General features: G+C 44.4%; 11 protein-coding genes and 1 long non-coding RNA gene across 16 annotated transcripts; 6 read left to right on the top strand and 6 right to left on the bottom strand.

Moving 5' to 3' along the window:
- The first annotated feature begins 721 nt into the window (after positions 1–721).
- On the top strand, positions 722–31,329 carry igsf9b (immunoglobulin superfamily, member 9b). Of its 5 annotated transcripts, XM_076038971.1 has the most exons (23): positions 2,399–2,976; positions 5,400–5,456; positions 9,630–9,725; positions 11,749–11,955; positions 19,978–20,124; positions 21,156–21,307; positions 21,482–21,599; positions 21,899–22,040; positions 22,439–22,584; positions 22,688–22,830; positions 22,922–23,062; positions 23,149–23,265; positions 23,366–23,516; positions 23,605–23,716; positions 23,799–23,974; positions 24,070–24,308; positions 24,422–24,506; positions 24,624–24,794; positions 24,885–24,912; positions 25,067–28,354; positions 29,149–29,306; positions 29,531–29,735; positions 29,901–31,329. In XM_076038971.1, exons 3-22 carry the CDS (start codon positions 9,665–9,667, stop codon positions 29,713–29,715), a joined length of 5,967 nt encoding a protein of 1,988 aa, XP_075895086.1. In that variant the 5' UTR covers positions 2,399–2,976; positions 5,400–5,456; positions 9,630–9,664; the 3' UTR covers positions 29,716–29,735; positions 29,901–31,329. The 5 variants fall into 5 exon arrangements, with proteins under 5 accessions (XP_075895087.1, XP_075895086.1, XP_075895085.1 ...); XM_076038972.1 differs by lacking the exons at positions 2,399–2,976; positions 5,400–5,456 and adding an exon at positions 722–864; XM_076038970.1 differs by lacking the exon at positions 5,400–5,456.
- Positions 31,330–31,786: 457 nt separating this feature from the next.
- Positions 31,787–35,523, bottom strand: gatd3l (glutamine amidotransferase class 1 domain containing 3, like). The gene is made up of 7 exons (XM_076039044.1): positions 35,407–35,523; positions 35,275–35,327; positions 35,089–35,202; positions 34,856–34,987; positions 34,655–34,747; positions 32,874–33,039; positions 31,787–32,406 (listed from the first exon to the last, which is right to left on the bottom strand). The coding sequence occupies exons 1-7, from the start codon at positions 35,521–35,523 to the stop codon at positions 32,272–32,274; spliced, it is 810 nt and encodes a 269-aa protein (XP_075895159.1). The 3' UTR covers positions 31,787–32,271.
- A 736-nt stretch (positions 35,524–36,259) lies between these two features.
- Positions 36,260–38,868, bottom strand: tmem127 (transmembrane protein 127). The gene is made up of 3 exons (XM_076039042.1): positions 38,099–38,868; positions 37,848–38,012; positions 36,260–37,759 (listed from the first exon to the last, which is right to left on the bottom strand). The coding sequence occupies exons 1-3, from the start codon at positions 38,334–38,336 to the stop codon at positions 37,449–37,451; spliced, it is 714 nt and encodes a 237-aa protein (XP_075895157.1). The 5' UTR covers positions 38,337–38,868; the 3' UTR covers positions 36,260–37,448.
- Positions 38,869–39,256: 388 nt separating this feature from the next.
- On the top strand, positions 39,257–42,520 carry ciao1 (cytosolic iron-sulfur assembly component 1). Its single transcript, XM_076039041.1, has 7 exons — positions 39,257–39,659; positions 39,971–40,119; positions 40,200–40,311; positions 40,389–40,477; positions 41,092–41,293; positions 41,647–41,716; positions 42,070–42,520. The coding sequence occupies exons 1-7, from the start codon at positions 39,521–39,523 to the stop codon at positions 42,302–42,304; spliced, it is 996 nt and encodes a 331-aa protein (XP_075895156.1). The 5' UTR covers positions 39,257–39,520; the 3' UTR covers positions 42,305–42,520.
- Positions 42,519–56,286, bottom strand: snrnp200 (small nuclear ribonucleoprotein 200 (U5)). Its single transcript, XM_076039040.1, has 44 exons — positions 56,012–56,286; positions 55,604–55,767; positions 55,200–55,371; positions 54,917–55,109; positions 54,749–54,804; positions 54,269–54,367; positions 54,042–54,194; positions 53,853–53,952; positions 53,628–53,764; positions 53,474–53,551; positions 53,178–53,351; positions 52,964–53,101; positions 52,726–52,881; positions 51,988–52,158; positions 51,699–51,892; positions 51,463–51,586; positions 50,931–51,080; positions 50,594–50,836; positions 50,098–50,286; positions 49,790–49,987; positions 49,544–49,696; positions 49,372–49,452; positions 49,187–49,270; positions 48,947–49,053; positions 48,726–48,844; positions 48,496–48,650; positions 48,214–48,403; positions 47,955–48,122; positions 47,439–47,599; positions 47,087–47,314; positions 46,793–46,984; positions 46,525–46,703; positions 46,287–46,438; positions 45,989–46,097; positions 45,792–45,900; positions 45,513–45,702; positions 45,245–45,409; positions 44,844–44,965; positions 44,598–44,741; positions 44,333–44,509; positions 44,090–44,250; positions 43,916–43,997; positions 43,209–43,301; positions 42,519–43,131 (listed from the first exon to the last, which is right to left on the bottom strand). Exons 1-44 carry the CDS (start codon positions 56,054–56,056, stop codon positions 42,982–42,984), a joined length of 6,405 nt encoding a protein of 2,134 aa, XP_075895155.1. The 5' UTR covers positions 56,057–56,286; the 3' UTR covers positions 42,519–42,981.
- A 2,586-nt stretch (positions 56,287–58,872) lies between these two features.
- Positions 58,873–66,597, bottom strand: zfand5a (zinc finger, AN1-type domain 5a). The gene is made up of 6 exons (XM_076038849.1): positions 66,382–66,597; positions 62,917–63,078; positions 62,149–62,251; positions 61,966–62,051; positions 61,406–61,534; positions 58,873–61,094 (listed from the first exon to the last, which is right to left on the bottom strand). The coding sequence occupies exons 2-6, from the start codon at positions 63,074–63,076 to the stop codon at positions 60,946–60,948; spliced, it is 627 nt and encodes a 208-aa protein (XP_075894964.1). The 5' UTR covers positions 63,077–63,078; positions 66,382–66,597; the 3' UTR covers positions 58,873–60,945.
- Positions 66,598–75,243: 8,646 nt separating this feature from the next.
- tmc1 (transmembrane channel-like 1) lies at positions 75,244–81,951 on the top strand. Its single transcript, XM_076038962.1, has 18 exons — positions 75,244–75,645; positions 75,746–75,934; positions 76,035–76,125; positions 76,206–76,287; positions 76,414–76,520; positions 76,919–77,017; positions 77,100–77,242; positions 77,314–77,458; positions 77,540–77,734; positions 78,464–78,643; positions 78,729–78,881; positions 79,392–79,520; positions 79,698–79,765; positions 80,075–80,314; positions 80,401–80,526; positions 80,794–80,872; positions 81,338–81,458; positions 81,534–81,951. The coding sequence occupies exons 1-18, from the start codon at positions 75,356–75,358 to the stop codon at positions 81,752–81,754; spliced, it is 2,658 nt and encodes an 885-aa protein (XP_075895077.1). The 5' UTR covers positions 75,244–75,355; the 3' UTR covers positions 81,755–81,951.
- Positions 81,952–83,272: 1,321 nt separating this feature from the next.
- On the top strand, positions 83,273–92,454 carry tmc2b (transmembrane channel-like 2b). The gene is made up of 20 exons (XM_076039009.1): positions 83,273–84,038; positions 84,198–84,239; positions 84,454–84,853; positions 85,538–85,684; positions 86,432–86,522; positions 86,637–86,718; positions 86,798–86,904; positions 86,995–87,093; positions 87,658–87,800; positions 87,886–88,033; positions 88,195–88,389; positions 88,534–88,713; positions 88,919–89,077; positions 89,216–89,344; positions 89,659–89,726; positions 89,940–90,179; positions 90,336–90,461; positions 90,924–91,002; positions 91,103–91,235; positions 91,873–92,454. Exons 1-20 carry the CDS (start codon positions 83,993–83,995, stop codon positions 92,082–92,084), a joined length of 2,826 nt encoding a protein of 941 aa, XP_075895124.1. The 5' UTR covers positions 83,273–83,992; the 3' UTR covers positions 92,085–92,454.
- Positions 92,455–92,602: 148 nt separating this feature from the next.
- Positions 92,603–98,534, bottom strand: LOC142897008 (aldehyde dehydrogenase 1A1-like). Its single transcript, XM_076039008.1, has 14 exons — positions 98,312–98,534; positions 97,312–97,472; positions 96,835–96,939; positions 96,535–96,675; positions 96,294–96,423; positions 96,063–96,124; positions 95,390–95,518; positions 95,097–95,210; positions 94,873–94,975; positions 94,318–94,502; positions 94,067–94,231; positions 93,819–93,976; positions 93,638–93,712; positions 92,603–93,365 (listed from the first exon to the last, which is right to left on the bottom strand). Exons 1-14 carry the CDS (start codon positions 98,370–98,372, stop codon positions 93,293–93,295), a joined length of 1,662 nt encoding a protein of 553 aa, XP_075895123.1. The 5' UTR covers positions 98,373–98,534; the 3' UTR covers positions 92,603–93,292.
- Positions 98,535–101,077: 2,543 nt separating this feature from the next.
- On the top strand, positions 101,078–107,849 carry cyp1d1 (cytochrome P450, family 1, subfamily D, polypeptide 1). Its single transcript, XM_076038965.1, has 8 exons — positions 101,078–101,281; positions 101,425–101,707; positions 101,810–102,418; positions 103,210–103,333; positions 103,423–103,512; positions 105,416–105,539; positions 105,618–105,704; positions 105,795–107,849. The coding sequence occupies exons 1-8, from the start codon at positions 101,184–101,186 to the stop codon at positions 106,075–106,077; spliced, it is 1,698 nt and encodes a 565-aa protein (XP_075895080.1). The 5' UTR covers positions 101,078–101,183; the 3' UTR covers positions 106,078–107,849.
- Positions 107,850–111,987: 4,138 nt separating this feature from the next.
- LOC142896998 (uncharacterized) lies at positions 111,988–114,809 on the bottom strand. Its single transcript, XR_012928404.1, has 3 exons — positions 114,686–114,809; positions 113,749–113,911; positions 111,988–113,173 (listed from the first exon to the last, which is right to left on the bottom strand). It is a non-coding gene; the product is annotated as an uncharacterized LOC142896998 (long non-coding RNA).
- A 902-nt stretch (positions 114,810–115,711) lies between these two features.
- Positions 115,712–120,566, top strand: anxa1a (annexin A1a). Its single transcript, XM_076038997.1, has 12 exons — positions 115,712–115,859; positions 116,520–116,599; positions 117,362–117,452; positions 118,011–118,105; positions 118,189–118,302; positions 118,544–118,634; positions 118,732–118,811; positions 119,330–119,474; positions 119,550–119,645; positions 119,747–119,805; positions 119,896–120,018; positions 120,104–120,566. The coding sequence occupies exons 2-12, from the start codon at positions 116,540–116,542 to the stop codon at positions 120,161–120,163; spliced, it is 1,014 nt and encodes a 337-aa protein (XP_075895112.1). The 5' UTR covers positions 115,712–115,859; positions 116,520–116,539; the 3' UTR covers positions 120,164–120,566.
- Positions 120,567–121,104: the final 538 nt, after the last annotated feature.

The following is a 121,104-nucleotide window of genomic DNA, read 5'->3' as shown; positions in this document are numbered from 1 at the left end:
CAGATAATGGCTATTAGTGAGCAGAAGCAATTCCCATGATCTCTTTTTACGCTCAGTTGATCTGCAATGAACACAGTGTTTAAACTAGTCTTGCGCAATAAAAAGACGTAAACAAACATGGCTTCTTCTTAAAAATGTGACATTCTTAAGTAGAAATGACTTTCAAAATGAATTAATTTTGATGCTCAATAAAGACACAGCTGACATAGCAGTCCAATTCACGCAGCATTCCAAAAACGATTTAACTAAAGGCAATGTTTTCTTGTTCTATTCTGCTTTTGACCACTCAACACTTCAGTGTGTCTTTCTCTGAGGATTTAATGTGACTAATTCCAATCCTTTGATGTCCATATGGTGCACCTGGCCTGCAAGGATAAACGTGATCAAACAGGGAGGTACACGCACAACATTTAGACTTGAAACTGTTAAACTACCCTGTAAAAATGCTTTTTTTTTCTTTAGGTATTGTGGCTTATTAATGTTTCTTATTGTGCAAAATGCCAACAAGATTTTTTTCTTTTTTTTTTTTATGATTCTAAACATGCAGTTACTGAAATGTATACATTGCTAAATATGTGAATCTTGACTGAACAAGAAGAAATTCATTCACTCATTCATGTTCTATACCCGCTTATTCCTATTCAGGGTCACGGGGGTCTGGGATAATGATTAGCAAGTTATACGGATATAATTCTTTTCGATTGACAGTGTTGCCCCCTTGTAGCGGTGTAATTTAACCAAACCAATCAAATCAACGTTAAATGAACTGAAGACGTCACAACTGACTAACATTCAACATACATCTAAAATAAGAAACACCTGTCTTTTCTTTTCATCTACTATTTGAAAGAGGAGCGTTTTGAGGTAAGACAATGGTTATATTTTTGCTAGCTTTGCATTGCATTACGCCGTTAGCTAATGCAACGCCGCTAACTTTAACGAAAAATTATTATTTGGGGTCCATATTTTGATTACCGAAAACGAGGATACTTCGCCCGTCAATTGGAGATTGAAATGATGCTCGAGGTTTATTCATTTCGGAATATTCGGTATATTTAAAGTTTTCATTCTCAGAAAAACTATGAAAACCAGGATATTTTCATCATTGTATTAGCAAAACAAAATCGCCGATGACAGGACCTGAAAACAGAGCATTTCATGGGGAAACAAGTCGTTACCCTAAATTATAGTGCATAACTTTCTGGCATGTACAATATTTTAATTTAACCGGCCAACCATCTTTTCTTAAGTCCTGACATAGTAAGTCGACTTGCTTGGGGAAATAGTATAAGAAAAGTATGCATAACCCCTCCCTTTCTATTATTGGCATAACGGACTAACTGCTTCCACTACCACTACTACGTACGGTGTCTTCCACAGTACACCGCTTTTGTTTGAGGCAGTGAGAAGTAGCGCCACAAGGCAAGCAGCAACAACCGGAAGTGTCATGTTTTACTGTCAAAATAATTTATGTCTACGCCGTAAATATTATAGATTGACAAGCAAAAATAAATAAATGGACAAATAAGTTATATTCGACGTTTAACGTTCCATTTTTTTTCTGTTTAACGTGTGTCTAACTCTGTAATGTTTGTGAACACTGCATGCTAATTTGTATCGTCTGTTTGTTTGTTGTATGTGTTTGTCCTGTCGTATGTGTATTTATGTGATACATTCATGTATGTAATAAATGCATACATATGGAGCTAACATGAATGCAAGCAAAATTCTATGCTGCATTAGAGTTAAAGTGAATATGTATATGTTTATATTTTTGTTTATGTAAATATATGTATATATATATAATTTCTTTCTTAAATGTTAAATATGGATAGGAGTTCTAGTAATTTTAACCAAGATTTTCTGTGGGTAACAGTCTCTGTAGATCAATGATTAGATTAATTCACTCAGCTCTGTCTGTTTCAGTTGCTTATTAATCACAAATTCTGGTGTGGATTGTGTGAGCAAAATGCAATTGATTTACACTGTCTTGTGATTTTGGTACACAAATCTTACCATATACTGACATTAAATGTCTCTGCAGCAAAATGTATCCTTCCCATTGTAGTCACTGTGGTTAATAGAAAGATGCAGCATTACCATCAACTCACAGGTGCATGGAGACAAGTTTTTTCTTAATATTTCCTCTCAAAACATCATGCATGTACAGTTCCTACATAGTTCTGTTATGAATATGGCCACATATTCTAATATCGCTGTCCACTGATTTGGTGCTTGCCTTTGACTGGTTACTTACTGGCAAGTAGATTAGCAAAGTAGTAAGGACCTTATTCTGAAAGGGGAAACCGGAACTAGACTCGCGATTCTTACATTTATTCCGCTTTGGCAGCTGTTCCCACTGAGCGTCTGTAGTAGGAGGAGGGAACGGTAATAATGGGAGGAGGGAGCCAAGCGTGTATCAACAGCGGAGCCACGACAAAACGTGCAGCGAGTCGCCAGTCTGGAGAAACTTGCGCCTGTTAGACTATGAAAGCGCCCCGCATCGACAAGGAACTAGTTTAACATCTTAATGAAGACATTTCAACACTCTCGCACGTGAGGAAATACAGTTTAGACAAGTTTGCGCACGCAGTGATGAGCCAAAGCGAGGGAAGTTTAAATGGACTTTAAACGGGCTGGTGTTGGACTTCTATAACAGCATGGATTTTCATAAAGCCGTGAAGTAACGGGGTTTCCTTTCTCTTTTTTTTTTTGGTCTAGAGGGATACCATGGATAACAAAGATTGTTTTGTTTTGGTTTTTTGATCCGGCTAACAACGAAAATGTGACCACCTGCGTATCCCGCCGCCTCTTCTTTTCTATTTTCTTTTAAATCCGGTTTTGCGTCAAGCTTCCATCTGAAGGGAAAGGAATGATCGGTTCCATGTGGCCCGCACGGAGACTCTTAAAGCAGCTCATCAATGGATTGAAAGATTAGACTGCTGAGCTTCAAGTGAAAAAGTGCCTCAAGCAAAGGTAAGAAGCGGTCCGCGACTGCAGCATCCCCAACCCCCTCAGTCGAACCCACGCAGCCACCGCACACAGCGCTCCCGCAAAAAGAGCCGCACGGCTGCGATTCACCGCAGTCTCGCGCCTTTGTTTTTGTTTACTGCCTCGCGTGCACCACCTGCCCCCAGACTGGCACCGCTATTTACGAAATCTCACAGGTTCCGCGCGCGCTCCACTGTAGCACGAGTAGCCCAGGGGCCACCTGATTAGAATACTGGGAATAATAATCAGTCAAAGCAGTGGCTGACTCGTTAATAATTCAGGAAGAATTTCCTGTGTCCCCTCCTCTCAGCCAGTTAAGGCAGACAAAAGATGCACCTGTCCTGTTTTGCAGGAGCTCCGTGAGAAGGAGCATCACACTTCACTGTACGGCTGAAAGGGGGGCAAAAGAGCTTCGAGCCGACTGGCTGCTCAAATGGACCGGACAGGGTTTTGAGGGGAATCTACTGAAAACATGAGCATGCTGCCCTGCTTTGTTTTGAAAATTGAGGTGCACAGAGGCTCACAGCACTGTAAAGTCCATAATCCCTTGTTATGGGCCATATGACTGTCGCGACAGTGTTTATTTTTCATAATTCCAAGCTTCCCAACCCCCCTTATTCATGTGCTTGTTCAGAAATACTTTTGCTTCAACTAGAACTTTGTATAAAAAGTGGGCTCCTGGTCCTGTCTTTTTTTTTTTTTTTTTTTTTCAATGATTGCCTTTCATTATTCTCAGACGGACAGCGTTGCTTGACAAGCACTTTAGCATTTTGTCTTTTTTTTTTTTTTTTTAGTTTTTTCTTTAGTACAGTGAAACCGTTCTGCCAGTGAGACAAATAAAAATGTTATTTCTTGATGGACACTTGAGTGCTGCTGCCCATTCTATATTTTTGACAGTTTTTTCCTGGGCCTTGCACCTCCAGTTTTTTGTGAATTTTGGAGAGTGCTCGTTTTTCCTACCTTCTTTACATTTATCTTGACATGATATTTCACATGTGGATAGCGCAGCTCGGAACTGTGAGACCAGCTTTGTCCCTTAGGTGAATTGTCATGGCGTAGGAAAGTGATTCCTACACCAGAAACAAATTATTCATGAGCTGAAAGTGCTTTCTTCAAATTTCTCTTATTAGTGGTTAAGGTAGTCTGTTGAGACTATGTGCTGCTTGCTGTTGGTAGGTTGGTCGGTAAAATAATGTTGGAAAACATTAATAAAGTGAGATGAGAGACAAATGCTGTTTAGCAAGTTTAGCATCCATGCATCGTAAACCATTGTTTGCCTGACATCTTGTTAATGGAAAAGGGACTTTACATCGGGCCACTAAACAGTCAGGACTGAAAAGACTTTTTAGGGTTTGTTTAGTTTCTTGGGTTACAGCCCTCATTGATCTCCACCCTTAAAAATAGACCAGATGCCGTGTTGCAGCTTGGGAATCAACTCGAGAGATGGTCTCCGCTGGCCTTTGACCGCAGTTCGCCTCACGGTCAGATCTTGGAAAGTAGCTTTATGTTTCAGGAAAGATTCAAGAGGGCAGCAAGGGACAAAGACTTACAGGTCTGCTTTGTGCTGACTTCAATAATGACACCATCCAGTCCTGTGAGACCAGCATGTCATGTCCTGGGGCAAAAAAAACCCCAAAACATATATACATGATATCAATCTCCTAATGCATGGAAGTTTCACCACCTCGACTGCTGTAACATGACATGTGCAGAAATGGTAGTAATATATGAGCAATATTGTGGTCAATAGTGGTGTAGCCTGTAGCACTGTGTGTTAGGTTATCATCACCATGTTAATCCATATACACTAGGCTTTCCCCATCACGAGAACATTGGCTCACTCCCGTGCCCAGGGTGCCCATCTCATTTCCCTTACTCACGGCAAATGTCAATACAGATACTGAACTGGGTTGCCATGTCAGGCGCAACATCTATGAATCGATTGCAGCTTGTGGAGCTGGTTCAACCAGTCAAGGTTAGATTGAGGGTTCACAACATAGTCCTTTACGTGGCTTGTGCACGTAAGAATGGAAAAGGGAAACCAAAAGTCGGTTAGATTAGGGACAAATGCAATTTAACAACTAGTCAAGCTGCAGTTTTGTTTTGTTAGTTGTTGTTACCAATTTGTCTGATTAGTATTAAAGTGGCCCTGCCTGCAAATCTTCAATCTTTCCCTTTTTTAAGTTAATTCTTAAGTACAGACTCTAAATGGACACAATTGTGTTTATAATCAAATTTCTCACTGCCAATAAATAATGAAATTCTCATATCTTGCAATTACCATAGCTGTCAAAGCACCTAACATCAATTTATTTTAGAGTTCCATTGCATTGCTTTTGTCTGTGAGTTTCAATATGGCACGGTCCTGTTCACGTGTGAAAGTTTCTACTCCGCTAACACTCCCGCAGGCTGCTTTATCACCGTTGCTCCAGCCTGTGTCAAGATTAACAAGGATTACCAAGAAAGTAAGGCAGCTTCTTATCAGGCTTGTATCTGTCACTAACATCACTGATGCCTCTGTTTAGGTACTTAGGTGTAACACACAAACACACACACAAACACACACGGATGTGCTGAAAGGTTGTTGTTGTTGTTGTTGTTTTTTAATAAGTGTTTTTTTTATATATATATATATATATATATATATATATATATATATATATATATATATATATATATATATATATATATATATATATATATGAAAAGTCCATGTTTTAACTGATGTCTGGAATTGAATATTTTCAGATATTTCCCTAAGAGTGTTACATACGTAAATACAAGTCCTAATTGGTCAAACACATTTAGGTGTAAATGTCATAATTTGACAGGCTCACTGTGAGATCCATAAAACATGGATATAGGAATAATTTCATTTTAGAATAAGCAGGTGCTGATAATTGTGGCAGCTGGGTTAGCATGTCTGTATTTATTATTAATGGTTAATCTTGCCTCTCTACTGAAGACATGCATATATGTAATGTTTAAAAGAGAAAAAATGTTCAAAAGAGAGACCTCTCTGAGCTGAGCCGCTATTTAAAGAAGCACGAGATGCAGAAAGCAATAAAACAATTTTGTCTGGCAACGTGAGAAGTGGATTAGAGGGTGTCATCACATCTGGAAGGAACTATTGCAGTCAATAGAGTTGTGTGTGGACAACTGATCTGCAAATGATGTTTAAATATTTAATTGTACATTTGCAGTACACGTCTTCCATAACTTTACAATAAAAGGTATATATATCAGGTCATGCACATGATACTGTCTGCCATAAAATAACTATAATTACTCATTCTGCAGGTTTAAAAATGAAAAAAAGTCAGCATGGGCTGAAAAAAGGTCACCTGGACCTCAAATATTCCCTGACTGAGGAATGAGAAACTGCAGTGATTATTTCTGCATTAGTACAGTTATCAGTCCAACCAGCTTGCCAACACTTTTTCACCTTCTCTCCAGACTCACCATAGTTATGGATTGTTGAGCCTAAGAACTTTGAAATTTAGCATTCTGTAACCTAATTTAGCAGCGATTGATAACGGCCAGGCGAGCAGTTTGTCCCTTTTATTCCTCGCCAATTTTATGTCTACTGTAATTAAACTATTAACACTTGGAGCAGAAGGGCGGGATTAGTTAGGGTGTTACAAATGTACCGTCCAGAAGGCTAAGTCAAGACTAGATCGAAATCGATTTGTGTCAGCGAAATCCATTCAGCGTTGTCCAAACGAGTTGCGGGGCTAAATGTCCGCTGCTGAAGCTGCCATTGAGCTTGATTTGTTGGTTTTTTTTCGTCGTGATAATTTACCCAATTTTTACATTTGAAAATTGTACCCCATTAACCTCATTTCTAAAGTGACCATTGGTAATGCTGTCCACTCCCCTCAGATGACCCCCTTGAGACCATTAATCCTAGAGTAAAACCTCCTTTCTTTCAACACGCATGGAAGGGGCTCCTCTTCACTGATGTGCAAGAAATTTCTTGCAAGCATGCGAGTTGTGCGGTTCTCTTGCTGGAGTGTTTTCCATGTGACCAGGGTTTACCTTAAACAACTGGCCTCTTTCCAAAGCCGACACCCCCTTGCTCTGCTCTGCTCTGCTGCCTGAGGAAATAACCTGGTTGTCTCCTCCATCAACTCCTGCACCTGCGGATAAAGCCCCCCTCTGTAATATACGGGCTAGATGTCTATCCCCCTTAAGCCAGACATACAGCACATTCTAGTGTGGAAGCACAGCGTAGCTGGCAGGAGCACAGACAACATTTGTTATTGTCTTGAGGTTGTCAAAGGCGACTCAACGTCTTGAAGTCGCCTAGAATTTACCCTATGATTGGCTCTCCCCATTACTTTTGCAGCCGTGTTGTTAAAATGATTGTTGAGGTGACTGCCAGGATGACGCAGTCGGCTGCAATCATGTTGTTTTGTTTGACTGATGGAGGCGACACACAAATGACTCTGCTAAAAAAAAAAAAAAAAGAAAAAGACTTGTTTCTTTCATTTTCCAAAGCCATTACGGGAGTCTTGTTCAGCCCCAACACCCTACTGAGCGAATAATGCTTGCTCACCAGGAGTAATCCTTTTCTCATTACCAACATTGCTTTTACTGTAAAGCCAAAAGCAAGTGTATTCGTCCTGCTCGTCCGCTGTGCTTGTGTGACATTGGTTTTGACTATAAACTTGTCCTGAAAGAGGTGCTAATCAAAAGTTATTACAGTGCTTCAAGGACGCCTACTCATCTCTACTGCGGTCAGATTCAAGGAGATACAATTTATCTCTCTGCTGCTCTATTCTGGGCTGTTTATTTACTCAAGTTCAAACTCGAGTGTTGTGATAGCAAATGTTCCCCATTTCTTTCAGCAGAAGATGTGCGAGAGCGTCCGAACCTCGTATCCGACACCTACCTCCTTTCTAAAAATAACCTCCTTGTATTGCTCTAATGATCTTCTACATAATAAGCTGGTATTAGCAGTATGAATGGAGTGTCTTAAAGGGAGGGGGCGAGCTCTGCCATTATATTTGGAGGGCACCAACTTAAACTTGTGCCTACAATCCAATTTGAGCAGGAGGGCCTCCCGAGTTGTCGCAGCTGTTCACTCAGACAGCGAAGTAGGCCTCGCAATTTGTGGAAGTGGAGTCTTGTTTGCAGGACTCGTTATTAGCCGGTGAATGGTGCCTGTCTGCTAGCGTCGGTTGTTGGTATATTTAATTATCATGTGAACTGCACTTGTTTTTGTCAGCTCCTTGACTGTCTGAGGATGGTTTCATTCTGCAAAGTGTTTCCAAGTGGTGTTATTTTTGCCGTTTGTGCTCTCTAAACAGCATTGGCAACATGGCAGCCATCCACAGCAGGCAAGTCGTCAGAATCCAGGTTGGACCCAGAAGCTCCGGTCCCAACACCGTGATTATCTAACCACTGGTTATGTTGTTAGTAGGAGGTTCTTTACTTACTGTGCTAGTGGAAATTATGTCGTCTGTCCACTGAGTGATTGCTGTTTAGCATCTTTCCAACTACAACTATTCCCCTTGTACCTTGTTCCCTCTGTGTTCCCTCTGTGAGTGACCGAGAAGTACAAGGGTTCCTCCTGTTTTACTTCGACAGCAGGGAACAAGCTTCCTTTGTGGTACCTTTAATTTTTTTCTGTGCAAATGAAGCCTGATTGCAGCATCAGTGGCAAAGGAATGAAAGTGAGCTTTAGTAGGAACCAAACACCCAACACAAAAACGGTGTTTAGTCTGTCTGCCATTCTCAGTTGTAGGTGTTGAAATTCACAGCGAAGGTTGACTGATGGCAACAACTATCGTTACTAACGTTATCGCTGCTGTTTTATGAAATACAGCCGTTTTGGAAGCAAAGGGAGTGAGTGTTTGTTAAATTAGTGATGGCAAAACAGCAGTAGTGCAGTTAATGTCTGATTGATATTTTCATTTATTTTAATCGGCGTGAGTATCTGTTAACCACCATTATATCAGTTATTGGTGCATCTGTTTATCACACACAGTGGCGTTTACTTCTCTTGTCACTACTACGTGTATTGGCAGGTTGTGTAATTAAAGTGCGAAGACCAACATCAGTCCATTCGTTGCTGTTAATTCCCTTTTTTTAAGCACTGCCAAGAGGATAACTTCTGGCACTGGTGTCCCACAACTTTTAACATTGCTCATGCCACCTGTCAACAGCTGTTGGCCTCTTGAGCGTTAGACAAGACCTTCTAATGGCACCGTACCAATCACAGGCATGGGGTTAATCTGCACATATACTCAGAGCCCTGCACAGGTCTTTCTGATGACGGCGAGAAAACGTGCACGCACATATTGGCCTGCGCTCAGGACACATCCTCTAAGCGATCCCGTGCCATGCTGTTTGCTTGCAGCACTTGTTGGACGAGCTGATTGCTTATTTGCCTTTACTCCAAGCACAGTGTAGACATGCTGTTTTCCAGAGGATTTAAGTGTTTTCAAAGAATACAGTTATACATTAACCACAGAGCATCTGGAATGTTGTGTCTTTGCTGGATTAAAGAGTGATGTTAACTTGAGGGATTACATTTTGTCTGAGAGGGGATGTGAGGGATGCCCCTTCTCCCTGCAAACACAGTGGCTTTCTGTGGACGAGTGAACGGAATGTGCGGTGGTCTTCTCTTGCAGGTTGGGAGATGTGTGAGGAAGTGTGACGGACGGCCATGGGACTGGAGAGACGGTGGCTTCAGGCTGTCACCACTGCTCTGGCCATCTGTCTGCTAAGTAAGTATGCTAATGCAAATATGGATCCTTTGCATATATTATACAATGCATCTGCATAATTTCTCTCACCTAAAAAGGTATCACACAGTTATTCCACATTTCTGGATTGTGCTATACAGAACTGTTCATTTGTAACTGTTTTAACTAATGGTGTGACAACATATTCTAACTTGACACTAATGACCCAAGAATGTATATTATTCTCGGTTAAATTGTCAAATATAGTGGCAAAAAAAGGAAAAAGTTATGTAACGCTGAAATTCACTTCATATGTGCATATGTGCATTTGTGCATATGTGCTTTCCTCATGATAGCCAGAGATTAACAGCTCAAAATCTGCTTTGTTTGGTCAATGACGCTGTCATGATGATACCGCTGGTGACACTATGTCACTGTGTTTCTAGGCACTTTGATCACAGTATGTAGCAACAGTACGGAGCAATTGAATTTCCTTAGTTATGAGCGGATTAATATCACTAATATTAACATCATTATATAGTACCTGCCAAATAAAGAGATCAAATAAGAGTTTGAGAGTAGTTTTATCAGATTAGATGAACATATTAAAGTGGAATAAATACTCCTATTAAAGGTTTTAAAGGTCTTAATTATAGTATTTGAATCAATACGATTGTATTGCCTGTTTCAGCATTGGTTATTCTTGGAATTTTTTTGTTTGTATGTAGTATGATTGTTTCTACAGTTGAATATTGTTTCTACTGTATTTTCACATTCCTGTTGAATTATTTGAAATAAATTATAATAATTAGTAAGAAAACAATATTATATTTTACACAATATTTACTTTGGTTGTCAGGTCATACATAAGGCTGTGAAACTGTGTTGCCGTTGCAGTCTGCTTTATAGTTTAATTTTCCAGCACCAAAGTTATTTATGAGTTCCAGCACATATAATTGGCCTGCCATTTGTTGACATTAACCAAAAGTTCATTGTTTACAAAAGTCATCTGGACTTGCAATGTGCCACTGCGTCTGCTGTAGCATTTCAAAGCACTCGGCATATGTTGCCAGCAGTGCTTGCATACAAATGCAGTGACACCATGATAAATCTGGCACAGCTCACATTAGGGAAAGTAAAGGGGAGGGGGTTACAGCGTAGACACAAGTGGACCAAAGGGAATGAGGCCAAAATCCAACTTAAATAATATCTGTGGGTGAGGATTTGGATCAATCTGGGATTTACACTACCCCCAACATAGGCACGCTTCCCTGTGCCAGCCTGTGTTTTTGCAAAAAGGGGGGGGGGGGGGGGACGGTGGGATTGATTGTGCTGGTCCGCACACCATGTGTGTACCCCAGGGGGTGGCGGGAGGTCGCGCAGAGGGTCCTGCTGGCCTGCATCAGAGTATCACCACCCCACCCGTCCCCCCTCCTCTCTGAGATTAAAGTAATCGGCGGGCCAGATGAGTTAGCAGAGCAAATACTGGCACCCAGTCGTGCGCGCACCCATGTGAGCACATGTCACTGCCGTGCAGGCTAGAGTTAGAGAGAGGGAAGAGCCCTCCAGGTGTCACTAATGGGATTGCTGTGTGTTTGCAGGCTTTGCGGCAATACGATCTTGTCACCAAATGGCACACGATTGTTTTACGTGCCCACCGATTACACAGCTTTCAGCAGGGAACACTCAGGGAATGCCGCAGTCACTGGCCAACCCAGTTGGTCACACGCCTTCATGGATCAGTTGTGGGCTTTCAGGCTGTTTCCCAACAACTTTGTATAGATTTTCACCCTTTCAGCACTTTGTACAGTCCTAAATAATCTGCCATAATTCTACAAGAATTATGGCTTAGCAAAACAAACAATTTTCAAGAATAAATAAGCAATGGAACAGTAATTCTAGAGAAGTTCATTTTGACCTTCTGGTTGCCATATTTCTGAAAGTTAAAGGGGCAGATCGCAAGATTTACTTGTTCTTCTTCTGATTATTATTATTTATTTTTTTTTACCAGTTTCTACCTTTCGTGGCTGTGTCTGTGTGTCAACATATCCTCATGTCCTCACAGGTGTGTGTCAAGGTGAGGCGTCATTGGCCCGCGCCAGAGTGGGGGGCTCTACAGAGCTCAGCTGCAATCTCAACCCCCCATCCACTGAAGGAACGAGCCCAAATCTCTTCCCCCTTCATGTGGTGGAGTGGGTGCGCCTTGGCTACAATGTCCCCGTCCTCATCAAATTTGGAGTGTACGCTCCGCGGGTTCACCCAAACTACAAGGGTAAGTTCCGATGTGTTTAACCACGCACTTCTTTTGCAACTTAACTTAAGGCGCAAATCCATTTCCTGGAATTGATTGATTTTATTTATTTATTTTATTTATGCATTGACTCTGGGGCCAACAACAGGGATATTTCTCTGGTAAAAAGCAGAATCTGAGTAAAGTGGTCTCCTTTTTATCTTGAGTCACATGCAGTTGTCCTCTGTGAGCGACTGCTGTCACCAGGCGGCTAAATTGCCATGTACAAAGCCTTTCGAGGGAACAATACGCCAGATACAGTAGGTGATCCATCCCCAACGATCAACCCCGCAATTACTGCTGTTGTTCAGCCTGTGCGTTTCAAGGCTGCCTTTGCAGAGCACAGGGAAGGGGAAGGGCGAGACTGGCTGTGTTTTAATGGAGGCGCAGTTTGAGGGGGGTGGGGCGGCTGTGCAAGAAGACGGGGGGAGGAGGCGGCGGGTGCACCAGCAACGCCGTGCATGGGGGGATTAGGAGTGTAGGTGGGGGCCTGGTGGTTGGATGACAGTGTTTTATTAGTATGCTGAGGGGTGACCCAGTAAGAGGAGATTGTTGTCCTGGAAGGAGGATGGATAGAGCACCGGGAATAATAGGAGTTTTCTTGCTGAAACCCTATAATCCCGTCATTGTCTCCCGGGAGGACAAAAGACAAAGAGGGGTATCACGACCTCCCCTTGCTCTGCTGAAGCCAAAGGGACCACCAGAACCCCAAAAATCCCATACTGTCCCAACTAGGTCAGTTATACAGCGGAGCTCACCAACAACCCTTGATCATCCATCATCTTTTAACCCAGGCAGAGAAATGAGAACCTGTGATTCAGAATAACATTTGTGGTGTCGTGACAACACTGAAAAACCACATTTGAGGCTCGTAGGAGCCAGACTCCGAAAACCACGCTGGAGCCGCCAGGCAATTGGGCTACATGTGTTTTTGCGTGTTGACCCCTTTGCGGTCAGCGAACTGTCTTTGTTTTGGGGCAGTCGTCTGATGCACGAGCATCCATAATGAAGTAAACAACATAGCGGATTGTGCGAGGGCCGCTCGGGGTGTCCCAATATTTTGTGTTTGCTCTCCTCTTGTGCGGGCGTTTGCCCCCTGTCTGCCTCAGATCCTCATATCTCTCCGCCCACTGGAAGCAGATGGCGGCATGTGAAGCGTGTCACTGCTGTGGGTCTAATGTATTCTTACCCTCAAATTAAAAATGTTGGGGATTTCAGATTTAACCACTAGGCAGCCAGAGAGGCCACCATTTCCTCATCTTTGTCCTGGCTTGTCTGAGATCAGCAACCGGAGGGCAGGGATGAGACCTTAGCTGTTGCTCGGAACTGGGCGTGGCCGCGCTGCATAATGGCTTGTCGTGAAATAGAATCGTTTCCCACCTTTGTTGTCGTTAATTCAGCGAGGTGCCAACACACACAGCTCGTCTGATTAGGCTAAAATGAAACATAAAACGCTGTCTGTCCTGGCCGGCTGTGTTGTCTCACGCTCGCAGCGGCGGTTATCCATTTATAGAAACAGGGCCGAGCGTATCAAAGCGGGAGATATCTTGGGTGACTATTTCAGTCTTCCATTAAACATTCATTTTTGATAGACTATCAGGTGTATTTGAGATTGCACTTTGTGTTTGGAGAGTGTCGCGGCCGCACGGCAGAATTCTCCCATCAGCTCCCCCAGACACCAGTGTGTCTGGGTCTCAGAGTGCCTCTCTTGTCCGCTCTGAGTAAATCAAAGCCGTATTAGTACCCTGCATCCCATCTAGCGCTCACACCGAGCCTGCCCCGGAGAGACGGACATTAGTCAGCCGGCAACCCAAGAGGAAGCAGCCAGATAAACCCCCCCCAGCCCCCGACTGACATGCTGCTGTAGTCAGTTCGGGTTTGATTTGTTAACACAATATGCTCTCGTCCTGCCGTGTCAGGGTGGTTTACCGTCACAGAGCGAGATCAAATGTCTCCTGCACGCTGAAGTAAATCAGCGGCGACTGCGAGCAGGAGAATCCGACCTGAGGTTAAAACGACAATGGGCAACCCCCCGATCTCAGCAGGCCTCCATCATGCTCCCACTGTGACCCCCTGAACACCAGAGCAGTCGAGGTCTGCATTTGTCACACACACATAGATGTTGTACACTCTCACGGCTAATACCCTCACCAAGTGTGATCCCCGCAACCTTTGTTATCGTGGAGTTAAAGTGAATATTTAACAATTCGCCTTTTGCAAACACGGCTCTGTTTGACAATGGCCAAAGCAGTGAAACGGCCGGCTTAGCAGTGAAACTGATCACCTTTTTTGTGTAACCGACCAGTTTTTCTGCCCTTACCGGTGCGGGCTGGTGTGTGGCAAACAATGACACAACGAAAGAATGGCTCCACTCAGGAATTTCATGTTTGCACGATTACCTCACGTTTCTGATGTGTGACCGAACACTGGACAGTTTTTTTTTGACTTGAGGAGCATGAGGTCACAGACAGTGCTGCTCTGAGCTTTAACTCACCTCCATTCTACGGAATACATGCACACACTGCCTCAGAAATAATATTGTGCAGGCAGGAATCATTGGTAAAGCCAAACAACTGTGCATGGGTACATGCAATAATTGGGAAGAAACAAGAATCTTGGAAACAATTTGCATTAACAGAGATTTCCAACATGCTGATTGCTTCCGTTTTCAGACAGAATATGCTACTGTGCTTGCCACAAAATATATGCCACAAAATTGATCCTCTTACTTTTGAGATGAAGGTTGCTCTCACAGAATGTATTGCACTGCACTGAAATGCCAGTCTCAGTGGTTGTGCAGACCGGATGTCACATACGTCTCCCACAACGTGAACAACAATAGCTGACAGCTGACATTATCTGTGTCCCCCCAGCACTGAGCGTTGTTGGACCAATGAGCTGTAAATCAAACTGAGCTTCCGAAAATGTGTCTAGAACTGACCCTGGTACAGTTGACACTCATCAGTGAGGAGGTGAGCCTCCCCGCTTTGCAGAAAAAGACCTTCTCGTCTTTGTCTTGCAAAGGATTAGTCTACTTTGTTCATGACCTGTCAAAACAAGCCATTGTTTTCTGATTATTCTTGATGCAAACCTTCTGCATCAAAAACCTGTGGTTTTGATGCTATTAGGCATCTGCACTACACATGACCTTATATGTGAAAATATTGGTCAAGTGTGCTTTTTTTCAACTTCTGAGTATTTTCAGAATTCCACCAAGTTTAAAAATGATGGGCAATATTTTCAGTGCTTGCTCGCTAAACAAGGTAGATTTTACTATTTCAGAAATGATTAACATCTCTGTTATCTCTTCTCTGTGCAAAAAAACAAACCTGAACTTCCAAGCTGAACTTGTTTGAATTTGGTCCAAACTTTAAAAAATGCTAAACGGTCATGTGTTAAGGTCCAATGGCCCCTCTGGCAGAGTGACTGCCGTAGTGATTTTTGGCACGCGAGTTTTGTGTGCTGGCCGGGTTAAAAGAGCCGGACAGCGTTAGAAGGCCACAGTTAACTGTAATCTATCTCACGACAAAGAGCTATTCATAAGAGGGTTAAACTGATTAGGGAGACGGGAGGATTGAAGAGAGAAATTTGGGGGAGTGGGAGGGGTGAGCTGTCAGAGTCAGGGGGCCGGCACCAGACTTATGATTGTATTCAAATCAAAACACATCCCACAATGCACCTCTCCTCGACTCTCTTATGCACATACGGATGGACAAAGAAAAGCAGCGCTGATGCTTCTGCAAACAGAATAATCTGTCTTCCTCCGTAGCCGCCCCCTGCTATTGTAGCACATGTAATTCACTATACCCCATGTATTGCTAAGTAGCACTGGGAACCCACAGGACTAAAAATCACATGTCGGTTCTGTCCCCGTGGAACAATAAAGCCTTTTTCCTGGAGCTTTAGTCAGCACAAGACTAAGTACAATATGAATATGAAAAAAGAGGAGGTGCTGTAAATCTCGAGCGTGACCCTCCCACCCCCCAAATGAAAAAAATGGACGACGAGCATCAGAATCAGAATCAGAATCAGAATCAGCTTTATTGACCAAGTTTGTGCATGCCAAATAAGGAATTTGACTCCGGTTTTTCTCTATCCTACTACTTAGGTTAAAAAAACAAACAAACTACAGAATAAGTAAAAGTAAGGGTAAACAAGTAAACGATGTGCAACTGGAAGTATAGATAAACTATAAACTATGAACAGTGTGCAACTCGGTGGAGGAGTAAATAAGGATCTATATACAAGTCTACATAGTATATATAAATAAAATATATGTATATATATATATATATGTATATGCAAGCATTTGTTAAATGTGCACAAATACCTAAAAAAAACAAAAAACCTAAATATAAAATATATACAAGTCTGTCTAAATATACCTAAATAAAAAATATATATATTTACAAGTCTACTTCAGCAGTCAAACAGGATCAGACCACTGAACCTGCCACCCGCTGGGCGAGAAACTAAAAGCGGGTGCACCACTGAAGTTCACACCACACCCCGCTGGATTAGCATTTCCATTTTCTACCCTTGGCTGCACTGCAGCTTGACCTGTTAGAAACAAGGCCTCATTTCAGGGCGGATGGGGGGGCTGTCATGTGATAGCGACGGGAGGGAAATTGTTGAGGAGGAGAAGACAGAGGCGGAGGTGGTGGAGGAGGAGGAGGAGGAGGAGGGCAGATGCAAGGAAGAAGCCGCGGCGGCTATTGTTTCAGCCTTTCTCCTCGCCTGCCTCATAGAGTCTAATGATGTTTGTCCCACGAGGAGGACTTGTGGACACTTCGCTAATATAGAACTAGGGAAGAGAGGGGGGAGTGATAAATGTGTCTGCCGGGGAGTTACGGGCCACGGAGGGCGGAGAGGTCAACCGCTCATTGGTTGTCAGTGGATTATCAAGGCACACAACTGGAGTAACCTCGCCATAACCTCTCGTTCAGTCCCGACATGAAAAACTGCGTCCGCTCGGCTCAAGTGGTTGATCATCTCTCGCCCCTCGTCCACCTCCCCACCACCACCACCACCACCGCCGCCACCCATAGCGCATTTGCATTTTCCTCATTGGAAGCCTTCATTGAGAACATTTTTGGAGTGGAGCACCTGCCGAGTGCCATTTCAGATTTCACTTGAAGGCCCAAAGATGCAACATTCACATTTGAATAAAGCGACATTTGTCACACAGCGTCAGCCCCCTTTGTCCTCCGGCCTGAAAGCAAAACAGTCCATTCTTCTCCGCCTCTCATTCATTTTCTCCTTGCTCTTCCTTCTCTGCCCCTCCACTGCTTTTTTTCAAACCTAAACCTGTCCCCCCCCCCCCCTTCCATTGGTAATTCTTCAAATATCTGACAGTGGAAGCCCACCCCTCTCCCCACGGTGGACCCTCCCCAGCCAATGTTCGGCCCCCTCAGTGTTTCTACAGCAACTGAATTCAAATCTAAACCTACAGCCCGGGCATTTCTCACCCTCTCATCTCTATGGTAACCTGAGGGAATGAGGAGTGGGGGGCTGCCGTCTCTTTGTAGTGACGGACAAGCCGGAGGCAACAGGAAAGGGTTAAGTGTTGGACAGGGAAACCAGAGTTTCCCCTGTGAAGACCCAAAGGGGGCAGGGCTCTCGCCACATTTTGAAAATCAACATGTATACACGCCCACGTGCTCGTGTTCCCACATGGTACCGCTGAAGGGTTTACGTTCACTATATTGCAAGAGGTGCTGGGAAAAAAAATTTAGAACCCTCGTTTGCGGACGTTAAATTAAAATGATGTCTGGCAAGGCTAAGAGAGCGGCAACAATAGAAAAACCAGAATAAATAAGCAGCTCCCCCTCCGTCTGCATAGGAAGTTGGACCGGCCAGGTAAACAGTGACAGTGCAAACAGTGCAGTGGAACCAGCGTTGCACAATGGATCGGATCTGACAATGATTAAAAGAAAGAGAAGATGCCGTGTCGGGCAAGGAAGCTCAAATTATTCTTTTACAGTTTATATCAATTACCCCCACTAATAAAGTCGTGTTTGACAAGGATGGGGCCGATGCAGGGTGTCCGGGTTTGGCAGCTTGGTTCCTGTTAACCTGGACTAGCCTGCAGTCCCAACGACACAGAGGAACAGCTTACGTCGTTATTCTCCTCGGTGTTTCTGCACAAGCTTGCAGCGGCCCTAAGAGAGAAGTTTGGCTGAGCTGCTGTGATCTTTAAATATCCCCGTAATATTTAGCCACATGGGGATTAGGTGTATGTCAAAGAGGTTTTGTGTGATTCTGCACGTGAAAGAGTTTTCCCCCCCGCCTCCCGAGCCCACAGCCCTGTGTCCCACTGGGAACCGTTCCATCGGAAACGGGCCGCTCCGGGAGGATCCCTCGTAGAGACATAAAAGCAGAAACTGCCTGGAGTCATCCCCATACCTGTTATCATCCAGACTGCGCCGCTCGTCTGGGCCGTCCCTGCCCAGTTGTTTGAGAGATGCTGACGGCAATGAGAGGCAATCATTTTACGGTGCCGCTGGCCTGTCTTTTAGAGGTCAGTCAAACATTAAACCCCACTATTAAGCGTGGCAACAGCCCCCGTCAGGAATGCCGGGTTAATTGTTAGCCATTGTTGTCTGTCTTTGCTCCCGGTGCGCGTTTCGCCCCGTCTTCAGGCCGCGTATAGACTTTAAGTGAGTTTTTATAGCTTCCAGACACGGCTGCCTTCAGGGAGGCCCGGGTGAATAGCAAGCGCCTTGCGTTTCCCGCGATGCTAACGCTCAAAGTTTGCAGGTGATTCAGGGATTCCGTTTATAATTTTCAGTCAAGGATCAAATCAAGTTTCACCTCCGCGCTGTGTGTTCGCTGTTTGAATTTCTGCAGACAGCGCGTGTCTCTGCTGAGCACAAAAACCATGACGTGATCCCGGAAGCGCTCCCCACATTCTCTTGTTTATTTTCAAAAGTACCATGGCCAGGGCCCGGTATGAGCAACGGGAGAGTGTGTGTGTGTGTGTGCACGTTCTCTCCCCCGCCCACCACCCTCCCCCGCATGCATCCTCCTGTCGTTTAAAAGCCCTGAGATTGAAGGGAGTAAAAAGGAGTTCATTGAGGGGCAGAATAAAAGGAAGGGGGGGCAGAGGCGTGGGGAAGAGTAACTTCGCTCCTCTGGAAAAAAAAAAAAAAAACGGGCCGCAGTCACCAGGCAACCACCAGATCAAGTTTCAAAGCCTGACAAGGAGTTGTAAGAAGTACAGAGCGGGGAAAAGACTGTGTTTGTGTGTGTGTGTGTGTGTGTGTGTGTGTGTGTGTGTGTGTGTGTGTGTGTGTGTGTGTGTGTGTGTGTGTGTGTGTGTGTGTGCGTGTTTGTGTGTGTGTGCGTGCGTGCGTGCGTGCGTGCGTGCGTGCCCGTATGAATCCATCTGTGTGTTTGAGGACGAAGAGGTCCAGAGCCCGGCATTGTTGTAGCCGCGCTCGCAGTGTCCCTCGCTGATAAACAAAAACAGGTGACTCATTCCTTGGCATCTGCTGCAGAATTCCCTCTCCGAGGGCAAAGACTGGCAGAATTGAAAGAAAAGAAGAAAACACATATTTTCTACCTCGGTGATTAAATGAAGTATTTCTGGCACGCTGATCCCAGAACCTCCACCAGTTCCCATAACCTTAATTACAGGACACAGTTTGTATCTTTGATGGTTCCCATCCTCCCTCCAGTGATTTATGGGTTTTGCACTGGCGCTAAGGGCCCGCTGACTCCTCCGGGCTCAAGTGTTTGGTGCACCACCGCTTTCCCCAGCGCCGCCGGTCATGTCCCTGCCATTGGTGTGTTCGGTTACAAGTGTTTTGTCCGTTAGCGCCGTCGAGTCTTTGACTTTGACTGTGGCCTTTGTGACACTGGATGCCTGTCCTCCCGCTTTGTGAGCCCTCGCCCTGCATTTGCTGACAACGCCTGTCTGGTTGTGCGCATTAACTTTCCCTCCCTCTGCCCTCCGCCCTTTCCTCTGTGACCCCTCCGCAACCCCTCCCTTCCTGCCCACAGGCCGCGTGTCGCTGACCCGGGGCGCCTCTCTGCTGGTGGAGCGGCTGACCCTGGAGGACGAGGGCTGGTTCGAATGCCGCATCCTGCTCCTGGACAGGGAACAAGACGACTTTCGCAACGGCACATGGACCTTCCTCTCCATCACAGGTGCAGCACGGCGGGCTTCTGGGAACGCCTCTGGAGCTGCTTTCGTTGCTCATCGCTGGCACCGTCCCTCTTTAGAACAGACACAGCATGGAGCCTGGCTCTGTCTCTGAAGGCCTTGGCAAGCTGAATGGAATTAACATTGCAGCAGTGTATCGGCCCAGTCTGTACAATGTTTGACGCACACAGTATTTTTCCTGGCTATTTTTGCTATGAGCTGATTTGCTATGAGCTATTTGTCTGGGTCAATTTTTTAGAACTCTTGCTGAATCTATTTATTTCTTCGTTAATAATTCCACTTTAACTTCTAAAACTATTTAATTGGCTAAAAACCTCTTCAGTTTTACAAAAAGAAAATCCAAAACCCTAAAGCTTTTTGGTCATGAAAGATTAATAGCAAAGCAACAAATCAGGTTGTAGAAAATGGGAACTGAAAATGTTAAACGCGTCTGACAAAATGCTTTTGATTATCAATTACTCATTGAAACTCATTTTAATGCTCCCATTTATCATTTTGGCCTACGTGCTTTCCGTTCACGTGCACGCACAGACATGAAACACACACACGTAGGTGAGTTGTAGTTTCCCATCCTTCACTGCCCTTTCTTGCAGATGAATACAATCCTGCATAATAATGGCAGCTGATGTTTAACGTCACTTTACATCAGGTGGCTGTGTGTTTAGGAAGTTAGATACAGAGCCGCTGTAATGACATATACTGTACATTCTCCTTCAAGGGTATGTCTCAGCATATTGGTGGATCAAGTTCGTTAAAAAAAGCTGTATTGAATTAATATTCTGCCCTTAAACCTCAAAAAAAAAAACATCCAGCAAAACATTCTTGTGTTTGTTTTTATATTTGCTGAGCTCACTAATATTGGTCCATTGCAGTTTTGTGAAATTCAAACACAGCAAACATGGCAGCATTTCCTCATTTAACAGCTCCACCGCAGTTCAGTTGTAAGTCTGTGTCCTCATTTCCTGTGACATGTAAATGCCAGTGAGTCAATGTTGCGTGCTCTCTTTGCTTTTAGCTCCCCCCGTGTTCATAAAGACGCCACCGACCTTCGTGGAGGTTCTGCTCGGGGACTCCCTGACTCTCAGCTGTGGGGCCCACGGCAACCCTCGACCAACTGTTGTCTGGCATAAAGATGACAGTCGGATAGAGAAGCATGAAAAAATTAAAGTGAGTTGGACAGATGGCGCTTGCAGTGTTTCATTTAAATACTTTGAAATTTGCATTTCTTTCATATTCATGACAAGCAAGCCTTTCTGCCTCCTCCTCGACGGTCTCATGATCTTCCTTCCTGCTGTTTTTCTCCGTTAATCCTTTTACTTTCGCCCCCCCCACCCTTCCCAGGTTCTCAATGGTTCCTTGTCTTTGACCTCCGTCACAAGGAATATCTCTGGAGTGTACAAATGTCACGTGTCCAACTCCGAGGGGAACCTTACCCACTCCTTGCAGCTGCAGGTCAAAGGTCAGTGCTGAACCGTCAGTCACCAGGCAGCGCAACGCTGTTTCTTCAATGTTAAAACATAAAATCTGACAAGTATGGAAGCACAATACAGGATGTCTGTTCAAAAACCGCACATCTTTCTCCATCAACAGCTCTAGGTTAATTGCATAAGGCCAAGAGTAAATTCCCTCATCTCTCACTGAGGGCTTTTCCCATTTTGACCTGCTGCCGTGCGCTAAAGAAGCCCATACTGCCCCCTACAGCCCAATGCGCTTCACTCAGCGTCAGCCAACACTAATCATTTCTCCTCCCGTCAAAAGGGCCTCCAATCATCCTCATCTCCCCTGAGGACACCACTCTCAACATGTCCCAGGATGCACTTCTGCAGTGTCAGGCTGATGCCTACCCCTCCAACCTTACCTATGAGTGGATGAGACAAGGACAGAACGTTTACCACATTGAGTGAGTCTTCGTGATTGTAATGAGTTTACAAGTGTGTCAATATCTGCATTCAGGACCTTTTTTCTGTTAGATCTGAGGCAAGTGGGATGGCTGCCCTGTTATTGATTAGTCAACTTCCGTGTAATACTTGGAAGTGTAGCCTTTAAATAAACACAATAGGTGAATTAGGCAATCTTCCAAGAATGCTGCTAATGCAATCAATTCTAATTAGATTAGATAGTAAACTGTTGTAGCTTCATTCTACTTAGACAAAGGAGAACATTGGTCAGATTATTGAGACAGTTTCCACTCTGTGATATAAATAATTGAATAAAAAAATAGCATTTTCTAAATGAATGTCTTTAAAATATATTGTCAAACCATACTGAAGGGGTCTGATTTCTCTTCTTTGACTGTAGGTCCCTCAAATCTCGAGTGAAGGTTTTGGTGGATGGGACGCTCCTCATCCCTGATCTCATCCCAGAGGACGCCGGCAACTACACCTGCGTTCCAACAAATGGCCTCATGACGCCGCCTGCAGCGTCTGCACAACTCACAGTGAAACGTAAGGGTTTCATTTTAAATGTGTGCAACTTTTCACCTCATCGAAGCTGACTGCAGGTTTTTTTTTTGTGCTCATTCCTTCTCCTCCTCCATTTTTAACGCAGACCCTGCACGTGTGGCTCGAATGCCCCGCCAGACGTACCTGCCGGCTGGAATGGGGGGAGTAATCATCTGTCCTGTTCAGGCGGACCCGCCCGTGTTGTATGTCAACTGGACTAAAGATGGGAATGATTTGAATCTTGACAATGTAAGCATGGAGTGAAGAAATAAAGTCGAACAAAAAACAAATATCTTCTTCTTCCAAAAACATGTTTTTTTCCCTCCTGTGACCTCTCTAGTACCCAGGTTGGTTGGTCAACTCAGAGGGCTCAGTTTTCATTACAACAACCAATGACAATGCAGTTGGAATGTACACATGTACACCGTACAACAGTTATGGGACCTTGGGCCGCTCTGAACCTACCCAGGTCATTTTGCAGGTGAGGTCCACAAGTTGAAAAGCTTTCTGTGTGTGTGTGTGAGAATACATTTTGCCGTAAGTAAAAAGCATCTGCGTGTCTTCCAGGACCCACCGACATTCAGAGTGCGCCCCCGTCCTGAGTACCTCCAGGAGGTGGGCAGAGAGTTGATCATTCCCTGTGAGGCCATTGGAGACCCCACTCCAAACGTTACGTGGAGCAAGGTAAGAAATGACTTCTTCAGTGTTGGAGACGCTGCGGCTCAAATTTATGGCACGATTCAGTCTTCATTCTGAACAAATATTTTGCTATCGCCGTTCACAGATTGGCCCGTCCCCTCGCTCCCAGTACACCGAGCTGGCTAATGGTTCCCTGCTGCTGAAGCCACTCAGTAAAGACCACCACGGAGGCTGGGAGTGCTTGGCAACGAACCGCGTGGCCACCGTCGGCGCAGGCACAGTGGTCATGGTGCTGGGTGAGTGGCGTGCCCCCCCCCCCCAAAAAAAGGTTTGTGATAAGGGAGAAAAAAACAACAAAGCAAAACAATCTTATCTGTCTCTCAGGCACCAGCCCTCATGCTGTGTCCTCAGTAAACGTCACCACTGAGATGAACCAGGCCAATGTGTCCTGGGTGCCAGGCTTTGACGGTGGATACACGCAAAAGTTCACCGTGTGGTCAGTAGCGCACCGTACACTAATAAGGGATGCAGCTCTCCTGTGTTAACGCAACGCCAACTAAAATGGTTCTGTTCACCAGGTTCAAGCAGTCAGCCAGAGGGAAACACGAATGGGCATCGCTACCTGTGCCCACCTCCAAAAACTACCTGCTGGTAACTGGGTTGCTCGCCGGCACTGGCTACCAGTTCAGCGTGCTGCCTCAGAACAAACTCGGCTCTGGACCTTTCAGTGAAATCATGTCTGTGAGAACACAAGGTTTGCACAAATGATCTTTCATTTAGTCTCATCTTGCCACGTCGCCGGCTGCTGCAGTATATCTGACGTCGGAACTTTCCGTGACTTTTTCTCAGCTGTGCCAACAGAGAAACCTACATCAGTCACCGCTCTGGCGGTCCTGGACCCTCCCCTCTTCCTGTCGGCCAATCGAACTGATGAGGGCGTGCTCCTGCAGTGGCTGCCACCCGAGGCTCCATCCTCTCCGCTGACGGGTTTCATGCTGCAGGCCCGCAGGGATCAGGGCCAGTGGCTCACCCTCACCAAAGACATTAGTGCCAACCAGAGTGAACTTCTTGTACAAGGACTTTTCAGGGTAATGAATTTGTATTGTGCTTCACAAACGGCTCTTTTTCCTGAGTCTATATATTGTATCGCGGATGCAAAAACGCGCGCCGACTGATTTGTTCTGATCTTTGCGTCCCTCAGGGCTGCGTTTATGATCTGAGGGTGCTGTCACAGAGCAATGGAATCTTGAGTAAGCCAAGTGAATCCATCACTGTCTCCACATTTGGTAGGTGGCTTTGTGTAAATAGCCAAAAGCACTTGTGATATCATGGAGCTAACATGTTTTGTTTTTTTTCCATGGTTGCGTGTTTTGATCAACATGACTGCGTTTTCTGTTCTCCAGGAATAGAAGTCTACCCCCTTCGCCCAAGTTTCCTGGAGTCCATTCCAAAATCTCTGTTTGCTGGTGTGGTGGGAGGACTGTGCTTCCTGTGCGTGGCCATCATTCTATCTTTCGGAACAGCGTGCTATATGAGAAAGAGGAGACGGCGTAAGCAGAGGAAGAGAAGACAAGGTACAGAAACAGTTTATTTATTGCTTTCTTTTATTCATGATTGAACACCTGTGTTTGTCTGTAACATTTTATTTCTTCGCCATTCTTTAGATCTCTCATCAGTCCTCCACAAGACTGAGTAAGTCTTTTTCTTGCTGCATCATGTCTGACTTGACAGGAACAGCTCTTGCTGTATCTACAACGTTCTCATTTGTCTTTCTCTACTGCCTATATTTCACATTGTTCATAGTTTTTCTCTCATAACCGGGCGTTCCTGTCCATTTCTCCCCCAGCACTCGCTCACCACCTCGCAGCCCAGACAGCGTCCTGAAGCTGAAGCTGTGTGCACCCCTCCCTTTCTTCCCCAACTCCTCCTCCTCGCAGTCCGACCGCTCGTCCTTCGACAAAGGCAGCCGCGGCGAATACCAGGACCAGCGGAAGCAGCTCCTGTCCAACGCGTCTCCCCCGCCGCACTACACTCTGTTCGAGAGCCACCTGGGCTCTCAGGCTCCCTCGCCGTCTGCCCTGGAGTCCATCTCCAGAGGCCCGGACGGACGCTTCATAGTCCAGCCGCTGCAAGAGGGTCCCAGCCCCTCCAAACAGAGGCGGCTGAAGGACGATGTCCTGCAGATGAACGGCGGGCCGAGCGGCTCCGGCAGCAACAGGACGTCCTTCAGAGACTCCCCAAAGTCCAGCGTTTTGAGCTCCGACAGGGACGAGAGGAAGAACTCTCCTCTCACAGTGGACGTGCAGGAGCTGAGCAGACCCCCATCCTCTCCCGGCAGAGTGCGGGCCATGGCCCGAAACTTCTCCCGCCACGGCTGCTTCTACTCAGACGACGAACAGGGATCGGAGGCGCTGCTGGAGAGGGCCAGCTTCTACTCGGACAACAGCGAGAAGAAGCCCAGCGACGGCCTGAGGAGACACCGCATCCCGTGCCACGCCGAAGACCTGTTCCCCAGTCTGGGCAAGAGGTCGAAGCTCCTGGACAGGAACAGGCTGAACCTGGCAGAGTACCAGCCCATGGAGAGCAGCCTGACCAATGAGAGCACGCTGGTCTCGCGGCTCGACTGCAAGCTGGAGAGAGACAGCGTGAGCAAGTGCGTCCAGCTGGCGAAGGAGCGGGAAGAGATGGAGCGAGAGCTGGAGAGCTACACAGCCACTCGGCAGCTGAAGCCAGAGGATGAGGAGGAGGAGGAAGAGGAAGAGGAGGAGGAGGAGCCCGTGTGGAAGCCGCAGGACGTCACCATGAGACAGAAGCACGGGCCCGCGGGTCAGACCAGTCGGGTGTCCGACTACCGCAGGGCGTGCTACTTCGGCAGCACCAGCAGCCCGATGGACCGGCGGCAGGCCGCTCACATCCAGTGGGACATCAGCCCCGTCACCTCCGTCACCAACCTCGTCCCCGTGCGCAGCCCTCACCAGCGCATCTCCCCCAGAGGGGGAGCCGCCGAGTCGGACTCTTACGTCGTCGATTCCTCGCGTTCTCCGGTCACCCAGAACACCTCCCTCCCTCTGCTCTCCCCGGACGCCACCCTAGAAGGTCCTGCCCCGGTCCAGACTGGACAACCAGGGCACAGAGTTTCCCAGTTCAGCCCTCAGAGGAAGGCCGACGTGTACAGGAGGTCCATGACTGAACAGGGTTTGGTGGAAAGGACTCAGGGCGCGGCGGTTCCGTCAAGGTCCAGGCACTCGTACGCCTACACGGGGGCTCAGGGTTGGGACTCGGCACCCGGCGCTGGTCCTACAAGTGACGACGAGAGGCCCACATGTTCCAGCGCCGGCCCACATCAGCAGCATCAGCAGCAGCAGCAGCAGCAGAGAGCCACAGCCACGAGGGAGCCGAGTCCATCGGGTTTCACCGCCTCACCACACCCTGCACGCCAAGACACGGGGGCGAAGGCCAAAGAGAAAGAGGCTCGACCTCGAGGTGACCACCGGCCTTCCGGGTTGACCTCTGACCTGGAGAGAGAAGGCGTGCGGACTCGCTCCCGCAGGAGCGACAAGTGTCTCTACTCGGACAGCCCGAGCCCCGTTTCAACTCTGACACTGGTGGAGGAGGCGGAGAGCGACCAGTCCCACTTCTCCGTCCCGGGAGTGTCGGGCTCCTTCAGAGCCAAACCTGCCGCTCCGTCTCCCAGGCTGTCCCCGCTGCAGACAAGTGCCATCCTGGAGTACCTGAGCCTCCCGGGCTTCATCGAAATGAGCGTGGACGAGCCCGTTGAAGAAAGCGAAGCCGGGCAGAGTTCGGAACCGCAGTCGGAGAAATCCTCAGAGACTAAGCCCGACGTGGTTCCGAAAAACTGGGAAGTGCACATTCAGGAACAGCAGGACAGTCGGAAGGTTTGCTTCGAACCGGCTGTCTCGGCGGGCGCCGCCGGCTCAAAACAAAGCCACAAACACTTGGCGCAAGGGGAGGGCAGAGCCTCTTCTCCCAGGGTGAGATTCCCAGATGACCTGAGGCCGCCGTCGCCCGATCGCGAGAAAACCTGCAAGCAAATTTACACTGAAAAGACACAGACTCGCGCTGGGGGCAGAATCCCGGACAGACCCGAGTCCAGGCTGGGATCCAGGTCGGCGCACACTCTGCTGAGCGCGGCCAAGGGAGTGGCGAGCATCGTGTCGAAGCACTCTGCGAGCTTTGTGCACGGGGCCGAGTCCTTCCCGGAGCGAGCCCAAAGACCCGCGTCCCAGGGAGGAAGCAGGACCAACAACATCGCCTCGCGGATCAGTCAAGCCCCCGTGCCGTTCTTAAAGAAGTCCGTGAGCATGGGGCCCTGCAGGAGCCTGGCGGGGTTCGGCCCGCCTCGCCCGCACCTGAGGAAGTCCTTCAGCCTGGGCTCGCACAGGTGGGAGCACTTCGAAACCCCCCGGACGTACATCTCGGAGACCTGCTACTGGGACGAGCTCCCGAGCACGGACGTCAGGTCCTACAGCCTGGGCCGCGGCCCGTCTCCCTGCCCCAGCAGGCCGGGTCCCTCCTGGAGGGAGTACATGCCGGTGAGGGGGCCCAGCGTGGGTAGCCTCGAGCGGCCGCAGAGATCCCTGGCCAGCCCCTCCTACCTCACGCCCGCCATGTACCCCCCCAGGCAGACCTCGCTGTCCCCCATGCTGGAGCCCGTCGACCCCCGACGGCAGGCGGCCGTCTTCCCCGAGTCGTCCCGGTGGTCGCCCTCCTACCAGGACATGCTCCGCTCCGCGCAGCATAAGTACGTGCCACCGCCACCGCCGCCCTCCTCCATCCCCGTCCCCCAGTACCAGCACTGGCCGGGGTCCAGAGGGGAGTTCCTGCGACCCGTGGAGCCCGTCAGGGGCCCGCCCAGGTCCTACCTGCCCAGGGGCATCAGCTGGCCGTCGCCGTACTACCCGCCGGTCCCGCCCAGGGAGGGCGAGAGGATGGCGATGGAGGCGAGGGAGGGCGGCAGGGCCAGCTACGCCAGCCAGAGCAGCGGCAGGGGCAGCGCCGGCCTCTTCCGCCAGTCCCTCTCCGTCACGCCGACGCTGCTCAGCTCCCCCGAGACCACCGAAGAGAGCGAGCGGCACCGAGCCGACGTGGATCTGCCCGAGAGGAGGGCCAAAAGGTGACGCACGGCCGGAGCGACACCACCGGAGGGTCCGCTTGGCCTGAAGAGTTTGTTTTGAGCTGCCAAAAAAAAAAAAAAATCTATTTAAAAGAGATATTCCGACCAGAATGATGGTTCACCCTGTGATGCTCGCAGCTTTGTGTGTTCCGGCTTCGGAACCGTTCTGAGGTTCATGGTAGTAAATATCGCCCCCGAGTGGAGGCTAAAGGTAGTACAATAAAAGCTTAACAGGATGGCTTCATAGTCCACGTTCCTTAAAGTGTCCAGATGATGCTGCAGTGTTAACTGAAAAAAATCTGACATTAAAATCTAGTTTTTAGCCGAATTGGAGGAGATAGTTAGATATTTTTTCTTATGTCGCCTCACCATGCAAACAATATGGTATCACACTGATACTGCATGCATTTATTTTGGCTAAAAACATGGTGTTAACATCACCATTGTGACTATTTGGTTGGTTGTTTTTATATACTGTATATATATATATCTCTCTATATATATAGATATATATGTATGTTTAAACAACCAACCAAATACATACATAATTATATATATGTATGTATCTATATGTATATGTATATATATGTATATATACATATACATATGAATACATGAATTTAAAGAGCCTGAATGCACAGAGCTGTGAGCAGAAAGCGTGTGGGTTTATTGTCACTGTCATTACGGGTGTGAACCTGTGAACCTTCCCCTTGTGATGCTGTTTGTGTGTCTTTCTCTCTTCTCTGCCTGTGACTGTTGGCCGTCTGACCGCTTGTCTCCGTTGTCTCGCTTAGAAGGAACACCTCGGTAGATGAGAGTTATGAGTGGGACTCTGCTGACGCCGGCGCGGACTCGGAGGTCCCAGAGGCCGCCGGGTTTGATCCGTCGCAAGGAGCCCGGTCCCGACCGGGATGCGATCAACCCGAAGGCCTCCGGGACCGGCAGTGGAAAGGTGAGCAACATCCTCCGACCCGACGCCACGCCCTGCCGCTGCATGTGTCACGGATGTGACTTGCGATGCTGCACGTGTTCGTCCTGCATCCCCTCCCCCCACTCACCCACCACCGCTATGCTGTTACTGTGAGCTCGACCCCCCCCAGCCCCCGCCACCTCCCCCCAGTGACGTGTCCCATCCATCCATGCCTTCTCCTCTCCATTGGTGCGCCTCCTCCCCAGGCCAGTCCCCCCCAGTCTGCCAGTACGGCCGCTCCCTCAGCGAGGCCCGCTTCAACGCCCTGCGCCAGGAGTACCAAGAGTACCGGCGGGCGCAGGAGTCCGTCGGCGCCCACCAGGCCCGTCTCGCCACCGCCACAGCCGCCGGCCGCGGCTCAGACTCCGACTCCGGCTCAGCGCTGCTCTGAGCAGCAGCCCCTCAGCGTCGGTCTGTTCCCTCATCCCGCCTCTCTTCCTCTCCCATCTCTCACTGCTTGCCTGCCTGCTACTGTGTTTGTATCCTCTCGCTGTGACTCTGTGCACGTGTTGCCGCCCTCGGCTCGCTGTCAGAAGAACTCTCGGCTGATGCCGCGCTCCTCTTTCTCTCACGCAGGTGCACCCGAGCCCGACGCCGGCCAGCAGTGACCCCACCTGCACCTCCACCCTGTGGTCTGTGGGAGTCTCATCGCCTCGTCACTGGAGCTCCTCCACGTGTTCACTGGTTCAAACGTCTGTTTTTAAAAAGACAAGCACTGCATGCTACATGCCATCAAATGTGAGAAACTGCAAATTCATACTGCAAAGGGATTTATTTATTTGTCTGAGAACCTTGCGCAGCTGTGTTGAAGATGGATTTTTTTCTCGCCCTTGACAATCAGGCTCATGGGGGCCACGTTGGGAAAATAAAAGGCTTCCCCAGAGTGAGACAGGTCAGCAGTTCATAGGAGAGAAAAGCCTGCTTTGAAAAAGCAGATGCATGCGACAAAGTAAAGATGACAGTTTGAATTATTGTCCATCCCAACAGATGATTCTGATTAAATGGTTAATGATTAAAACAATATAACGATAATGTAGTGAGGTCAGTGTCCAGGAGAACAGCCACTGTGTTGTTGCCCGTGATACCCAAAGCGTTCACACCAGCATCGCCGCAATTTCAAAAAAAAGAAAAAAAGAAAAAAATATATATTTGGCAAATCAGATGTTTTTTTTGAAAGAAAATAACTGGTACAAAGTTTCGCTGTGTCTTTGTTGAATTTGTTCGCCCGTCATTTTCATACTGGTCCCGTGAGCAGATTACACGTCGTCTTTGTTACGTATATCACCATGCCATGTTGGGTTCAGAGTACATTTTCATAGCCTCCCAGTATTTGTTCGACATGTACAGTGCTTCATTGTCCTTCAATGTGAACGTACCCCGCGGTTACGCTTGTATGCTCCACTTCTCTTGCGACGCCATACGGGAGAAATGCAACTTAAACTCCCCTTGCAACGGTCAAAACCTCCCTGCGTGGTTCAACGGCAGACGGGGAAAATTGTTTTGCCTTATTGGTTTTATTATCGGTGAAAAGTGATAATCAAACGACAGATCAGAGGATTTAAAACGGTTGAGATGTTGTACCTTCTAAACGTGAGTTCAGGTCAGAATGTGTATTTCTGTGTATTTATTGATGTGAGTCATGATATGCAACATGTTTACAATTCACGTCATTGATGTGAAGGCAACACTGTGAATATTTCATTGACTTCTGGTTCAGTTTCTGAAGTCTGTCATGAATTTTGTGCCCAATTTTTTCCTTTCTTTTTTTTTTTTTTTTACTAAAAAGATATGAAGCTGTTTTTTTTATTGTCACGCGTGACAACGATTTGCAGAACACCTTTGTAGCTGAAATTTGTACTATATTGACTTAAAGACAGATGGAAATAATATGAAGTGAGTTTGCATTCCTTATGATTGTTTTGTACAAACTGGAAATTTTTATATCCAAACACATGGTTGTTTTGTCATTTTTATATGTTTGTAATTAATAAATTGTTTTATTCTGGACGTATAACATCTTCTTTTTATTTGAAGTATGTAAACTAGCATTGCTTCACCTTAAGAACGTGTGTGTGTGTGTGCACGGGCAACACGGTGGTGCAATGGTCAGCACTGTTGCCTCACGTGAAGAAGGTTGCGTGCAGGAGGAAGGCAGCATAGAAAATGGATGGATGGATATTTCTGCTTTGTATGGCAGAGTAGTTCCACCCGCAAGTCAGTGTATTCATGGGCTGTTACAGAGTTACAGTGCTCTGCAAATGAAATTTAAAAAAAAACAATTAACTACAGTAATTCATTGATAATCATTATTGGTTTTACTTTTTAATTCAAAAAGGAGAGGGAGCTTTCAGAGTCAAAAGTGTTGCGTTTGTCATCACACTTTTTTCACGACACAGTTTTGTGCTGACTGGACCATAAAGGCCAGAGTTAGAACAATTGACACAATGTGACAGCCTGTGATTTACCATCTTGCTGTCAGCAAGTTAAAAGCTCTTTTAACTGGGCGTGAATGGACTGCGTGTTTGATTCCCGAGTGCCAAATACGCGTTTGTAGTTGACAGGCTGTCCACAAGGGGTCACTGTGGAGTTTAGTTCGCCATGCCCCCAGGAAATAAGCGCCGATGAAACCTCTCGCCCAGGTCTCGTCTCCTGTTTTACCACTCGTGTTTTCCTGCGTGGAATATAATATTCTCCCTACATTTCATATTTAAGATCCCAACAGGTCGACTCACATTCAATACATTATGACTAGGAAGCCCCTTTGAGGTGGTCTTCTGGAGCCTCTGTCACCAACTATGCACGGACAACTGCCTACACAAACAAACACCAACACATGAAAACCCATCTGTGCTTCAACTAAAACCTTTTTAATGCTTCCAGGTAGACATGTAAGAGTGTATGTTACACATAAGCACCGGAGAGACCTCCTTTCCCTTCTCTTTTAAAGTTACTTGGTTGACATGCGCATGACATGCTTGACCATGTTTCCAATGCCGTCAAATATGTAGTGATAGTGATAGTCAGTCTCCCACAGGAAGGCCGGTGTGCTGACCACCTTGTTCTTCTCGTCCACGTTTGCCTCGTAAAGAAAGAGTCAAGGCTAATTCCACAGCAGAAAACACAATAATGGGCTTAAACATATGCTATATACATACTATATATAGTATATTTGTGTATATAAAATGCTTTTAGTTACATTTATCTGGATACGTGCAGAATTGCATAGTTTGGGCTAAATTAGGGCAAAATCTGGAATAATGTATGAAGGCACATTAGTGTGCATTTAGCAACACAGCCTGAGCTACTAATCCAGCTTTGCCCTTATTCTTTAAAAGAAAAAAGACAGCATTATAATAATGAGGCACCAACCAGTCTGCATGGACCAATTAAACATCTTTTCTCTTGCAACCCTGTACATGGTGAGAATTTGCTTATTCAGTGAGTCATAATTCAGGAAAATCAAACTAGCATAACGCGTCAGGAATGCAGTGGCAGTCGACATAGCTGTGGAATATCAGCACCGATTGAAGAGAGTTCAGGCAAGGATATATATGGTTCACGGCCGTTGTGGCGAGCTCCCATGTTCTTCACGGCCTGAACCATGCTGGTGTGCGGCCAGTTCCCCCAGCGAGTGTTGTCGTCCCGCTCGTAGCCCATGGTCACCTCGATGCCTGGCAGGACACGGCAGGCCAGCACAGGAGCCATGCTGGACAGTCTGAAACAGCAACGATTGGGTCGCCCAGCGAGTGAGATCAACAGTCAAACACTGCCTCTGTCACAGATGCAAACGCGGATTCACAGATTTCTACTGGATTTTAGTTCTTTTTATATTCCAAGGTAAACAATTTCCGCTAAATAGACCTGTTTGAGTCATAAATAGAAACAGGAATTCCAGAAATAAACATGCTTCACCCACAAAGGAGTTTTTACTGAGTTAGAAAGTGATCTGCCCATTTCTTGACTTTTGTTCTGCCCTCCGGGCATTTGATTTCTGGCCGGCGCCCTCTTGGTATGTTGAGGATATTGCACATCCTTCTGAAGCAGGAAGTGGGGGGAGTAGGAGGGGATAAAACACCTGTAGGCCCTCAGGCCTCAGTTTGTTCCAGGCAGCCACACATGGTTACACAAGGTTTGTCTGCCGCTGCTCTGTTGTTTGTGCCTTGGAAAGCATTGTCTTTTCAATCCACACTCACATCATCATGCAACTACAGCCTGCGTTAGAGGAGCGCCAACGCTATATCTCGACTCCCATGTCTTTGTGAATGGAGTTTGGTCAGCTGTCAAATTGTGGTTGCTACACCTCAACGAGGACAGTGTACCTTTTATCAGTAAAACAGAAGAGTTAACATTTCTTTTTCGTTCCTCTAGTGAGTTCTGAGTAGAAAAATGTAATGTTTTGGCAGTAGTCTAGGGCTAAACATGCAGCCTTGCAGGGGTTTATGGAGGTTTTAATTGTGCAGCACTGAATGATCTAAATAAATAAAAAAAAGAGGCCATCATACGGCAGCATTTGCTTGTCCAGGATTGCAAATTAAGCAGAAGTACTTAATGGCAATTCAGATTAACGCATCAGACATCTGCTTCGTCCTCTGCCTCCTCTTCCTCATCCTCCAACTGTCTTCTCTAATTCCTGTAATCCTGCACCTGTGACCTGTCATGCTGCTCGTGTCTGTAGCGCAGTTTCTTCACCGCTGCTCTCTGTGCCAAACCAGCAGGCCAAAGGATCAGTCTCACTCCGCCAAATCATATCCTGTGTTGTTTTCTCCTGCACTGTTCAACTGTTTGGGATCCACCCGCCCTGACGTGTGTCTTGGAGATCCTCCATTTTTAGCATCTTTGGAGTTTTGAGTTGCTGTCCCTTTTCTGCTTTTGCAAAAAAAAATCAAAACAAATCATTGTAGAAATTAAATCCAATGTCACGTTTGTATTAAAACAATGTCACTTTTTCTTGAACGCTATCCTAAATCTGTAAAAGTCCACAGAGGATTTGATGCCATACTTGGCATAGAACTACATTCTATTATCTGGATTGGACTGCCACATTCGCCCACGAGCAATGGATAACACATTGTCTTCCTACAGCTGATCCACTGTCCCAATTTCATTATAGGGATTGTTTAAATCTCGTGTTTATCTAGCTAAATGTAATCTGATTTAAAGTGTGGGACAAATAAGTGTAAGTCTGCAATTTGGCTCCACGCTTGGATAAAAATAAAGTTTACAGTTTCAGTGGGTGTACACTAGACACGCCGCGTCCTCAACCTGTTGAACCCTGACAATCTCCCGCTCACTCGGCAGAGATAGATTGAAATGTCTCCATGGATCCATACCCAATAGGCTTGCGGGAACGGTGGAATTCTTTCAGCACCCTCTCCACATCACCATGCAGCTTGCAGTCTTTGCCATCCTTTGCAAAAGAGGATCTAAAGAGATCAGTTGTGCAATGTTAGACTTTCATCTTCAACATACCGGCGGAACTTTCTCTTTGACAAAGTTCAAAGAAGTCTAACAATGATCTCAGTGTCCCTCACAGGTTCTTGATGATGCCGTGGCCTCCAGGGAAGATGATCCCATCGAAGTTGTTGACGTCCAGCTTTGACAGGTCCTGCATTTGGGTCACTCCTTGTCCGTGACTGAAGCGAGCCGCCTCGGCCATCATGTTCCTGTGCAACATTCCAAAAAGAATCATAAATACCACCTGAGTGAGTAAAGACCAAATGCGTCTGTCAAGTGTGTGAAAAATGCAGCGGAATTTTGCAAACACCGGTTCTCCCCACTGGCCGGCTGCTTCTTCGCATGGTCCATCACCACGGCCTGCTGCTGGTTCGGGGCAAACATCTGGAAGTTTGCCCCGTTACGGCTCAGGTGGTACATTGTGCTGAAGACAGAGGCGTCAGTTACTGCACGCGCTTTACGTATGACAGAGCGCTGGGAAAACTTCCATACTCACTACACTCCCTCGTGGACGTCAGTCCCATCCCACCAGCCACATCCTGAGAACACCTGGGCCACAGCGTGATTCACGCGTCACAATCACATCCCCATAGTGTCGTGAGTGCGTTCTTTTTTTCTCTCCGCTTACCACTGCAATGTTGGTGTTCCCCCAGTTGCCGTAATCTCCGTGGTGAACAAAGCACGCCGGCTGGCGAGTCAGAAGAGTCAGCGTCTGCCTGGACAGCAGAGTCCTGGTGGCCTGCATGATTCAGCCGAGACGTCGGAGAGGAGAGAGTGATGGAATAGTTTCCTGCTGAGCGCGTTTGCTTGGGACAGTGATCTGCCGTGGCAGTCTGTATATATACACCCCAACGTGGCTACATGACGTTGCCATGTAAGCTCTATTTTCTAGGAAGAGGCATCTCTTCCTTGTCCTCGATGACCTCTTCACCTCTCAACACCCCTCCCTATCAGCGCCTTGTTTATTTATCTAATTAAATTAAATCATTTGGCCACCTGGTGACACTCTGGCTCAGGAGTTTGATCTAAACAAATGTAGCGCAATCTTGGCCCGAGTCCACTTAAACTCTCAGGACGGCGGAGCTCAGATGGAGAGAGCTGCAGACAGAATGCAACAAGTCTTTACAAAGTCAAGCGGTTTGGTAGACGAGCGGGAGGACGATTGCGGCGTCTCGAGCTCGATGGCATTGCGCACTCGGGTGCTGCTTCTAAATGTGACTCACATCCCTCTGGGATGAAAAAGCACTGGTTATGATGCCTTTATGTTGTTCAAGGAATACTGCTCACCCTTTAAAGTCCATTAAGTTGTAAGGCTCTTACTCGTTGTAATGCCATGTTGCGTCTAGACACTTCACCCAGAAATACCCTACTGAGACGGAAATGTCCAACTCAGTATGCAGTGAAATCAAACTCTGCCGCTGATTCATAAGTCGCATTTACACAAAAGCAAACAGATTCAGTGCTTTGTTGCAGAGGAAAAATGTGAGGCAAAATATAGCATTTATTTTATTACGACCTCTTTTTTTTTTTGTATAAACCATCGATATTTACATACTGGTGGTGAAGGTATAATGACACTGTGAAGAACAGAATGGAGAAACTGGGTAAACAGAACAATATACAATCATCAAAAGTCACCACATCAATCAGTTATAAACTTTGGGCCAGAACCTCGTGAGACATGGAGTTCTCGTGAGATTCTTCCAAAAGATTTAAAACTTTCACACCAGCTCATGCAGAAAAAACACATATTCAAACTGCCACGTTTGATCATCACAACTACAAATGGTTTTTTTTTCATTAAACACAAGAAAAATGACACAATCAGACTACGCAGCGATGATCCTGTTATGACGTGTCAATTATCGTGACACACAGATGTGATTTCACAATTTCTCCACAGCTGTAAGTGCCCAACACACAACACACGCCAGTATCCTTTTTCAAAACATCAAATCTCACATTTTTTTGTTAAATTTTCTTGCGTCATTTCAAGTACAAATATGATTAAATAAGACTAAACCAGTGACAAGATGTCTACAAAGTGGGAAAAAAAAACAACATAAAGGTAAGACAAAGCACAGACAGCTAAACAATAAATAAGTGGGGATTGATATCATACAAAAAATGTCTATAACAAAATCCTCAGTGTCGGCCTGCAATTTTTGTATCAGTCGGAGAAAATCAAACTGGTGGTGAGCTCATCAAGAATTACATCCAACTGATGGCTCACAAAGTTTTCACATCCACACGCATGTAATCCAATCTCTCATAATCTGCTGACAGATGCTTCAATTATTGGTACGGCTCGGGCCGTGGCTACCTAATGGATGAGCGGCGACCAGCCACACTCAACACTCCTCACGCTTCCGTTCGCTTCGCAAGTAAGAACCAAATCCTAAAAGCCATGTACATGCAAATCACTACCAGTTTTGGCGGTGAAAGTAAGAATCATCTCCTAAATTTCAGCCCCCACCAAAAGAAAGCCTCCATGCACCCAAGCACCGTCGGCAAAAGGAGTTTTGCGCACGTGCGTCGTGCAAGGCCGCGTTCGTTATGAGGAGTATTGTGGGAAATATCCTTTTGATAGAGGGTGGGATTTGCTCATCAAGCCGTGCTGAGAGAGAGAGAGAGAGAAGCGGGTGTTTAACAAGGCCGGTCTGGCGGCGTCTACGGTGTGTAGGCGGGCGGCGGTTGGAACTGATTGGCAATGTCATAGTCAGCGGGGAAAGTCTCGCTGCTGTCCTCCATCTCGGACAGCAGCTCCAGCGCCTGCTCCTCCTCCTCGGTGGGGTAGTGGCGCAGCAGGTTGGCGGCCGTGGCCAGGATAGAGGCTCCGCCGGCGCCCGCCACCAAGTAGAAGCTGATGGCGAACGTGACGTATATGAGGGAGCCGTGGTACTTTTTGTGCTGCTGCTGCAGTGACAGGATGAGCTCGGAGGCCCAGTAGCAGAAGCCGATGACTGTGGCACACTGTAATACTGGGAGACAGACGAGAACTGGTTTAAGTACCACGAAAAGGCAAACGATGGGATGACCTTAAGCAACCTGAAGAAGCCATATTAATACCTGTCAGTATGTGTGCAAATGCGTATCTGCGTGTGATTTTCAAAGCGGGGTGCTTGGGGCCAAACACGTCCAGGAGGAAGGCGGTCAGACTGCACAGGATGCCCAGGAAGCAGAAGGCAGCGATCACCCTCAGCAGGAGGATGGTCTGAGGGTTGACACAGTACTCTGAGGGAACACAAAGACACTGTCACAACAAAGCCACCACATTCATCACTGCTGTAGGTTTCAATAGGATCGTGCTGGAGACTCACCATCAAGAAGCTTGGGGTCAATGTAGCCCAGGACATCCACCACTCCCAGCTCTTGTCTCGGACAGGTGCCCCCGTGGACCCGAAGCCAGGCGGGTTCTGCCAGAGCAGTGCACAGCGCAGTGATGGACAGGGCTCCGGGCAGGGCCGACACCAGGCTCCGCTCAGGCTGCTTGGGCAAAGAGGTTCCTCCTCTTCTCCTCCGTGCCGCAGGGACAGCAGAACCCGGCGGGGCGTACATAATTATCCGATCTTTTTATCGTCCGTTGGTGGTTTCGTATGAGGTTGTGGCACTACTAAACGGTTGGTTTGTAAGGTCAGTTAACTTAGTCCTACCCCAAGTCACAGTCACGGTACAGTTAAATAGACGAGATGGCGGTGACAGCGATCTCACCCTATCTGATATATTGCTTCGGAAAAAACTGAGACTTAAAAACGATATTATTTACATAAATAAGATACGATTTTGTCCGAGACAATGAACAGATGGCCTTCGGGCCTGTTAGCTTTGTTATTAGCCTTTATGCTAACTCCCAGTTGACGCAAAGTAATAGTCCCGTCGTAAAAAATAAAATAAAAATAAAACAAACCTTGTAAGAATGCGGGGCATACGCTAGTGTCCAAATACTGGCGTAGATACAAAGCTTAGAATGAAATTACAATTGATTTAGATACGATAAAACAAAGACAAAACAAAACAAAAACAGATTACGCCTGCTTCCTGTAAAAAATAGACTTCCTCTATGAGACGATCCTTCTTCGTCTCTGGAAAAATTTGCAGGTTAACTTCTGCTACTGAAATTCATGCTGCCACCTATTGGTCACTACTGTGAATTCCATCTAGTCCATGGCGCAAACAGTATATCATTATATTAATTTTAAACACAAATCCTACACATAAACGCAGTTTGCATATGAAATGTACATATTCACACGGTACTGGCAGCGCAAGAATATAACAATTTAACCTAAATAGTTTGAACACAACGAACAAATATTATAAATTTAATGTTGTAATACAAGATAAATTGTTTCCATACGCGCTTTGTGGAAACTTTTACTCGATCTTAACGTTAGAAATCATCCATGTACATTATGATGAATAATACTAACATAATGCGGTGAAAAATAGGAATAGGATTTCCCACAATGCATTGCGAGCAGCTCCTTAAAATCAAAGATGGCGGTATTTCCGATATGGTCTCTCTTTTGAACTTTTGCACTTTGTTCCTCCGTTGGGATAGCTAATTCCCCGTTATTTCCTCGCCATTCATCAAACCAAATCAGGCTGTTGTGATATAGTTCAGGACCTTCGCTTGTTACAGCCCCCTTTCGTTTTAGACGGATACTATCGCTGTCAATCCACCGCTGGTCTCAAGTGCAGCGCAGTTTGACAGCAGCGCAGGCGTTCACCCTGATCCAGCCATGAAGGAGGCTCTGTCGCTGGTCCAGAGGCTGAGCGCTCACCCGGACTCTCGGTGCTGGTTCGTCATCTGGAACCCGTCAGGGACCCTTTTGGCCTCATGCGGGGGCGACAAGGCCGTCCGCATATGGGGACAAGAAGGTAGGCTGTCAAACAAATTAACCCGAGGGCATGAAAAATAGTAAAGAGTTACCGTTTCTCTCAGATATTTACGTATATAATCAAGTTAGCATTAATTGTTCAACAGCTATCTTATTGCTATTGCGATATGTAACTTGACTGCTATCACCCATGTCTCTTGTACATTGGTTATAAATAAACTAAACAAAACGTCTAATTTGCCAGATTCTTAAAAACAGAGTGTTAAATAGTGAAACCAAAATCTTTACTGTAACCCTCATTTTAATCTCAAAGTGTGAGCACTCAATGGTCCATCGAACTGTTTTCTTCAGGTGACTCCTGGACATGTAAGACTGTCCTCCAGGATGGACACCAGCGCACTGTGAGGAAAGTGGCGTGGTCTCCTTGTGGGAACTATCTTGCCTCTGCCAGCTTTGATGCCACCACCTGCATCTGGAAAAAGAAGAACGACGATTTTGAGGTCAGACACTATCCATGAACTTCCCCTTGGTTGCACTTGTGGGTTTAAAATTCACCAGATTACATGTTCTATCTTCCCAGAGCTTGACCGTGTTGGAGGGACATGAAAATGAGGTGAAATGTGTGACGTGGGCGCCCTCAGGCAACCTGTTGGCAACATGCAGCAGAGACAAGAGTGTCTGGATCTGGGAAGGTCAGTGCGCAGGGCTGGGCTGTTTTCACTGGCTCCAAGCAGGAAAGTCTAAATCTGTTCTAATATGTGCTCCGCAGTGGATGAGGAAGATGAGTACGAGTGTGTTACCGTCTTAAACTCTCACACGCAAGATGTCAAGCACGCCGTGTGGCACCCCACCAGAGAGGTATGTCGCTCTCCACCAACTGGACAAGGATTATAGATGAGCTGGTTTCATCTCTTTTGTCTTTTGTTTTGTTTTTTTTATAAATATATTTTTTTATTGATTTTCAAGAGCAATTATATCACAGCAACAACAAAACAACAACAAAAAACACCAGACAACAAATACGCACAAAAAACAAAAACAAAAACACAGACAAAAACAAACAAAAACAGTGGCGGTATTATTACAAGATGATGCTGCGTGGACAAACATTGAACAATTATTTACTACTGTTCAGTAGATTAACAGCTCCTCTCTGTTAGCCATAGTGAATCTGATCTTCTCCAGATGTAATACGTTGCCCAGTTCCAGAATTGTAAAATCTACTTTCTAGCTAGGATTGTTGATAGAGAGATGGCCTGTACTTCATAACTGTCCTTCATTCTACCTGGCTCCACAATCTCTAAAAGTGCAGTTAAAGGTGCAGGGTAAACCCCCTGTTAGAAGCTTTGGGAAAGAAATCAAACCATCGGCCCCCAAAAGTTTGCAACATATGACACTGTAAACATGGATGCGACAGAGTTCCAGTTCCTCTCATTTGTCTTTCCTGACCGATGTGCCACGTGCCCCTGCAGCTCCTGGCCTCCTGCAGCTACGACAACAACATCTGCGTTTACAAGGAGGACGACGATGACTGGGAGTGCAAGGCCACCTTAAAAGGACACACGTCCACCGTCTGGAGTCTGGCTTTTGATGCGGCCGGCGAGAGGATGGCCTCCTGCAGCGACGACCGCACCGTCAAGATTTGGAAGGAGTCCACAAGTGAGAGTGCACAGGGTGAGTTTTTGGTCACCTGACTTGGATCACTTGTGGGTCTTTTGATGTGAGGCGTGTTGTGGAGTTGATGGCACTCCAGATATTGCGTAGTTTTCCTAACACGGTTGAACAATTGTTCTTAGCTCAAGTCTGAACTTGTGTTTACAAGTGGCAACGTTCCGTACAAGCAGCAAAACAGCCGCTTGCATATTGATTATTTTCTTAAGAGTTTACTCTTTAGCTGTTTGGTTTAGTAATTAAGACCAGTTTAACGCATCCCCTCATTTATCAAACACCAGTGTCAAAATACTAAGTGCACAACAAGTCGATTCTGATCACCTATGCCTAATTTTCTCTTTTTCCTAATTTAACAGGGGACTTGTCATGGAAGTGCATTTGCACTCTGTCTGGGTACCATGGACGAACGGTGTACGATGTTGACTGGTAAGATCCAAAGCAGGTTCATGTATTGTGTTGGTGGTTCAAATCCCGCTCCATCCGAGTCTGTCGCTGTGTCCTTCGACAAGACCCTTAAAACACAATGCCTCGTTTGAATATGAGTGAATGTTGGGTGGTGGTCAGAGGGGCCATTTGCCGCAGATTGGCTCCCACGCTTCCGTCAGTTTGCCGCAGGGCAGCTGTGGCAACACATGTAGCTTACCACCACCAGTGTGAATGTGCTGTGAATAAATAATGGATTTAATGTAAAGCGCTTTGAGTGCCTTGAAAAGCACTATATAAATCCAATCCATTATTATTAATGAACGTCTTTCTCCCCCCCCCCCCCCCACCCCAAGGTGTCGACTGACAGGCGCCATGGCCACTGCCTGTGGTGACGACGCAGTGCGAGTGTTCAAGGAGGAGGAGACGGGTGATCCTGACCAGCCCGTGTTCTCCATGGTGGCTCAGAAGGCCAAAGCTCACAACCAGGACGTCAACTGTGTGGCCTGGAACCCGAAGGAGGAAGGACTCCTGGCCTCCTGCAGCGATGACGGAGACATCGCCATCTGGAGGTTCAAAGAGGAAAACTGAGCACTGAACGCCGCTGACCATGCTGTTACACTGGAACTGTTGACACAAGGGCAGCCGCTCATTTGGCTTGCACTTATCATTTCAATTCAGCTCCATACTAGTTGCTCAGATCTGATCTCTGCTTCGGTGCATCCTGTGCCTCGTCATTTTTCCCCGACAGCAGTTGGAGGATCTATTGCTATTCCTTAATGTTTGTATAAATGAGTCTACAACATTTTGTCACTTGTCTTTATTGCAAAAAATAGTTCAGAGAACACATTTTAAAAACGTTGATAGCAAATCAAAACAAATCCAGCTGGACATCTGAAAATATTTAAAGAGCCAATCTGCAAGAAGAGCATGTTGTTTCAATAATCGTGTGTTATTTATGGTCAATGACATTTCAAAATGTAAAAAAAAAAAAAGACCCCAAATCAGGCAGATCAGTACAGAGCAACGATTCACTATATATTGTACCCAATGTCTGATTCTAACAACTGCGCATTGATCCTGTACACTTAATTTAATAACTGATGTTTCTTCAAGACACTACAAAAAAGTCTTGTTTCGACACAGGTGGGTGGGGATGCTGTTCACAGACAAAGTGAAGGTTCAGAGATCAGACAAAAATATCTACAGTTAAAAAAAAACAACAATTTCTCCATATGAAACAAAACACAAAAGGTTTAGGCTGCTTCTCAGTCTGAGTCGCTGTCGCCATCGCTGTCAGCCTCCTTGACGTCTATGTTGAACTTGTACTCCTGGTCACAGCCCATGTAGGCGTCGCTCATGAAGTACAGGGTGTAGTTGTGAACGCCCATTGCTGGTGCCACAAAGTCCAGTTTCACCTGTGAAGCAGAGACAGATGAGTCCTCTGCACAGTTCTACAGATTTTCTCTGTGATGAGCAGCAGTAAATCACCGACCTTTGCCTTCTGCTGCAGCGTCAGCCTTTTAATGGAGATGAGGCTGTTGGACTTGGGGTCTCCGATCACCACCCACCAGCCCTCCTCACGTTTCTGTGACAAAGAGACATTTGTTAGTCAAAATAATAATGAAGATTTTAACAAACTATACCCAGACATTTAAGTTGTCAGAAGGGAAAACAACTTCTTAACTTTGATGTTTACCTTGATGTCGTGAGGCAAATTATTCTAAGAGCTATTTGGCACAGTCAACCAACCCAAAGGTTTACTGTATGTAGTTGCTATTGTGGTACAGTTGCAAAGAAACACTGGTTTGTGTGCAACATTAAAAAAAATGGTGGCAGAAATTCAGTTGTACAGGATCTACAGATTTATAGTGTCGAGGCTTTAGATCACAGTTTATTCCAATTCAGACACAAATAGGTTTGTTCATAACTTTCAATTCTGATGAAGGCAGAAGTATTGCCACTGAAACATATACGGTATGAACAAACACATTTGTGTCTGACAGAATAAACTGGCCTATCCCAGCTGCCTTCGCCCTAAGACAGCTGGGATAGGCTCCAGCAGACCCCCGTGACCCTGAATAGGAATAAGCGGGTATAGAAGATGAATGAAAAAAGAATAAACTGGGATCTAATTCCCCAAATGATTTCAAAGATGAATGTGAGTCTTTTGGGAAAAGCCAAACACCGCTGCGCTCTGACCTGAGGGAACAGTGGCGCGATGACGGGACCGGTGACTTCCTCCTCTCTCTCCAGCTGCACTTGAACCAGGACTGGACTGCCACTGCACACAAACATTCACCAAACAAAGAAATGTGAGGTGAAAGTCACAGGGTGTGCTGGGCAGATGCTGTTGCGGTGTGAACAAACACACACCTCTTGATGTTGTCTCGTTCGGCCACTTCGTACGACAGCTCGATGTTGGGGTAGCGGTTAGAGAAGCGAGCCACGTCGGCCATCTGCACGTCTGACAGCTGCAGCAGCGCCGTTCTGTCTTCGTCCTCCATCTCCATGATGTCAAAGATGCTCTCCACACCCTGAGGAGGCGAGCAGGGAGTTGGTTTTGTCTTATGTCGGGACCGGGTGGGGTTAACTGAACACCAGAGGATGAGAGGATACCTTGTCTGTGCAGCGCTTGATGTGCTCCGAGGTGAAGAAGGGCAGCTGCTTGAGGTAGGAGTCCTTGGACCACATGGCCTGGGTGACCATCTGAGCCAGCTCCATGGCTGCCAGGGCGGGACTCAGCCAGCCGTTGCTGGACAGCACGTCAACGCAGGCCTGGATCAGACGGACCGCCTGCAAACACAACGCACGCGGTCAACAAGTGCGTCGGTGCACAACGTGACTGTAGGCGCCCACCCGGCACACAGACAGAGTCCCCGACCTTGCTGAGGATGTCCTCCGTGTCAGACTGCAGCTCGGCGCTCAGCTGCATCCTGGACAGGTGGGCTTGCAGCAGCAGGTTGGTCTTCACGTGGGGGTCGTTGAACTTGGGGTTGTTCAGCTTGTGGGGGACTTTTTGTGCCAGCTGCAACAAAAAAGAAGTTGTTCCAACTCAATTAGTTCCACTTTGACCAAGAGAGCAGTCGTTGCTTGCTGCTGCGAGCTGCACAAATTTTCTTTTGTCCACCTGTCGGAGAAGAGCGTCCTCGTGGTGTCTGATGGGAATGTTCTTGTACTCGGCAGCGTTGGAGATGATCTCGATGAGGCCGCGGATCTTCGTCTTGGCATTCAGGGACATGCTGAACAGCTCTGCAGAACGTGAGAGTGAGACATTTGAATTGCAACATCATTTATAACAAAGGATCTTGAAGCTTCAATTTAATTTTCAAACTAAGGCAACAGAGTTGCCATTTTAACGGATTCTACTGGGCAATGTGCTTGTTTTGAAATTGTTTTACTACTGAAACGTTTGGAATTATATTGACCTGTTCGCGTTCTTGTGTCAATGTTGTAAGTAATTCGTGTTCCTAACTATAGTGTGTGACTGCTGTTGTTTTGTTGTTGTAGGATTTTGAGGTGGGAACCAACCGATGGTGGTGTAGTTGATGTAGTAGTAGGCGGCGATCATGCCCAAGTTGAGCGGCATCACGTCCATCTCGTCCTCGATGCTGATGCACTTGGACTGCTCCAGGTCGGTGAGCGTCTGCTCCACCAGCTCAGACAGGTGGTCTGACAGGTGACGGTGGGACATTCCTGGCGGGAGGAACCAAACAAACAGAACGTGACTGAGCTGTTCTAATATGTCAGCATGTGTAAAAAAAAAAAAAAAAAAAAAAACCCAGTGGAGGATACTGACCTTGCAGGTTGTAGTAGTTGGGGTTCTGGGTCATGCGGCGGTAAAGGAACGTCCAGGTGAGGTAATCCACGGCGTCCTGCTTGTTCTCCACCGTCTTGGTGACGATCTCGGCGTTGAAGTGGTCGTGGAGGCAGTGGTCCAGGTGAGACTCCACCGGCAGCGGCTCGTACAGGAACTTCTTGAAGAAGTCCTGCACACGCAAGGAAAGCAACCGCTCTCAGTGTTTCTGCAGCTTTTTGGAAAAAATTGAACGGCAAAGACGAGGAACGTTTTTCCCACCTTTTTGGAGCCCTGACACATGATGACGCAGCGGCCCTCGTCATCCTGCATGGGCCTGTTTGCTTTTCCGACCATCTGGAGGACGTCGTATATGGGATAATCCACATATCTGAAGAATAAAAAAAAAAGGATACCGTCAATAAAACACTTTTTTAAGCTCAACAGTAAAAGAATGGCAGTATTGTGGGGGTTCTTACGCATGGATTTTGCCATTGTAGTACTGAGTGTCCATGACGATGACGAGGTGCGCAGAGATGTTGATGCCCCAGCAGAGGGAGCGAGAGGACACGACCACCTGAACACCGCCTGTAATAAATCAAACAATAAATAATTAAAGCTGCGAGCAGCGTCGGCGGGACTGAGCTATGGCGAATTTAGCATTTGCGTCTATGGAAGGGGGAACTATTGAGTAGATTGGTACAGTTTTTTTTTAATAACTGGCTGCAATATTTGGTGAATTGTGGAGCATTTTCAGGGGGTCCGAGCGAGTCGTACCCGAGTTGAAGAGCTGCTCCACGATCCTGCGCTCGGTGGCAGACAGGCCCTCGTGCAGGTAGCCGACTCCGTTGGCGAGAGTCTCTCTCAGGGTCGGGTCGTTGATCTTCTCGAGGAACGGCGCCAGGTCCTTCTCGGTGCAGTGCAAGAACCTGAGGATGGATGGGATCGTTACGCCACCTTGACTTAGAGACGCAGTGGCGGCTGCGGTGGAAGTGGCGGCGGCGGGGAGGCCGACCTTTGCGGGACCACGTCGGCGGCGCAGAAGGTGAGAATGTCGATGGCCGTGAGGCGGGTCTGCCGGCGCGACGGGACGAACACGACGGCCGGCTTGGAGGGCGAGTGCTTCATGATGGCGTGGTACACCGGCTTGGCCATGGACAGCAGGCGCGTCTGAGTGTGACTCACGTTGAAGCCCTGCGGGCGGCGGAAGCGAGACAAAGAACACGTCAGGCACCTGAGGGGGCGGGACAGCGAGTCACGCTCTCCTGTTCCGGCTCACGGACCTGGATGTGAAGCTCCAGCGGGACGGGCCGCACGTTGGGGTGGAAGTTGAAGGTGGCCGTGGTGCTGCAGCCCAGCCACTGGGCCACGTCCTTGGCGTTGGACAGAGATGAGCTGAGGGCCACGATTCGGATGGGCCGGTCGATCTGGGAGGAGATGTACCTCATCCTGGAGCAGATGACCTCCAGCACGGGCTGCGGGGGAGGGGAGGGGAGGAGAGGGAGAGGAGCGTCAGGGGCTGCCGTGCCAAAAACAAAACAAAACAAAAAAATGCCGTCAGCTTTTCTCTCTCTTACCCCATTCTCTCCTCCAATCAGGTGCGCCTCGTCCACGACAAAGAGGCTGACGTTCTGGACGTTCTTCCTCTGCTTCCAGCGGCGGGACAGGATGTCCCATTTGTCCGGCGTGCTGATGATGATGTCGCCCTTGCCGAGCAGCTTCAGGTCGGTGCTCGTCTCTCCTGTCAGCAGCACCACCTTCTTGCTCAGGACGTCCTGGAACTTCTGGTGCCAGTCAATGTACACCTGAGAGACGGGGAAGTTCAAGATCAACCGAAGAAACAGAAACACAAAAAAGTGCAACATACCAGACAAAGAAACAAAAAGAATTTAACAGAACGCAGTGCTGCCCCTTTGGATGAGTTTGTACCTGCTCAGCCAGCGCCTCCATGGGGGTGATGTAGACGCAGCGGCCCTCGGCGTTGTGCAGCAGCATCCTCAGGATTGCAAACTCGGCACAGATCGTCTTTCCACTTCCTGTTGGCGCTCCCACAAACACACTGTCGTCGCTGTTGTAGACGGCGTTGAAGACTAGAGAGAGAGAGAGAGAGAGAGGGGGAGAGAGAGAGAGAGAGAGAGAGAGAGAGAGAGAGAGAGAGAGAGAGAGGAGAAACAAAACCATGAGGAAAACAGACAAATTTACAAACTCCCTCCATTTAAAAAAAATATATATTTTACTATTCTTTGCTTTGTCCCAGATGCAATATGCTGCAAAATGCTGCAGTTCCTTTCAATTGTCCTATTCGGGCAAAGAAAGTGATCTCAACTTTGCCCATTATCTCCTCAAATCATTTAGGAACTAATAATGTAAAATTAAAAGGCATTTTCTCTTGGCTTATAAAACTACCAACACACTTCAGCTACTGAAAGCAGCTGGTTTCTTTACCTTGTGTCTGAATGGGGTTGAAGAAGGAGAACTGGTAGAGATCCTGGAAGGCGGAGTTCCTGAGCGCAGTGACAGGAAGTGCCTGCAGGTCCAGCAGCTCAGTGGGTGGGGGGTACTTCTCTGGCAGGATCAGGTGACGGAAGGACACAGGCAGCTGAGTTTCACAGGCTGAAAGATCAAGAGAAGAAAAATAAATATGGTACAACTGAAAATGCATTTTAATCAGCTTGTGGTCGCATCTTTTAGCCGAGTGACTCACATAGCCAGCGGTCTGAGAGCACGCGGATGAAGTACTGCGGGGGCAAAGGCTCAAACACGGGGACGAAGAACGTCACGAGGTGCTCGTCCTGGGCGTACTTGGACTTGAGCAGGAAGTACTCGTGGTGGAGGATGACCTCGCTGTCCACGTCCTCCACCAGGATCCAGAAAGCCTCCGAGGATGCGTGAATCTGAGTGTCGCAAATGAAAGGGTGAGGAGACAGAAACAAGGAGGGAGGGAGGGACAGAAAGCCGCACGGCGTCATTGGGAATGCGTGTTGACCTTGTCGTCCCACTGGAAGTCGGGCGTGACGGTGAGCTCCACTTTCAGCGTGGAGCGGGTGATGGGCTGCAGGTGGACGGCCAGGTCCAGTTTGGGGAACTGGTGCACGTACTTGTGGATGGTCTTCCCCATTTTGGGCATCCGGATGAGCTCGCCTGAGAAAAAGATGCTTGGCTTCAGAGTTGTGCAAGGTGAAATTCAGCTTGCGGCTCGGCAGAGAGCAGACCTACCGATCTCGTTGTGGTTGAGGTCATAGAGACGCTCGAAGGGGAAGTTCTTCTTCTCGATCTTCTTGATCACCTCCTCGGGCAGCTTCTTGAACTGCCGCAGAGGAGACATCGACTGCCACCTTTTGCAAACACAGACGCAGTCGATGTGAGTGACCTGCCTTCACACACATACACAAATAGAGCACAGCCTTCTGCCACAAGGAGAAGAATGGCAAACTTACATTCTCTTGTCAACCATCTTGCAAAGATTCATGGTCTTGTCAGTCAGCTGAGCCCAGCCTCTGTTGAGGACAATCTCAAATATGGCTCGCATCAACCGCCCAGCACTCTGAAACACACACACAAGTTGCTGTCAAGCTGGTCTATAAAAAATGAGTATATGTTGTGACTGGGATATTACTGGATATTTTCTCTTGCATATGCATAGGTCAAGAAGATAAATGCTGAAAAGAAAATCTTACCTGTGTGACGTACACCATGTCAGCCATGAGGGCAAAGCCCTCCAGTTTGAGCTGGGAGATGTATGCTTGAAGCAGCACATTGATCTGAGATTATGAACACAAGAAAAGAAGGAATTCTATTTAGAAAAAAAGAGAAAAAAGACAAAGCTGTGGCGCTGACATCGCAAGAGTCATTCATTTCCTACCTTGGCGCTGGGCTCCTCGATGCTCTCCTTCACAGGTATGGGAACTCTTTCCAGCAGCTTCTGCAGCTCCAGCTTTTCCTCCTAAGACAGGTCATCATTTCAATTTTTTAGCTTAAAGATTTTCATGTATGTTTACATTTGTTTTTAATCAGCAGCCTGAAGTCTGACTTACCTCTCTCACGGTGATGTTCTTGAACTCGGAGGACAGCGAGAAGACCCTGAAGAGCTCGATCTCGCTGAGGGTGGGCTTCAGCTGCTGGTTGTACACTTGGATGGAGTCGTGTGTGATGTAGAAGTGACTGGCGATGCGGCCCAAGTCGGTGACCTACAGGAGAAATTAATTTTTTTTTTTTAAATGAAAAAAGTCAAAACTTCATAAACAAATACAAAAATACAAAAAAAAGAGGCAGATGTGAACCTGGAAGCTGCCCGTCCTCTTGTCGTATTTGATGAGATTGTTCTTGTCCAGGACGTTGGCCGCTGTGTGCACCAGGTCAATCCTGCGCCTCTCCAGCAGGGGGTCCGCGCTGCGGTCGTCGTGGGAGACGCCGTACAGGGTGGGGTTGCGGAGCATGCGCACGTACAGGTAGGTGTAGCCGAGCCAGTTGACGGCGTCCTGGCGAACACGCGACACAAACGTTTAGCAGCGGCTAATCAATCAATCAACTTTTATTTGCACAGCACTAAATCCCATCCTCGTGCAGCCCTGCTGCTCCAGTCACTCACCTTGGCGTTCTGCACGTTCCCCAGGACGATCTCGGCGTTGAGCATGTCGGGCAGCTTGCCCACCATCTGGCTCTCGATGGGCAGCTGCTGGTTGAGCAGCGACAGGTAGTACTGCAGCTCGCCGTGGGACGTGATGAGGATGCCCTCGCCCTTGGTGTCGTACTGGGGGCGACCGGCACGGCCGAGCATCTGGCGTGAAGATGGGAACAATCCAGGTTGGTCACGTTAAACCAGTAACTCTCAACTGATGGACTGATGAACACTCAAATTTATTCCCCAAATCAATCTGGTAAATAAATGATTGAAATTTAACTGAATTGTGTGTCCTGCAAATTAAATGCCCAACATTTCTTTTATTAATATATACATTTTAAAATCCCTTTTGGAAAAAATGGAAAACTGCCCACAAAGCCACGACCCATTCAAAACTCAGAGACCCACTTTTGGGTCACAACTTTAATTTGCCTCAATGCGACAGACGCAGCAGCAGTCCCACCTGTAAAATGTCCAGGGCTCCCAGCTCGGTCCAGCGGCCCTTCTCTGGGCTGTACACCTGGGTGCCCTTGATGATGACTGTGTGCGCCGGCAGGTTGACGCCCCAGGCCAGAGTGGCCGTGGACACCAGCACCTGGATGTGCCGATCGGCGAACAGGTCCTCCACCAGCGTACGGTCCACGCGGGTCATGCCGGCGTGGTGGATGGCAAAGCCGTAGGGCAGCAGGTCCTTCAGCTCCAGGTTCTGGGTGAGAGAGAGACAGAGTCCAGGTGTCAGACTGGCGGAGTTCCGCCGTTTGGTGAATCCTCGTCAGACGTTCAGCTTGGAGGCAACTCACCTTGCACTGCTCGGCCTCAGTCCTCAGCACCTCGGTGGAGGCCGAACCTTCTCTGAGGAAGAGACCCAGCGTGTCCTTCTCCAGACACATGTCCCTGATGGCTCTGGCCGTCTTTCCCGTCTCCTTCCTGGAGTGGACAAACACCAGAACCTGGCGGAGACAAGTGATGGTCAGGAATCTGGAGGTGAGAGCGAGTTCTGGAGAAAATCTGGAGCCTGAGGTTAACAGACGCTAGACCAGGGGTGTCAAACCCCAATACACAGTAGGGCCAAAATTTTAAATTTGGACAAAGTTGCAGGCCAACGTTTATATTTATTGAAAAAAATCTTCTAAATCTACCAAGTCTAGCTAATAATAATATAATTCAATGACCGTGCAACCATTCAGGCACATGTCTTATAATAGCAAGAAAAGGTGCATGAAGACGTTTAATTATCGCCAAAATTTAAATGAATATCAAAATATCGAGAAACTTTTTGATGGCTGTTTCATTTTTGTAGAATTTGATCTTTTGATAAGACTTCAAGCTCACCTGGTTCTTCCCAGCGTGCTCCATTATCTTCTCATAGACAATCTCATTCATGATCTGAAAGCGCTTGATGGCCTTCTTCTCCGTGATGCCGACGTAAGTCTGCTCCAGGGGCACGGGGCGGAAACTGCACAGACAAAAATCCACCCATGTTAGAATAAAAAAATTGACATAAACAAGCGGAAACGACTAAAAACGTAGCTGGGATAGAACGCAGGGTTCAAAGCTGCAGAGCGAACCTGTTGTCAAAGTAGAAGAGGCCCTTGGCGGGATCCACGCGCAGGCAGGTGGCCACGTCCTCGTAGTTGGGCAGCGTGGCGCTGAGGCCGATCAGACGCACGTCCTCCTGGGTCAGCTCCACGTTGCGGATGGTTCTGGCCACCAGAGACTCCAGGACGGGCCCACGGTCGTCGTGCAGCAAGTGGATTTCATCCTTTAAAAAACATATTCACCCAGTCATTGCAGTTCGGTCGCGCGATGTCGCCAAAACTTCTGTGGGATTGTTTTCCAACCGAACACGGAACTCACGATGATGATGAGGCGCACTAGCTGGGTGTAGGTCCGCTCGCCGCCTTTCCGCGTGATGATGTCCCATTTCTCTGGGGTGCAGACGATGATCTGCGTGGCGTTTATCTCCTCCTTGCAGAGCTGGTGGTCACCGGTCAGCTCGGACACGGTGATGCCGTAGGTTGCCAGGCGCTGAAGGAAAAAAACAGTTGCTTGAAAAATCATGCAGCAACCAGGGATGTTAACAATGAATCAATTATTGATTAATTATCGATTAATTATCAATTAAGAATTTAATTACTTTAATTAAATTAATCGCAATTAACTGAAAATGTTTTACACAGATTTTTTTTGTTAAATGCCACGGTGTATACCTGTATACCTAGAACAAGTTACTTTTAAACAAGTTCAAATGTGACCCATTAGAAGTCAACTTAAAGTCAAAGGATAAATGTTTAGGGTGTTTTTCCTGTTCTCTAATGTAAAACTTGGTCACATTGGACCCTCAACATTATTTAAGATTTAAACAATGTGTTCCTTACACATTTTCCATTGTGAAATTTAGGTTCTCAGGAAAAAATGCCGTTTATCAGTTCATCGCTAATCGATCGATAAGGTCAATCAACTAACGATTAATGAACTAATCGATAATTTGCATCCGTAGCAGCAAGCAAACTGACTTGCAAACGAATAAAGACAGACGCTAAACATGGTGCCAAGCGAATCCTATAATTTTTGCAGGGCACGCGCGAGACTCACCTTGCCAAAACTTCCCACCATCTCTTGTACCAGCGAGCGCATGGGTGCGATGTAGATGATTTTGAAGTCATCCACGTTGATGGTTCCGTCCATGTTGATGTGCTTCCCGATTTCTCTCAGCATGGCCATCAGAGCCACGTTGGTCTTACCAGCACCCTGTGTTTGCAGAGAAGAATGTTGTTAATTGATGACACCTGACTGCCAGGATGTTCTGGCTGGTTCTGACAGGTTCCCTCACCGTCGGGGCGCAAACCAGCAGGTTCTCATCTGTCTCCATGGACGTCTTGAACAGCTTGCTCTGGATGCGGTTCAGGGTTTTAAAGCCCTCGAAGCCGGCCTGCGCGTACTTGGGCAGCTTGTCGATGGCCATGAGAACCTGGTGGCAGGACGAGAGTCTTAACAGAGGGTCTTTAAACGCAGCATGTAACACCTGAGACGGAATGGAGACAAACCTCGTCATCAGCGAAGGGTTTGGGTTTGAGCGCGGGCACGTGGACCTCTTCGTAACCTTTGCGCTGTTTGCGAAAAGAGCCGTCCGGGAGCTGGCAACGCTTGTTGGCCATGAAGTGGCTCCCCTGCGTGAAGGTCAGGTCGTCGAGGTCCAGGAGCTGTCTGGGGGTCACGCACTTTGGGGGGAGGCGAGAAGCAAAACAATTTGAATGCGGTGAAAGCGCCAATGACTTCACTTAACAGAGAGAAAACACGGCATTAGTGCAGCGTCTCAGTATGACGTCACAGGTTTATTTACCTCTCCATGCTCGATGTCCATCGCCTCCAAGTCATCCACCCGAGACTTCCTCACCCGCTCCCTGCGAGATCGCTCCTCCTAAGAGCACATGACAATGTCAACAAACAAACACTTAAGACAGTTTCATGAATTCCTCAAAAGAATGCGGTCGTACTCGGATGATGTCCTCCTTCTCCGTCTCCTGCAGCTGGTAAAGAATCTTTGACAGCTCCTGATCGGACTCCATCTTCCCGATGATCCGCTCCTTTTCCGCCTCGCTCTGGGCGCTCGCCAGCATGGTACAATATTGGACTGCAGATAGTAACAAAGACAGCGATGAGCGACTTTGAGGAGGTGGAGGATGCAAGAATCTGTCAGGCAAAGTGAACCAGTGGCTTACTCATGCGACGGTGCTGACGGAGGACTTTGATGAAATCAAAGGTGTTGAAACCCAGCAGCAGGACGAGCTGGTTCTCACATTCTCTGTCATCGCTGGCAGTCTGTTGAAGAGAGTTGGTAGAGTCAGATGTCTTGGATGTATACCCGCACAACTCTTATTATCAGGTCCATGACAATTCAGTAAACAGACCTTTAGGATTTCAAGGACTTCATCGGCTTTCTTTTGGGAGACGATGGCATCGTCATAGAAGCGGCTGAGCTGACGCTGGAGCCAGAAGGCGTCGATGTCTCGAGGGTGCAGGTCTTTTTTCTTGACGGTCATCACGTCACCAGCGGCACCAAGCTAAACAGGAAGCCGTCTGTTACCCTGATGCCTGCTACATATCGCAATATGTATAAAAACGTGCATACACTTACATTGGCTGTGAGAGTGCAGCCAACAACGGCTTCATCTCCTTCACTGTCTTCGTCAGGGTGCTCATCACGGACCTCTCCAAATGGATCTTCATCCCCCTCCTACAGGAGAAAGTAACAGAATATTAGGCGCCGTCATTTAAAATGTAATTCAATGGGGACCTTTTGTTTTAGCTAATGAGACACTAATTACACTATGTCTAAAATTATTATATCATCATCATTATTTTAGCTTCTACCCAGAGTTTAATCTTTATTGCTTATTATCAGCCACTTATCAAACATGATGAAGATGTAGTCATAAACAAAGCAAAAAAAGATGCTTTGTGAGGCTGAAGTACCAACGACTCCTGCATTGCAATTAGTTGATGCATAAAGGTGAGATGCAAATATGAAGTTATTTTTGTGATGAGACAAACTACAATTCTAAAACCTAAAAATTCCACTACTATTACTTCAACTTCACCAAGTGGAAGTTCTTACCTCTTCATCAGATTCAAACTGGACATTCACGCCGTACGTTTCATCGATGTTGTCGTCTGTAGGAAACAATCAAGTGGAAAAATTAAGCCGCAGATTAAAGTTGGATTCAGGTACAGATTGATTTAGGTAACCTGTGTACTTTATAGTGGCCCGTTAACTCTGTTTTACCCATATTTTGTAAGTCCTTGTCTCCTCCATAGTCGGTGATCTTCTTGCCCAAGTTCACCAACACATGGTAGCGCGTGTCATCAGCAGGCCCAAGAAGCTGCTCCACTTCACGTCGCCTTTCTTTATCCCTCATCTTGTCATTCTTCAGCACTGCCAACACTTCGTCAGCAGCCCCACAGAGGATATCACGTGGCTGGCAAAACATTTCACATCATGTTATTCAACTCTTTTCATGCAGATTGCCAATTCAAACCACAAGTTATCAAAACGAGTTGTTTCTAACCTGGTCACCGAGAGCGGCGTGGATGAAGCTGAGCAACACCTCGTAGGTCTCTCTGGTCTCTTTGGTTTTGGGCTTGTATACAATTCCAACCATTTCATCAATGCCTTCTGACAGGAGGGTAAAGCCCTTCATTTTGTTGATGTCATGACGGTCCTCGTCTCGTTTACGTCTCCTATGTGGCCAGAACAAACATCTTTGTAAGTGATTATAGACTTTCAAAAGATATATCATAACTTTTGTCAAGATATTCACACTGAAAGATAGGATTTAGACTATTGTACTGCAGCTTTTCTATATAGTTTCAATTGAGTCAATGAGTACCGTATTTAAATGTAATAAAGCAACAACGCAAAAAATAAAATAAAATAAAAATAAAATTAAAGTGTGCAAATGATGAAACCGACTTGTCTCGTCTCTCCTCCAGCTTCTGTGGTTTGGTCCTCTGAGCCTTGTCACCCATCTTGGTCCCTTCCAGCTTCCCCACCAGTGACAACACCTCTCCGGTGGGCTCATCTCTCCGAGTGCGGTCGATCAGAGAGCGATCAGCTTGCAACACCAAGTTTGAATTCTAAAAGTGGAGAACGATAATTAGAAATCATCATTTCAGAAAATTAGCACCACCAACACGTTCCGCGTAGCAATAGCTAGGCTAGCTGCTAATTAGCACACCGGCTAGCTAACATGCATTGTAGCTACAAATCAAAAACAACGCAGCTAGCGGGCTTAAACATTAGAGCGTGTTAATAAGAGCTGGATAAACACAACATCCTTCAAACTCTGTAAACTTAAGTAAGAATTTAACTTATACTGACCGCTTTGTACTCGTACTGCAGACTACGCGCTGTAACATCCGCCATGGTGCGAGTTTTATCTAATAGCCTTTATCGCACTTTTTCTTCAATTGATCCGGTAGAACCAAAGCATCCACAGAGGGTTACTTCACTCTGCCTCGTTATGGAGAAGTTGCGAACATCGGTGATGTTCGACTTTTCGGGTCAAAAATTGTTCCGAAATGTCAGAGTTTCATTCAGGCAGTGCGTCCCCCATACGTTACAAAGCAGAGCTAACACGAGCGCACACAACAAGCCGCCGCTGCCGCCCTTTTCCGCTTCCGGTGTCAAAGTTTAGAGCAAAATACAACGAAGATAGAGGAGTAGCGCCCCCCAGTGGAGCTATTTACAATTAACGAGAAGGGTGTTTTTTTTTTGTCACTATCGTAATTCATAAACAGTATAAAGGACAGAATAATTTATAAGTTCTCACTCACTCATTCATTCATTCATTCATTCATCTTCTATACCCGCTTATTCCTATTCAGGGTCACGGGGGTCTGCTGGAGCCTATCCCAGCTGTCTTAGGGCGAAGGCAGGGTGACACCCTGGACAAGGTAATACAAGAATTGATCTATTTATCCATCCATTTACGATGACAGTTTATCCTGTACTCAGATTGTGGGGGAGTGACAGGCTCCTAAACAGATCTTATGAATAATTCCATATTTGAATTATTTATTTTCATTTATCTACATCAATATTGTGAGAGCTTTGTTGTTAATCCTGCAACTCACTCTGGCCTGTCTACCACTATTGCTACTCCTATTTCTCTCTCTCTCTCTCTCTCTCTCTCTCTCTCTCTCTCTCTCTCTCAACTGGTCTCACCCAAACTGGTCATAAGCAGATGATGATCCTCTGGAGTCTGGATCTGCTCTAGGTTTCTTCCCACAGGGGAGTTTTTCCTGGCCACTGTCTCACCTTGCTTGCTGTGGGGCCTGGTTGGCTTTTCCTCTGATTGTACAAAGCGCTGTGAGATGCCTTTGGATGTGATTTAGTGCTGTACAAATAAAGTTGATTTGTTGATACTGCCAACAGATATACAGGGAGTAATACTAACAGATAATAAATACTTTGGCACAGTTTAGTGTTTGAATTTGATAATTTTCCATTCTGAAGATGTTACCATGACAAAAACAACAGAGGTAATTATGTAGTGATCAACAATTTCAAACCAAGTCTTTAGCTTTGATGACAGCTATGTGCACACATTGGGTATTGTCTCAGAAAGGTTTTTGAGCTCCCTGGAATAATTTTCAAATGATTTTAAGATGTTCCTGGACGTGGTAAAGACATGTTGGTCGCCCCCCCCTCCCATTACTCTGTGGTTCACCTCATCTCAGCTTGGGCACTGTTGTAAATTGATCATGGACGAGTCTCTGGACCCAGCAGTCATGGGCAACCGTTTATCAATCATGGGCCCACAAAAAGGCAGCGGCGCCCCCTGCATCCCAGTCACAGCATTCTGACTTTGTCACCGCCAGATGGCAGCAAAGAAACACAATTGAAGTTCAGTACTCTCTTGTTTTGATCGCCAGTCTGTGCGTTCGCCCCCACCCCGTACTGAGTTACAGTTCCAACCATAAATGTACACATGCCTTCATTGCTCACGGGACTTAGTGTGAGTGAACGTGGACATGCAAGTACTGTGCAAGTGCAAGTACTTTATTAGTATAAATGCGGTCTGTGTGTAAACATCTGTAAAGAAAACAAAACATTATTTATATCTGGCACAGAATCTGTTCATTTCAGTGATGGTGCTGATGACCCAGAAAAAAGTGAGTCAACAACATAGAATATGTGATTAGAAAAGGATGTTTAATGTGTGTGACCAAAATGTCCTCAGAACCCTGTCCTCAACTGACACCAGCAGCAGCAGTCTAATGTGCCACTTCTTCCACCTTTCATCCTAATTTACACCATCAATGACAGACAGACCAGTAGGATGACACACTTAAATAAATTGTCTACACATGCTAAATGTGTGTGAGGCAGGAGAGGAGTGTCACACACACACACACACACACACACACGTGTGACTCAGGATGCCTGCAGCTGTCCCAGCCAGGTCATATTTGGAGTGTGCTGATCCTCCTCTCATCTGTCACCTTTAGAACCACACTCTCCTTTTCTCTGCTTCAAAGGGCGTGCAGAGTTGCTGTTGGTGACGGTCAGGTGACGTGGCTCCATTTTTTTTTTTTTTTATAAATAAAAGACAGGAACACACATGAATTCTCTCCCCCAAAACACTTATGTGCAAAGCCGCATTGCCGCTGTGGCTTTGTCAGAGGAACACCACATGAGGCCACCTTCGCTGTTTGAGCAGCTGTTTTTTTTTTTTTTTTTTCCCTTAGCTTTGCCATCTGTGAACCCACTCTGCTCAGGAGTGACAAACCAGGCAGCACACACACACAGACGAGCACTACATCTACTGTCTAGTCCACATGGACCAGGACAGAATCGCTTTCTTCCCGGCAGGATCCGGGGGTTAATACTTCCTCTGTGACCCAGACGTGGTCTGAACTTGTCCCTCTCCAAGTTTACAGCTGGTGCTGCCAGCGCCCGTGTTTAAGCATGAGGATGCTAAACAGGACGGGTTAGACAGGATAAGCCATTAAAAGGTTAGACTGCGGCATTACACTATTCTTGTCCATCCAGTCATCCATTATCTGACACCACTTATCGTGCTTTCGTGGAAGGGCCAAACAAAGTAATGGACATTTAAAATGAATAAAGTGCAAGGACACTTGTCCTAAACGTGCCCTGTGAAGAAGACCAGCTGAAGAACAACAAAGAAAACGCAAAGCAGTCAGTGAAACAAATGAATCCTAAGCAAAGCAGGGTAATGTCTCTCTGTACAGTTTTATTTACATGATACTATTCTGTTGTAATGCTGGATAGCATGATTATATGCAGTACATAAATATCAACACAGTTTGTTTTTGTTTCTTTTTTTTGTACAAATTTGCATATAACTAAGAATCAGAGAGGGGGAAAAAAACTCAAAACGAATACATATGGTTATCTTTTAAATGAAAAAAAAAAACATACTCACTGGGGGGTTGGAGGTTCACACATGTCACATACATACATGTTTATTTTTTTTTTGTTTTTTTTAAAAATGTGTCAGGCAGCTTCGAAGTCACACTTATGCACAGGAATGTGCACGTGCGCTCACAAACACACGCATACACACACACACACACACACTTCTCTAAGGTTCACTGAAGCAGATGTGTCATTGGACAGCTGTTGGACAGAAGAGAAGTTACACTGACGCTGGGTATCTATTATGTTTCATAAATCTAGCACTGGCATGCTCCTGTAGTTCTGTAAACATGTGCTGATAAACCGGGTAGCTCCACAGACATAAAAGGGATGGGGATAAACAGTCAAACGGACACACACACACACACACACACACACACACACACACACACACACACACACACACACACACACACACACACACACACACACACACACACACACACACACACACACACACACACACACACAGTTCACATAAACGGTCTGTTAGCGCATTTTTAAAAAAAGAAAAGAAAAAGCAATCGTAGTTCACAAACCTTAGTTTCACAAATGCACTGAATACATGCGCCAACATCAGTACAACATGGATGGAAGAGGAAAAAGCTAATAATAAAATAGAACAGATAATTGTCTCTCAGCACAGAAAAAAAAAAAAAAAAAAGTCTGAAATTCTAAGTCAAGTGACGTCAAATGTCTCTGAAACACTAACGTGTCTGAAGGGAAACTTGTGCATTTGATCCCGTTCACTCATTCACACCTCATTGCCGGGACTCTCCAGCCAGGAGAGCGCGCCGTCCTTCCTCTCAGGCCACACATTGGGTACACGCACACGGCCCTGGCACCAGGCGTCTGTCGTAACAATACGAGCGCAGACCAGTTTTGGAAACTTTTGCTTTGTCTGTCCAAAATGTTTAAAGTCCCGAGAGCAACGTGGAGAATTTTTAGGTGTCCTGCGTGTCTAAAGAGATACTACAGAGCCCTGGCGGAGCAGCTTCATCCCAACAGAACCCGTTAAAGAGGGAGTGAGGGAGTCGGAGGGGTTGGGGGGCGGTCGTGGACTACCTCATGGTCCATGGTTTCGTTGAGATTCGAAAGTCGACGGGGGAAAGCGTAAAAAGGGAAGACGACGAAGCTTAACACAGCAGCTGTGAGGTAGGTAAAGCTAGGAAAGACAGCGCCCCCTTGTGCATTGTGGGGGAGGGGGGGACAGATTGACGGACAGTTGCGCTGACTAACTCCAGTACCAACGGAACGCAGGACAAGGTTGGAACGACGCGGGACATTGACTCGAGGGGGCAGTTGGGGATGATGTGTTGAATTACATGGAGTGAAAGACCCTCCAGTGTCTCGGTTGGTTGGGGGAGGGGTCGGAGGGGGTTTGAGAAACTGAAATCTACAGTTTGGCAGGAAACAGCGCCTGGTTTGGGTGAGAGGAGCACAGCATATCCTGGACAGTAAGCCTGATCTGCTCTCAGTAAGACAATACACATTCTTGAAAAAAAAGAAAAGAAAAGAAAAGAAAAGAGAGGGACTGAAGAGCGGCAAAATCACACCACAGATAATAAGAATAAAACAAACTAATGAGTTAATCAAAACAAAAGAGAGAAGTGATCATTCATGCATCTCCATCAGATGGGATCATTTCAATACCCCTCCCCCCCTTGTCATTCTCTTGAGGTTGTCAATTTTGAAACCGAGTCCCCAGCGATTCTCCGTCGAGCCGCCGAGCCAGGGCTCATTTCAAAAGGTTCGCGCTCGCCACTCCTCTCGCACTCCAGTCTTTTTTTTTTTTAAATCGTCAAAGGTGTCATCATCGTCTTCTTCTTCTCCTCCTCCTCCGCTGATGTCATCTTTTCCGCTCACATTTATATTCTCTGGATCTTGTCGGCCACCACCACAGGGTTCTCTTTGCGGATCTTGGCGGCGGCCTCTGCCTTGTAGTCGTAGGGACAGTTGTGCTTGTCGGAGTACCGGTGGATGCCGCAGAACAGGTTGCCGCAGCGGCAGTCGAACCCTGGAAGGCACAGGAGGGCAAGCAAGCGTGAGGGATACGTCCGAGCTGTCCAGGTCATTCAGGTCTGTGACTGCTGAGTTTAACTGAACTTGGTAAAAATCCTTAAAAAAAATGATACTGTCTTCATCTTTGATAAAAATCAAAAAGCACTTCCTCACAGAGCGAATTCTGCACTCAGGGCGATGGGGGCGCTATAGTCAGCCCCTGCTAACTTGGCGGAGGCGGGGCTACACTGCCATTTTAACTCATGGCCACATGGTGAGACGAGAAGAAGCAGAACCACGGGGCGCTCCTGGCCTTTCCAAACTCACCTGTGAGGCCCACCCTCTTGCGGCACATGAAGCATCTGTTTTTCTTAGGTTTGGGGGTGTCGCCCTTGCCTTCTTCACTGCCAGAGGCAGCTACAGGAGAAGAGCTCGAAGCAGCAGGCTGGCTTACAACTACATCAAAGGGAACACAGAGGGATTATTATATTAGTCAATATATGGCATCTTTTTTTGCAACAGAAATAGCAAGAAGCGCTAATACTACTATATTTGTGCTAATCAGAATTGTCCAACAAGCCCCCCTGGCGTCTTGAGAGGAAACGATGCAGCGCACTGAGAAAGCCTGAGGCTGGCAGCGTCAAATTTGCTCTATGGCAAGGAGGTATTTTAAAACGTGGTTATTTTTAGCCCTCCGCTTCTTTTTTGGAGGCTGTAACCAAAACCAACAGTTGGGTTTGAGGTATGCGGCATCGAAAATAAACCGCGGCGACGTCGACGCATGTTGCCGCAAGGCGTCTGTATGTGAGGGTCAACAGCGTGTGTTCAATATCGGCTTATTTATTTTGGTGACTATGGGTGTGCTTGTGTGCATCTGTGTGATTTACCAGGCTCTAGGGTTTCGGGTTTCTCCTCTCTCGAGATGCTCATCTCAGTCATTTGTTGGGTCACGGGGAGGGATCCTTGAATAGTTCTAAATGTATAAATAAAAAAACAAGGGAACCAATAAGTCGACGGGAACAAGATGTGAGAAAGATGAAAACCAAGAGTCAAATGTAATCCATACTGACCTAGACATGTCTGGTGAGGAGGCAGGGGAAGACTCAACCTTAGCTAGACTGGCTTCTAGTCTTTGAATTGCTGATGCCTCTGAGGTAGGACTAACAGCTGAACCTGCAACAGAGAGAACTCCATTAGAAAAAGAAACCGAGACAGAAATACCAATGTCTGCCTGTCTTAATTACTGTAATTGCAGTAACAGTAATTAAGACGGGTACAGTTGTAGGTTATGCATAAAAAGAGAACGCCTACAGAAGCATTTCCAACAGCCTGAAACCTTTCCCAAACCCCCGTTAGGCTATTTCTCAGCCGAGTCATAGAAACATTTGGGGTCATCTTTCATCTCCTTTTATCATACACCTGAACTGGTGCTTAACGGGACGCCACTGTCGCACGCGTTCAAAGGAGTGAACACCCAAGTAACCTTGAACATTGTGATGAAGAAAGCAGCTGTCTTTCATTACGCAGAGTGGAAAAACAGTGAGGAAGGAGGGAGGGAAGAAGGGTGGGAGGGGCCGGGGAGAGGAGAGCTGGGAAAGCCGAGCGACTGGCCTCGAGCTGGTTGTGTCTGAGAAGCCATGTTTAAACTTCCTGCAGCCCGCCCCCCTAACTGCCTGCACAAAGCTGCACGCTCAAGGGCTTTTATTTGTTTGGACCATAAACTCTGGAAAATTTGTTTTTTTTGAGAGTTGTTTTCATGGGAAACAGACACTTTTTACTGAGGTGATCTCACACATGCACGCAAAAATAATGGAGTGGACTTCTGTGAGCAGACTTACCCATTGGGCTGTGGGGGCTAATGCGGTCGCTGCTCTGCTGCCGTGTCAGGTGATCCTTATAGCACACGGAGCACATGCCGTTGGTTCTCGGGTTGCCATAGAAGCCGCAGCCTGTGGCACAAAGCATGGGCACCGGGCTCTGGTTGGTCTCTTGGGCCATTGCTGAGAGAATGAGAGAGAGGGGGGGGGGGGGTGCTTTTTAGAACAACAGTACTTGAACAAGAAAACATGAAAAGTCTTTGCGCCAGAAGGAGACGGCAGAAGTCACATTGCAAAGGTTGGACAACAACAGCACCCGACTGCCCTTCAGCCTGAATGCAGTAATGACTGTGTCTCCGCAGGAAGTCCAGGGAACAAACAAGGTTCACTGTCCTCTGTCTGGCACCTTGGCAGAAGCATGAGTGCGTTCCGTCCCACACACTGTGTCCTCCCTTTCCCCTGCTCCACCTCCTCCCCATTAAAGCCGCTTCCAAAGCGCAGCGCCGCACATTCTTCGAACAGACAAACCTCATCACATATCTTTCATCTTCCAATGACATGCCTAGAAACTGATAATGTTCTTCCAGAGCCGAGACTTTCATGACAACCGATACACCACTCGTGGATGTGGCGTGATTGTGGGAGGAAAATAAAGGTCAGACACACTCATTTTTGGTCCATTCACTTCCTCCTCGGCACGCAACATGGTTCGTTCTGACTAACTGGCATATCTCAGCCGCAAACAGGAACAGAAAGTCATGATAAAATGTTCCTGACAGAAAACACGAGATAACAAAACGACGGCGGAACGAAGTGGGTCAGCGCTCCAGAGCAGCGAGCCCTTCCCTTCCCCGTGGCTCTCGCCTTCTTGCCACATAAGGCGTTTCAAAACTCCCTGAGTCATTTCTCCTCAGTCACACGCTGCCAATACATGCGAAGAAACGTGCGGTGCCATGACGTCATCGCCCCCGCTCTGCTGCGATGCAACGCGGCAGGAATTTGCACAATGGGGCACGCTGCCTTTGAGGCGGCAGATCGAAAATGATTAATGAACAGAGAGACAGACAGACAGACAGGAAGAGTCAGATTAGTCGAGCAAGAGGCATCCTGTTTGCCAGCCCTGCCCCAACGGGTTCACAAATCCTCAGATCAAGCGATACCCAACCTTTCCTCTCCTCCGTCACCGCCGTGCTTCCATTGTAAACAGCCCTTGGTGCTGTAACACGGCAGCTGCTCTCGCTTGGGTCGGTGCGAAGCGGCTCATATTTATTCTGGTCACGCACACAAACAGGACAGCCGAGCGCCAATGTTCCAGGAGGGGCTGGCAGTTGTTCCCAGAACGTCCCGTCAGTTCACTTGAGGTGGCTCGGCCTCGGAGAGAGAGACAAATGAGCGCCCTCAAAAAGCATTTCAGCCGCCTGCGACCGAGACTGTTATCACCGCCGTGGCAACACAGAGGAGCTCGTCCTTCCTCGGAAAAGCCCGCAAAACCCTCCTACCCCGCGCACGTCACATGTTTAGCTGCTGACTGATGAAAAAATACCGGACAGGAATGACACAAGAGGATCACAGTGGCTCAAATGGAACATTTACTGCTTCAGTAGTTCTCTCGTTATTGATGCAGGTCTGGTTTCTGACACAACCGCCCACCACGACCCCGTGTTCAACATCCTTAAAGGGCGCGTCCACCTGTGCCAAGGCCACGTCACATTTCAAGACAACAACAACATGGTGCAATCGAGGACAACGTGAAGCCATAGAGAGAAGAAGAAGAAGAAGAAGAAGAAGAAGAAGAGTGCCGGTGACACAAAGGGCCAGCTAACAGCCAGGCTCAGCTGTCAGCCACCAGCCCAGTTGTCAGACAAATGGCAACACATGAGGTCAACCTTTACAAAGATCCATCTGCTGGAGAAATGGGCTCCAAAGGATTGACATGTGTGTGAAATGAGTAACAGCTTCTGCTCTGCAAATATAATGGATTATTTGTAGAGCTTAGGTCGGCTAACCCTCCCCCACTTTGTTACTGATTAAAACCCCACTCTTTCAGACAGATACACATTGTGAACCCTATTTTGACACACACACACACACACACACACACACACACACACACACACACACACACACACACACACACACACACACACACACACACACACACACACACACACACACGTTGCCTTATTTGTTCAAGCTGCTGGCAAAAAAACGAAAACGAGGCTACATTAACAGGGCATGTTCGGGGGTTTCCAGCACCGGGTCAGACACCAACAGAAAGTAATTCATCACCAACTTCCTCACAGACAACCCCCAGACGCTCGTGGCAGCTAGCAAACTGGTTAGGGCTCGGAAATGGACGTAAATGGATTCGAACAACACTGGTGCTACAAGCGGGTGTCAAACAAAAGGAGAAGGAAAGAAGGAAGAGTTGTCGGTATCAGTCGCAGGCTTTAGCTCGTGTTTCAGGCCCCGCTGGCTCAAAACTACTGAGTCACACCGAAGGACAACGGAGGAAGAAAAAAAAAAACCCACCGACGCGTTGTGTTACGAGCAGTAAATTATTCACTGTCGATGGATATAATGGTGAACATAATCATTAGGATGCCATCAGTCGGACAAACAGGCTGCTGTTTTGTTTTTTGTTTTTCTTGCCAGGACAAGCCACCGTCTAGACCGTGTGGTCTCTCTTCCCTCTTTGTTTCTTCTTTCTTCCTTTGTCTACAACCTCCCTGCTTCCTGTTTAGACATCGTTTGCTTGCTAGCTCTCTCTCCCCCTCTCACCACCACCTCACGCAGCATTTCCACAAACAAGCCATTTTCTACGGGTGTGCGACGTCTAGTGTGAACAACCTCGATTATATAACCACTCTTAAGTGCTTAGAAACGACTTGATGTTTGCCACAGCAGCCCTTTAAAACCCACTCGAGCTCACCCTCCTCCCTCCCTCCCCTCCGCTCCACGGCTCAAACTACAGCAAAAGCCGAGCTGGCAGCTCATCGAAAATTTAACCAAAAGAATCAAGTAGTACATTCAAAAGAAGCTACATTTTTTTTCAAACGACGAATTTTCTATTTCCAGACAGTGATTAGCTGGCTTTAGTCTTCCCCATCCCCCCAAACACAAGACATCAGCCAGCAGCAGCAGCTACTAGCTCCCTCCCTTGTTTTTCTCCGGAACTAGACGGAGTCACGTTTAAGGGCTTGTGATATTCCGAGTCCAGGAGAAGGCGATGGTCGTGGCTGATAGCGGTGACACCAACCAACAGGGGAAAAAAACACCTTGTTTACCACACATTCGCAGCACGCAGGCACACACCAGCTGACCTTTCAGCCCGCCGTTAAAGGTCGCCATGACCCACCAAACAGTAAAGAGAGAGAGAGAGAGAAAAAAAAAAAAATCCCTCTTTAGTTGCTCTTTACCAACACTTACCGAGTCAAATTCAACACTCACCCATGTCGCATTAAATATAATTATCCGAGTTATTACCTGCTAGATAAACAATGACGTTCGATGTGAGAATGAAAGGGAAGAGGTGGCCGTTTAGTCCCCGGCAGAAAAAAAAGAAAAGGGGGTCGATGTCCCGGCGTCGTCCTCCAGCTAACTGCGTCTTTAAGGCGTCGTCTTCGGCGTGAGGGTTTTAATCGTCCATCCGTCGCCCATCTGCCTCCCTTTCTTTCTGTGTCGGTCCCCTCTTCCTTCTGAATAAATGTTGTTTCCTTCTTTAGTCAGAGGAGTGGCGGATGATGTCACGGGTAAAACAACGTGTCACCATTGGCTGCGCGAGGAGCCCCCTGGCGCTGTGTACAGTTGGGCGAGACGCTGCTGGGCGCATGCGCGCACCCTGTGTCGCGGTATTACAATTCAATTCGTCATCCTGCTACAAGGCCACGAACCCTTTATATTGAGTAATCCACTATTCTGCCACAGCGATGGGGGTAAATATGACTTGAAAAACAGATTGCACTTTTGCATTTGACTTGAATGACGCTGTGGACGGTTTTTGCCGCACAGATAACAGTGCCCTGGTTTATTTATTTTATTTTTTCATTTTGACTCTGTCAGAGGGGGAGGAAAACAAAGCAGTTTAATAATTTAAATGACAACAATCTGCATAACACAGTGTACTGATGTACTCTTATGTGTTGACATACTTGTTTGTACTGTGTTTGTGAATATGTTTTCGGAGGTTGTGAAATCAGCCATGGAGCAAGTTGGAATCAGTGACACCTAGTATTTTTTTTTTTTTTTGCTTTACAGTATTTGTTTTCTTAACTTTTAGAATCAAAGTTGGCATAATAGGGCAGTCTTGTCTTGTTTACCAGGTTGCTGCTCAAGTCGCCCAATGTGTTTGTGTATCAACAGTAACAGAGTAACACATCGAGTCAATCTTTTTCAGGGTAATTCACTGACAAAGACCGTTTATACAAATTGGGTCACACTTGTGTCCTGTTGACTTGATTGCATCAGTAGGACGTGTCACTCACCTTCGTAGAAAAGTGTGAGGTTTCCTTGCTGACGGCGTTAAGTACACAGAGTATATTTATTTCGTTCTAATATGCAGCGGCCAGACTAAAGATATATTGACGTCTTTAGAAGTTGTTTTCAGGGTAAGTATGGACAAGTGTAAACATATCTTAAGAGAGGTTACACCAGATAAGACCTCAACAAAAAAAAAACAGCTGATATTTTGGCCGTTCATCTGATAGACGGGTGGTTGTTTGTGAAAATCCTTCAGATTAGTTTGTCAACAAGGTGGTAGCCCATATCTTTGTCGGCTGAGGTCAGTCCTTAGATAAATAGATACATCCTCTGGCAAATAAACCAAGACTTTTTAACAGCAAGTGTGTGATGTTCCTAGTTTAAACAAGCAGGCTGAACAAGTTGCAGCATATTCCCCCAGTTTCTAGGGATAACGTCACACACTTCCCCAGGCCACGTTGGGTAGAAAACAAACACTTGGGGGTTGGCCTCCGTGGTCGTGTGTGTGTGTGTGTGCGCGTGCGCGTGCGTGCGTGCGCGTTCAAGAGGACATGTTGTCAAGTATCTGTGAGAGGATTCGTGGAAACGTAGTTCGTACAGTCTGGAGGCCATTCTCTTAGTTCCAGTTTGAACTGGAAAAAAGGTGTAGCCACACGGTAAGTTTAAAGTCAGTGCTGCTACCTTCTGAAAGAAGTTATTTCCCAAGAACATGCTTTCGATAAAAACACATTGCTGATTAGCTTTGTTGTGGCAAAGGAAAAGCAGATTTGTCTGCGTTTTTACTTGACTTTAAAACATTTTGTATTTTAAAAACTGATTTGATTTAGATTGAATGTTTATTTGTCTGAAATTGATAACATCTTCCAATATTATTTGCAAATGAGCATTAAAGAATATTCTTCCAACTTATCCCTCAACAGCAAATAAACCTTTGCTCACTAAACAGGACTCAATCATTGATAACCAAAATCCAAGTGGTGTAAATCGGGTCACAGTAAACAGTTACCTTTTTTGATTCACAAGTGGACAATTTGCATGTGAAGAAGGAAAAAGACAAAGGAAGACCAATCTTCATTGTCACAGGAGCGTAAGTAGCACAACCACCCACTATTTACCTTGTGCTGATGATAATAAGCTTTTTTGCATTTGTTTTTCACCAAGGACGACCCTGTTGTTGACTCGCCCATAAGAAACCGTGTGACAAAGGCGTGTCTTCAGACACCGGGTTGTGGTATTTGCTAAAGTGTTTGCTTTGTAATAATTCTCAGTGTTTTCATGCATTTTTTTCTTTGCCTCTTTGTTCTGTTCCAGGGTTTGCTTGTAGTCCATGAGTAAATTCCCTATTTCTTCTGTCTTGTATTAAAGAATAGCTCCTTCATAAATCTACTCAAATCAAATAGCAAAATATCATCTGATTATGGCAGATTATGCAGCTTTAAATTGCTTTAAGGGTTTGCAAACTAACATGAACACACACTATAGCTGCACAGGCCAGGAAAAATGCGTTACTGGCAGCATTTAAACACAAATAATGGGGGTCAGCTAAGAGAAATGCTTCTTAAATCTAATCATGTGGCACATTTCAGCGCAGTCCACCTCATGCATTGCCCTATGATGCACAGATTGTACAGCTTGAAACACAGCAAGCACAGGATGGTCGGAGTGGGGCAGTGAGTTGGAAAAAAAACCCTAGTCTGTGTTTAACACAGAGGTCTTTGTGTCGTGAGTGTCGCGTTAACGCAGCCGCAGACGGAGGTGCAGAAAGGATGGCACATGTGAAATGTGTGTCTGTTCAGTATGTGAAGGTTCATATGGGTTTCAGCAAGGGGAGGAGGCACAGAGAGGAGAGTGGGAGGTGTCGAGTATCGTTACCCATCCCCCTTGCTGTCAGAGCTCAGTATTGGTACCACTGTGCGTGTGTGTGTGTGTGTGTGTGTGTGTGTGTGTGTGTGTGTGTGTGTGTGTGTGTGTGCGCGCGTGTGTGTGTGTGTGTGTGTGTGTGTGTGTGTGTATGCGTGCGTGTGGGTGGATAGGCGTCATGGTGCGAGTGCTAAAACAGAGGGGGGAGATTCATTTTTCCACAACCATGTTATGCGCACGTGAGCAGCTGAGATTGACAATTGTTGCCATGACGACAGATGCATACAATTTACAATGCTTTGTCTGCGTGTTTTGAGTATGTGCGCATGCGTGTCTGTGTTTGTGTGTGTGAGTGTGTGTGTGTGTGTGAGAAACAGAGAGTGATGGAGAGGGTCTGAGGATTACTTATGTGTATCTGGAACAGTCTGTCTATAGTTACTAGGCAGATATTGGCTCAAACTCGATACCAACCCACATAACTCCCTGTACACACACACACACACACACACACACACACACACAGAAACAGGCACAGCTTGCCTGCGTCTGGCGTCGCTGTGGTGAGACGCTGTTGAAAAAGGGGCTGGTGGTGGAAATGGCAGCTTATCCATTTACATAAGCTGTGTGTGGCACTAGATAAGCTCTGCACCAAGGTTGACTAAAACCATTGCTGCAAAACTTGATCCCCCACACACACCCACCCTGGGCTGTCCCCACACTCGTGTGCAGCTTCCCATGATGTGTATGGCGTGTGGGTGTGTGTATGCGTGCGCGTGCGTGTGTGCGTGCGTGTGTCTGTCTGAGAAGCAAAACATTTCTCCAACAGAGGCTCCCTGTATGCATGATTCTGGGGAGATCAGGCACAGCTTTGTTGTAAATCCCTGCTTCTTTCTGTTCTATTTACACTGCTGCTGTTGTAATTACTGGTGCAAACGTGAAACACTAAGGGGGGAAGGTGAAGGGAGAACACGCAAACAAAAGTGTAGTTAAAAAAGATCCCAAAAATTGAAATAAATCACTCCCAATGTGATTTTGCCGATTGGGGCAGCACAACTCCTGTCTTTTTAATCCATGTGTTTTTTGTTATCCCTACGCAGGGAGGAGCCCCCACAAACTTTCCCACAGCGCACTACTTTGCACTTCCTTTCTTCTTCCATGTGTGCAAATGTGGCTCAAGTGGAGAGTTGCAAAAAAAAACAAAAAAAAAGCGCACATGCGTTTTACATGCAGCTGTGCATGCTGCTCAGCGCCGGTTTGTCCTTTGCTGCTGATATATGACACTGCACATACTAATGCGCGCCTGCGTGTGTGAACGACCTGCCTGTGCAGCGAGGGAAGAGTGCGAGAGAGAGAGAGAGAGTGTGTGTGTGTGTGTACATGTGTGTGAAGCAGATGTCCTGTGTTCTGTTCTGTTCCCCAGACTGGCTGGTCTTTGTTGCTGCTCCCTCGTGCAGACGGGCCTGGCCACGTGCTTCTCTGTCTGCCAGGACAAACCCCGCCCACGCCGCTTTAATCTGTCAATTGCAGCCGCCAAGTCCTGCCCCCAACAACTCCCCTAGTCTGACGGGGCCCGCCCACTCCCTTGATGACGCTCCCTTTACTCACGCATACTTACCACGCTCCCTTTTTCTCCCCCCTCCTCTCACACGCACTCCTACTCTGTCAGCTGTGCCACGCACACACACACACACACACACACACACACACACACACACACACACACACACACACATACAAACACAGGCACACGCTAAGGGATTGAGCAATGCGCTTCCTTCCTTCCATTTAAACACATTGTCCTATAGTCTTCACTCTTCTTTTTTTTCTGTGCCTCCGCGTAGTTGTTTCCGTGAAGAAACAGCCCGTGAGGGACGCGGCGAGGAGGAAGACGAGAGTGCAGCCAAGCAAGAGTTTTCGAGAAAAGACCTGTTGCTATATGGAGAAATAAGGATCCTTCTATGGAGGCTGTAAAGGGCTGTTGGTAAAGCGCGGCTGAGTTCCAACAGTAATATTCAAGCCACTCTGAAAAACAAGTCTAACCTCTGCTCAGAAGCCATCAGTCATGCCAGAACAGAGTTCCAGGTAAACAGTCTCCCTCGCATTGGGGCTGCACATGATACTGGTGTCTGTATTTGTCTTTAATGACAACTCTCAATATAGTCATTTGGGGCATGTTGTCCTCATGCACCGCCTACTCCCACGGAAAAAAAACACAAAAAAAACACGCATCAATCATCAATCATTAATTCCCCCATGTTAATAGCTGCCAATGGCAATTTTCTAGTTTCACAAACGCATGATGTATCTGACCAACAATTATGGATTGCACTCACTCATTTCCTGTCCATTGCACAACGACACACGTGAACAACCATAAGACCACTGGAGCAACTTTTCGCACATAATGTTCAACGAGATCTGAATAACTGAGACTGAGAAAAAGTTACAAATTTTGGTTGGTGATCTGCACTTCACAGCTATTTTCATTCCTTCTGGGAACATCTTCTCATGATTCATTATAAATGTAAATGTAATAAAATGTAGTATAAACACAACAAGACAACAAGGTGACGGTGTGGTGATCTTTGAGGCGAGAGCAAACACCTGGCTGGGATTGTTGTCAACGACCTGAGAAAGGTCTCAGTGGAATCACATATTGCAACATCACAGAAGGTCTGGTTTGCAGGAATAGTTCAGTACACACCTTCTGATAACTTGGCCAAGCAAAAATACAAAAAAATTGCACAATGGACCTTTCCCATGTATTTAGCTGTATAAGAGGCAATATTTAACACTAATCTATTGAATTGTGTATTATATAAATGCTATAATAGTTGGGTTGGTCGTTAGTGGATTCAATGGTGGAGTGTAGCAATATCTATTTGCCCTCAGAGCAGAGGCACACTGCACCTTGAAGGTTTGTTGCCACTCTGCTCAAGGGGCCTCGACGACTTCCCTCACCTCTCCCGCCTCGCTGCAGCTAAGTATAGTGGGGGAAACTGATATCTTATCCCACTCTTAGCCGCCTCCTACAGTGTGCACATGTTGATGGCCATGTACACAAACAGACTCCGCTGTAACTTTTCTCCACGTGTGTATAACAACGTGTGGAAAACCGGTCTGATCAGGATAGGAAGAATGAAAAAAAACAGGGCTGAGTTGTTGCTCAGCATTAGAGCAATACCTCCCTCTACAGGTTATTATTTGTACCTCTGTCTTAAAGCATGATTTAAGTGAAAATGTACAGGATACGTTCGTTACTTGACAATTATACAGTTATTTCAAATAGCGTGTTCCGTAGGCATAGACCTTTGAGTGTACAGCTGTGTGTGACCATGTTAGCCAAAGGAATTTCCCGCCTAAATCTAACCATTAACGCTGCTGCTCATGACACACAGTGATGCTGAGATTTAAAAGAAATTTTAGAACCAGAGAAAGCCTCCATCAATTAAAGTACAAAGTCAAATTTTTATTTATTTATTTATTTTTATTCTATTTTATTTAATCACCAACTTGTTATTTCTTTGGTTGCTGAATCATCTTTTCTTTCCTTAACTCTGTAAGAGCACTAACCAGACCTTTTAAGAGAACACATGGATAATACATTTGTTTTCTCTGTCATTTAAAAAAAAATTTGGAATAATAAATCTGCTATGTTAATTTTTTGATTATAAAAATAAACTTATTTTAACACACCAAACAATGCCTATTTTTGCATTAATGTGATGGAACATTCATTTAATTTAAACAAAAGAGACCAATAAAACAGATTGCTTAAATAATTCACTGTTGTATTTCCATAAAGGGCCACTTGGAATTAAAAAGGTAAATAAGGGTAAATAATTTGTGTGTCATCAGAGGAAAGACATCTAGAAACTGTATTTAATGCAATGCAATGTAAAGAAAGAGAGAGGGAAAAAGAAAAAAAACCTTAGCATCATGAATTTTGCTTTTTAGGTCTGTAGGAGCTAAAATAACTTTTCTGTTGTAATTTCTTTCTCTGTTGAAACAGAGGGAGAAAACGCAGAAAACCATCACTCATGTGTCCCAGGCCAGTGGATGGAACTACTGCTGCTCCTGTTTCCATAAACCTTGTATTTTCACACACATATTGAGAAGACCTCCCCCAGACACACACACACACGCACACACACACAGCTGCATAAAGGCAGTCATAACTCTTTTGAATAATTGATCACTAGTGAAATTGCATTGCTCTAAGGTTTCCCAGCACTCATTGTCCCAGTTTCGGGTCGATGGATGCCAAGGCAAAAGTAAACTTCTCATGCGAGTTTGCTCATGTGGTGCCAACCCATCGACGCAAACGCACACATCCCCTGAAAACTGCTGCTTCATTTCTGCCCGAGTCCGCTGGATACTGGTGGCGACTGTGCTGGATGCGGGCTTTGACACCATGTGAGGAGGACGATGAACCAAAACAGCCTGATCGTCCCTGAGACCGACAGTAAGATTGCATCTTTTCATTGCATTTCTTGGATAGAAGTTTACTGTTTGCATGTCAACAGGTCAAATAATATTAACCCTTTTAAGCAATGCTATGAAATCTCTGTGTGGTATGGCTTCAGACCAGGCTGTGACAGTTTATCTGTTTGGACAAAGTTATTAGTAATAGTCTGTTAATAAACACAGAAAACATAAAAAGAAAGTTACATTTTTTCCCCCCTGTAGAGTTTGGTTTGAATCATGGCCAATTGCAGGACCATCTCACCTCGCCTCTCATATTTATTCATTTCTGCTTTTTGCCTTCTTCTCACATGGCTGCATAGTTTGGAGGCGGCCTCTGGCCCTCAGCTGTCCTGTTGTCCTCATGCGTTTAGTCACCCCGTCGCCCTTCATTAGGCCATTGTTTGTCTCCTTTGTGCCCCTCTGCTGCACACGGCCGTAATGACCCATGCGCCGGCCACTCCGGTTACGCTAAGGACACACATCAACGGGCCGACAACATAAATATCTGTCCAATTTGTCAGTGGAGCCCTTTGTTTTCTTCTTAATCCACCATTAGCATGGGACAATAGTTGCAGGTATATAATAAGGCAGACTAATCTCCAGTGAAAGGGCGCACTGTCGCGTTATCGTGAATGTAAAGTCATTAGAGGACAGTGGGGCTCGTTATTGTCTCACTAAAGATCTTTTCAAGGTTTTGGAAATGAAAAACAACTGCAAACAAACCACGATTTACAAGCAATAGCATGCAATCAGAATTGTTCATTGGAAAGAAGAAACAAAATGTATGAGTGTCATGCATGTCAATATGTTTTTTTTTTAATCTACATGAAAAGTACATAAGAGTTTTTCTGTTTCTTTTTAAACTCTCACTGGAGTCCAAAAACGAATTTCTTTTCACTCATGTAATTACCCATGTAATTACATGATGTCACTGAAAAATGCTCTTCTTTTATCTTCCTGTTTTTTTTCATAAATACTTGCAGGAACTTGGAATTTGAATCTTTAAAAAATGTTTAACTTAGCATGTATCACATTTAGATGGAACTCTTTCTCATCATTATAATGTATTCCGCAAACTGCTAAATCTTAACAAATGACTGGAATGTCTTTCTTTCCTGCTTCCATTTAATTGTAAATAAAGGGAAGACGAGATTGTAAATTGCACTTGTACACGCAGAAAAACATTTTTTGCTTGTTTTGTTATCACCTCTCCTACAGTTGACATTGGATTGGAAATTTCAGGTCAGTTAAAATCAGAGTTGATTTCCAACTGCTCTTAGGGTTATGGTTTCTAACCCATTTCACTTTTGTTGTGATTGAAATAGCATCAGAATGAAATAAAAACTGAGGGGAAAATAATTAAATACTGAACTGGGCAAATTGTTAACAATAAAAATTGAAGATTCCAGTCGTGTCATGGCAATAAAAAAACACCATTTATGCTATTGCAGGTGATGAGGATGACTTTTCAACTTACCAAGAGCAGCATGAGAAAGAAAGACGCAAAGGAAAAAGGAGAGATGCTGGGAAAAAACAAAAGAAGAAAGGCAACAGAAAGAGGAAAGGAGAGCACAGATCCGGGGAAAGAGAGGAGGAATTACAGCCCAGGTTGGAGAAAACAGAAAGAGGGAGGAGGAGGAAAACAGAGAGGCAGATGGAAGAGGAGGAGGGAAGAGAGACAGACAAAGACAGAAAGAAAGTGAAAATTGAAAAGTCCAAATCAAAAAAGACCAAGAAAAAAGAAAAAAGGAGAAAAGGGGAGGAGGAAGAGAAGGAGGAGAATGAGACAGAGGAAATGGAGCACACTGAAGAAAGATGTGTGATGGAAAAAAAGAAACATGGGAGTGCCAAAGCAGAAGAAAAGGAGGGTGGAAGTAAACCCACGGTCAAATGGGAAACAAAAGTTGTGAAAAAGAAAAAGCACAAGAAGAAGATTGAATCGAGGTGAAGTATTTCCCATCATGTCAGCATCGCGTACGCTTCCACTCTGTGTAATCTAGCCAACCTGTGATAAAACACTGAACATGCCGCTGCCATCCATCAGCTCAGAGAAGGAGACCAGTGAGCAAGAGGCCAGTGAAGAGGAGGACAGCGAGGAGACAGAGGTGAGACCACTGTCCTTGTCTCCAGAGGAGCTGGAGAAGCTGAAGGAGGCAGTGGACGACAGGAAGAAACTCATCCAGGGTCTGAGGGGGAAACCATGGACTATGAAAAAGAAACTTGCAACTCTTCGGTAAATTTAAACACATAATGTGCTTTTATTGAGGTGCACTATATTAGATGAGCCCCAGCATATGGCTGTGATTTTGTATCAAAACCTCCTCTGTTTGAAGAGAGTCTCAACAGTTTTTGGAGAAATATGAGGGAGCACTGGGCAAAGGAAAAGGCAGGAAGCTCTACGCCTACAAGGTCATGCTGATAAAGGTAGGAAACCACAGATTGGTGTTGTTCATTATATTGTCAATGTGGTGATTTTCTTCCCCGCCCCCTCAAATGTTTTGTAGAAATGGATGAAGTTTCAACGGGACTGTGAAAACTTCAAGACTGCGTGCATTCCTTGGGAGATGAAAATCAAAGAGATTGAGAGTAGGCTCCGGTTTCCTCAGTTCAGGATGCTGAATAAGTGCACATGGTTTATTGAACAGCTCCAAATACCGGGGCCTGACTATTACTTCCCCGGCTTTCTGCTGAACCCCGTTTTTATTTCCCCAGGTCACTTTGGCTCTTCGGTTGCTTCTTATTTCATCTTCCTGAGGTGGATGTACGGCATCAATATGATCCTGTTTGGCCTGACCTTTGGTTTGGTTATGGTGCCAGAGGTAAAATGCACATTTTTTTAATAGTGCACCGGAAACATCCTGGCAGAACATGATTCATGCAGGATAAAATGCTATCATACTAGTGAGCTAACGGTTTTAGTGAGATTCAAGCAATTTTTTTTACATGACAAAAACTATCAATGATAGTCAGTTGGAAACCCAGCATTAAATGCTGTTTTGTTCACTTTTTTATATATGTGAAAGTTGCAGTCAAGCCACAGTGCACCACCGTATTGCCCATTATTAAAAAAAAATAAATAAATCACCATATTATGTTTTTAGTGAATTGTTAGTGAGCTAATGGGGGAGCCTCCTGGCGATAACTGTTAGGCTTGATCTATATTACTTGCATACTACTTGAGTACTGTACTTTGAATATTTCTCCCCCTTGTTTAAAGGCACTGATGGGACGACCTTACGGCAGCATCCCAAGAAAGACAGTCCCCAGGCCGGAGGAATCCAGTGCCATGGACTTTGCAGTGTTATGGGACTTCGGAGTCAGTTACCGGTGCACAGCATCTTCAGAAATAAGCATGTGTTTCTACTGCTGACAGTCCTTGCTAAAGGTTGTTTCCGCAGGGTTATGCTCAGTATTCAGTCCTCTTCTACGGTTACTACAACAACCAGCGCACCATTGGCTGGCTCAAGTTCCGCATGCCGCTGTCATACTTCCTAGTCGGCGTGGGGACAGTGGCCTACAGCTATATGGTGGTCATTAGAACGTGGGTATGCTATAATAACTTACAAATCTTTTCAGCATTAGAGTCACTAAAATGTGTATTTCTGATCAAAGGATGGCCCGAAATGCCAACGAGTCTGGCGTTGGAGATGACAACAGTTTTAATTTCAGTTGGAGGGTCTTCACCAGCTGGGATTACCTGATAGGAAACCCAGAGACGGCGGACAACAAGTTTGCCTCCATCGCCACCAGTTTCAAAGTCAGTGCTGATGCTTTTTCCTGTGCCCTGTCATATTGATCTATCCTACAATAATTGTTGCAAAATTCAAATTCTTTGCAGGAAGCTATATTGGAGGAGCAAGAGAGCCAAAAGGACGACAACATCCATCTGACTCGTTTTCTGCGTGTGCTGGCCAACTTCCTGGTCTTATGCTGCTTGGCAGGAAGTGGATACCTTATTTACTTTGTTGTGCGTCGGTCACAGAAGTTTGCACTGGATGGACTGGAGAATCACACCTGGTGGGAAAGAAATGAGGTAGCTGTGAGAAATAAGAGTAATGAGAACAGCTAGAGACACACATATGGAAAATTCTAATAATTATAATTTTCAAAGTTGGGTTTTGTGTGCAAAGTTGTTGCTTAATTATGTATTTAAGGAGAGTATTAAAGTTTATATTCGAATGTTAAAGATTTTTCAACACTAATCAAAATCTTTTTCTTTTAAAATAACTATAGTTTGTATAATAACATACATAAAAATTAAACCCCTACAAATAAACTCTCAGTGAATGTGCAGCGCATGCACAAATGTGAGTTAGACGACAATTTCTGCTGTGTCGCCAAGTTATAGTCAGTCATAGTTATAGTTTCCATGTTACCCAACAAATTACATTTAAGTCGGTTTGGTTCAAACAAAACACAGTATGTGAATTGAACTGTAATGGAAGATGGTGTTTAACATAACATTGCGTATTAATATTTCAGTAGAAATTGAACTATAAATCTCAACATATGACAAATTATGGCACTGTTAAATATATCGACAAAAATGTCAATTTTCAGTGTCACTTTACCTCATTTTGTACAACCCCCTGGACAATGTGAATACCAAACATTGCTAATTGTTTGTTAATCGTATTAACAGTATTGAACAAAGCCACACTGCATATTTGTTGGTTTTGAGCTAATCCTCATTTACAAAGTCATTCCTTCTTCTGTTACGACATATGAAATTTTAATTTTTGGGGCCCTTCATGCTTCTCAGGTGAACATGGTCATGTCTCTGCTGGGGATGTTCTGCCCCATGCTGTTTGATGTCATCAGCACTCTGGAGAACTACCACCCCCGTGTGGCCCTGCAGTGGCAGCTGGGTCGCATTTTTGCCCTCTTCTTAGGGAACCTCTACACCTTCATCATCGCACTCATGGATGAGATCAACCTAAAAGTATGAGCTAGAGCGATGTGGGTACCTGTGCGAGTGCCTCTGTTGTTCCGTGATTCTGAAACTGACTGTTGAAAACGTGATGCAGAGAGAAGAGGAGAAGATAATAAAGTTTAATATAACCACATGGGAGGCCAGTCTTTACAATGGCACGCTGACAGACAACAGCACTGGTTTACCCATCACCATTCATCCTGCCGATGTCCCACGGGGGCCCTGCTGGGAGACAATGGTGGGACAGGTCAGTGGTGCATGAACTGTAACCCTGAAAGGTCAAATAGCAAATTTCCCACATATACTGGAGTTGTTTCATGCTTTTTAGAGAGCACATAAAAATATTTTGAAAAGAGGCCATTTTAAATTAAAAACAAATGGAATGAAATTGAATTGAATTGTACTACCCATCAATCCAGATAAATTCCGATAGGCTTGAATGGGAGCCCTTGTTAGATGTGTGGCAGTCCTTAGATGTAACCACACCGTTACATTTACATCTAAATTCTTGCAAAAGCCAGTTCTTTTCATCAAGAAAAGTCTTCAGTGGATTTTTCATCCTACTTTATTGCAGCAGTTTTATCAATTTTGTGACTGCACATTCTTCAGAAGCTATTGTTTACATTTTTCCCTTTTTTCAGCATTGCAGGATGATAGATTTCCATTGAACAGGATGGGCGGGTCTTCTCAGACTGTGTCGTTGTTATCAGGTGCAGAGATTAAAAGTAGACAAAACATGGGGCTTTTTCTTCTCTAGGAGTTTGTCCGGCTTATCATATCAGACACCATGACAACCTACATCACACTGCTGATTGGTGATTTCCTCAGAGCCGTGTTTGTTCGTTTCCTCAACTACTGCTGGTGTTGGGACCTGGAGGCCGGATTTGTGAGTCACCCCATCAGACTACAGTGTGACTAAAATTACACAGAGAGCATTGTTTATCTATCATTGGCAATAAGTGGTTCTTCTTCGACCGCTGTTGGGATATTGAGACATGACTCATCACCATGATATTTGTGTCTTGTTCACGCAACTCGTCAAAAAAAAAAAAAAAAAAAAAAGCCGTCCTACTCTGAGTTTGATGTCAGCGGGAACGTCCTGGGCCTGATCTTCAATCAGGGAATGATTTGGTAATTATTTCATTTTTTTTAAATAATATTTTCATATTTGTTTTTTATCAACAGTTTAATAAGTCCATAGGTCAATTGCACCATGCCAAATATCAAAATGTTAACAGGACATATCAGCTATAGACATTAGCATTTCCATTACCATCCCACCCTCATCCATCATTGTGTGTTTCTTCTCTGATATCACATCCTAAAGTCAAACACCCACAAGCCAACGAGCCGGCTGGTGTTTATCTACAGCACCTTTACAGTACAAACTTTCCTCTCTATAAGTTTGTGCTCCACTGAGTGTCATATGTCTTCCCCCAGGATGGGCGCTTTCTACGCCCCCTGTCTACCTGCCCTGAACGTCCTGCGCCTCCATGTGTCCATGTACCTCCAGTGCTGGGCTGTGATGTGCTGCAATGTCCCACAGGAAAGAGTCTTTAAGGCCTCACGTTCCAACAACTTCTACATGGCCATGTTACTGGTCATCCTCTTCCTGTCCACCCTGCCTGCCATCTACACTATTGTCACCATCCCTCCGTCTTTTGACTGTGGACCCTTCAGGTAACGATGCTTTGAGTTTGGGCAAACTGGCTATTAGTTTGGGCATTCCTTCCCATTCCTCTCCGCCTCTGTTATCTTCCCTTCAGTGGGAAAAATCGAATGTTTGATGTAATCCATGAGACCCTTGAATCCGACTTCCCAGCCTGGTTTAGTAAAGTGTTCAGCTACGCATCCAACCCTGGACTGGTGCTACCCTTCATACTGCTGATGGTGTGAGTCAAAGCATGCTGGTTCATAAATGCATTTTTAGCTGAATATTTTTTGATAAAAAGTAAAAACATATAACATTTTGTTACAGTTCAACATTTTCTACTTTTCATTCGCTTGTTCACCCTAAAAAGTTTTGAACTGAAACTGGAGAAGTTATTTGTGGAAAATATTATGACTGTCTAAAATTTCCCTACCAAGTGAGCCCCAATATTGATTTTTCAGTATTGTTTTTTGTTGTATTTCAAAGTCAATAACATTTTCTTTTTCAGACTGGCCATTTATTATCTGCACTCCACGTCAAAAAGCTACAAAGAGGCTAACGTGGAGCTGAAGACAAAGCTACAAGCGGTAATCAGTTTTGACACTTAACATTACTGATCTCATTTTAGCCAAGGAGAAGGAGCTGCAGTTGAAAAAACTTAGAAGAGATAAGCTCACCTCAATTGTAATAACACATTCTTCCAGCAGAGAGCAGCAGCGTAACTGTCTTAAAAGACCGTAAACCAAAACAGCACTTCCGTAGCCATTCGGCTCGCTGTTAACAATTCTGCTAAATAATATCAATGGCGGTTCCAGAATATATTTTTTGTATTGATGTACTGTAGGAACCAGGTGTTGCTTGTCATTAAAAAAAAAGAAAGAAAAAAGAAACTACCAAAAACACGGAACCTACCCATTAAATTAATTAAATGAGTCAGTCATTTTATACACTTTAGATTCTCACTCTCAGAGTTTAAAATTATGTTCTGTCAGGTGTGACTACAAATGTGTTAATGGATGTGCATGGAGAAGATATTTATTGTGTTTTTCAAGCAAAATGAAGAGAGTAAGAAGAAAAACAAACAAGCAGCGCTAAAGGCACAAATGGATCGAGAGGAAGCCAGAAATGTTGCTTCAGAGCAACAAAACAACCCTTCACTGCAAGATCAAGAAGGTTAGAATCATAACATTTACCATCCAAAAAGTACCCCTCTCCACTGCCCATTCTGTACTTTTATTTCTCCCATAGCGGACGAGGAAGAGATATGTGGCGATACACAGAGACCGTCTCTTTGTAAAAATGGACGTAACCCTTCTCAACCTGTTCGAAATCATCAACTCCCAACCTCCAGAGCTCCTGTCCCCAGGACGTACCACCACGGAAACCACAGGGCTCCAGGGTACCTGCCTGGAGTCCCTCGGCACAGTGAACCCAGGATATACAGAGTTCCGAGCCTGCAGAGACACTGAGTAGAAGGGGAACACTCTCTCACCACCCTTGTGACATATGTGTGCTTTTAAACATGTTCCAAGGGTCATTCTGAGCAGCAGCTGGTCCTTTGTCACCTTAAAGAGGTAATGCTGCATTTCCGAACACCGAAAGTCAATCTGAATACTGTCTTGTGACATCAGTAATGATGTTGTACTTCTTGCACGACACGCATTGTTGCTGACCAGCTTCACTCTGCTGACCTGACAAATGTAAACGCTTCAGTGATGGCACTCTAACTTTTGTCCCATTGTGCAACCTCTACTTTTACTTGAATAAAAGGACAACTGCATATATTGTTAATTCAAATCCTTGTTTTATCCTGTTCAACTTGTTCTCTCACCTTGCTCATATGAGCTGATGTTACACACTGGGCCTTTAACGTAAGAGAGAGAGAGAGAAGCTTGCCACAGAGGAGTGTTGTCTCCACATTATCCAATCATTAGGTTCTATGCCAATTATACTGAATTACAGAGGTTATAAAATCATCATTGCATTAATGTTCATGATCAATTTAAGGCAAATAATGAAATATTGATTCAGTGGACAAACACTTGCAAATCACATACTTGAATGTAGACAAAGCCGACAGATAAGGTATCTGTCTCCTCGGTATCAGAATCAGCCATAGTCATTAATCTCTGTCACACCAACTGTTTCTCTCTAGAGTTGTGATTGAGGTAGAAACGGGTGAACGTGTTACAATCCGGGAGGGTCTCTGTCAACGTGACAAAGACAGTGATGTAATTGACGTAAAATGAAAACATTTAGGTCTTTTGTTAAGTCTGTCTTTAACAAGAACAGAGAATGAATGGATTGATGAGTCAATCACATGCCACATCTGTACCAAGGAGGACGGGAGCCAGAGAGCCTGAGGAACCACAAGTCTAAGTGTCTCTATTCTTGCAGCTCCTGGAAGTATGTTTTGCTCTTCTGTGTTGGTGAGCTCGTGTCTCTCGTTTCCTCATGAATTCTTCAACAGGTCAGATCTGACATTTGACCATACACAGGTAGCATCTGAAGTGCACATCTTCAGGAACAGGCATCCCTTTCACTTCTTCTGTCCACCTGAGTAACCATAATGCATTTGTTTGGATTCAAAGCATTTTAATACTCATTGCAAAGGCAGTCTTTGCAAATATGTTTGCAACTATCTTTTTTATTTTCTATTCAAAACTGAGCCCAAATATTTTATTCTATTGACACTCTCTTTCTTCTTCTAACTTCTTACTGAATGTTTTGCAACACTTACTGTAACTTTCCAATTTCTTCGTCATTTATGAGGTCATAAGAGCACTTGTAAGTTATAAGTGGGAGATGAATGTACGATTTTCTTTTTCGTCATAACTGCTTCTGCATACCGTTGTAATGAAATAGCTCATTAAACTAAAGTGTTCTGCATCCTGTCATTGTTACAATTATGGCTTTCAACAGTCAACAATTGGTCACCTTCATTTAGCGTTATTGCTGCAACATCTTCTACTGCATGAGGTCCACATTCTATTACTTACGTTGTTCAAGAGAAGTGTCTGTGCTGCTGCGATAGACGGAAACAACCCTTTAGAAAATATTGCTCAACACTACAGGTCCACCAGATTAACTGTTGTATGTGTTCAGCACTCCTGCAGAGGATTTTATTTAGTATTTAAATACTGTGACTTGCTTGGCATTACCTAATCTGTCATCTAACTTTAATGAGGTCTTGTCCTTTGTGCCCACATTTATTCCGGTGTCACCTTACTGCGGCACAAATACGTGATGAAAACAGTACAAGCGTTATTTAGTTTTCTTTTCTTTTTTATAAATGGTCATGTTTTGAAATATTTAACCAGGCTGAACCATAGGCTCTGGAGGCCATTCTGTCTAAAGTAGAAGTATGAAGTTTGTGATCTGTGCATAAATGTGTTGTGCTTCAGTCAACTATCGGTCAACATTCTGATTGACAAGTCCATTGTTGGTCTCCTCAAGCTCCTGATTACAATCAAAGAGAATGCGTTTCTTTCACGGTTGTCAAGGAGCCCAGTCACTGAGCAGCCAAAACGGAGGCACACCTGTTCCTGTGTGTGTGTGTGTGTGTGTGTGTGTGTGTGTGTGTGTGTGTGTGTGTAACCTGGCTTTTTGACAGAGGACCTTTTTGAGAGTATCATCTCTCACACTGAGTAGCTCATGGATGAAGAGGAGGCAGAAGTGGACAGAAAGAAAAACAGAAATAAGGAAAAATGCCCCCCAAAAGGAAGAAAGATGTGGCTATTGATGTAGATGATGGTGAGAAGAATTATTTTATTATTTTCTTTTCCATTGAAGTCAGCTATTATTGAAACATTGTCAGTGTTAATTAATGTTTTATTGTTTTTTCTTTAATATTTGTCTGCACTTAGATATGAGACTGTAAACTGTGTGCTGCTGTCTCTTTTCTTCATATAGTTGGGATGGAGGTTGACGCTGTATCAGACAGTGGAAGTGAAGGTGAGTCACTTTCAGCAGTTTTGTTTTTGTTCCAATTGTGCATGATATGGTTTCAAAGTTTGCCAAACCGTTTTGATGATTTGCATGTTCTTTAATATTTCATCTGCAATTGTTTTCCTTTCACATTTTCCTTTTCACAAAATTGATACTACAATTGTTTGTATCGACTTGATTTTTGCCGGGGGTGAATTCACTGACCCATATGCGGTTTCAGATGAAGCTAGAAAACGATCCAAAAACAGAAGAGCCAAACCACAACGCAAGGCCAAACCTGCCAGCGATGCTGAGGAAGATGACGAGGAGAAAGATGAGACCCCGAGGAGAAGAGGACAAAAGAAAAAGCCTCGACGCCGGGAGAGCGATGAAGAGGATGAAGAAGACAACCGCAGTGTAAAAAGCAAAGGCTCCAAGGCGTCAAGGAGTAGAGCTGCCAAGGAGAGCGACGATGACAGCGAGGAAGAGGGAAAGAAAAAAAGAAGACGAGGGAAGGCAGCTTCCAAACAGGAGAAAGAGGAGCAGAATAAGGAGAAGAAGGGAAATGGAAAAGGCAAGGCTGGAAAAAAGACGAAAGCTGGAGAAAAGGACAAGAAAAAGAAGAATGGGAAGATGAGCAGGTGCAGAATTCTCTAAAAGATGTTTCTTGCAGCCATGTGTGCTTCACACATGCCGACTAATTCTTCTACTTGGCATATGCTCTCTCTGGCCCAATTTCAATTGCTTGTCAACATATACAAACAGCAAATCATCTAATCATATGACAACAACTTAATGCACTGAGACATGTAGACCTGTTGAGGGGAACCTGCTAAAGAATGGGGACTTTGAATGTGAAACATTTGTTGGTGCCGTTCTGATGATTTCACAAGCTTCTGACCTAGTTTGATTTTCCCACATGACCATCTGTAGGGTTACAAAAAATGGTCAGAGAAGAAGAATCCACTGAACTGCATCACATGAATTCCCATTTAAGCCACGTCTCTTAAACCTGATAATAAAGTAAAAGAATTTAACCGTAAAACAAGTGAAACATTGTAGGACCACCTAAGTTTTGTCTCAATAAGCTACTCTAAAAAAGCTTTGCCAGCAGCTTTGATATGATGGGACATAATTAAACGGATGTCTAAATTCTGCACATTGATCTCAAGTTGTTCATAAAACATCATTCTCATCATTTGTAATTTAGTTTGGTTGAGTTGTTAGTATTGCTGCAGCTCCTTGCTGCAGCAATACTAACTGCAGCAAGGAGCTGTAACACCTTGCTGAAGCCATGGCTCGTGACTCATCTTTCCCTTTATCAGCTCCTCTTCCTCCTCTGAATCGGATGAAGGTTCGCTGTCGGAGGGAGAGATCGAAGCCCTGAAGGAGCAGGTAGAGGAGAAGAAGAAACTACTCACCACACTCAGGAACCAACCCTGGCGCATGAAGAGGAGGCTTGTGGTGCTCAAGTAAAAGCAAATAAGCATTGATGAATAATGGTTTTAATGTAGAGCACTTTCAGTGCCTTAAAAGGCAGATTCTAAACCTAATCCATTATTATTGTTATTATGTCATGCGTGATGTTAATCAACTATTATCAAAACTTGCTCTAGTATGCCCTTCCTTGTCATATGTGATTGTCTGTGGCTGCCATGGTAAATGTTGCCTTAACTAAGTAAATTTTCTGTAGGTAAAAATGTCACATTATTATTTTTTAAATCAATACATTAATTTCAATGTGGCACAGAATTCTCATTATATTACAGTTTTGAAACCAATTTTAAAAAGATTGGAAAGTTTAGCTATAGTGTCAATTAACAAGAATTTTCTCAGTTAATTGGACAGCACAACTGTCAGCAAACATATAGCAGCAGCTTACAGCTCTGGTTGCGGATCAGTTTGCTTCACACTTGCCTTCCTCCCTTGTGTGAAATGACTGTTGCCTTGCCAGGATGAATGTGAGTGTATGTTTTCATGATCCCATAATTCAAATAACAGGGAAACCTGATCGGTGGCTTGACTAATTCATGAGGTTCACACAGTTTAATGGATGCTGCTTGGCCAACTGACCAGCAGCTTGCCAAGTCTCCCTTCCTATATCTGTAACCTGTGGTTTTAACATCCTGTGAACACCAACTAATAGACTGTTAGCATATGTGCTTGGATGCTGCTTCCTAATTGGATGTCACTAACATGATTTTTCTATTTGACCACAGGGAAGCCCAGGAGTTTGTTGAAAAATTTGAAGGAGCTCTTGGGAAAGGAAAAGGTCAAAAGCTGTATGCATTCAAAGTCATGATGGCCAAGGTAATCTGGTCTATTTTCATAAATTGAAAAAAAACAAAAAACAACAACAAAACAAAACAAAATATCTAAATCTCCAAGCCACAGGAAATAACATTTTCACACTTTCAATTTCAGAAACTAATCAAGTTTAAACGTGACTTTGAGAACTTCAAAACAGCCTGTATACCCTGGGAGAGGAAGATTAAGGATGTAGAAAGTCAGTACCATGTTCATACCATGCTAGAATAATCAGTATGATATTCCTGTATATCTGACTCATTCCGCTCTCATCTTAGGTCACTTTGGATCGTCTGTTGCCTCGTACTTTATCTTTCTGCGATGGATGTACGGTCTTAATATGGTCCTTTTTGGGTTAATGTTTGGCCTTGTGATGTTACCTGAGGTACTTAAAAACAACATCTCATAGCTAAATGCCAACATGAATATATTTGTACTTCTGTACGTTCTTACTACTATTATTCTTTGTCTTTAGATTCTCATGGGTCTTCCCTATGGCTCCATCCCCAGGAAAACTGTTCCACGGGAGGAACAGCCCACAGCCATGGATTATTCTGTGCTCTTTGACTTCGGGGTGAGTTTTATTTTTTATTTTATTCAGTACTAATGGATGTGAATAGGATATGGGTGTTCTATGGTGTGTGTCATAACTACTTGAAGCAGGCAGTAGCAGCACAACTATACCCTCCTTCTTGTTTTCTGTTGCATCATGTTTAGTCAAGTGTCAAGTGTTCCCCAGTGACACTGAAAGACGCTGTGCTGTTTCTGGTGCAAAGTTAGATGGGTAGCGGCCGAGCCAAAAATATATCTTAAGCTCTTTCAAGGTTGGGCGCTTGTAAAAATGTTTAGATTCTGAATGGCGATAATTGTAATTCCTGTGGAAGCAAAGTATTGATTTCTGTTGTTCAGCTTTATTTAGCATTGCTTTGAACAGCATTTACACAGTCCGATGTGATCCCAGGCTTATCCCAAGTCTTCATCATTGAGAAAATATTAGCATTAAACAATTTAAATTCTACAGACCACTAAATAGCTCCAGTCTTGCAGCTATCTCCTATTTTGTATTTGCCGTAAATCTGCCTGTAGTTTGTGTTTTGTCGTCATTTGTTTTTATCTGTCTGAAATGTGTCATCAACAGGGATACTGCAAATATTCCTTTTTGTTTTACGGGTACTACAACAATGACCGAACAATTGGAGTGTTGAAGTTCAGGCTGCCTCTGTCTTACCTACTGGTGGGAGTGGGCATCTTTGGATACAGCCTGATGGTCGTCATAAGAACGTAAGGGCAGGATTCCGCTCATGTAGGGTTGTTTCTACACACTACATCAATGCAGAAGATGCATCTGGATTCTCTTTTCTTTCAGGATGGCTCGTAACGCAAATGAGGGAGGGGACGGAGCTGAGGAGGGGGACTTCACCTTCAGCTGGAAGATGTTCACCAGCTGGGACTACCTGATAGGAAACCCTGAAACTGCAGACAATAAGTACGCCTCCATCACCACCAGCTTCAAGGTTAGCAGGTATTTGTAGATCAGTTTTAAAAAAAAGGCTTTGTGCTGTGAGGTAGTGAAGACCTTTGAATGTATGTTTTAAATATGCTAGAGCCATGCAGACACTTTACAGTTTGGTCAAATGTAGTGTTTCATTGAATGGTTGGATTTGTCCCAATGCAGGAATCCATCGTGGATGAACAGGAGAACCAGAAAGATGAGAACATTCACCTCCGGCGGTTCCTCAGGGTCCTGGCCAACTTCTTGATCATTTCTTGCCTTGGAGGCAGTGGATACCTCATCTACTTTGTGGTGAAACGCTCTCAGGAGTTTGCTGATATGGATAATGACAAGCTCTCATGGTTTGAGAAGAACGAGGCAGGTTGACATGAAATATTTGGCTGACTTTGACATAGTTTTGGATGTTTCTGCAATTTCAATTAATTTTTGAATAAATCTATTTAGAGTGTAAATCTATATCACAAAAATGAGAATTGTGAACTTTGCTCTCACCCAACTCAGGTGGAGTTTGTGATGTCTTTGTTGGGGCTGGTTTGTCCTCCACTATTTGAAACCATCGCGGAATTAGAAGACTACCATCCTCGAATTGCCCTCAAGTGGCAGCTGGGACGAATCTTTGCCCTTTTCCTGGGAAACCTTTACACTTTCCTCTTCGCACTGTTCGATGAGGTTACTGCGAAGGTATGACACTCTTTTTGACACAAGGCTGGTGATGCACAACTAATTTCTATTTTTATTCTATTTTCTTCCAACTGGCTGTGCAAAGAGTGTTAATTAATCATAAGATAACTTTCAACCAGGAGAGGAAGTATTATTTTCTAAAATGTATCTGTTTCTGTTCACACATCCCATGATAGTTTGTTTCATCTGTGTTACCATTCTTTAGTTGGAAAGTGAGAAGTCCATCAAGAATGCCACAGAATGGACTTTGAATCAGTACTACGCCAACTACAGCTCCTTCTTCAACACAACAGATATCCCTCCGCCAGACGTTCACCCTGCTGATGTCATCAGGGGTCCCTGCTGGGAGACAGCAGTGGGAATAGTCAGTAAATTCCTTTACCTGGCGTATATTTAGCTCCTGGACTTGCTCCACTTGATCAAGCAGAACAGAGATGACTTCACTGGTTTAGTTTGAGTCCATTTGACCTGTTTGTTTTTACCAATGTCTTCTGTAATTCAGGAGTTTGTGAAGCTGATCGTGTCAGACATTCAGGTGACATATTTGACCATCCTGGTTGGTGACTTTGCCCGGGCTGTCATCGTACGCTTCCTCAACTACTGTTGGTGTTGGGACCTGGAGGCTGGATTTGTGAGTTTGTGCAGTGTGTGTCAGTGGCCACAAAATGAAGGCGGCATTGTAGGCAGAAAGGTAGGATGTCATTCACTCATTAGTGAACACTGTGTAAACCGGACCTAAGTCAACCTGAAACCGTCCTTTGACATCTGGCAGGAGTGCTGATCACTAGCATGCAGTGTAACAGGACTCTGAGGAGCAAACTTAATTACACAGAGACACCAGGACAGGGCAGTGGAGTTGGGGGCAGGAGGATAGTTTTTAGTTAGTTTTAGACCTTGTTATTCATTTTGTTGAAGATGTTAACAATACTGTTGTGTCGATCCTAGCCCTCATACGGAGAGTTTGACATCAGTGGGAATGTCCTCGGCCTCATCTTCAATCAAGGAATGATATGGTGAATCTGCACACTTACACCGTTTCTGTTCCTGTTACATGATGTTAATAGCAGATAGGTGATTCTATGCTATTTTGGTCAGTTGGGCATTACATTTAAGCTATTGCAAATCTACTTACAGATAATACAAGAAAAAAGGAGATGGAATAAAGAAATACAACTCCTGGCTGAAAATGCAGAAGAGCTTAATTGATATCTTATTCCTTTTGCCAGGATGGGAGCCTTTTATGCCCCAGGGCTAGTGGGTCTCAACGTTCTGCGCCTCCTAACTTCCATGTACTACCAGTGCTGGGCAGTGATGTGCTGCAACGTGCCTCATGAGCGAGTTTTCAAAGCCTCAAGATCCAACAACTTCTACATGGGGCTGTTGCTGCTTGTGCTTTTTCTCAGCCTCCTACCTGTCGTCTACACTATCATGACGCTCTCTCCATCTTTCGACTGTGGGCCATTCAGGTCAGTTGAAGAACGAACAGCTGGGCTGTCAATGTGCATTTCTGCAGACGTCTTTAAGCTTGGTTGCTAATACCCTCAATTGCATGCACAGCCTCGCAACAACTTCTAAAACAAAAACGGCTTACGTGACTGTACTTGACACGTGATTCCCCCTAGTGGCCAGGAGAAGATGTATGACATCATCATGGAGACCATAGAGCAGGATCTGCCTTCCTTCATTGGAAATATATTTACGTATGCCACCAACCCTGGACTCATCCTCCCTGCTGTCCTCCTAATGGTGTAAGTAGCCTTCAGACAAAATGCAAATCATTTTGTGGAGTATGTAAAAGAGTAATAACAGCGTTACATTGTTCATATTTTTTGACAGTGTGACTACATGTGAAATCTTTTAATCTCGGGTCAAATAATTATTTGTTACTTAAGTATCACATGAGCCGTTGCCTTTTTTTGTTGTTGTCAATAACATGTCAATTGTATGATAATTTACTGTACACGCTGCATTTCATTTTGTATTTCTTTGATTTCTACGACCACAAGAGGGCAGCGAAGTATGAAATGTTTGGCGATGTATGTGTGTTTTAAATCTTGCATGTTTGCAATCAGATAGGCTCGTTAGATATACATACGTATATATGGGCAAAAGGGGGACTCATATATGTTTGTCCATTACTGAAAATAGTTGTTGTCTGTATCTGGCTGAAACTTATCACAATGTTCAGTTAAACTAACTTGATATGACAGGCTGGCCATCTACTACCTGAATGCTGTGTCAAAGGGATACCAGCAAGCAAATTTGGACCTCAAGCGCAAAATGCAAATGGTCAGTATGAGCTCTATTGGCTCCAGAATTTTAGAATTAATCATATAAATAAAGGCCAAACAAAAAAAATGACCCATTTCCTTCCTTGTGGACACTTTAGGCCAGAGATGAGGAGAAGAATCGTAGAAACAACAAGGACAGCACCAATCAGGTGATGAAAGACCTGGAGGACCTGCTGCCAAACAAGTCTCTCATCCCACCTCCAACCGAAGAGGAAGAGACAGCCCCACCTGGTACGATCCATCTATCCATTTTCTATACCCACTTACTACCACCGTATCACACACACACACACACACACACACACACACACACACACACACATTATTGTAGTGTCTGAAGCTTTGGCCCTACTCCTGCAGGCTTCTTGCCTGATAAGACGAACAGACCACTCGTTAGCGCAGGACCTGCATTAGGTTACTTCCCTTGGAAGGCTTCATCTCAACTCCCTAGGAAGACTGTGTAGATAACACACATTCCAACTCTGGCCAGTAACTTTCCCATCCTTTTGCCTTCTGTTTTACAATTGTCTCTTTGTCCTCCTTATCTGGAAATGTGCATGATGACGAGACCTGTGTATAAGGAGGTGATGTTCTAACTATTCTCAGAGAGATTCTGGGAGATTCTGTGCATCTGGACACACAACCTCTTCAGGCGCCTGTTTGATACCTGACTTCTTTGTAATACAAAAAAAACCCAGTTTTTATACAGTCAAGTCGGTGTCCACGAGGATCCCTTCAACATCCACACTTCACTGCTGCAACCTGAAGAATCCACCATACTATATTATTTTTTTCTCATTGTAGACTGTAGACCAGATATCACTTGTCTGACCTCAACACTCTTTTTGTTTCCTATCCATCGTCTCAGAAGTTGTAGTTGAGAAGGGCAGCAAGTCTCCAAAAATGAAACCAGGCGCTGCAGCCAAAGGGGTCAATCTGCAGAAGGACGTGTCCCTGGCTGCCCCGAACCCCAGAGCTCCAGTGACCCGTGCCCCCGGGCCACGAAGAGGGCCTCCTGGAAATGCCAGGGGACCTTCACCTGGAGCTGGGAGAGGAAGAGGACCACCTCCAAGGAAATAAGAATCTTGAATAGAATCTAAGAATCACACCCTGAATCACCATGGAAAAAGACAAAGGACAGTGCTCTTTTAAATTTTCATGATGACAGATCAACCAATAATTAGACATCTAATTTTCTTATTTGCTGCAGTCTTCTAGTTTATTGTGTCCACATTGACAAGGTTGGTGTATTGGCAGTTCAGTGTTTACTGTAAAAAAACAAATGAAAAAACAGAAATTATTTTAATAATAATTTCCCAAGTTATTTTCTGAATTTTGTTTCTATTTATTCATTTAGAGATATTGTCTTTATACCGACACACAATGTAAGATCACAAAGAAGAAGTAAAGAAAAGTCATGCTCTGGTTGTCAACCATAAACCTTTGACACCCTGAGTGTTGTTAGTGCCATCTGATGCGCTGAATTTTCATGACAAATGAAGTACACACAAGCACGCACACACGCATGCACAAAATGACACAACGACGCAACATCGATGAAAGAAAAACGGAAATGTTTAATATTGGTTTGAACTGTCCACATTAACATTTTTGATTTTCTAAAGGAAATAAATATTTTATGTCATCAAAAATGATGGAAAAAAACAACAATTGAAACTCTCCATTTTATTGACTGTTTTTTTTAAGTATAATTAATTTGTGTTGAATAACAATTATTTTATCTTGTAGCTGGAATTAAGACACAGATACCATTTCTTATTTTTTCATTACCATGACAACAAAACACAAAGTTACATTTTGTTGCATACAAATATTAGTAAAATCACATTCACTGGATTGCAATCAGGTTGACTGGTTATTAATATTTCATGTTTTTTTTTTTATTGATTTCATGAGGAAATCACTGTAAATATATGAGATATACTTCTATTTTTTCTATGACACCTAATAAATTTCCTTTCTGGAAAAGTGCTACGATGTGGTTACTCCTTTGGCTAAAAATCACAATCCAAATACTACTAAACATGCTCTCTTGCTAAGCTGTAGAATGTATAATGAATGTGATGTGTGTAGCCACAGGAGTCTGTGTTTACATGGCAATATCAACACAAAAGGACATCGATGAGATGTTGAAAAAATACACATATCTGAAAAGAAATGTCCGAATTTATCTTTACAGAGAGTGCCACCTTCAAAAGATGAGAGTACTATACATGTGGATGACCTGAAGCCAAGTTGGGGCAGGAAGCAGTTGCGTAAAGACCACTTTAAGAGTTCTTCTGAGAGATTTTAATGGTGACTGCCTTGACCTCGGTGTACTCCTGAAGAGCATATTCACCCCTGGAATACAAGAATGACATAATGGAAAAATGTTTTGGGTGGTAACCAATATTATTTCTGTCCTGCTCACATTGTTCACAAATGTAAAAATGAAAAAAACAAACTTTAAATCGCAGGAAAATGTCAAGGTCCTATTTAAATAAATATTGAAGTCATACAAAAATATCTTCAATAAACTTATCAATATTGTTCATTAGTCACACTAAACCTGATGTACAACTATAATGGTAATATTGCATGCCATCTTGCCAGTACATCACTGAACCACTTACAGTTCTCTTCCATTCCCTGACATCTTGAAGCCACCAAATGGACACTGAGCGCTCATTGCATTGTAGCAGTTTACCCTAAAAAAAGGAGACATGACATGAATATAACTACCTGGCTCACACTGTTATTGGTTTAATCGCATTCTAATTGATGCACTGTTGAAATGACTGTTGAAAGATTTACCAGACCATCCCTGCCTGCAGGGCAGAGGAGACCGTCAGGGCTTTGTCCATGTCATTGGTAAACACCCCTGCTGCCAAGCCGTAATGTGTGGAGTTGGCCCTCTCGATGACTTCCTGTACGCTGCGGAAACACATGATCTGCTGCACTGGGCCAAAGATCTGAGCATGGGGGAGGGGGGAGGTACAATCATTATCTACAAGTTTGTCATGAGTAGAACCAGCTTCGCTTGTGTCTCCATAGGTGATTACCTCTTCTTTGGCGATGCGCATATCATCCGTGACATTTGAGAAGACAGTGGGTTGGATGAAGAGTCCCTGCTGACCCCATGCCGAGCCCCCACACTCCAACGTGGCTCCATCATTTTTCCCACTTTCGATCAGATCCATTATCTTATCAAACTGCTTTTGGTCAATCTGCAGGTAAGAGCGGCATCATTTTCCATTTTGCGTAAAGAGCATGTGAAGTGCTGAGTTAAGTCAGGTAAGCAAATAACATGTACCTGTGGTCCTTGGTCAACCCCATTCAGTAATGGGTCTCCAAGGATTTTGGATTTTGCTTTTTCTACACTGCGGCGAACAAACTCTTCGTAAATGGTCTCCTCTACAAAAACTCTTGATCCAGCCAAACAACACTGGCCCTGGTTGAAGAACAGGCCACTGTGGGCTTGCTCCACGGCGTACTCTACTGCAAGGCAAACAGGAACACAAGGGAACCATCAGTTTGAATGAGTCAGATAATAGTTGCTGATAAAAACCGCAAGATATCAAAGAGCTAAAAGTGCTAAAAGAATGTGTGCAAAGATTAATGATAATAATAATAAGTTGCTAAGAGGTTGACTATTTTACACTGAAGTATGTGTCACATTAACATATTGTTGCACTGTAGCATTTACTTAAAGATTTCACTTTCATATGTTTTCATATTGAGTTCTTGAGAGGCAAAACATGGAAAATAAGTTTCAGTCCAAAAATTCTGTTAAGTGTATTTACCCTAAGAGTGAATTTAAATTAATCTGAGTAAAAAATAAATAAAGACAAAGAAGGAAAAAACTTACAGTCACAATCAGCAAAGACAATATTTGGGTTTTTTCCACCAAGTTCTAGTGTTGCTCTTTTTAGATTACTGTCACCTGCAGCCCTCTGGATAAGTTTCCCAACCTGGCAACAAGGAATAACAGGGTAAGAACAGCATGACAAACAACAACATACTACCAACTACCAACAATAGTAAAACATTAGGGGAAAAAATGAGGACACTAAAAACTCTATAGATACTGACAGCTGTTGATCCAGTGAAGGCTATTTTGTCAATATCCATGTGGTGGGAAATGGCAGAGCCTGCAGTTTCACCATATCCAGGCAGCACGTTCACCACTCCTGGAGGAAAACCAGCCTGACCACAGAGAGGGTTTGCAAAAACAAATTTAAAACAGGCAGTTCACAATTCATCCCAGCCGAGTCTCGATCTTCCAACAAACTGCCGACTTCTATAGCTACACAGTGATGAATGAATTTTAGTTACATTTATGCTTCCTCTTGTGTCTTAATATATATGAGCAGTGATCAAAGTACCTCTTTGATTAGTGCAGCCATGTGAAGAGCGGATAACGGAGTCTGTTCGGCAGGTTTGATGACTACAGTATTGCCGCAGCACAGAGCAGGTGCAATCTTCCAAGCAAACATCATCACTGGGAAATTCCACTGCAGGCCAGAGGGAACAAACATACTTTAGCTACGATACAGTGAGCAGATTATGCAACTCTGTAAATACAACACCAAAGTCATGCTTATTTATATAGAACTGCCAATATATAATATACACTTTCAACTTAATATTCTGCTTCTCAACTGTATAATATTGAAAATGAGTGTGATTTCGATCAGTAGAGGTAATGTGCCCAGCCTGAGATTAAATCCATGTTAATAGTATTTTATTAGTACTTTTATCATTTCATCAACCAGAAAGAACTTTTTGAAAAGTTGTTCAAATAAATAAGCCATTAGAACAAATGGCAATATATGTAAATGGGATGCAATGTCTCTGCTGGGTTCTTGTTTCAGTTGAGAGTTAACTCTGCTGCATCATGTATTATTGTTTTGTTTGGCCAAGGGCTTTGAAGACATCGCAGACCACAGTTAAATCCAAACATGTCCAGAAAACTTCATTATTAAGGTCTTTGAACATTACAATACTAAGCACAATATAGTAATACACATATTTTTGAGAATTATTTTGTCTACTTACAGGAATAATCTGGCCACATACTCCAATAGGTTCATGTCGCGTATACGTGAAATACTCTCCATCTAGTAATTAAGTTGAACAAAAAAAGACTTAATACTTTGAAGAAACACAACTGTTGGCTTTAATATGTAACTGTCACATACAATATACCACAATAACTTCAAATATTTTAGTTAAACCTTTGAGGATTCTCAGACTGGAGTGACAGACACTACAAGCAGAGCCTCTCACCTACAGGGATGGTTTTTCCATGAATCTTGTCGGCCCAGCCACTGTAATATCTCAGAGTTTTGATTGTGGCCATCAGATCAACAAAATATGCCATGAGAAAAACTTTGCCAGAGTCCATAGCCTCTAACGTCTGGAAATGAAAATAAGAGCAACACGTTACTTAATGAACGACTGTGATCAATTCAAGGCTGCGTAAAATATTTCTACGTATGTGTGTGCATGCAAATGTGGTCGTTCTTACTGCCAGTAGTAGCTGGTCTCTCTCCACTAAGTCTGCAAGTCTGTTGAGAAGTTGACCTCGGTCTGAGGCGTTCATGGAGCGCCACGGTGACCCCAGCTGGAAGGCAGCTCTCGCGCTCTTCACTGCCTTGTCCACGTCTTCCTACAGGGTACAAAAGCAGAGGAGCTTAACCTAAATAAATAAAAGAAAACTGATGATAAGTACTATGCAGTATAATGGATGCAGTTTGCCATTTATGTATGTGAATTCATAGTTGTGTAGAGGTACATGTTATACATTAATGGCATATGTTATACGCACAGAGCCAGCCTCCTCCACCTCACACAGAAGCCTCCCTGTTGCAGGATTATACACAGGAATCTTTCTGCCGCTGCAGGACTCATGCCACTCATTATTGATGAACAGCTGTGACGTCAAACAAGAAAGGGGGAAAAATAATGTGCAAAAAGTTAATTCTGGAAGAGCATTTGCAATAAGTATCTTTAACCAAATTAGTGTGGCTTGATTCAACTCTATACATCAAAACTGTGTCTTGATCAAGTGTCCTAGTTCCGGATCTGAAAAGGTGGCACCACAGTCTCAATTAGAGATGTTATTTCTCAAAAATGTTCTGATTCTATAACAAACCAAGACTGTGAGCAAGGACTTCGAATCTGGTGAAGACTTCGGGCAACCACAATCTAATTAGTTTGTAGAGTTCTGTGCCTGACGCCCTGATGCTTCAAGCTACACCACCATGGTGATTTCTCAGTTATGGATCTTTCCATTGCTACTTACCTTCGTGTACTGAATGGAGAGCTCTGAGATTGGCACGGGCAGGGCCTTGCCGAGTTGTGGTTTATGGTTCTGGTCTGGGTTCTGGTGGCTGATCCCATTGTCAGACCGATGCTGCTGGTTTCCACACTCACAGTGGGTGTTCAAATTGGAAGGCTTTCCCTCTTAGAAACAAAAGCACTTCATGAGAATGCAGCTTTTTTTTTTTGTATGTGCATTTGTATTTACCCATAAAACGCAAAGCATGGGAATGTTTGATTGCCAAAGTTAATTTTATGTTTCATAATAGCCCGGTGCATCATTGTCCATCCCAGCATGCCGGAGAAATTGTGTGCCAAATGAGGAACTGGCACCATCAGCAGTGTAACACCACAGGTTCAAGGGTTACGACTGGCACCATAAAGTCGGGCTGGCTCTGAGATGTGTACTCAACTGACCTCATTTTTGACAGAGGGGATGAGAGAACAGTAGGATGCATTCTGGGACAAAGTACTACCAGATTTGTTTGTGACTGAAATAGCAAGAGACTCAAACTTTGGTTATAAACTGGTTCAGATGTAATAAAAAATGGCAAATGAGATGGCTATGGATATTCCTAACTATTAGCTTAAAGGTTAAGGAAATAATGGAAATGGAAATGAAAATATTTTTTATCACGTCTCCCTAACTTACTGGTTGTTTATTGTAATCTTGAAATTTTACGAGCTATCAATACAGTATTAGGCTATATGTATTATAATATATTACATATTATGAATCAACTTTCAAACAAAGTAATGATATGCTATAATTATCAGAAAATATAATTTAAAAAAATCAAACATGTCAAGTTTTTTTTTATTATTATTATTTTTAATCAAGACATTTACTTATACTATCTAAAGATGAAAGACGACAAAATCTAGCCTGCATATAAATAAAGGGGGAAAAAAACCAAAACAAACCAAACTACTGCATTTCACTTAGTTACAATGTCTTCAGAGGTTGCGAGAGTGTTGGTTACCTGTGGAAGGTGCCGGTGTGGTTCCTCCGGGATGGTGGCTTCCCGCTCCGGTGACGGGCATGTCGCAGCCGTGCGTCTCCCCTTTTCGTCAGTGGAGCGGGGACCCGCCGAGCAGCAGCTTTATATAACAGCAGCGCTCCTCAGTAGACGGCTACATGACGTCCCGTCACACCGGGAGTCCTCGTCGGTCCTCCAAGGGTCCCGCTTCACGCGCTAATCACCGCTCAGACGGAACCAATCCCTGTTTACCTCACGTGCCCCCCGGAGGCAGGCGCGCGCACTTTTGTTCTAAGTGAAGCGTGAAGCAAAAGAGGTTGCTTGGTGTGTCGGTGCTGTTCTGCTGTCTACCTGAAATTTATTTAAAATGGACCTGGCTGAAAATGCTTTCTTTCTTTCTTTCTTTCTTTCTTTCTTTCTTCCTTTCTTTCTTTCTTTCTTTCTTTTATGTTTTTGTTACGTACCCTGGAGGCTTTACTGGGTCTTATTTTTACTTTTTTGCATTTAAGTGACCTCCAAATCATGGGCTTTTTTTTTCTCTTTTGATTCACGCTAATTAATTACCTCATTTCCTCTGTTCTGTGTGTTTCTGGACTCCATTCAAACCATACAAAGTACAGTTAAGGATACCAAAATATAGTTTTACCAACATAGATACAAGTTACTCTCAGTGAATAATTACGCGATGAAGTCTTCTGACAAAAGGGAATAAATAGATAAAAGTGAGCCCTGTGAGCTGAGGCAGATACACAAGGCTGTTTTGTCTTGGTCTTTGAAGTGCTGGCCACTTGCTGCACTGCTCCCTCTGCTTCAGTGCATCACTTTGTGTCCGCTTGCGACACATGCAGAAGATCTGCAAGCAGCAAACATAATTGGTAAGATGTTTGCTTTGATAAGGGGCCTCCTGCTGCTTCACTGTCTCCCAGGAACAATGTGATCACATAACTTTGTCTGGTGCGCCTATTTTGATCTGGCTGTACGCACGCACATACACGGGAGAATTATTCCCCTGCAGGGAATACACAACCTCTGTAATTAACCCTTGTTAAACTATAGTGAGATCAGCAGTGGAAATCAGCAAAAGTGCAGGTTAAAACCTCCCATATTGGATGTTTCTGTGTTGAGTTACATTTGCTAAAATGGCAGAGGGCTCATGTTAGTGAGAGTCGAAATGTCTTTTTCTTTTTTCTTTTTTAAATTATGGACATTAGACCCAGTGGTTTTATGTTCTTTATGTCGTGCTATATTGTGTTATGTAATCTCTTATATTGTAATTGTACACAGTGAGAATGTCACATTCTTCATCCTATTTTTTCTCCCATGTGCATGATGTCAGTCATTTCAGACCTGGCCATGTTTAAACATTAGCGACAGACTTTCAGACCCAGACATTCACCGTCGAGACTGGCTCCACAGAGTCAGAGTGAGTGTCTCGACTCCCTCTGCCGGAGCTAATGACGAGACTGGACCGCCTAGGCCTGCAGACGATGTTGACCACCAGGTCAAAGGAGCTGTCGCTCGGCCTGTCAGCACTGGGTGTCCCACAGTTGAGCCTGAGCTAAATCGACGGTTCGATGGAGAATGGGAAAGGAATGGAATGAGGGATGGAGGCTGTGAATTGGTGAGCAAAATCAGAGGAATGATTTCACCATAGGCTTAAAAGTGAGGAAAGTGCGGGGGAAAGCCACAGAAGGGCAAGTTTAAATAGGAATAACTGTAAAAAAATAAATAAATAAATAAAAAGATTTATCAAGGTTCCAACGTATACCATTCTCCACCCTCGACTCAAGGGTAACAGCCTCATATAACTTATCCAAAGAAACCCCCAAACAAAAACAAAAACATTTTGTATTGCCTCAAAACAACACAGCTATCCCTTTGTTTTGAGCTTCTGCAAAAAAAAAATATTTTGGCTTCCTGTTACAAATAGATAGTGTCTTGTGCCCTCCACATGTTTAGACTGTGACAAAAACAAGGTGGCTGTGAGGGGGAGTCAAAGGAGGAGTCATTGTGTACCTTGCAGCCATACAGTCATATATCACTGTCCTATGTGACTTCACATACATTTTTTTTGTGTGCGAAACAGTGAGTTTTAGCTTACACTCTGTGAAAAATGGAGCAAACAATTGGATTTGGGAAGAATTTAAAGAAGACTTATTGACAGGCTAAGATAGTAAGATAGAACAATTAGAAAACATAGGGAAAGCAAATATAGCTGAAAGAGACATACTGTATATGTACAGTACATATACTGTATTTCAGCATGTGGAAAACATGTATTTATTTAAAACGTGTATACATATGTGCAATGGGCTAAGATTTAATTTTTGTTGAGGACTCTGAGGGGGCCGCTGTTGTTTTGTTCCCACTCAATGAAGATTTGTTGATGCCACAGCAACAGCCTGGTGGCTTGGCTGTGGGCTGACCAGCAGCCAAACTGAACAGACAAATAGCTCCTCCCTGTGACAAATTGTTGAAATTACATTGATTTAAGTGAAACACTTGGGTCCGTCAAATGACTGCCATGCCAAGTCTTACTTTGTTGCCTGTCCTTAACATATATTATGTATTGAAACAAATTGTTTTTCATGTAAAAATTTAAACCTCCTTTGAAAGGAAGCCCTGTGACGACTTTCAGCAACGGGCCATGTGATGTGTGATGGGTCGAGGGAACGGGGAGGAGGGGCCGCTGGTGTGAACGTTCCGGTGTGTGGTCAAATGGGCTGATGCATTCACTGGCTCGCTGGGCCGTACTCATCGTCCCTCAACCTGAGCCAAGTTTCTCGCCATGTGCACGTCTCTATTGTGGGCTGGCAGCAGCTCCCTCTGCAGGGGGCCCGGTCACAGCTGAAAGGGACATCCTAAAGAGTTCCCGATGACCAGACCTCAAAGTTCAGACCACGGACTCTTTGCATCTCTGCTCTGCTCTCTGTTCAACAGCTTTGGTTTTCTGTGTAAGGCGAAGACTGCATGGTGAGGACTTTATTCAAATAGTGTATAGCAAATAGCTTTGTTTGCACATTCTTGCCAAAATAATTAGTAGTATTTCAAACAAAAGTGGTGCTTTTTGGTGTCTTCTTTTCTTTATTTTTCTTCTCTTTTTCAAAAATTTAAAGTTCTCCTGCCAAGATGAGACTAACGTTTGGGACTCCAGCAATCAAGGAACACCCCTGTGCCTCTGTGACTAGTATCACCATTGCCCTGTGTCTCTTGTCTCTCATCCTGATGGCTCTCCGAGGACGGAAGAGACAGCACCAACACTCCCATGCAGACCATAAAAAATTCCCTCCTCCTCCTGGCCCCACACCCTGGCCACTTTTTGGGAATCTGCTGCAGATGGGGGACCAGATTCATCTTTCTCTTACCAACTTGAGGCTCCAGTATGGTGATGTTTTCAAGGTACACATGGTAAAAAAAAAATAAAAAAATCCATGCATTAGACTTGCAGTTGATTCTCAGGCCTTTATTAATTTTGTCAATGTTTTGATTGCCTCCCTCCAGATTCATCTCGGCTCTCTGACTGTCGTCGTCCTGAGTGGACACACCACCATCAGAAAGGCACTTGTTCGTCAGGGGGATGCTTTTGCTGGGAGACCTGACCTTTATACCTTTTCTGCTGTAGCGAATGGCACCAGTATGACATTCAGTGAGAAGTATGGACCAGCCTGGATGCTGCACAAGAAGATGTGTCAGAATGCTCTCAGATCTTTCTCGCAGGCTGAGCCCAGAGGTTCTGGTGCTGCCTGCCTGCTGGAGGAGCACGTCTGTGCAGAGGCAGCTAAGATGGTGGAGGTGCTCCAGGAACAGGCCGCTGCTATAGGGCAGGAGACAGGTATAGATCCCGTGCAGCCTCTGGTTACCTCAGTGGCAAATGTTGTGTGTGCTCTCTGTTTTGGGAAAAGGTACGACTACAATGACAAGGAGTTCCTTACTATTGTTCACATCAACAATGAGGTGCTGAGGATCTTTGCAGCTGGAAACCTGGCTGATTTTTTCCCAGTATTTCGTTATTTCCCAAGTCCATCTTTGAGGAAGATGGTGCAGCAAATCCGTAGAATGAATAGATTCATGGAACGGAGCATTGAAGATCACATCAACACCTTTGACAAGGTAAGGAAACAAGGTGAGGGAGAATTTTATTTCAGTTGGAAAAGAAGTTGTAGAAGAATAAATTGGTAAAGCACATTGATCATTTCTGCACTTTTGGGCTGTTAAAGATTAAAACTATGTCATTTCAGGTTTTGAGAAAATATGATTAAAATTATCAAAATTACACACACATATCTATTTACGTATTTAAGTATAATGTACATTTTTGTTGAAATTAGAATGTCTATAAATTCTCGAACCATCCATCAAAAAGCGTTAAAAATAGCATTGAATTATTAACACCAAAGGTGTGATGACGGCTACCTTCGCTGTCTCTGCCAGCGTCCACAAAATACAAAACAAGATATTCTCAGGGCTGGATAATGTGTTGGATGTTGGATGCCTTTTCCTAAGATCTATCTGACTAATTTGGTGTTCACTATTTAATCTAACATTGCACTCATACAGCGGTAGCTGTGAATGCAACCGTATCCCAAAAAAATAACAAACAAGCTCCCTGGGAGGGACCTTTGTTTTTGTGCAGAGTGGCACGCACTCCAATTAGAAATTATCCTTCCACTGAAAGGCACGCGCCGTACCGTAACTGATTACTGTCCCTGAAAAAAATTATGTGTGGTTTTAAATCTGGTCTGCTTAATTGTTAGCCACTCTGCAGTTGGTAAATATAGCCTCAGGTTTTGGCGAGGGCATTAGTGACAATGACTCAAAGTGATGAAGATGATATTTTAATTTCTGTTCTGCTCTTTTCTGCTTTTTTTTTTTTTTTTTTTTTTTTTTTTTTGGCGCTGCAGAACTACATCCGTGACATAACAGACACCCTGATCTCACTTTGCAAGGACAGAGAGGAAAATAATGATATGTCCATGCTGTCCAACTCTCAGATCATCCATACTGTCATAGACATCTTTGGAGCAGGTTTGACTCTTTAGAAAATAGATTAAATTGCATTTTGTTGAACATGGATAATCTCTCTTCACTGCACTGTTGACTCTACTTTTCTTCAGGCTTTGACACCATCATTGCTGGTTTACAGTGGAGCCTGTTGTACCTGATCAAATTTCCTGACATCCAGAACAGAATACACCAGGAGATAGGTACTGTCTAATTTAATAATTAAGCTAATATAATTCAATATGACTAACTAATTCATTTAATCTACTTGGGCCTCCATTGGATGTTTTGCAACTTCATAAATCTCCCAAGGGAGCAGATGCAGCTGATCTGTGGCAGCAGCTGCTTCATTTGTGGTGTGATTAAACTCATTTATAATGGTCGGCTGTTTATTTTGATTGGTGATTAGAAATCTGTTGCCTTTATCGACTGTAGTGTCACTTGCTGTCATTATGTGAAAAGCAGCCTAATGCATTTTTCAGCACCTGTCTGTGCTGACTTTTTGTCCAAGGAAAGGTCTTACCTGTGTCAGTGTGTGTCAGTAGCCTATGTGCATTATGTAGGTCGCAGTAAGTGACACCAGAGATCACGACCTATATAGATGTTGCAGAACACTCAGTGACCTCCCCTGCTTTTACACCTGTGAGTATGGTTCTTGCAGGTAGCTTAATGCATCCATCTATCTATCTATCTATCTATCTATCTATCTATCTATCTATCTATCTATCCATCTATCTATCTATCCAGTAAGCGACAGCATACTTTGGAGTGCAGGGTACAACCTCTGAGCATGTCTTTACACTGGTCTTTTAAGTGCAAGAATTCAAATAATATTCTTTGGAATTATACTTGTAATTAAAATGCTAGTGGCAGTAATAGTAATAATCTATATAACTCTATCAACCTAAATAGCGATATCAGTTTGCTATTGCATTACATTGAAAATTGAAAAATACGGCTGTAAAGGTAATATTAGGTAAACAAACAGTATTTTTAATAAATATATTGCCTGGAGCAAGTCCTTTATTTTGAAATACAGAACTCAAGTAAGTGAATTTACATACTCTTCTCAAAGTAATTAACTCTCAACTGCAAACTTTACTTTTGGTTATAAATGACAGGGTTTTTTCTATACCCTGTCATTTATTATTCAGACATATGTGACATCACTGAGGATGATTCACATATTGAGAAAATCTGCAGAACAAAGGCGCCCACCATGCGCCACCCGAGTGCCCTTCCGATGGCCATTGGAGAAACTCACAAAGAACTTGTCCAATTTGCTGACGCCAGAGCTACTGTTGTGGGTCGACAGAACTGGTGTTGTCTGTTCTGGTCGCAGAGAGAAGGGGGGCTGGGACATTAAAAGGAGACAGGATGAATCAGAACGAGGGAGGGAGGGACAAACAGCCAGAGAAAGAAAGAAAGAATGGTTCGCACGTTGTTCCAGACAGACACAAAGACTGTAACACGCAAACCATTGAACACAAATAGTTTGATACTCTTCACTTACTCATCACCTCAATTAATTTTAAATCAGGCCTTTCTTCCAGTGTTTACAGTGATCACACCACCTTTCTGGAAACATTATTAACGAGCATGCAACATTTGTCATTAATTTGAGATGAGCAGATTTTGTCATTGTAATAACAAGCACGGAAGCAGCCGTTTACAAAAGACAATTGAGCCTTTGAAGGAGTCGCCTTACAAGCCGAACTGTGACGTGATGAAATCTGTTTACCTATGGAAGTGCTGTGGATTGTTGCCCAGAAATCCTTGTCTGTTTGGACCCTCATGGGTTGCTGCTGATCAGAAGTTGTTTTTGCTTATAGCATTTCACATGCTGCGCGACAATTACTGGGACTACAACCTTTATCCTTTAAAAATTTGATGATTAGTTGTGATAAAAACTGCTACTGCAATCATGCAAAATGCAAAAGCAGCTGTGATTTGACTCATAGCTGGAATCTCTGAGATCCAGCAACCTTGTAAGGTCTAAAAAATCATAACCTTGGCATATGAAAAATACACCTGATGAAATGTAAATGTATATGATGTAATCATGATATATGTTTTTTCTTACCCTGAGTATTATCTATTTTGCAGATCACCAAATTGGTGTAGCCAGATTACCCAGATTTTCAGATAAACCCAAGATGCCTTACACGGAGGCGTTCATCTATGAAGTTTTCCGTCATGCCTCTTATGTGCCTTTCACCATTCCTCACTGGTAAGACAGTACTATGATTGCATTTGTCATTGAAATGTTATTTGCTGTTGCTTAAATCACTGGATCTATGTCCTCAAGCACCACAAAGAACATCAACCTGAATGGATACTTCATACCCAAAGACACTTGTGTCTTCATCAACCAGTATCAAGTCAATCATGACAGGTAAGTCTTCTTGCACAATTCTCAAATCACCAGTTCTTCTGGTATGTGTCTTATCTTGCTTGTATTTATTCTTGATGTTTTTTTTCCTAGCGACCTTTGGGGCGACCCAGGGACATTTCGGCCTGAACGCTTCTTGGGACCATCAGGGCTGTTAAACAAGGAACTGACAGAGAAGGTTCTCATCTTTGGAATGGGAAAGAGACGCTGTCTTGGTGACAGACTTGCACGTTTGGAGATGTTTATCTTTCTGACGACGCTGCTCCATGGGCGATGGATTGAAAATGTACCCGAGCAGGAGCTCGACCTCAGCAGTGATTTTGGTTTGACTATGAAACCACGTCCATACAGGATTACCATCTCCTCAAGATTTTAGAACCCTGGACAAAACATGCGATGCTTTACGTATTGCAATTACATTTGTTTTTGTGTTTTTTTCCCCTAATTTCTTGGGTCCAGACCCATATAAAATACACTATTTTCTTCTATAGCACAGCAACGGGGGGAAATATGTATAATTAAAAAAGGGAGTATAATACTGTATTTGAGAAAGTAGAAATAGAGTTGTCCCGAACTAACAGCACATTTACAAATTATTTATGAAAATTGAGGGTCATTCAAAGTGTGTTTTTGCTCGTACTTGCACTAAGGTCCCGCCGCCTTCCTGTCCCACCACATTAAAAATGAAAGTAGCTTAAAAACATTGTCTCATTAAATGCCTTTATCTTTAGTTATTAGTCACAGTTAAACACTGTGGGAGGGAGACAGAGGATGTTTCCGATTGGCGATCAGAGCTCCGGGCTTCAAAATGTGTTCACGCAGGGTTCGTCCTCATTCTCGTCGGCCCTCTTCTCTTTCTCCTCCCTTCAACTTTTCTTCTATCTCCTCCTCATCAGCCAGACTCCTTTCATCTTGGCACCCCCCCGCCACCTCCCCGTCCCCATCTTCTCTCTTGTCCTTATCCTTCCTCTCTCGCTCCTCCCCCTCTTTTGTTGTATAGCTGTAAGGCATTTTCATTCTCTGCCATCTCTAAAGTCTCTCCAAGCAGCTCTCTGAGGGCCCACGCAAAATATATATTAAGACATAGGAGTCCCTTGTCTTTTTGAACATCCTCCTCCTCTGCCGCTGGTATTGTGACCTCCCACACACTGTCATTGGTTGCAGTTCCATAGATTTTTGAGGGAGGCGTGAAATCAGGCAGTTCTTATTTTATGAGTGTAATGTAAAGAAGCAAAGCATTAAGTGCATGTAAAGCAGGGAGGGATGAGTCAGACAGCATTTCTTTTGAAAACTTTATCCCTGAGTGAAAAGTTTTAAAGTCAAACTCAACAGAATATTTCTTCCTTTGAAACTTGTGCCGATCACTCTGAGAAATGCTAAACGCCGTTCTTTCATCAGAGTTTTATCTGCCGAACAGATTATTGATCATCTCATGACCTTTGTCTGTTGATAATTTGAAGAACTGCTTTCAGGTGGCAGGATGCACTGTCTAGTTAATTTCATTAGTACCCCGGCATAGGGACTGAACCCATGACCTTCTTGCTGTCAACGCTAGATTTTATCTGTATGATCTTAATTCTAAACTAGTCTCTTTTTAGTGTGTATTTGCGCAGCTGTACATTTATCTCGGTGAGGAATAAAAATGAACAGAACTGTGCAACTATGCACTGAGAATCCGTGGGTTAGATTTCACAGAGTTGCTTTGTGAAATTGGTTGAATAAATTTGAGACTGGAGTAAAATGTTTCAAACAACATGGGATTTAAAAATGTTAAATCACAATATATTGCAATAATTGTTAACTATTTTTGACAATATCTTTATATTAAACAGCATTACAAAAAATAAACCATGCACTAATGGTGGTGTTTGTTTTACAGTTTTAAAATTTGTTGCTGTTACATTGTTGTATCAAAATAATTTTTCCAGTTTGCCTGTGTGTGGTCATGGGCACAAACCCTTAACTTGTGTTAAATGAACTAGTGTTCAATTGGTATGGGTCAGTTAATCTAGATGAAAAGACCCCGACCTCTTTATCAACCATGTCCCCCTACATGTGATCTCTATGCCTTTGTCTCTCACTTTGTTCTAGTCCAGAGCTCACAGTGTCATTTAAGCTATGGCTGGCATTAAAAAATAACAAACCAGAGTGAACATGCGCTGAGGGCCCTGTGATCTAAAGCAGCCAATAAATATCTGCACGCAAAGCTGGTGGTCATGGTTTGAATGGACCAAAGGATTTCAAAAATGCTGACTAAGTCTCCCCACTGATAAACCTATACAAAGCAAAAACCTTTAAATTCTAAATGTCATTATATAACATTATTCATGTTTATCATTTTTGATTCTTGTTTCTCTAAAAGGTCCCTTTTCTTTTTATATATATATATATATAATTTTTTTATAATGTTAGATTTTCTTTCACAAAGGGAGTGCCACAAGGCTCCATACTTGGACTTTTGTCGTTCAGTCAATACGTAAACCATTTGTCATATGTGTGTGAAGATCTAGATGCAGGCAAACCACATGGTCATTCACACTCATGGCAGTGATGTTGAGTAAGTGGCGGAAAAGCTAAGTCAGGACTAAATGAATTTTGCATAAGTTTTTGATAGTACATCCTTAAAGTGGAGTAGGGGATCAGAGCTGCAGTTTATCATCTCTTAACCAATTTTAATGTAATAATTAGAGCTTCTCTTGACACCCTGAAAAGTGTTTGTATGGGAAAAGGTGAAAACCCAATTGAAGAAATTCACCCAAATATTTTTGACCAAAACGCAATGAAAAAGTAATGGGGTGGACATGTGCCAGTCTTCGCCGTTTTGATGGTTTAATGCTAAAGACAGAAAAGAAAAACACCACCAGAGCCTGTGCGTGTCTATTCCCATGTATGAGACGTGACCACAGAAGCAGACTGGTTGTGAGGACTTCATCTTTCCATCTCTAATGGGCCACGGTCACTTAGATAGGAGGGCAAACCAAACGAACAACTGACTTCCTATTTACCTCTTCAGTTACACGTGGGGCCCAGTGGTGTGGAGGCCTCATTCTATAGATCCAGGCAGGCATCAGCCATTAACGAACTGCACGCACTCTCTCTGAATGCAAACCTCATTGCCTCTATAGTGATGTCACCCATCTGTTGCCGTGCTCGCTCTCACTCAGTCATCCACCTAAAATCCATCCATCCATTCATTTCTATGACTACTTCTTCTGCACTTATAGTCATTGGTGTTGCTGGAGCCTATCCCAGCTGTGTGATGAGGAAGGTGCGGTTACACCTTGGACAAGTCACCAGTTTTTATTGCAGGTTCATGTAGAAAGGTAAACAACCGTTCGCACTTACACCGTTGGATGAGTTATAATAATGATGCTTTTCCCTATTGTACCAAGCAGTCTTCATAAGTCCTTAAGTTAATTCAAAACATATACAATATACATTGCAGCAAAATTTGTTCTCTGTTTTGAACCCATCCTTTAATGTACTGCTGAGGGCCAAACCTGTCCAGTGTATTGAACAATGAAATGTTGGAAAAGGAGAGAAACTCTGAGGCATGTGCTGAGGTTTGATGGATGGTTTGATGCATAAGTGCCAATCACAAAGCCCCGGTGCTCCCTTAAGTTACAGTTAGTCACGTGTTTCCCCCATTCTTATTTCCACTGTGCCACTCACTGCCCATTAATGAAGTATTTAGGTGCCGCCTCATCACACTGACTGTCACTAACAAGATTAATCCAAACCATTTAGCAGGGACCCGTTTGAACTGGGCAGCATGGCACGGTATAGAGAGCTCACCAGAGGCAGGAACGTGTTTGTTGGCTCAGGCCTGCTGGAAGGGAGAGTCAAGCTCCTGAGCACTGGAAGCCTCCTTTGTCTCAGGTCCTTGCCCAAAAACAACCCCCTTTCTGTGCCTCTTGATCTTCACCCGCCTGACCTGGCTGTGAGACTGGGCACAGGCCTCTTTGGCCAGGCATATGAAGAGCTTCTATAGCCAGTCAGTATACAGCAGAATATAAGGTGAATCTGGAGGACAAGGACAAGGACCCAAATTTGTGGTGAGCTTTTCTAATTTGAATGGATCAACCACCCAGTGTCAGAAGACATTATTGCCATACTCCCATATATAATGTTATTGGACTCATTCAATAAATACTCAATAAATTCATAAAAAAAAAAAAAAATTAAAGGTTGCATATTATAATTATAATTACTACTACTACTAACTACTACTACTACTACTACTGCTAATAATAATAATAATAATAATAATAATAATAATAATAATAATGATGATGAAAAACACGTAAAAACATTCATTCCTTTTTTTTTTTTTAAAGGAAACTAGCCATCTTTTTGCAACCTCCTAAAATTGACTAAGTTTTGCCCTCCTGCTGAAATTTCTATCCATCCATTTTCTATTTCTCAGCTGTCTTGGGCTGAAGGCATGTTACACCCTCTACAAATAGGCAGTTTATTGCACGGCAACACATAACGACAAACAACCATTTGCACTTGAACTATACCTACGTACAATTTAGAGTTCCTGCTTCACCTTACATGCATGTTTTTGAGAGTAGACGAGACATGTGTATACTTATATATGGGACATTTAATGTCAAATGTGGTACCATACGACATCAAGAGATCTTGGAATAATCCCTTGTCCCTGACTGCAGGAAGACTCCAGAGATTGAACCATGGACAGCTGAGCTGATTACTCTGTGAAGAAACATTACATCAACGGTTGTGCTGACTGCATTTAAATGTGTAGTTTTGGATGGACTGTGTTGGATTGAACGGTGTGAAATCGTGGGCACACTGCAACTGAGCAACAGGATGGATTTGGTCCTTGCTGCCTCGACCTGCTTTTCTAGATGGCCAATAGCCTCCTCTAGTGGCTGAGCTGACTTATTACAGGCGTTCAAAGATACCCTGAAAGGTCATTGTCAAAATGTTGTTCAAATTGGCTATGACATTGTGCTTGAATAGAGTAGTAAGAGTAGAGCATTAACGTATTTATAGTGGAATTAAGTCAATATAAACGCATGTATTATTATGACCTTTATATGCTGTCATCAGAGGAGCTACTGAACCTACTTGAGGTTTTAACCCATCATATGCCAGACCAGACCAGTTCCAGCTTAACTCTCCCATCTGGACATATGTCAAATGTGAAATGCAGTGTAATACAATGTACGACTATAAATATAATGCTCTCATCACTGTCTCTCTAGATCTTTAAGATAAAGTCTTTTTCAAAACTTTTTTTGAAGTGGAGTTGCAGTTCACCTTTTTAATGAATTCTAGCAAGTGTCCACTGCTGTTCTTCTGGGAGCAATTTGTTCTCAATGCTTTCATTTTCCTCATTCATAAGATTATGGCTGTAGTTAAGTGAACACCGCAAACTGCGAGTGACAGAGGTCATGTTGCTGTAGGTTTGTTCAGTGCATGCAGATTCACAAATGCGGAGGATATCCTGCCTGTTGAAGAAAACTTCAAAAACTTTGTCCTCAAAGGACTCACAGGAACATAGCTGGTCCAACGATTACATCATTTTGTTGGGAAGGAAAAAAAAAAGCCTTTTGTACTCAAATATGGCAACATGGTGTGCTCCCATTCTGCACCCATTTTGTACTCATTGGCACCGCAGTGCCTCCTCTTTATTCCACTTTTCAGTTCACTGCTCCTTCTGCAGCTACTTCTGCTGTACGGCCAATGCCTGTAGAAAAGAGGGCAAGGGAAATAGAGGGGAAGAAATACAACAAAGACAACAGAGAATAAATTTCAGAAAGCTGACTGATTTTACAATCTGCAGCCGGAATGTTAACAATGTGAAGAGTTTAAGAGCCTAAAAAAAGTTATGCGACATATTTAGATAATAAATGGATAACAGGACACAAATGTGGTTGGGTTGGAAATAGAGGAGACACCATTGGAGGAGATGTTGCTGTGAGACAGTCTGACTAATTACTGAGTCCTCTCACAGTCAGTGGTCAATTTCACCTGCGTGAATTTCTGGGTTGTCTCGCAGTTTTTGTCTTGTTTGAGCAGTTGGATCAGATTCTACATACAGTCTGTTCTGATCACAATATTTCAACACACACGCACACACACATACTTTACATACTATCTGGCTATAAAGGTATGTATCATAAAAACACTTCACATCCAGGAAATAACCTCCTGGTAGCAAAAATCCAGTGCCATGCCCTGCAGGCTCATCGAAGCAGCAAAAGCAGCTGCTGCTGCTGCAGCATCAAGGCAACCATGTGAGTGTGAGAAAGAACACAGCACAGTGTCTTAATTGTTTTCCTGTTTATCTTCTCACTGAACAAATGGGCACTACACTGAATCACAGGTCTGAATAAAAAAAAGTCTACCCATATATACCCTTATATTTTATTTTAACATCGAAAGTTGCAGTAAATGTTGCCATAAGAGGTCACAAAACACAAATATGTGAATAAAACATTGCATTGAAGTGCTTTATCTTTCCTGAGTAATGCAGATTTTAGGGAAATCAAAAGAGTTAACGCTTTTCAGACACCTTGTGGCAGCTTCTGCAGTGCTGGAATCTCAGAGCTGGGACTGCTGGTCCTACACAAGCACTACAGTCACTCAGTTTTAATGGGATATGACGATGTAAGCAATTTGCAAAACCATCACTAAGCAACTTTGTTACAAGTATCTTTCAACCAGTACAATTACTTCTTCAATTCATTGCACTTTTACACATCAACTTTTATCAGTAATGTACTTTAAGTTTGTTTATGTTTAAAATTACATCTGTCTCAATGTAAAATACATACATGTCAGTGTTAACATTCAAGCTTTATCAAACAGCTTTAAAATACACTTTACATTACTAACATGCATTTTTAAAATGTATTTATATTTCTAATAATGCTATCCTAATGCACAGTGCACATGTTTATATTAAATGTTACTTTCTTGAGCGCTGATTCATTCTTATTTTGAGTTGATCCGACAATGTAACCGGGCTGCAGTACATTTAAAAAGAAACTCCTACAGCTGAAAACCTCAAACCTCCCTGTCTCTCACATTCTCACCCCACCCTGACTCCCCTCTGTATTTCCCCACACAGGAATGTGGGTGTGATGTCATGCCGTGACCGTCCTTCCACAAACACTCTCAGTAGAAAAATAGAAAAGATGTCGACTGTAAAGTTGATATGTTGCCTCAGCTAGACGGCAGGTAGAAAATAAACTAGTTGGACTTGGTTGAGTTCACTCCTCTTCTTAATTGTGGACGAGAGGTGATCACCCCGCCCGCTGTGCTGTTTCTGCACTGGTCAAAATGTGTGTTGTGAAAAGATGGCCTGTCATCCATCACGTCCGCTGTGGCTGTCCCAGGCAAATCCTGCATAACCGGCGCCACAGCTGGGACCTGGACAGGCCGCATGGACACAACAGGGTCCTCAGGACACATGGACCTGCTGGTTTCCCAAGCACCTATTGGAAAACAAAGGATCAACACATTTAGAAGTAAATTAAAACAGTGAAAGTGTGTAATGTATGCTGCAAAGAAAGCAGCATTTCAAACAAAATGACCAACAGGCCATGAAGCACAGTCGACTGAGGTGAGATATTGAAAAGAAGCTGCAGCTGCAGACAGAGACTCATCTGGGCGTAAGATGCTGGGACAAATACCTGGCACGAGGCCAGTCACACATACTTGTATGAACCTACAGACATCAGCTAATGAAGGGCTGCTACATGCACAAAGCAAAAAAGAATAGAGTCTGACAATACAGTGACTGAGGTGACTCCAGCTATTAGTCACATTCCATGTATTTTTGCATGACTGTTACATTTATGTATGTATTTTAAGTCTGAGTCAAGATGGCTCTTCTTTCATGTTGAAATTCCAGCCATGTCTGTAACATAGTGAGTGAATATCTGATATACTGATTAACTGCTATATCTAATCTTACGTAAACAAATTTCCAACAGCTGTTTCTACAATATTCAATCTGGTGTTTGAAGAGCACATGGATGCCATGTGAGTTGTGAGTGTTTCTACTCACGTCGCTTGCCTGCTGGTGCCACAGAGTGACTTCTGCCCACTTTCTTTCCCAGGAAGGTCAGCGAATAGGATCCATTCTCAGCGCTGGATGGGTTTGCATACATGATGGATGCAAGTTGGCTGCTTGTTTTTTATGTAGATGGGCAGGTGTAAAGTTGTCAGGACTGTGGTGAGAAAATGAAAGCAAGAAAATTGTATCGTTTCATTTGATTTGAAATATCTCCTTTTTTAAAAAAAAACAAAAAACAAAAAACAAAACAAAACAAAAAACAGAACAAGACAAAACTCTGTGGATGTAAACTGCTTTTTAGGTACTCCAAATTCAAAGCTGATCAAAAGGGAATAAATATGTGTCACTGGATGTGTACATTTTCAATCAGCTCATGCCACCAATGCAGTACAAAACAAATCAGACAAAAAAGTAAATAAAACTGACAGAGAAATTAAATTTGAAAAAACGAGCTAAACAGGAAGGGTAACACAATTCACCATTACATGAAACACGATGATACAATAAAAATGCTAAATAAGAAAAAAATGAGAAATTGCTATAAACCCCAACATTTTAGAATTAGACCTGCCTGTCCTGGAAGCTGCTCAGATCCGTCCAGTGTGGTTTCTGTGCTGCTATTCTGTTAAGGATGACAGTGCTGATCTCACAGAAGAACCAATCTCTCAACTTTGTTTAAATATTAAACATCCCTGGATGGAGTTTCACTGGGCACCATCTTATATTCTGCACACACTGAGCGGTAAAAGATGCTCCAAATAGGCTTTGGGTTTCCCATTTGTAACCGGATGCTCTCTCTCTCTCTCTCTCTCTCTCCCTCTCTCTCTCTCCCTCCCTCTCATCCTTGAGTCACACATGCTCATGCAGAGAGCTACATAATTGTTTCACTCACTGTGGCAGTGTGTGCTCCTGGGGATCTTGGACTCACCCATATTTTATTGTCTACATTCAGGTGAACCACACAGCGTGTAGCAGGAAGTCATCTGTCTGCTCAGTATGCAATGCTAATGTTCTTGTGGATTATCATTCACTGGTGTGTTTGAGGTAACGGACTCATTTGGAACCACAGGAGGGACTTCAGTTTCACACGAGAAACGATTCCAACCAAAAGAATACCACATCAGTGGAAATGTGTTTTCCCTTTAAGAATCCAAACCCCACCCTGTCTCTTGGCTAACCCGCTCCAGATTATTCCGTTCTTACCTAACAGTCACCAAAAGAGGTGAAATGGCCCGTTTATACAGGCCTAGTATTCAAGTGACACATCAGAAGATTCTTGTTGATGTCATTGAGAGGCTTTCATGTCCTGATTGTTTGGACAGGGCCGGCACCTGTACTAAGAAGGAGAGCATTAATCATCAGTCAAACGTGTCGCTATCTAGCTTAACCTCTGTTAGAGCACGTAGGCTTCAGGCCTCAGGCCGCAGGCTGCACACCTCAGACTACAGGCAGCGTCTGGCCCATGTGCTGCTGCCATGGCAACAAGCCACACCCAAAACAAACTTAAGGCAGACACTTTTTGAGTAATGCTAGGGGGTCTTTGCTCAGCCTTTGGCAACACGTAGTTAAAAAGTGATTGGCTCGATCAATACAGGCAAACACCCAGTGTTTTTTTTGTTTGTTTTTGAACTGATTTGATGATTCAATCAAACAACACTTTTTGCAGCAGGATTTGCAGAAAAGACTGCTTGACTTGGAGCATTGCTAATGCTTGCAACTTGCACATAATATAATATAATATAATATAATATAATATAATATAATATAATATAATATAATATAAAGTCCGTGCAGCGAGCACGGAAGTATGACAGTGCAGCAATAATAATGATGATTGAAAGTTATTATACAGAGTATTTGATCATGTTCTGGGTCCGTCTATGTTCTGCAAGGAGGAACGGTTCCTGCTCCACACGCTCGGCGTCGCCTCTCGCCGAGGCGAGCAGCAGCGGTGATGTCCAATTGCAGCAGCGGAGGGTGGGCCGGGGCCGGGCCCGGCACTAGGTGTGGTTTATCCACAGTATAAATTTACCCTGTGCGCCGCAGCAACGCCCCTGAAATCGCAGTCCGACCGAGCTCCTCTTCCTTCTCAAGTCAAAGCGGTAAGTCATTTCCCCATTTCCCTTGCGGCTCTTATTTTATTTTAAATGCCTCTAGTCAAGTGTCTTCTACAGTCTCCTCTTGCACTAGTTGAGTTTAGTTCGGAGTCACGCACGACTTCTGTGCGTCGCTTTTCCCCAAGGTGTTGATGTCACGTCGAAGGGTGTGGCTCCCAAGACTGCGGCGACAGTTTAGAAAACGTACTCGTTCGAGGGGGGACTGGTAAACTGGTTAACCTAAGTTTAGAACTGGTTTGCGAAATGAATAAAACATTAACATAGCGGGATTATGGCTCTAGTCAGCCAACTGCTGCTGCTGCTGCGGCTGCAGCAGCAGTACAGTCCAGCCGGGGTGTGGCCAGGCTGCCTTGCTATGCCTGTCATGGAAACGACCTCACAAACCAACTGCAAAAAAAATAATAAAAAAAAATGGAAAGGCTGGAGCCCTAAAGTAATGAGGGGAAGACAAAGTCGTAGATCAGAGGTGTGGTTCTAATCTAAAACGGCGATCACACTGCCAGATAACGTGGTGGCTTTATCCCAATTTGAGATCGGACTCATCAGACTTTCCTACTTCTTATAAGTGCCACTATTCTGCTTTTGCTCCTACTTATTTTATTTTTTTTCTCACACACTTCTCTTGTCTTTTCTACCCACTTACAGGCAGACTCCAGTGTCCCACCATGTCTTTCATCAGTACCTTCCTGCAGCAGGCGATCTATTTGGGCATGCCCGATGACTCAGTGCGTAACTCTGTGTCTGTGTTTCTGTTGCTCAGGCAAACTGCTCTTTCCCCCCTCTTTTTCCTCCTCCCCTCTTCCTGTGGTATGTTCGAGTGGAAAAGTTTTATCAGGCTGTAGTTTTGGAGCAAGGCACAGAGAGGATTGTGTGGCACATTCAGCTTGAGGAAGGAATGAGGGGTAACTGTTAAAAGGTAGAGCAAAGGAAGGAAAGGAGGGGGTGGAGGAGGGCAGATGGATAACACAATGAGTATGTGATATTCCAGTGAAAGGGAGCCTGTAGCATTAAGATAAAACCCAGTAAGAACGATGCCTCTTCCATAGTTGCGCTGTGAGTGTGTGAGTCATGGAAGCAGGAATTTATGCCCCTCCCTTTATAAACTCTAGAAAAAGACCAGAAATGGAGCTTCTGCTTTCCCCGTTTGTTTTTTTTTTTTAAGGTGAAGTTGGGTAAGTTGCGCAAGTTTTTTTCCAGCATGATTTCATTCTTGCTGTGCGACGCTCCTATTGCGTTTGACATGAGTCGGGCATGGGTGTGTTCAGGCATTGCCAAAGCACTGTTAGTCATTTAGGTTATGACACTAGGCCAATGTATTATGTCTCCACTGGAATTAATCTGTCATCATTTTAGTTTGTTAAACACACTCGGTTGAGATGCAGATAGTGCTTTTTAAAGAGGACCTGGTGCATGCAAGGAATGTAAAAAATGCATTCGTGCCAAAGTCAAGTATTTCCTAACCAAACAGCCGGTGTTTTGTCTTGCAGGTCCTGAAGAATGAAGGGACGGTGACCGCAGCACCAAATTTCAACCCCAGTGAGGACGCAGCAGTTTTGGAGAAGGCCATTAAAGTCAAAGGTGACAGATGGCCTCTATAGATTGTTGTGGAACATGTTGAATCATGCCTCGGCTATTTGCTGGGACTTTGTTCAAACCCAGGCAGACCTCCAACCCAGCCACATTTAATGTTGAAAGAAGTGCCCATCAGCATGGTGTCTTGGAGTTGCAAACTCATTTAGTCTTTGACAGAACGAGGAACCATTTTGGTGTTTCATGAACTCCCTTTTGCTGCCACACTGACTGTCAGTTCTCTGACTGGAGATGGATATACTTGCCCAGTTACGTTATGTAACTTCAGTTCTTCATCTGGACATTAGAGACGGAGGTTTTTTCTTGGGACGTCTGTTACGGAACAGAAGTGAGCATAATTGCAAACACTGCAAGGGATATCTGCATAAGAACAGCCAGCAGGGGTTTATGGTTAGAGGAGGATGTGAAAAAGCCCTACAATGTTGCATACAACACCATCTGCTGGTCATCTTGCTGTATTGCTACTAACTAGATTTTAAAAGTTACCTGTGTTGTGTTTCTGTTGGGGCTGTTTGATAAAACAAACAAACATTTTCTTCCATGCAGGTGTGGATGAAAAGACCATCATTGATGTTCTGGTAAAACGGAGCAACGAGCAGAGGCAGAAAATCAAGGAAGCTTACCAGCAATCTACGGGCAAGGTAAATGGATTCAGCTAAAGAGCACACACACTCAAAGTGGACAGTCTGTTACATGGTCTCACGCTGTCCATGACTCCTCACAGCCTCTGGACGCAGCTTTGAAGAGTGCTTTGAAAGGCGATCTGGAGGACGTGGTGCTTTCTCTGCTAAAAACGCCGGCCCAGTACGATGCCGACCAGCTCAAAAATGCCATGAAGGTACACAGAAAAAAAATACTTTCACTGATGTTGACACTCGTTAGTGTTGAGGATGTAATGGAACACATCTATTCCAAAAGCACTGACCCGACCTTCATCTGTTATTTTCTCTGCTGAATGACATCCACCCACTTCCGTGTATTGTTTTGTAGCAAGAGGACAATATGGCACGTTTTTTTTCTTTTTAAAATTTGGCCAGCAAAGAGTAATTTCAGTATACAGTATGTGTATCTCTCTTTAGGGTCTTGGCACAGATGAGGCAACCTTGATAGAAATTTTGGCTTCCAGAACCAACAGGGAGATCCTGGATATCAAGAAAGCCTACAAGGAAGGTTTGGGATAACACAATTTCAAGCAAAATAATTGACTGAATTTTGAATATTATACTTAGATGGTAATTCTGCTGTTTCTTTTTTTCTCACCACTAAGACAACAAGAAGGAGTTGGAGGACGACATCAGGGGGGACACTAGTGGAGATTTTAGGGCTGCTCTCCTTGAACTGTGTAAGGTATGGACTGTCACCTATAAGGAAACATAAAACTTCCTGTCACACACACACACACACACACCCTATAAGCTCATGTTGTCACTATGTCGTAGTCCGTAAAAGAGTAGTCGGGTCAAGGACTTGGAATTTGCATGCCTTGAGTTTGCATTCTGATGTGGAAAATACTCTCTTTTTTTCACCATAAAATCACCAGAATCAGTTAAATAGAAGAATATACGCAACACCGAATTTGATGCTCATACTGTAGCACAGACTAATAATGGAGAAGCTTCTTCTAAATCCTCAACATTGATGGATTACAGTGCACTGGATGCAGCTGTATCATTTATGCTGCATAAAAAAAAATTGCAGTATCTCTGTTGCAAACATTTTTTAGTTTTCATGTGCACATCAACGCAGAACTTAAAGAGGGCATGACAAACATCCAACAAGCCAGAATTTATATTTAATTTTTATATTCATCATATAGAATTTTATCATTTCATTATCTTTTCATTCCCTTTCTGTCTTTTTCACAGGCTGGCAGAACTGACGGAGTGTGTGAGGAGCTGATTGACAGCGATGCCAGGACCCTGTACGAGGCCGGCGAGGGGAGGAAGGGCAAAGACTGCTCTGCCTTCATTGAGATCCTCTGCAGCAGAAGCGCCCCTCATCTCCGTCAAGGTTTGCAGCATTGCTCGAAAATGTTGTTGTTCCTGTATGACCTGACCCTCTAACAATCTGTTCACTCTGCATCAGTATTTGACAGATACTCCAAGTACAGCAAGGTGGATGTGGCCAAAGCTATTGACCTGGAGATGAAGGGAGATATTGAAAAATCTCTCACAGCCATAGGTAAAGCCATGTGCTTCCAGTCTTTATTTGTTACATTAATATCAAAATGTGTTATGTACATATTTACCTTTTTATTTTTAATTTTTTTAATATATCTATAGTCAAGTGTGCCGGATGCAGGCCTGCGTACTTTGCTGAGAGGCTCCACGGAGCCATGGAGGTAAAATCTGCACTCACAACTTCTTGAAAAACATTCAAAATACTGCTTTCACCAAGATAATTTCTAACTGATTTTTTTTGTAACAATTAGGGCAAAGGAACTCGCAAGAATATCCTATCCCGCATCATGGTGAGCCGCTCTGAAATTGACATGAAAAGCATCAAGGAAGAATACAAGAAAAACTACGGAAAATCACTCTACAAGGATATTTTGGTGAGCAAATGTCTGAACAAGGATTAAAGCAGCAAATCCATCCGAGGTATCAGAATTACTTCATGTTTTGTTTCTTTCTCTTCAGGATGACACGAAAGGAGATTATGAAAAGATTCTGCTGGCTCTCTGTGGAGGTGACAACTAATGGCCAATCCTTATGATTGAAGCTCATACACCTGAGGATCCTGCTGTGCAAACCCTTAATTTCTTGACACATATTGTGCCCATTGCTTGTATGAAGAACTGACAGAAGATAAGCAAAGATTGACATGGAATTGACGTTGATAGAGCAGATGTTTTCCGTCCACATCCCTTTCCTCCCAGCAGTCTTTTTTTTTCAGCACAAAACCAACAGCAGTATGATAGAAAACCAGTGCTCTGGGTCTTTTATTGCCTTTTGCATTTTCATATTGGGTCTAGCCAGAGAATCTGATCACAGAGCAGCTGTTGTCAGATATTCACCATGTGCCAATCACATTCAGTAGTAGCAGTAGGCCTACCCTTGAAGGAGCTCGGATGTGTTACAAATAAAAGCTTTTTGTATGTCAGTCAGTGGTTTTATTTCTTCTCACATTCCCATAGAGTGCGTACCACATGAATACAAACTATCTGCCAATAAAAGTCAAGTGCAAAATCAAAACAGGATTATGAAAACAAAACATGTAGGCAGTATAATGGAACAGTGAACATACTCAATATGTAATGATAGCAGTGGTGTAATTTTTAAGTAAACCTATCTACAACAAAAACCCGAAAAATCTACCACCTGAAAATTTAGCATGTTTTTTTCCAGAATTAAATGTGATATGCTGAGACATTTTCACGCAAAACACGTATACAATTCCAGTATTACGTATCTGGGGTAAAATAAGCGTCATTGCTACGTTAGTAAAGAGTGGGTTAGGGCTACTTATGAAAATAAATATTAAAATATATAAAAAACACTTACCAAACAAAATAGCTAATAATTATCAACAGCTCCGTTTTTTTGCGTTGCATGATAACGAAAACTTAATGTAAATAAAAATAAAAATATTTCAAATATTGTTTTTGTTCAACAATTTACTTTATGTATACGGGTATCTA

This window comes from Nelusetta ayraudi, unplaced genomic scaffold (genome assembly GCF_046127955.1).
Source record: "Nelusetta ayraudi isolate G7.1 ecotype Tasmania unplaced genomic scaffold, CSIRO-AGI_Nayr_v1 ptg000058l, whole genome shotgun sequence".
Classification (NCBI taxonomy): domain Eukaryota; kingdom Metazoa; phylum Chordata; class Actinopteri; order Tetraodontiformes; family Monacanthidae; genus Nelusetta; species Nelusetta ayraudi.
The sequence above is the reverse complement of the archived record's forward strand: the minus strand, read 5'-3'. Positions and strand labels throughout refer to the sequence as shown.

Coding starts and splice junctions, on each gene's coding strand:
- gatd3l (XM_076039044.1), bottom strand. CDS start 35,523: ATGCAGGCCACCAGGACTCTGCTGTCCAGGCAGACGCTGACTCTTCTG. Junction 34,988..35,088: donor CCGGCCAGTGGGGAGAACCG/GTGTTTGCAAAA, acceptor AATGTTGCACAG/GAACATGATGGCCGAGGCGG. Junction 32,407..32,873: donor ACAACGGCCGTGAACCATAT/ATATCCTTGCCT, acceptor CTCTTTCTTTAC/GAGGCAAACGTGGACGAGAA.
- igsf9b (XM_076038972.1), top strand. CDS start 9,665: ATGGGACTGGAGAGACGGTGGCTTCAGGCTGTCACCACTGCTCTGGCC. Junction 23,717..23,798: donor ACGCAAAAGTTCACCGTGTG/GTCAGTAGCGCA, acceptor TCTGTTCACCAG/GTTCAAGCAGTCAGCCAGAG. Junction 24,913..25,066: donor TCAGTCCTCCACAAGACTGA/GTAAGTCTTTTT, acceptor TTTCTCCCCCAG/CACTCGCTCACCACCTCGCA.
- tmem127 (XM_076039042.1), bottom strand. CDS start 38,336: ATGTACGCCCCGCCGGGTTCTGCTGTCCCTGCGGCACGGAGGAGAAGA. Junction 38,013..38,098: donor TGACCCCAAGCTTCTTGATG/GTGAGTCTCCAG, acceptor GTGTTCCCTCAG/AGTACTGTGTCAACCCTCAG. Junction 37,760..37,847: donor ATTTGCACACATACTGACAG/GTATTAATATGG, acceptor TCTGTCTCCCAG/TATTACAGTGTGCCACAGTC.
- cyp1d1 (XM_076038965.1), top strand. CDS start 101,184: ATGACCAGACCTCAAAGTTCAGACCACGGACTCTTTGCATCTCTGCTC. Junction 101,282..101,424: donor TGTAAGGCGAAGACTGCATG/GTGAGGACTTTA, acceptor AAAAATTTAAAG/TTCTCCTGCCAAGATGAGAC. Junction 105,540..105,617: donor CCTTTCACCATTCCTCACTG/GTAAGACAGTAC, acceptor TATGTCCTCAAG/CACCACAAAGAACATCAACC.
- tmc2b (XM_076039009.1), top strand. CDS start 83,993: ATGCCCCCCAAAAGGAAGAAAGATGTGGCTATTGATGTAGATGATG. Junction 85,685..86,431: donor AGGAGGCTTGTGGTGCTCAA/GTAAAAGCAAAT, acceptor ATTTGACCACAG/GGAAGCCCAGGAGTTTGTTG. Junction 91,236..91,872: donor GGAAGAGACAGCCCCACCTG/GTACGATCCATC, acceptor CCATCGTCTCAG/AAGTTGTAGTTGAGAAGGGC.
- tmc1 (XM_076038962.1), top strand. CDS start 75,356: ATGGAAGAGGAGGAGGGAAGAGAGACAGACAAAGACAGAAAGAAAGTG. Junction 76,521..76,918: donor GTTTGGTTATGGTGCCAGAG/GTAAAATGCACA, acceptor CCTTGTTTAAAG/GCACTGATGGGACGACCTTA. Junction 80,527..80,793: donor CCCTTCATACTGCTGATGGT/GTGAGTCAAAGC, acceptor TTTCTTTTTCAG/ACTGGCCATTTATTATCTGC.
- snrnp200 (XM_076039040.1), bottom strand. CDS start 56,056: ATGGCGGATGTTACAGCGCGTAGTCTGCAGTACGAGTACAAAGCG. Junction 45,901..45,988: donor TACAATGGCAAAATCCATGC/GTAAGAACCCCC, acceptor TTTATTCTTCAG/ATATGTGGATTATCCCATAT. Junction 45,410..45,512: donor CAACTACTACAACCTGCAAG/GTCAGTATCCTC, acceptor TCCTCCCGCCAG/GAATGTCCCACCGTCACCTG.
- anxa1a (XM_076038997.1), top strand. CDS start 116,540: ATGTCTTTCATCAGTACCTTCCTGCAGCAGGCGATCTATTTGGGCATG. Junction 117,453..118,010: donor GAAGGCCATTAAAGTCAAAG/GTGACAGATGGC, acceptor TCTTCCATGCAG/GTGTGGATGAAAAGACCATC. Junction 120,019..120,103: donor CACTCTACAAGGATATTTTG/GTGAGCAAATGT, acceptor CTTTCTCTTCAG/GATGACACGAAAGGAGATTA.
- ciao1 (XM_076039041.1), top strand. CDS start 39,521: ATGAAGGAGGCTCTGTCGCTGGTCCAGAGGCTGAGCGCTCACCCGGAC. Junction 39,660..39,970: donor CCGCATATGGGGACAAGAAG/GTAGGCTGTCAA, acceptor TGTTTTCTTCAG/GTGACTCCTGGACATGTAAG. Junction 40,120..40,199: donor AGAAGAACGACGATTTTGAG/GTCAGACACTAT, acceptor CTATCTTCCCAG/AGCTTGACCGTGTTGGAGGG.
- zfand5a (XM_076038849.1), bottom strand. CDS start 63,076: ATGGCCCAAGAGACCAACCAGAGCCCGGTGCCCATGCTTTGTGCCACA. Junction 62,252..62,916: donor TAGCCCCCACAGCCCAATGG/GTAAGTCTGCTC, acceptor TCTCTGTTGCAG/GTTCAGCTGTTAGTCCTACC. Junction 61,535..61,965: donor ACCCGAAACCCTAGAGCCTG/GTAAATCACACA, acceptor CCTTTGATGTAG/TTGTAAGCCAGCCTGCTGCT.
- LOC142897008 (XM_076039008.1), bottom strand. CDS start 98,372: ATGCCCGTCACCGGAGCGGGAAGCCACCATCCCGGAGGAACCACACCG. Junction 95,519..96,062: donor TATGTGGCCAGATTATTCCT/GTAAGTAGACAA, acceptor TCTGGCCTGCAG/TGGAATTTCCCAGTGATGAT. Junction 94,976..95,096: donor CCTTCACTGGATCAACAGCT/GTCAGTATCTAT, acceptor CCTTGTTGCCAG/GTTGGGAAACTTATCCAGAG.